General features: G+C 43.3%; 5 protein-coding genes across 9 annotated transcripts; 2 read left to right on the forward strand and 3 right to left on the reverse strand.

Annotated features, from left to right (window-relative positions):
• Window positions 1-2,274: 2,274 nt before the first annotated feature.
• On the reverse strand, window positions 2,275-27,018 carry cpt1ab (carnitine palmitoyltransferase 1Ab (liver)). 2 transcript variants are annotated; one of them, XM_088997286.1, is made up of 19 exons: window positions 26,882-27,018; window positions 20,090-20,254; window positions 19,580-19,722; window positions 18,847-19,018; window positions 18,438-18,539; window positions 18,055-18,192; window positions 17,868-17,945; window positions 17,435-17,542; window positions 16,225-16,309; window positions 12,447-12,642; window positions 11,349-11,537; window positions 11,155-11,260; window positions 10,950-11,066; window positions 10,588-10,752; window positions 4,964-5,095; window positions 4,721-4,873; window positions 3,947-4,060; window positions 3,745-3,837; window positions 2,275-3,658 (listed from the first exon to the last, which is right to left on the reverse strand). In XM_088997286.1, exons 2-19 carry the CDS (start codon window positions 20,228-20,230, stop codon window positions 3,572-3,574), a joined length of 2,319 nt encoding a protein of 772 aa, XP_088853412.1. In that variant the 5' UTR covers window positions 20,231-20,254; window positions 26,882-27,018; the 3' UTR covers window positions 2,275-3,571. The 2 variants fall into 2 exon arrangements, with proteins under 2 accessions (XP_088853412.1, XP_088853411.1); XM_088997285.1 differs by lacking the exon at window positions 16,225-16,309 and adding an exon at window positions 16,768-16,855.
• A 6,889-nt stretch (window positions 27,019-33,907) lies between these two features.
• Window positions 33,908-64,519, forward strand: LOC148898214 (USP6 N-terminal-like protein). 4 transcript variants are annotated; one of them, XM_088997292.1, is made up of 15 exons: window positions 33,908-34,193; window positions 34,272-34,326; window positions 50,521-50,588; window positions 50,792-50,877; window positions 51,007-51,046; window positions 51,142-51,222; window positions 51,619-51,726; window positions 51,834-51,943; window positions 53,937-53,985; window positions 56,112-56,232; window positions 56,744-56,838; window positions 57,011-57,076; window positions 60,564-60,663; window positions 62,911-63,063; window positions 63,304-64,519. In XM_088997292.1, exons 3-15 carry the CDS (start codon window positions 50,523-50,525, stop codon window positions 64,515-64,517), a joined length of 2,289 nt encoding a protein of 762 aa, XP_088853418.1. In that variant the 5' UTR covers window positions 33,908-34,193; window positions 34,272-34,326; window positions 50,521-50,522; the 3' UTR covers window positions 64,518-64,519. The 4 variants fall into 4 exon arrangements, with proteins under 4 accessions (XP_088853418.1, XP_088853419.1, XP_088853417.1 ...); XM_088997293.1 differs by having other exon boundaries at window positions 34,275-34,326; XM_088997290.1 differs by lacking the exons at window positions 33,908-34,193; window positions 34,272-34,326 and adding an exon at window positions 43,882-43,903 and having other exon boundaries at window positions 63,304-63,481; window positions 63,563-64,519.
• Window positions 64,520-64,657: 138 nt separating this feature from the next.
• Window positions 64,658-89,304, reverse strand: uevld (UEV and lactate/malate dehyrogenase domains). The gene is made up of 13 exons (XM_088997294.1): window positions 89,164-89,304; window positions 88,086-88,170; window positions 87,925-87,990; window positions 87,688-87,851; window positions 87,484-87,622; window positions 87,312-87,406; window positions 69,075-69,180; window positions 68,576-68,746; window positions 67,664-67,828; window positions 67,496-67,580; window positions 67,282-67,405; window positions 65,311-66,957; window positions 64,658-64,965 (listed from the first exon to the last, which is right to left on the reverse strand). Exons 1-12 carry the CDS (start codon window positions 89,203-89,205, stop codon window positions 66,793-66,795), a joined length of 1,407 nt encoding a protein of 468 aa, XP_088853420.1. The 5' UTR covers window positions 89,206-89,304; the 3' UTR covers window positions 64,658-64,965; window positions 65,311-66,792.
• A 1,957-nt stretch (window positions 89,305-91,261) lies between these two features.
• spty2d1 (SPT2 chromatin protein domain containing 1) lies at window positions 91,262-100,324 on the reverse strand. Its single transcript, XM_088997295.1, has 6 exons — window positions 99,839-100,324; window positions 94,705-94,819; window positions 93,216-94,637; window positions 92,103-92,259; window positions 91,958-92,035; window positions 91,262-91,859 (listed from the first exon to the last, which is right to left on the reverse strand). The coding sequence occupies exons 1-6, from the start codon at window positions 99,899-99,901 to the stop codon at window positions 91,766-91,768; spliced, it is 1,929 nt and encodes a 642-aa protein (XP_088853421.1). The 5' UTR covers window positions 99,902-100,324; the 3' UTR covers window positions 91,262-91,765.
• A 1,720-nt stretch (window positions 100,325-102,044) lies between these two features.
• Window positions 102,045-118,697, forward strand: tmem86a (transmembrane protein 86A). Its single transcript, XM_088997296.1, has 3 exons — window positions 102,045-102,204; window positions 112,928-113,192; window positions 115,232-118,697. Exons 1-3 carry the CDS (start codon window positions 102,184-102,186, stop codon window positions 115,657-115,659), a joined length of 714 nt encoding a protein of 237 aa, XP_088853422.1. The 5' UTR covers window positions 102,045-102,183; the 3' UTR covers window positions 115,660-118,697.
• The last annotated feature ends 25,482 nt before the right edge of the window (window positions 118,698-144,179 follow it).

A 144,179-nucleotide genomic window follows, 5' to 3' on the forward strand; every position in this document is an offset into this window, starting at 1 on the left:
AATCAGTTTAGAAACCCATGAATTAGAGGGTGTGTATACTTTTACAATGCCATAATTTCTGTTGTTTATTTTTATTATTTTAAAAGTTATATATGCTATAGGTCATGTTAACAGAAACCAAAAATTATTTGAAATTGTCTTTAGGCAGATGGTATTAGTATATGTATAAATAGCCCTGCCTTCCTGTGGATGCGAATGAGGTCGGCTAAGGATTAGTAAGGCTGTGTGTACATCAACCATGTTGTCACAAAGCCTCCTTATTGATTTGTCTTTTATTCAGTGCACGTGAAATACCAACAACAATAACAACAGGATTTTGCTGGGATAAATGCATTTCCATGTCATTTCGCCGCATCGTGCTGTGCTTCTCTTGACATTGCATCCATACCTTCAGTACAGTGAACTCTTTCATTTTCATGAGTCTCCTGGACTAAAATACTTTGCCTAATGATACACGTGATCTCTATGTTCTTGTTCATTTGAAGCCACTTTTAAATTTACACAAGTAATCACCCTGCACTCAATTTGTTTTTCACGTCCTATTCTATCATATTCTTTAGGTTATTGTTTCCATGCTGAGGAGATACGAACGGACTGAATGCTTTACCACGCTATTTTCCTCAATCGACCCGTTTACTGTAACACCACTTGGGTCTACTGAGGTTTATCCAATTACCAAATGTCTTAGTACAACACAGTCATGTCTTAATCTTAAAAATGAATGTACAATGGACAAAACTGTGATTTTTCTTTTTCCTCACCTGAGGAACGGTACAATTCCAGTTTGTCACGCGTTGCAGAATTACCTGGAATGCTTAAGTGTAAGATGCCGGTAATGCTTTGTTATTCACTGTACAGACTGAGCAGACTGTGCCTTAATTTAATATGGACAATTTGAGTGCCTGGATTATTGCAGTATCAGCAAAGCACATATGATGGTGACTGTGCCATTACAAATGTTGAATGTTTTTTTTCTCCTGCAAATCACCGAATCTAGAATGACTAATTTTCAAATAAAGTTTACATTTTCTTACTACCTCGAGTCTGAGAGTTGACATTTGAAGAACTATACACGTGAGCAATTTATTAAATCTTCAGAAAGTGCTTATAATCTGAATAGGAGTCGTTTATACGGTACTAGAGAGCTTTATGTGGGATATTTTATTTAAAAAAATAACATTATATTTTATCGTTGTCACATTCAGTCCAAACTCCACTGAGTCCCTCGTCCTTACCCTGCTGCCTTGACCCTTCTCCCCCATGGCGACAAGAGGGCCTCGCTTCTCTCCTGCATTAAAACAGGTGCAGCTGGCCAGAGTCATGCGTGGTTCCTCAATGCCAACAAACAAGCTCACACTCACACTCTCCATTGACACCCTGGATTTAATCGCTCGCATTCAGAAGATGTTTTCTTTTAAAATGCGATAAGATGTGGGGAAAGCAGCTCCATGCTATATCAGCTGATGGAAGATAGGAAAAACGGAGGATCGTGTTTGCTCCTACCTCAATCTCTTTGAAGGATACTTATGTCTCTAGGACCAATCTCATTGTATGTTATGTACAATTAAATCGGTTTGCAGCATTTAATAATAAAAACAATGTGTCAGATTTGTATGTGTATGTATACAGCATTGCAGTATGTAAAGGTAATAAAGTGAATTTGGCAATGAAAATAAGGCCCATTTGTATTATCAGCCAAACGGAAGGTCATCGGGTGACAAGCGTAGGCGGACTTCAGGAATGCATTCTTGAAATGTTAGCCTGCTATTGGAAACCCAAGCCAGGGTGACATCAGGTTGTGCGCGCGTGTGTGTGTGTGTGTGCGTGAGTGAAAAGGCAACTGTCCACATGGACAGTGTCACATGTAATCACTTCCTGCCCGTGCCCTTCTTGTGCAGGTGTCACCTTGTGACTACTGCAAACATCCACCTTCAATGTGAGTGACTGGCTGAGCCTTACATATTGTAGATTATCTATCTATCTAATCTATCTATCACTTATCCATACCGTTTTACCCTTTCCAGGGTGGTGTTTTTATTTTTCAGGCAAAAGAAGAAACACGATAACCATGAAAACCTTGCAATTTGTTACAAACTACTGTAGATACAGTGTATTGAAAAAAGGCTCATTACCCTTTTTATCCTTTTTTCCTGTAATCTATATGCGATATATTTTATATAAGCTATATGTTATGTATTTGCAATCCCGTATTTTTGATAGAAATAGCTAGTCGCATGATTAAGGTGATTTGACACACAAGACAACAGACTATCATACTTTTTCCTGAAATTCTCTTTATTGTTAAAACTTTTGGTATGCAACAGCTGCTTATCATATCTTACCTTAAATTAGAAGCAAACATTTACAGCATCATCCTCAAAAACCATGCGGCAGTATGAACATCAATGTTTACTGATATATTATAGAATTACATTTACTGGCAAAGGCTGTCAACAGTGCGAAGAAGTAATCAAAGCAGAAAAGGGAAGCAAAAAACACCTTTGTAAATAAGCATGTCTACATCTGTTCACTGTGCGTTTCTAAAATTTGGTAAAAATAAATAAAATGTACCAACAGCATATACACATTAGAAATGCACTCTAGGCAAGACAACCTCATGATGGACTGGAGAGCCCATTTTCTGTTGCAAGAATGATAAAGCAGCAACGACACATGCTATGTCACAACTTCCGCATGATTTTATGAAACATTGAATTTAGGTGATGTGAAAACCCATTTAATTCATGGAGTGTACAACTGCTAAATAGTTAATGAACCATTGTGGCCATACGTGACTGTGCGAAGGACCATCATCCCCGATGCGGCTCATCATGGCCCCATCGAACGGCATCTCAACTACATCTGCACATATACATGCGGGAAATGAAAGCACTTTACTATGCCAGGTTAGCAAACCCTGAGGATGAAAACCTTTGTCACTACATCATACATGAACAAGTTCATCATGTTAGCATGATTCAGAAAGGCATTGTGGGGCCCTTTGATGGAAACAGCTCAAAGTCTTCTACAATCCAGCTCACTCTTTGGCCCAAAGCTGATCATTAGTTTCGATTTGAAATGCTTGACAATCAACATGATATTAAATCGCGACAATCAAAGTTTGACAAGTGAAAATCACGTGCAACTCCAACTAAAAGAAATCAAACGGAACAAAGCAACAAATATGTCACACCACATTGCAAATGAAAATCTTAAATATTGGATATTGCTCAGTGCTTCAGATGATGGGAGATAAAAGTGATGTCAGATCTGATTGCTCATCCCTTTCTGCCACAAGCAGTTCATCGTAAGGCACTGGTGGGTACAGTCCTCTATGTTGAAATGTTGATGTGCGCATTACGTGCAGCAAACGCCACTAGACTCCATAATTTGCCATATACATACAGTCCACACATACACCTCACGAATCAAATGAAAGCAAGGTTTGTAAAAGCATCCCAATACACCAATTTGTTCAGGGGACAGCACCTCAAAATAACCCAGCTCAATATTTGATTCTGTACAGCTTCAGGAAGATTACGCATCATGACATTGACCAGAGAAAGGCCATTCACTTGCAAGCTTTGTCCTCAAGTTGAAAGAGGTCAAGTATGTCCAACATGGCCTGTCTGATGTTGCCACCAAAACGATGAGAGTCCTATCAAGAAGAAACCAAGAGCAAGATTTAAACAAGTCAACACAAAGATCAAAAGAGTCAACGCAGCAAATGACATGAAAGCGTACCGTTTCTGGGCTGGAGTGTTTGCTGGAGATGTGGAAGTTGATCAGGTTTTCTCCAACGATGATGTAAGACACACCATAACCGTCATCGGCCACCTCGATGAGAGAAGAAAACAAGTGAAGCTCTTTCCAAACTGCGGACTTTATGACATATTCCACAACAATTCGTGTTTTGTCGCTTCCGTTGAGCTGTACGAGAACCTACCGGTCCAAAGCCGCCTCCAGATGATACATATTCAGGGTGACTGACGAGGTCAAACAGCTCCACCTGCTGCAGCGGTGTCTGGCTTGTGGAGAGCCGCCATGGCTCAGACAGCACCTAAAAATCAAGACTAAAATGATCATACTCTTCTGGAAAAAACAAAAAAGGAGAGACCACTGCCACTCCCTTAAAACGCAATAAACCAACTATTCAAAAGAACATTGTTGGTAGATTGACCATTTTTCATTCTGTGAATAAATGCTGAAAATGGGTATTTCCCAACCGTTATTGAGACAGACGTAATTTAAAAAAAATCTCAAGGCACACTGCTGAATAAAATAAAAACAGATGTGAAGCTACTACCATTGAATAAGAGCAGTTAATTGTTATGCTAGTCACCTTCCATTTCTGACAAAGATAGATCATCACATTAACTTTGGTTTTGTTTGGGAATGTTACAAAAAGAAAGGTGGATGTTTTTGGAGTGTGGGAAAAAGTCAAGTGAAAAAAATCAAACACTCAAGCACAGCAAGAACGTGCAAACTCCCCAAAAAGGGCTGGAGAGGGAATTTGTACCTAGAACTGTTTGCTTGAGACTAACCACTAGTATATGTTGTTACATATCGAGAATATATTTTGGCAAGATGTTTATGGGAGGAGGGAATATACAAATAAAAGATTGAACAGTTTCTGTCGAATCGGACTGTCGTGCTGTGACTTCCGACAGTCCCTTGTATTCCTGACAATCTTCAAAAATTCCCATTGAAAGGCTCATACCTCCTTGAGGAAGGGCGAGTCTTCTCCCAGGTACCTGGAAACCACGTAAAGACAGAATAGGTGGCGATCAATGCCCATGCCGGTCATAGCCAGGCGGTACATGTTCTGGTGCTTCTCTGCTGCAAGTTTGAGCAACTTCAGACGTTGGTCTCTCTGAGAAAGAAGATAAGAGCTGTTGTTCCGCAGAAGCACATCACAATCGATTATAGGAGAATCAAATGCAACGAAAGAGACAATTCTTACAGTCTCATCTCTGATCATGGATTGGACGAAAGTGCACGTTTCCGGTGTGCAGGAACGGACCGTTTCGGTTCGACCCTCACGGAACAAACGTGTCATGGAAGCTTCGTAGGTCAGACAGAACTTGCCCTTGTCCTGTGATATGAAATTTAGGCTGTGATATATATACATGTTTTAAATCATGCACGCACGCACGCACGCACGCACACACACACACACACACACACACACACACACACACACACACACACATACATGAAAAAGACCCTCCATTAATACACAACTGATGTCACCTATTCACTGACAATCGTTTATTGGGATTTGAAGTTTTGACTGCCCTCTACTGGAATTCTCAGACAGTCAATGGGCATGCTGCTACAAATAAATAATGCATGTCATACAGGAAAAAAACTGAAATAATTGCAGTAGCAATCATTAGAAAATAGAAGAAGCTAAACATGATGGTCAATCTCAATCAGAGTGGCGCCCCGTGCAAGATATCACCTCGTGGGGTCTCAGTGATTCTCAGAAAGGTGGACCTTTTTTCACCAAGCTGCTTGGCAATTGCTCTGTAGCCCTTTCCAGCCTTGTGGAGGTGTTCAATTTTGTCTTGTTACAAAATCCATTGAGATTTCTGGATTTTTCTTTTTATCTTTCTCACAGTGGACATGCACCCATGATGAAAATTTCAGACCCCTCCATGATTTCTAAGTGGGAGAAATAGCGAAATAGCAGGGTGTTCAATTACGACCACGACCGCCAGATCCTATTTTTATTTTTTATTTTTTAATTCTACACTTGGCACCGCAACGTGCAAGCAACCCGGCAATGCGTATGACAATGTTAGCTAACCAGCCAGCATCTCACTTTCGCACAGCAATCGACAGTGTGGTGGCACTGGGGGGTCACCGACGCCGCCCATGGCGCGGCAAAGGACGAGAGCTAAGGCGGGTGGCCGTTGGCGCTCTGGTGCGCGGAATCCCTGCGACAAGAACGCCGCGTTGGGCCCACGGCCGGCACCGCCACCTCTTTGATAGTTTGTTCTGCTTCGGGGTGAGGTGGCGGGACGGGTGTGGCGGCGCAGGGTCGGGCCGGGAAGTGGGCAACCGGTAGAACACCGGTTGCCCCCATACCCAGGCCCCTGTTTCTATATCTATTTTCCGCGGATCGAAACACCGAAACCATTTTTCCCATTACAAATAATGTAAATCGTTTTCATCCGTTCCAACACCCTGAATGTTTACCTTTTTAGTACAGTATTTTATACATTATTTTATGCATGAAATTGCACATTAAAATGCTGACCAGCACATAAAAAGCAATGTATATCTCAGAAAATGTTAAGCAAAATGGCAAAGACACAAATAAACAAATGTAACCCAGGCTAATCGTACGTTCGTGAAGAAAAGAATTATGAATAGGATTTTTTACCTTTGTGGTGGTCAGCAGAAGGCGTAGGTGGACGGAGGAAGGAAATTTATTGTTTGGAAGCAGAGTCCCCCTTCCATAAAAACTTTGGGGAGCTCTTCAAATCTCTTTGCTACGGATGACTCGGCTACAGGATGTTCTTTTCTCTTAAAATATCTATCCAATGACACTTGCTTTTGCCTTCTTTTTACCACTTTTCGGAAGTGGTTCATGACAGTGTCGTTAAAGTAATTGATGACTCTGGTGGCAGCAGCTTTATCGGGTTGGTGGAATTCGACGAAATTCTGTAACTCAGCCCATTAGCTACGTTTTGTTACGCCACAACTCACGCGCAGACATTCCCTCAGGCACACTGCCCAACCCCCATTGTCGGGTCCTCCCTTCTCTCCGTTTGTGTCGTCACGCGACCCCAACAAGCCCAGCCCCAATCATGTTGATTGTCAAGCATTTCAAATCGAAACTAACATGCACAACACAAGCAAAGAATGTTACAATATTTTGCTATTATTTCTTTCTTAAATGCAATAGTTGTACGCACTACTTCTCTTTTTCCACTTGTAGCAGCACTTACTTTCTTTGGAGGCATGATTAGGGGCTAAAACTCTTCGTACACCTATATTAAACGCGAGAGGAAAACGCAGCACGTCCGCTAGCGACAACAGTTGGTCACGAAGAGAGCGATACACCCGTACGCCGCTCAGCATCCCACCCTCGCGTACACACTCACGCGTCGTACCGGCGTTCGAACTCCGATTGTTGTTCGAACTACAAAGCAAGAATTTCTCGAATACAGTAAAGTCTCGTTATATCGATATTCAAGGGAGTCCGAAAAAATATCGATATAACCGGGACTATCGATATATCCGACCCTGTTTGCATGTAATTTTCTCCGTGCGTGCATAGAAATAGTATCGATATAACCGGGACTATCGATATATCCGATATCGATATAACGAGACTTTACTGTATTTTATTCGGACTCCGATTTGTTCGAAATGTGAGTCGTTTGAAAACCGAGGTTCCACTGTGTGTGTGTGTGTGTGTACGTGTGTATGTATGTATGTATGTATGTATATCTTATTTTTTCCCGTGCATATGTCACATCTTTGCCCCCCTCTCATGGTCACAGTCAAAAACCGTCTTCTAATAGGAGAAAATAAATACAGAAATACGTACCGGTATGTAAATAAATGCATCCTGAATACGTTCATTCATACAACACATTCACACACACTTCAAACACAACACACAGTGGAACCTTGGTTTTCGAACGACTCACAGTTCGAACAAATCGGAGTCCGAACAAAATATTTGAGAAATTCTTGCTTCGTAGTTCGAACAACAATCGGAGTTTGAACGCCGGTACGACGCGTGAGTGCGTACTCGAGGGAGGGATGCTGAGCGGCGTACAGGTGTTTCGCTCTCTCCGTGACCAACTGTTGTCGCTTGCGGACGTGCTGCGTTTTGCTCTTGCGTTTAATATAGGTGTACGAAGAGTTTTAGCCCCTAATCATGCCTCCAAAGAAAGTAAGTGCTGCTAAAAGTGACAAAAGAAAAGTAGTGCGTACAACTATTGCATTTAAGAAAGAAATAATGGCAAAATATGAAGGAGGTGTGCGAGTGTCTGATCTGGCTAGGGAATATAGCATGGCGAAATCTACGATCAGTACGATATTAACGAATAAGGAGGCTGTGAAATCTAGTAATGTGGTTATGGGAGTGAGTGCTATAAGCAAGCAAAGGCCACAAGTTTTGGAAGAGGTTGAAAAACTTTTGAGGATTTTCATGAATGAAAAACAGTTAGCGGCAGATAGTGTTAGTGTGGAGATAATTTGTGCGAAAGCACTAGAAATGTACAGTGATTTGTTAATAAAAAGACTCGTTGCTTATTGTAGAAGGATTTGATTTCAAGGGTAGCAGAGGACGGTTCAAAAAGTTCAAGAGGAGAAGTGGCATCCACAACGTGGTTCGACATGGGGAGGCATCAAGTTCGGACAAGACTGCAGCGGAAAAATTCAAGATGGACTTTGCCAGTTTCGTTGAACAAGAAAATTATCTTCCCCAGCAGATTTTCAACTGTGATGAAGCAGTCTTTTCTGGAAAAAAATGCCACGCAGGAGAAGTCCATGCAAGGCAAAAAGCCAATGAAAGACCGCTTCACGCTTTTACTGTGTGGCAACGCAAGCGGGGATTGTAAAATCAAGCCTCTACTTGTGTATCATTCGGAGAATCCGAGGGCATTTAAGGCCAACAACATAATGAAAAGCAAATTGCCTGTTATGTGGAGGACAAACTCCAAGGCTTGGCTAACGAGGCAATTTTCACCGAGTGGGTGCATGAAGTTTTTGGCCCGGAAGTAAAAAAATATTTGAAGAAGAATTTGCCACTGCGCTGCCTTTTGTTGATGTATAATGCCCCTGCACATCCTCCAGGTTTGGAGGACGACTTGATGGAGGAATTTGATTTTATCAAAATTAAGTTTCTGCCTCCAAATACCACCCCGTTACTTCAACCCATGGACCAGCAAGTTATTGCCAACTTCAAGAAGCTCTACACAAAATCTCTCTTCCAAACGTGCTTTGAAGTCACGAATGACACTGAACTGACCCTGCGCGATTTTTGGAAGCACCATTTCAACATCGTGCACTGCATCAACCTCATCCGTAAAGCATGGGACGCTGTGACCTATCGGACGATGAATTCTGCTTGGAGGAAGTTATGGCCCGCGTGTGTCACCGAGCGAGAATTCGAGGGTTTCGGTGTTGCAGGGACCAGCACGAGTGCTCCTGTTGAGGAGGGGGAGGAACCCGACCTCGTTGATGACAATGTGTCTTTGGGCAAGAGTTTGGGCTTGGAGATTGACAACGATGATGTGGAAGACCTCCTGGATGAACATCAAGCGGAGCTCACCACAGAAGAACTCCTCCAGGAAGCAAGAAAGGATGCCCCGACGTCCGAGATTAAACAAATATGTAGCAAATGGCCCGAGTTATAGAATTTTGTCGAATTCCACCACCCCGATTAAACTGCAGCCACCAGAGTCATCAATGACTTTAACGACACTGTCATGAACCATTTCCGAAAAGTTTTAAAAAGAAGGCAGAAGCAAGTGTCATTGGATAGATATTTTACGAGAAAACAACATCCTGTAGCTGAGTCATCCGTAGTAAAGAGATTTGAACATGTGAGCACCCCTCAGACAGAAGAGCTCCCCGAAGGTTTTATGAAAGGGGACTCTCCTTCCACATAATTTCCTTTCTCCGTCCACCTGCGCCTTCTGCTGACCACCACAAAGGTAAAAAAATCCTATTCATAATTCTTTTCTTTACGAACGTATTATTAGCCTGGGTTACATTTATGTTTATGTTATTTGTGTCTGCCATTTTGCTTAACATTTTCTGAGATATATTACATTGCTTTTGATGAAAGGGGGGTAAAAGAAGCGATTCTTATAAAACAACAAAATCCTTCATTAAACCGGTCTGGTGGGGTGAGGTTCAATTTGGATCGTTCATACAATAGTCTGCTTAGGCAAAACAGGTTAGGCAACTTTCGCAATGCTGATGAAGGTCGTTATGCTGATGAGGTGATACCGAGGGGAGTGGGGGTAATAGGCCAGTCGTTAGTCAGGAATGTAGGAACAATCAGTGGGCCCACAGGGTGGGGTTCCCCTGCCCCCCCAACCTGAGAGTAGGGACCTATCATAGCTGTGTCCGGCGCCACCATGTCTGGACATTAGGGATATATAAATGGGGCCGATACGACCAGTCAGACTTTAGTTCGCTGACGAAGCCTCTTGGATAGGAGGCGAAACGTCCGAAACCTTCACTTTTGTACAGATGACGGCTGAAGAAACCTTCTCATCGATTGCTTTTGATGTGTAGGTCAGCATTTTAATGTGCAATTTCATGCATAAAATAATGTATAAAATACTGTACTAAAAAGGTAAACATACAGCGTGTTGGAACGGATTAAAACAATTTACATTATTTGTAATGGGGAAAAATGGTTTCGGTGTTCGAACAAATCGCTTTTCGAACAGGGTTCTGGAACGGATTATGGTCGAGCACAGAGGTATCACTGTACATATACATAGACATACATACATAGACATATACATACATACACAGACACAGACACACATACATACATATATATCACTCTACTTTAGTAGCTGCCAAGGAGCTGAAAGTACAAACCCTGTAATGAGCCAACTGCAGCGCAATCTGGATAAAGGCATCAGGACTGGTGCGGCACTTCTTTATGAGGCCCTTCCCAAAATCATTGAAGGGAAAAATATGGCTGTCCACATCGTCAGCCAGAGTCCTGGCAATTGTCAGAGAATAGTCGATGATCCCTTGGCACTAGGAGGAATGCACAGGCAACACACTTGGCTAGACATATGTACACCGTTGATAACATATTTCGAACAGTCTGCAATTAGCTTAAAATACTAATTGTTTTAGCTCTTTACATACAGCTATGACTAGTGCAAGCAGTAACCAGCAGGGGGAAGGCAAGTTCTGTTGTCATGCAAACACAGAACTACAGCTGATAATACCTCATCAGAGATGTCCCACTGAAGTCTCTGGGGGGCAGGCAGGTTGGGATGCGGCTCCCCACAGCAGTGACCGTCGTCAGTATAGCCAAGCTTAAATGGGTCCATGGAAAGCACATGCTGCCAAACAAGTCATTTTCATGGTGAAGCAATTTAGTGTTACAAGACACAAAAACTCGACAATATCATATCAGGGACAATGACACACCTCCCACAGATGACCAATGATTGGAGCATCGGCCCAGGAGTGCTCAGCATTCAGACCCATGGTGCCATTCTTAAAAACGATCAGGTTAAAGGATTTATCAAACCACCTAAGTAAAAAAGGGGAAACAGTGTCAGTCTCCTCTACAGGTTTGTGCTTCATCTGGCGATATTTTTTTCCCGTCCATCTTTCCAAACCTGTCATAGCACTTTCCGTGGAGCAGAGATTTGGCGTAACTATCCAGAGACTTGACTGGGCTGCTTTCATCAAACCGCTGCTCTGTTTCATCCAAAGTCACAAAGAAGGCTGCCTTCTCAATGGCATCCAGAGACTGCTTGTTCTTGCCCCGGCTGAAATAGGTGTCGCGGCCCTTTGCCCATGGCGTCCTGAGCGGATAATGGACATGAAGCAGATATAATAATGTCTCAAATTACTCTGTTGTTTGCAAAGTGTAATAATAATAATAATAATAATAATAATAATAATAATAATAATAAATAGGGGACAAAATACACACAAATTCAGTAATTCCGAGCAAAGCATAATCTAGGGAAAATCATTTTGTATTCAGAATCAGAAAACCTTTATTTGTCCCACAATGGGGACATTTGCAATTCACTTTATGTAAATTAATAAATGCATCTTTATATTTTTATTCATTTGTATATATGGACACAAAAGCTATTTATCACAGTGAAATAATGTTTGGAACGCTTTCTTTGGTTTTTATTTTAATTCTTTTCTTTTGACTTTTCCCTCCAGGGGTCGCGAATCAGTGCCCATCTTCAGAGTATTGATTCGTATTTTTGTTTTGGCCAAGCTTTTAGTCAGTTGCCCTTCGTGACACAACCCTCTGTATGTATCGAGGCTTGGCACCGGCACAAGAAGACACTGGCTTGTGTCCCTTTGTGGCTATATAACAAGCTACTTTATGAATTTAATAATGATGAACATGCTCGATAAAAGGCCCCCAAACACAAAATGGGCATCAGTTCAGCAACATTCAAATAAAGTAAAACTCCTCACCATTTGATGACAATGCTCTGATCATACCGTGAAATGGCCATCTCTTTCCCTACATTTCATCATGAACGACAAAAACAATGCTCAAATCTTACATTAAGTGCTTATGGTTTTTCAAGCGACGTGGAACCACAGAGGTTTTTCTTTTAATTACAGTGCTTATTTGGACACTACTAAAATCATCATGTGATGTGTAATTTGATTTACACATGCTCTTTGCTCAAAGTGTCAAGTGCGCTCATAAACAATTGACTGATAGGCCACACACTCACCTGTCCCCTGCAGTAAGGGCAGCAAGCCTCTCTTCGCCTGGCGCGGGGCCAGACCGGTCAGCAAGGATCCTCTCCATCTGCTGTTCGATCTCCCGTGGCAACAGAAGCCGTCCATCATAAAACATCCACACCTTGAAGAAGCGTCCTTTGTGGTACACGGCTATGTGTTTGCTCTCATTCGTGTGCTGAAGGACATCTACGGGACAAGCACCAATGGTTAAGAGGATGGGTAAACAGTTGGAGAGGCTGTAATTGGCTGTTTTTGTACTCTAGACCAGAGGTCCCCAACCCCCAGGTCATTTGGTACCGGGCCGCGCCGAAAGAATAAATAATTTACATAATTTCCGTTTTATTTATTATCTGAGTCCGAACTATGTTTTATTTTGAAAAATGAAAAGTCACCGCTTGCAGTGCATTTTCGTGACGAGGAATGGGTCGCAAAGGTCGCTTACTTGTGTGACATATTCAACCTGCTCAATGAACTCAATCTGTCACTTCAGGGGAAAATGACAATTGTCTTCAAATTGGCTGATAAAGTAGCTGCATTTAAAGCCAAACTGGATTTGTGGGGATGGCGCATGAATAGCAGTGTATTTGACATGTTTCAAACATTGGCGGGGTTTTTGGAAGAGACTGAGCCCGAGCCTTCATTCCCCCCCAGCTGATGCACGAGCACCTGTCTTTGCTTTTAAAAGAGTTAGAGCGCTACTTCCCAGCCACAAAAGACCCACGAACTGCCAAGGAATGGATCCGCAACCCATTTGTCAACAAACGAGCTGAATCCAGCATGCCTGAGGAAGAACAACTGCTGGAGTTCGCAAATGATGGCGGACTGAAAAGTATGTTTGAGACAACAACTCTGCCGGTGTTCTGGATTAAAGTGATGGCAAAATACCCAGAGATCACCACAACAGCACTGAAAACCCTGTTGCCGTTTCCGACATCTTATTTGTGTGAAGTGGGGTTTTCTTCAGTGACCGCAACCAAAACAAAACTACGGAGTAGACTGGACATTAGCAAGACACTTTGGGTGTAATTTATCTCCCACTATCCCGAGATGGGACAGTCTCGTTGCAGAGAAACAAGCTCAGGGGTCCCACTGATTGATTCAATTGTCGTGAGTTGTATTTTTCATGCGCTTTGTACTTGTTGAGGTGTATCTTATTTTGAAGGCACAATTAAACATTACCATGGTGACCATAGAGCGTTCAGGGGCACGATGTTACATAATGTTGTTGTTGGTGCGATGTTGCCAGGACTCTGCTAATAAAGTTGTATAAAAATACACAATGGATTCACATATATTATTATTTTTAAAAGAAAGAAAAAAACAGTCTCCATGCCTGTCGTATCATTTTATTTTGTTGTATTTATCCGCAGGTCCGTGAAAATATTGTCTGACATTAAACCGGTCCGTGGCGCAAATAAGGTTGGGGACCACTGCTCGAGACAACCTCAGTCAAAGTAAATTAGATCTGTGGTGCATTCAGAGAGTATTCAGGCCATCTTCAACATCTTTGAGGTGTTTCTACCATTTTTAAGCGCCCCAAATAAATTAAACCCAGGAAGGAGACAACAGTCTGTCAACTCACCCAGGAATATTGTCAGGCACAACTTCTGCTCTACAATTCTTAACAAAATCCTTCGAAATTTTGAGTTAAACTTGTTTACTCCATGTTGTTTTTTCAGGGTTGGGGTTACTGTCCTTAGGTATCAAACAATTAAACATTAATTTAATTTAGCTCACGTTAAGGTGCTCCAATCACATCATTTTTTTAATATTATGATGTTATAACTGTCTCAAAAAGTACATCTTTTGTGGAATACTCAGGTCATCAATTTCATCCAAAATGTAAATGTGGAAAAATTCAAGGGGAACAGAATACTTTGTGAGTGCACCAAACACTAAATATGATTCAGGCAAAAATACAGCCGTTCATGTTTGGATGGAACAAATATGGCGATAATTTCAAAATATAGATGTATTTTTAATTAATATCACAGGGCAATGTAAAACAAGGTCATTGATAAATGGAAAGGTGTACCTGGGTGTAGTAAAAGGGAGCTTGAAGTGAAGGACATGCAATGAGGAGGATGTAACATGGAAGTTTCATGCTTGCTTGTTTGAACAGTACCATGCAGCAATATGGCAAAGTAGCTTTTTGGTATGTTCAATGCAAACTAAATGATCATATTGCCTAAGTGATGCTCGTAGTGTTCAAACATCAATTAACGTGGTTACAGACATCACAAGGAGCGCATATACCCAGAATAGGCCCAAAACACCAAGTACGACACATGCACATTGCATATAATTAGTCTGCTCTGCTTTCTACACTTGCATCGATAAAAATGTGATTGTACAGTCAATGATTTCTACAATTCATTGACTCACTCAGATGGATTGGTGGGGGCAAACTTCTTCTAATTTCAATCTAATGCAAGCAACAATTGTAAAAGAGATGGGACATGAGTATGTTTACCAATGCGTTAGGTCTGGACTGCTGGCAAGCCAAATTTCTGGTCACATTCTTTTACTATGGAATCATATTGTTGAAGTATTGAGGTTCAAATAAGTATTCAAGGCATTTCAAGTGACTTGAAAGGAATCATTGTGCAATTGGTTGAACAAACTTCAGACCCTGCTAATGTGCTCTCTTTTCACAGGCCAGATTTCACTACAGCTCTTTAGTTGCCGCAGAATGAAACAATCAGCACTGATTTTTTTCCATACTGACCACGGCAATCATGAGACATCCATGGAGTAGAATGGGGTCTGCGGTTTGGCTATCAAAGTAGATGAATTTTATGCCAGAGGATGTGTTTTTTGCTACTTCAAGTTTCATGTCGTCAAATGCTGATGATGACAGAGAGGACAACAAGCAACCAGCAGAGGCTCATGTCACATTGTACTACGCAGCGTTGTCATTGGCAAGTATACTTTTCTTTCTCTATTGTTCAGAAAAAAAAAATCAGGCGAGGAAGCCAACCATGTGCATCAGAGGTGCCTGGCCAGTCTCGTTCAAGCTGGCAAAAAGACAGTGCCGCTAAGTCAACTACTGAAATAGTCCAAAGTGCCTCTCTGAACATGCAAAGCAGTAATAGCTGAAGAAGATGAGCAACAGCAGGAAAGAAAGCAACCAGAGAACAACCCTGTCAGCTAAGAACAGGAAACTGAGATTACAGTATAAAAAGCGACTCAATGCTGCACCACAGACAGGTTTGTCCCATGGTGGTGGTATTAGTATGTCATTTACCCTTAGTTTGGGGTTCATTCAGCGTTATTTCAAGCCCACAACAAAACTGCACTAAAATGGCCTACACCTTGAACACATCTCAATCCAACATAACAGAGCTCCTCTGGGTCATGGCCCAGTAAGCTAATTGGCAACAAGTGTGGGATGCCGCTCACTATGAAACAAAACGCATCCCATGACTAACTTCTTTGCGAAAAATTAAACCCCTTCCAAATGCACAACTGCTTCCAAGTTGCCAAGTTGTAAATTCACAATTGAGCAATGCGTACTTAAATGCGGCAATTAGCTTTCATCACAGTAATCATGCCGGCCGGGACAGGTTAGTCATTCTTTGAGATCTCACCCACCATTTTTACAAGAAACATGGACTTCAGCCACATGCAAATTATTCACCACATGTGTAAGGAGCAGAACATGTGAATACAATTTTACAAAATATACTGGATCAGATTTTTTCTTTTTTTTCCCCAATGACAATTACAGTCAGAGTAGCGTGGAGGAGGCAACACTGCAGACTCTACCTGTGTCTACACCCGGGACACGACTGGTGTTGAACATACGCTCGTATTGGGCGGAACACATGGGAATAGTGTTTAGGAGCATGAGCTGAAAAGCAAGAAGGGAGAGTCAAACAAATCGAGATGACATTCTAAATCACCATAATCCGGACAGAGCAGCAGACACACACACCTACAGGGACAGGAGCATGGGCATGGATGAGGTGGAGAGGAAATGAAGCAGATTGGTTTGAAAGGCAGCAGGAGGAACCTCAGAAGGCTGCCACGGGAGAGGGGTTTAAACAGGAACCAGAAAACCAATGACCAACCCTTTCAATGCCAACAGCAAAGCCGAGCTTGCCAATGTGGAGACTTTTCAGAATACTACTTACAGTCAACTCATCACTCATCTATGGCAACCAATCAAAAGTTGCATTGTTTTGCGGCTTTGCTGTGGAGAAAGAATCAAGGGGGCAGCGGTTTCCAATGGCTGCTGCCATTGGAAACCGCTCGGGTCAGAGGCAAGGGTATGGTTCAGAGGGTACAGCACAGATCCCCTCATCTTACCTGTCTCCACACCGGGGATGCGGGTAGTGTTAAACATCCGCTCCCACTGAGCCGAACACAGAGGAACCTTGTTTGCCAGCAAGTATATCTAACGCAGCATCCGACACAGCGAAAGGACAAGACAGTAAGACAGAGACAACTGTGAATGTGAGTACTTAACATTGCAAGCCCATGCATGGGGATTTGTACAGATTCATACAGACAGTGAGTCTTTGTAGCTGGGGCCAGTATGAGTTCACGCAATATACTGCAAAAAAATGTGCCAAGATTCCATTTGGGCACTAGAAATTTGCACATAGGCATCATGCAGGTTGAAGGGGCAGGGGAGGAAAGAAGGGGATGGAGGTCAAGCTGGTCGTACATTTGGCCATTGGGAAATTCAAAACAACTCTTTCAAATGCACTCTGATGGAACAGAAGGACATGTTAAAAATACATTGACAATCTTGCTTTGCCAGTAATCAGGACATTATCTCGATTCAAACAAGCAAAAACTGAAAGCCAGCTATACATTCTCCACAATCAGTCCGTTTGCGGTTACGATTCAAAGTGTTGCTCATTCTGAACACACACAAACTACCACAGAATTGATTGGACTACGGAATCATTTTGACAAAGCATTCGCACTTAATGGGTGGGGGAGAATTCTAACGGTGTTCCATACTCACGGGCTTGATCTGTGCTCGGTCCAGCTTCCTTCTGTAGAGCATGATGGCATGAATGGCATTACCTGCTCTGGCAGCCTGAATTGAGGTGGGGAACACATAAAGAAAGTCCTGCGGACAAAAAAGGAGTCGTACACTTGGTACAAGGTGTGCCAGTGTAATTACAAATGGAGAGAGTCAAATTATGTTGCTGTTGAAGTCATGCATTCATGATGAGAAAGTTAAACTGCTGTGCAGATTCTCCAAATCATCAATGGCTGAAAGTCTGCACTGCGGAGTGAATTCACTTGTGTAGTTAAAGCCCCTTTGCTGACACAGAATATGTCAAAATACGAAAGCATACGAGGTATGATTTGTGAGGGAAAGATAATGAAACTCTTGAGTCGGGCATATAATGTATTTCTCTACAAACAAATAACTGCACAAGATTTCTTACCATGGCATAGTAGTTGCTGTTCACCATAATGGGTCCTCGACCTCGAAGGTAAATATACTCTTCCCACCAGTCACTAACCTGTGATGGTCCATGTAAAGAATAATAGAGATGACCATGATCTTCAGATTGCGAGAGAACATTCTTTCCACAAGAATTTGAGGGGGTAAAATAATTCTTTGTGACTTACATAATTGGAGGCCCACCATGACTTCAGTTTTAGGTACCACTGCAGTCTTGGACCCAGATTTAACTCAAAGTCCTTAGCCAGTCCCTTCATCCGTTTAAACTGATCATCATCCATTAGTGGGCGGACTGATTCTAGGTACTACGCATTAAAAGATGCAGGGTAAAAGGCAACGGTTAAGAGTAAAGAGTAGGTCAGGAAAACGAGTAGAGATGTTATTTCATTGCTAAGGTACAAAAAAAAATATTGACACAGCCTTTGCCTTAGCATTCATATTGTAACTATTGTAAAAGCTACAACAGAGGGAATGAACTTGGATCTCTTGTCATTGCTCTGATGAAAATTTGGCAAAGGAATCAAGAACTCTCCACGCCGTCAGAACATACCCTTCTGCAGGTATCCTTAACAGGTGGAACTGGCAGCCGTGGCAAGGAGTTCTGGAAACTGTAAAGCATTGGTTTCCTTCCAGAGAACACCTTAACTAACAACTGGAAAAGAAAAGCGGCTTTGTTCATTGGAATGTGATGGCATCAAACAGAAAAGTAAACAAAACTCATCTTGTTAAAAGACTCGGAAAGCTTCAAATTCAGGTGTAAGTGACTAAAAATCAATCTATAAAGTAGAATCAATTTATCATAAAAATAATGGAGAAAAGAGGGCAGATTGGATTGCCATTTTCAAAGCATGATAAGTAAATAACCGCTTTAAAATTGACAAATCTACCAAAATGTACGCAGTATTAATAACTACAACGAGACAGCTCATATGACAACATGGCGCAATGATTGTGCCTACCATCCACAACCGTGTCGACCAGGATACTGAGCCGTGGCGTGCGTACATCCAACCATGCCATGATAACAGGCACTTGAGGACATTCCTCATGATCATGATTATGGTTACCCATAGACCTGTGCCCACCAGTACCCCACCAACAATCTTCTGACTGTCTGTGGACATATATTTCCTGCGGAGAGAAAGAAAAAGAGAAAAAGAAGTGACAACATAAACAAATTTTGGAAGTTTATAACAGGTGTCTTTCCAAATTCCAAATATGGTTCTTGTTTTTTTAAAAGCCTAATTTGAGTCACCACCGAATCGAGCATGGCCAAATAAAAACATCATTTCACATGCTTAAAAATGAACAGACCATGTTCACAATGTGTTCACTGGTTTAGCATGCAACACACATTCACTATTTATCACAGCAAAATGTGCAAAAACCAACCAGGATTCCACTAGTGCAAAAAATGCAATTTTGATTCTAGTTAAGATAAGCTCTTTTAAATTAAAAAGAAAAAGGTTTCACCAGCTACAACTGTAATCCAACTGAAATTCATCCTCTGCATGTATTGAGGAATGGGGATTTTGGGTGCAAGCAACAGGATCACCCAAAGTGCTTTTGGAACTCATATTGGCCCATTTGTGTGGCCTATGGTGGCCTGACAGAGTCACACAATGGTCCTGTTAATGTAAAACCCTGATTCTGTTCTGTTGTTGTTTTGAATGTAATCACTTCAAGGCTTACCCAATAGGCATGTGTTGTCCCAGTTTGGCAAACAAGCCAAGAGATGGATCCAGCTGTTTGTATTTATTATACGACATGTAAGACACGACCACAACCATGAAGCCAGCAGGGCTGCCTGGGTAAACACCAGTCATAATGCCATTCTGTGGAAGGTTAGACGGGACAAACAAGGCAGGAAACAAAGATTGAGATCGATTTATTGTCAAAGTCGGGAAGCTCATTATGAAGAGAATGTTATCAGTTTATTATGTTTGAGTGATTTCGGAGAGTGCTGTGTGTAAAAGGCCAAGTAGACAAAGGTGTAACAGAGAGAAATGTTACGCATGCTATTTGAGTGATGTTGTCAATCATTGCCTAGAAGGCGCTTTCATGGAACAATTTATCACCCAAACAAAAGATAAATATACAGCATTTTAATAATAGGTTTCAGGATTTCATTGAGTGTGTTTGAGATTGCTCCAATTGCTTCAAGAGTCTGACGATGCCACATTTAAACAGTATGCCACTCACCTTGAAACGAATGAATCTTTTCTTCCACGAGTGAAGACCAGAGAGGTAGATTTGGCGCAGAGCCTCATGACACAGCTGCAAGTCGATGCCATCTGGTGTGACAGTGAACTGAAAGGCCACTGCCTGGTGGGCTTCTGCCATGGTGGCTGTTTCTGTGCAAAGTCACTGTGAAGGAAGCACAATAAGAATATTCCTCATTATGCAAGGAAACACTGGGATACAGGTTCATACCCATCCATCCATCCATTTTCCGTACCGCTTACTCCTCATTAGGGTCGCGGGGGGTGCTGGAGCCTATCTCAGCTGTCTTCGGGCACGAGGCGGGGGACACCCTGAATTGGTTGCCAGCCAATCGCAGGGCACACAAAGACGTACAACAGTCACTCTCACACTCACACCTAGGGACAATTTGGAGTGGTCAAACTGCCTGCCATGCATGTTTTTGGAGTGTGGGAGGAAACCGGAGGACCCGAAGAAAAACCCACGCGGGCCCGGGGAGAACATGCAAACTCCACACAGGGAGGCCGAACCGGGACGCGAACCGCCGCCCTCTGCACTGTGAAGCTGGTGGGCTAACCACTTGATTCCCGGGCCGCTGCAAGTTCACACCCTGCACATTTTATTTTCACCTTTTAATAGACAATCACAGAGGTGGCAGGCAAGCGTGATGACATGAATATATTGCATAATGTAAGTTGTTGCACCTTCGAAGTGATTGAGGCATCACATGTCATTGTCCCCAACGTTTAGTTACTGATAGAAAATGTATGGCCATTGCCTTGGTGAAAGCGAAACCCACACAAGCAACTTGTTTTTTTCCACAGACAAGATGAAAAATAAAACGTAATTGGCTGTCGTGGGCCGTTTGTCTGACATCACAAGACATGTGACAGTTATTGGAAAAAAGATATGAAGCATATGTTCCAGGGTGCAGAACCTTGCCATAATAAATCTGATTGTGTCACTTCTGTCTTAATTTACCGATCTTATCAGTAACAGCAAATTAGGACGTGAGAGCTGATCATAACAATTTCATAGCATGCAAAATATCAAAGGTCAAATAAACTATGAAATACATTTACTTATGATGAGTCTGTTTAAAATTGCAATCACAGTTTAGTTTAAGCAGCTCTTTTATTATTTGTCATTTTATTCATGGTTTTATTGTTCAGGTGTTAATTGTTCTTTTAATTGTAAAGTGTCCTTGGGTGATAAGAAAGGCGCTGGTAAATTAAATGGTGTGGTGGGCACTAGGACCAGGCATCTCACCCAGCAGGTGCAGAGGAGGGGGCGGTTCATGTTGCATATATTACACTGCTTTTGCTGTTCAGGAGATCCACTTGTTAGCCGTTGGAATAGACACGTCTCTACATATTCATCGTGTGTGCTCATTCCTCAACGGCTACACTGGTGACCCCGACGATGGAAATGTTCATGGCAACGGACGAAGATGTATCTTCTACGGCCATGTCGCCACGACCGGCGCCCAAACTCGCAGCTGCCGCCTACGCCGCGAAGTTGCCCGAGTTCTAGCACAGCGACCCGGCTTCGTGGTTCCAGCATGTGGAAGCACTTTTCCACCTACGAGGCGTCATGACAGATGACCCAAAATATTACATGGTCGTGGCGTCCCTCAACCAACCGACAACGCATCGCATGATGCAACTTCTGCGCGCGCCTCCACGATGCGGGAAGTACGACGCGCTCAAACAACTGCTGCTCCGGCGGTTCACGCTATCGGCCTCCGAGAGAGCAGACAGACTTCTTTCGCTTCCCGGACTCAGCGACGGAACAGCAGTGGATCTAATGGACAAAATGCTGTCGCTGTTGAATTCGGATGATGGCGGATTCCTTTTCCCCCACATTTTCCTTCGCCAGCTACCACCCGAAGTGCGCGCCGTGCTCGCTAACTCGACGTGCCTAGCCACCGGCGACTATCGTGGCTTGGCGGAAGAAGCAGATCGAGTGCTTCTGGCGATACGGCGGCTAGCCGTGCAAATCGATCCGACCGTCGTGGCCGCAGTGGGATCGCAGAAGCGGCGCGGGAAAGCCACCTGCTATTTCCATCAGCGGTTTGGCGCCAAGGCTTGACGCTGCGCACCTCCCTGCTCCCACGAGACGACAGGAATCTTCAACGCCTGACAACCAGTAGCAGCCGTGGGCGCCAGCAACGAAAGCGAGCTGCTTTTCGTCACGGACTCCTCGTCAAGAAGACGTTTCCTGGTGTACAGCGGGGCACAAGTAAGCCTGCTGACGCCCACCGCTGCGGACGAGATGGCAGGTGGATGCGGGCCTGCCTTGTGCGCAGCTAACGGCTCGCCCATCGCTAACTTCGGTGAGTGTGCGTTTCCACGGACGGGAATTCAAGTGGAACTTTATTGTTGCCGCGACCACGGTTCCCATAATTGGCGCAGATTTTTTATGTGCTCACGGACTTCTTGTGGACATTGCCAACCGTCGTTTGATTGACGCCATCTCTTTCGCCACTTTTCCGTGTGAGGCCGGAGGGCTCGGGGCGTTAACGCATGCAAATTATTTAACATCGGGTAACGTTTATGAATGCCTGCTGACCGATTATCCGTCGTTAACCACACCCGCCTTTTCCAATGCCGATACTAAACACGGGGTAGAGCATTTCATTCCCATGGTTGGCCCGCCAGTTTTTGCCCGCGCTCGTCGCCTCGACGCGGCAAAATTGGCAATGGCGAAAGGGGAGTTCGCGACGATGGAGCGCTTGGGCATCGTGAGGCGTTCCAACAGCCCGTGGGCCTCACCATTACACATGGTGCCCAAAAGTGACGGTTCTTGGCGGCCGTACGGTGATTTTCGTCGGCTGAATAACATAACCACACATGACCGTTACCCCATCCCGCACATTCAAGATTTTTCCGCACGTTTGGCCGGCGCTGTGATCTTTTCAAAAGTAGATCTAGTTCGCGGTTATCACCAGGTGCCGGTACGGGCGGAGGATGTGCCCAAAACAGCGGTGATTACCCCCTTTGGCCTCTTTGAATTTCTCCGCATGCCTTTTGGCCTGAAGGGGGCGGCACAGACCTTCCAAAGACTGATGGACTCAGTCTTGCGAGGTCTTGATTTTGTATTTGTCTATCTAGACGACATCCTTGTGGCCAGCCCTTCACCGGAGGAACACCTGTCGCACTTAACCGAAGTTTTCAAGCGCCTTGATTCGCACGGCCTTATAGTTAACCCTGTTAAGTGCCAATTTGGTCTGTCCAAGATCGATTTCTTGGGGCATCGCATTTCTCCACAGGGCGCCATCCCCTTACCCGCCAAAGTGCAAGCAGTGGTGGATTTCCCCCGCCCGGCCACAGTTAAGGCTCTGCAGGAGTTTTTGGGCATGATCAATTTTTACAACCGGTTTCTTCCTCACGCAGCCGACCTCCTACAACCCCTCTACGGCGCCTTGAGAAAAAAGAAGGCTAACGACCCCGTCGAGTGGGCACCGCAACGAGAACAATCCTTCCAACGGGCCAAGGAAGCTCTTGCGGGTGCAACTCTTCTGGTCCACCCAATCTCAACCGCACAGGTGGCTTTGACTACCGACGCGTCTGATGTTGCCGTAGGGGCGGTGGTTGAGCAGCTTGTAGAGAACAAATGGCAGCCCCTTGCATTTTTCAGTCGGAAGCTGCAAGATAACGAACGCAAGTACAGTGTTTTCGACAGAGAGTTGTTAGCACTCTATCTTGCAACGCGCCATTTTCGTTTCCTCCTCGAGGGGCGCCGGTTTACCGCATATGTGGATCACAAACCACTCACAAACCATCCCCCATGTCAAAGGTGACCGAACAGTGGTCGGCCCGACAGCAACGGCATTTGGCAGCCATTTCTGAATTCACAACAGACATTCAGCACATGGCCGGCAAATGTAACCCTGTGGCCGATTGCTTGTCACGCGCGATTGTGTGTGCAGTCCAGCTCGGGGTGGATTTTTCAGAGATGGCCACCGCCCAATCTGAGGATCCGGACATCCACGAACTCAAGGCAGCAGGCACAGCCCTGAAACTTGAGAAGGTGGCACTGTGTGAAGGGGGTCCCGCTCTCCTCTGCGATGTGTCTACGGGTCGCACTCGTCCCGTGGTTCCGCAGGAGTGGCGTCGGCGAATTTTTGATTCCATTCATTCCCTCTCACACCCTGACGTCCGGGCGTCAGTCAAACTACTTGGGGCCAAGTTTGTCTGGCCTGGGTTACGAAAGGACGTCAGGAAGTGGGCAGCTGCATGCGTGGCATGTCAGCGCGCCAAAGTCCACAGGCACACCCGAGCAAACCTGGAAACTTTTCCAATTCCGGACAGGAGATTTGACCACGTCCATGTGGATCTGGTCGGGCCCCTCCCTCCTTCGCAGGGTTGCACACATCTCCTCACCATGGTCGATCGAACCACTAGGTGGCCGGAAGCAGCCCCCCTGTCCTCCACAACCTCGGCAGATATTGCCCGCGCATTTCTGTCGTCCTGGGTCGCACGTTTCGGCACGCCATCCGATATCACTTCGGACAGAGGCCCCCAGTTTGTGTCCGAGCTCTGGTCGGCCATGGCGCAGTCCTTGGGTGTGCAGGTACATCGCACTATGGCCTACCACCCGCAGGCAAACGGGATGTGCGAACGCTTCCACCGGTCACTGAAAGCCGCGCTACGGGCCGCGCTGTCGGACGGTAACTGGGTCGACCAGCTTCCGTGGGTCCTGCTCGGGTTACGTTCGGCCCCTAAAGAAGACCTTAACGCCGCCCCCGCAGAGTTAGTGCTCGGTCAACCACTCCGCGTTCCTGGTGAATTTCTGCCTGAAGCTTCGGGTGCACCTTCATTCCCCCTTTTGCCAGCAGAGCCCCTGACTCCAGCACCAATTCACCACTGCGTCCCCAAAATATTTGTTCTGTCTGCTCTTAGGTCAGCCCGTTTCGCCTTTGTGCGTCACGATACCCACCGCTCTCCCCTCCGACCGCCGTACGACGGCCCGTTTAGAGTGCTCGAACACGGTGAAAAGAGTTTTGTGCTCGATATGGGTGGGCGGAGGGAGGGCATTTCAATAGACAGGCTCAAACCGGCTCATTTAGTTGGAGGCGAGGACGTTTCGCCGGCCCAGGCCCCACGTCGCGGACGCCCTCCGAAACCTCCAGCCTCACCGTGGCATGCCAGGGTTGAGTGTCGTTCCCCCACTGAGGTCTCGCCCGAATCACCTTCACCACCGAATGACGGACTGCGTAGTCGTTGGGGCAGGCTGGTTAAGCCCCCTGCAAAATTTTCACCTTGACCTTCCTTCTGGGTGTCCTGGGGGGGGCTGTGTGGCAGGCACTAGGACCAGGCATCTCACCCAGCAGGTGCAGAGGAGGGGGCGGTTCATGTTGCATATATTACACTGCTTTTGCTGTTCAGGAGATCCACTTGTTAGCCGTTGGAATAAACACGTCTCTACATATTCATCGTGTGTGCTCATTCCTCAACGGCTACAATGGATTATTATTACGGTTGGTCGCTGCACTGCAAAAAAATGCATGTGAACAAAGATTTTACCTTTGGGCATGTAATTACAAAGGAGCTAATCACGATTGTAGAAAGCTCACGCCGGCAGAGGGAAAGTCCGGTCTTCAGGACACAGCGTGGGCATTTTCAATCAGCCAGGAAAGTGGAGTCTCCGCAGATCGCCCCTCCCCCTCTTAATCACGTGATACAGCCTCCTCTGCGAAAACTAGGTGAAAGGTCGCCGAGCAGTCTCACTCACTTAATACCGAGGGAAAGCTGGAAACAAAACTAACAAACCCTCTTATGCATACCCACAAGCGTGTGTGCTGTTCTGCTTCCACTTTATAGAATCATAGTTTTAGTCAAATTGTTCATGGTTTTAAGCATTTCATTAGACGGTCACCAATGTCAACGTGCGTAAGGTCGCTCATGTCCATGACAGACCCGTCATCAACTCCTCACAATGCAAAGGTGCCGTCACAACCAAACTGCTGCAGAGACACGCAATTTTATCACCAGACACACAACATACGTGTCTGCCATTGATGGGGCGGTATTGGAGGAAAGACGAAAGCACGTGGTTCTTTGAAACTAGGTCACTCGCTTACAGCCCGGTGTAAATAAACAAATTCCGTGTTTTGCATGCAATAATGCACTGCAGCCTTCCCGGAGACAAGAAAGCCTTCCAGCGCATCGTTTCCCCTACGTGTTGATATACAGGTCCCAAATGCAACGACATTGGTCTTTTTTCAGGGTTTAACAATCAGGAGAAAGCAATCATTGAATAAATTCCTAGTTGGTGACTTATTTGTCTGCAACACTGGCCCATGTGATGCTGAAATCGAATACAATGCATTATTACCGAACGATAAAACGCCCTACGTCTGCCCACGACAATGAATGACCTCTATTTGCACCATTGCCTCCATAAGTGTTGTGAGGATATCTTACCTAGCGATACTACGGGACAAGGTAACGCATGGTTTTAATCAATGACGCAGGGGGTGTTAAAACGAATAGACACAACGGTCATAACGACCTAATTCAACAACCCGTGGTAAAATGACGAATGTGTGTTCTTTCCTGGCATGTTAGTTGAGTTTTTCCCATTCGCATTTACGAGTCGCTCTCTGTACTGACAACTCAAGTCGTATATTCGAAAAGACGGCATCATCAACAATTTCCGTCATATTTATCTTAAAAGCGTTTGTGTTGTCAAATACGTTGCAGCCATATTTAATGAGTGCTTCCCTTCACTGTAGCGTGGGCGAGACAAGAGCATTAAAATATGTGATTTCATGGAGTTTTTACTCACCGGTGCTTCCTACGGATCCGAGACTGTGTGTGGAAGACTGCAGTGTCGTAACACAATGTGACAACGTTCGGCTGATAAAGAACGTGGACCGCAAACGTTGACAAAAGCGACAAGAATGAGCGTGTGAACACCGCCTTTTTTCTTTGCAACGTCACGTTCGTTCCAAGTGAAACAGCGCCACGTGGAGGATCGTCCGGGTATAAGGTAGGAGTGAAAGGACAACCGACACAATTTTTTTGTTTCCTATCAGAAAAACGTTTTATAGCATCTAAAATAACCAAAACACGCAGGCTGATAATGTTAGTCAAATGCAAAAAAAGAACATTACATAAAGTGTCCAAAATCTGCCCCAAATCAGGTTGAAACTGGGGATTTTCAGAAAGTCCCGCCCCCAGTTCGTGACGTCACGCAAGTCGTCTTGCCTTGCTCAAGAAACTCACGGAGTTCAGTTTCGGAGAAGATGCTTTCTTGTTACTCATCCAGTTATGAATATGATTCAAATAGTTCTGAAGAGGAAAGCATAAATGTTTGCAATCAATTAAAGGAATCAATCAATCAATTCAAGCCGTCAATGAGAGCAATGTAGCATCACAGAAAATGCAGAAGATGGCGCCCAAACTCCGTTGGAAATGGGCTGATTTGTCTGCTGCGAATTTGTGTCTGCGAACATCAAATAGTTGTCTTGGTGCAACACACAACGATTCACCATCGTATTATTTATGTGTTTTCCTTCTAATTTTGCCATCAACATGGATCAACACAAGTTTTCAGACCAAACAAAGTACCGCAAAATGCATTGTGTGTCATTTTCTCGGTTAGGGGCGTTCCAAATGTGACGTCACGTAGGGGATCGTCATCAACTCGGAAACAAGACTTCCTGAATATTCAGCGTGAGTTAAAACGTAAAATATAGCTATATGCGATGGGATCTTTGTAAAATACGCTTCGTAGAAGTCATTTGAAGTCTTCTTTTCCTTTCGGCTTTTCCCTTCAAGGGGTCACCACAGCAATTCAGTGTCCTCCATCTTTAGAAGTTTGATCCGCATGTTTGTTTTGGCCAAGCTTTTACGTCGGATGCGCTTCCTGACACAACCCTCCGTACAGTGACGTGCAGTCAGTGGAGGCAGGTGAGGCAATGCCTCACCTGTCATCATGGAAAGCTGTCATGGAAATATCAAATGAAAAAATAAATTAAACAGTTATATGTATTTAGTGATTTGTACTTTAAAGTTCTTGTCCATTTAACTTCACCGTTTTAGGATTTTTTTCAAAATCGCTGAATTTTCACATTTACCGTTCAAATACTAAGTAGAGACGAGCGGTGAGGCAGCAGCCGGCTGAGCCTCACCATGGATTGCGCAATCACTATGCTTACTGTGCTGGCTTGCTCTTCAGTGAGACCGCATTGCTATCCTTCTGCATTTCGCTATTAAAGAGTTCAAACACGTTTAGTATATGAACTAAATTTCTACAGTTTAGCTGGTGTATATAATGTAGAGTCATTGTACATTATAAACACTGTACTACAGTGTTTATTTTGTTTTCTTTTTATCAAATCGCTGTGCGTGGGTGAGGCAAACAGTTCTCCCGCCTCATGACAGGGGGCGCTTGTGATTCAAGAGATACTTCCGACTCCACGTCTGCAGAATAATAGAATTAGAGACAGAAAGCTCCAGTAAACAGTTAGAGAGTAAAGTGCAACCCTGCAGTCATTTTTTCGTGTTGCTTGGCCTCACTTTCAGAATGAAGGATTACATATCTAAATTGAAACAATTTTTTAAACTGGACTTTCAATCGAAGCAGGAGGTAATAATTAAAGGAAGACCAACACCGGAGCTAAAAGGTTTGCTTCAGACAACGGGACACAATACTCGCTCTTTTCAGGCGGACTGGTACACACGAAAAGGCTGGCTGTGTGGATGTCCAGCAAGAAACCGCCTTTTCTGCTTTTCTTGCCTTCTGTTCTCAACTTGTGACAAAGTCTGGACTCAAATGGGATATTGCGACCTGAAAAATTTACAACGGAGCCTCATCAAAAATGAGCGAAGACTCAACATCAGCATCCACAATGCTAATGTAAAGGAGAACCGGGAGATTTTAAAAGATCTCATCAATGCCACCTGCTCCCTTGCCAAACAACAGCTGGCATTTCGTGGAAATTATGAAAGTAAAGGCTCCGCTAATCGTGGCAACTATGTTGAACTATTACATGCTTTTGCTGAGAAAGATGACAGGCTAGCGAGTATTTTTGGGACATTCACTGTATTTTCTAGCCTGTGAAATAGAATACAGAACGATTTAATTGAAGCAGTTGGTGATGTCGCGGCCCGGTAGTCGAGTGGTTAGCACACCGGCTGCACAGTGCAGAGGTCGCCAGTTCGCGTCCCGGTCCAACCTCCCTGTGTGGAGTTTGCATGTTCTCCCCGGACCCGCGTGGGTTTTCTCCGGGTCCTCCGGTTTCCTCCCACACTCCAAAAACATGCATGGCAGGCAGATTGACCACTCCAAATTGTCCCTAGGTGTGAGTGTGAGAGTGACTGTTGTATGTCTTTGTGTGCCCTGCGATTGGCTGGCAACCAATTCAGGGTGTCCCCCGCCTCGTGCCCGAAGACAGCTGAGATAGGCTGCAGCAACCCCCGCGACCCTAATGAGGAATAAGCGGTACGGAAAATGAGATGAGATGAGATGAGTTGGTGATGTCATTAGAAATGACATTAAAAAGGAGATCGGTGCAGCTCCATTTGTTGCTGTAGAAGTAGACGAGATTGTCATTCTCAACACTGAAAACATACAGTCGCAACAGGACTGATCAAGGACGACTTTCTTCACTGGCAGTGATCTCTGTTGAGACAGAGAGACTTTTAAAACTGAAGAAAGATAAGGAAGGCTTCTCCAAAGAAGTTATCGATGCCTTTCTTCAGAAGGAGTGGCGCATGGACTTCATTTACAAGTAAAGGTAACACGATAAAAACGTTTTTTTAATTATTTTTTTCTATGCTACAGTTTGATTATATAAAGAATGCTGACATGAAATTTTAAACAATACGTTAACTGTTGCCAATCAAATGGTGAATAAACTACTCTGTAGAGTTCATATGTTTGTAAATCTGACTATGATGACGTCAGTGCCTCACCAGCCATGAACCTCACCGCACGTCACTGCCTCCGTATTTATCCGGACTTGGGACCGGCACAAGAAGACTTATGTCCGTGATTTTACAAATTATGGATACAACTTGTCCGGAGGCGTCAGTTGTCCCTTAAGTGGGGACACTAAAAGGTGACATCAGGATTTTGCTTCAACATGTGAGCTTCTTTTTTGTGCACTCGATTCCTCTTAATCTCTTGACAATTAAACAGTGTGTCACCCTGTCACTGTTTGCAAGGTGGTGATGGCGGTTGCAGATCCCAAAAAGCAGGCAGGAGGGAGCAGCAGGTTGTATTTGAGAAATTGTATTACAATAAAGTCAACAGGAACAAAATCTAAAACGTTAAAATCATTTGAACAGAAAAAGTACAAAGTATCAAAAGAAAACCAAGATTAAAAGTCCGCCAAGGTGAAACAAACACATGCACAGCATACAATGCATATAAAGAGTTTGATGGTTCTCTTTATTTGTAAGTAGGTTCGTTGTCAGATCTCCCAGGCAGGTGACGCGCAGAGCTTGATCGTGGCGTGATGTCCGTCCGACGCCCGGCATGAGCCAGGCGAGCCTGTGCAGGTCTTTGCAAGTCTCTGCGAGCTGTGTCTCTTTGAGGCTGTGAGTCCGAGATGAGTCTGAGATGATTCTGCCCCGTGGTTCGCCCAATCTCTCTGTCCCGCGACAGCTCCTTTTATACAATTTTCAAGCGTGTGCTATGCGTCAAGGTGAGACGCATCAAGGAGATCAAGGAATTGAAAGACATGAAAGGGTTGAAAGGCGCACTTCAAAATCATACACACGTGTGACGCCACACATACACAATGCACAATGCATACAATGACCCGACACCAAATGGTCGTGCCGAGAGTCCTTTTAACTGTCACTGATTGGGAACGACCAGCACCTGCGAAGCAGCAAGCAGGGCTGACAGCGCTACGCGTTGGTCGCCTATCCGAACATTGCAGTCTGCCACTGATCGGGATGACCAGCACCTGTGCAGGTGCAGGCAGGGCCGACAGTGCCACCCGTTGGTCGCCAACCAGATCATGACAGTACCCACCCTTCAAGGGACTGCTTACAGAAGTCCCAACAGTCTCCCAAAAGGTCCAATTCGCCAGGAAACAATGGTGGAGACGGCAACCGTTGCCTGTCCAGCATATGATGGCGGCGGCCTGATCGGAACGGGACTCAGCCTGACATGGACGAAGACGCGGCAGGGATCGTCGTGGACGTGTGTGCGACCCTTCTCGCACGATCACGTAACGACAAATGGCGCGACGTTGCACTGCCAGGCGCAGAGTGGCACCCCGGACGGCCGTATGGGAACGGGTCTCGACCGGACGTTGGCGTGAATTTTACGGCTCGTCGAGTGACTCAATTCAAACTTGACGCGGCGTGGGCTAACGTGGACGCAAACTGCCCGGCACCGGGGAAACGAGACCAGTCCATAGCAGCTCCGGGACCACTGAAATGTGGTTTACTTTGTGAAGTATCATAGAAGGGTTGATTTATTTCATTAGATCAAAACAAATAATGAAAAATAATGTCTCAATGTATAGTGGTCAGCATGAGTTTCGCTGTTTGAACTGAACTAGTGACAGTTCAATGAAGTTATTTTAGTTTTGCTTATCAATGTTCATCCATCCATCCATTTTCCGTACCCCTTATTCCTCATTAGGGTCGCGGGGGGTGCTGGAGCCTATCTCAGCTGTCTTCGGGCATGAGGCGGGGGACACCCTGAAATGGTTGCCAGTCAATCACAGGGCACACAAAGACATACAATAGTCACTCTCACACTCACACCTGGGGACAATTTGGAGTGGCCAATCTGCCTGCCATGCATGTTTTTCGGAGTGTGGGAGGAAACTGGAGGACCCGGAGAATACCCACGCGGGTCCGGGGAGAGCATGCAAACTCCACACAGGGAGGCCGGACCGGGACGCCAACCACCGAACTCTGCACTGTGAAGCCGATGTGCTAACCACTCGACTACCGGGCCGCCCCTTATCAATGTTCAATGAAGTTATTATTTTCTTTTTTTTTAAGTGTTTTGTTAAGCGTGTTGTTACAGCTGCAACTGTATTTACATTAGGATTTATTGTATTGTACTGCAGTGACGTGCGTGAGGTTCATGGCTGGTGAGGCACTGACATCATCAATGACGTCATCGCTCGTCTCTACTTAGTATTTGAACGGTAAATGTGAAAATTCAGCGATTTTGAAAAACATCCTAAAACGGTGAAGTTAAATGGACAAGAACTTTAAAGTACAAATCACTAAATACATCTAACTGTTTAATTTATTTTTTCATTTGATATTTCCATGACAGCTTTCCATGATGACAGGTGAGGCACTGCCTCACCTGCCTCCACTGACTGCACGTCACTGTTGTACTGCATATACGTAGTATGCCGTTTTCAAGTATTCAGATTAATTGAGATTTACGTACAGCTCAGTGAGTGGTACTTTCGCCTCAATAAATTGTGGAATAAATCATCACTAGGGGGAGCCATTAGTTGGTGCTGAAGAAATAAAGTCAAGCGACTAATGCACTATACATGTGTTTTACAAAGTTTATTCATTTGCGTGGAGGGGCTCTTTCAACGTACATGTGTGTTCTGAATTCTATAATCACATTGAAACTTGTTAAATGTGAGTCAGCACGCGGTTGCCATTAATTTCAAGTGCCTCTGGTCAACCCCAAATACATTTCAGATGTTCTTTCTTTTTTAGTAGCCTTTTTTCCCTTACACAAAATGTAGGCAGAAGGATTGAATCCCGTGAAATATTTGATACAAATTGGAAATGGGGATCTTGTTAAATATTTTAATTTCAAACATAATGGCTAGCTATTAGCTATATATTAGCAAGCTTTCTATCTATTTGAGTTACTTCCGGGTTGAGTGAACGCTGGTGCGTGGCGGCCGCTGCTCACCCACAGAAGAAAAATATCCTGTGACTGTAAAGTGACCTTGAAAGTTTTGAAAGGCACTTGGAAATTAAAGGTATTATTATTATTATTATTATTATTATTATTATTATTATTATTATTATTATTATTATTATTACTTGTTTTGGAATTAATGTTCAATGTGAAAGGCACTGTTACAGCCGCGGTCATTAAAACGTTCCTAAAATAAAGTTGAGTTCAAGGTACGCTGAAAAGTCACGTGAATCGGTTAATTTTCTTTGCATGTTCTTTTATGTTTTCCTAATTATATTTTACAATACATTATCTGACTCTTCTGGGAACCAATTCAGTTCGTAAGCTGAGGTATTACTCCACAAAAATATATGCAACATTTTTTTGGGGGGACCGAAGCAGAAAATATCGACATTTGTTCAGTGTTGGGAGCCTTTTACTGAGCGAGTTCCTTGTTCTGTAGCCACAAAGGGACACAAGTCTTCTTGTGCCGGTCCCAAGCCCGGATAAATACAGATGGTTGTGTCAGGAAGGGCATCCGACGTAAAAGCTTGGCCAAAACAAACATGCGGATCAAACCTCTAAAGACGACCCCTTGAAGGGAAAAGCCGAAAGGAAAAGAAGAAGATTATCTGACTCTTACAAACACGTTTCACAAAACGGCGAAGTTTTAAGCGTGCTGCAACGGACGAATGGCGTTTCACTTCACTTTATCGTGGAACATTCATTTGAACAACGCAAAACAACACGAATGTTGTTCATGTGCAAATTAAAACATAAATAAATGAATAAATTGGCTTCATCTTGGTACGGTATTTGGTTCGTCGTGATCGGAAGAACCACTTTAAATACAGAATAGGGTGTACATGAACGTGACGAAGGCTTCTGTTGAGACGGAAGTGAAGAGACATCAAACAAGTTACAAACCGCTGTGCGTGTGATCGAGGCGCGCAACCGTCTAGCTTGCGCGTGCGTCGCAACTGTCACCAAAGAGCCACCGCGTGCTTAACAGCTGTTGCCCGCCAGCTCGTGGATTGTGCAGATGACTTGACTTGATCAGGAGAGGGGAATTAAGTCTGAGCAAAGCTTCGATTTGGAGACTGCAGAAAACGAACGTTTTTTGGGTGGATAGTAAGCACACTAACGGTGACATGAGCGGCTTTGTTGGACGGCGAAGGAGAGAATGAGAATAGCGGATTTAGTTTCCACTCGAAGCGATAGCGCAAAAAGAGATCTCACTCCAAAGGTAAGGGGAGCCGCCGGAAGTTAACGTTCTCCTTCTAACTGTAAATGGGAATCATTTTGTTTGTTAAAAATCTGACAGCAGGTCTGTTAAGATCGTGTGTGGGTGGCCACCTATGGTAGTTGACCCCGACCAGGTGAGGCTTCATACTCGTTTTTTTTAAACTTGAAAATAAACCTGGTCACTAGAGGGATTTGAGTTCCTCACTCTTGTCAGTTGTAACACTTCCAATGGGATATAAATTAAAATCGCACAATTGTGGTTAAAAACGCTGAGATTAACTGTTCGTTCGTTTTACCTGTGCAGTTTGAGACAATGTAAAGTCAGACGTTCCCACGGATTTAATTACACACAGACGTCATTGATAGCCAACAACCATATCACCTACAGTATTTATTTACATTGAGGTCGCACAGAAGTAAAAACAAAAAACAAACAAACATGATTGGTCCTCATTTAAATGCTGGCTGTGCATCAGGAGTTGTGTGGGTATGAATGTGCAGATTTTTTTTTGCCCAGTCAGACTAGTATGTGGACTAATAACCGTTTTGCACTGAAGACCAATGCTTCAGCATTACAAATAGGCCAGTGGCTTTTTTTTTTGCTGTGCTGTCATCCGTGCACAGACCTCTTTCGAATGTACTGGGCATCTAACTGGTTCATATAGGGGGAAAGGGGAGGCCACAGACCATGTGAATGAGAAATCTCCTTGAGGACTGCGCTCATCCTCCATCCCATGCCAGATGTTGTTTATGTTGTGTGTTTTGGTCTTCAGTGTGATGTGGCAGATGATTATGCCCATCCATGCAGTGTAACAATTCACAGAGATGCACTGTTTTCACAATCCCAATAGTGACAGGAGTTCCAAAGCTGACTGGGTCTGTCACACTGGTCAGCATCTGATTTGTTTGTCGTTTGAACCTGTGAGGCAAAAGTGACGATTCAACATTCCCAATTTAATTTTGAAGTGGAAAAAATAAAATAAAAATACTCAAAATTTGATGAAAAATAACATGTACTGTATAGTGTTTTGAGTGGAAAAGGGAGGTTGCTGAAAGTGAGTCCCCTCAATGCATTCGTGTGGAGGAAGCATTACTTTTCCTATGAATTGAATCTCCTCGTATTAACAGGAATCCAGGGGATTTGATCCTGCACATTCCATTCTTCTTTCATTTATTATGTCACCAACGTGCTTTGGCCGTAGTTGGGACATCGCATTAAGTTTCCGGTCTGTCATCAAGCTTTCCTTTTTCCATTTATTACATTTCTTTGCGTGCAAGAAGGAGAAGCAAACTACACTTGAAGTTAATCCTTGAGCCAAATTCTTCCCGGAACACGGTTAAGTCTTTCACAGTATGCCAACATCTTGCATGATGGCAGTTGAGCTCATTTGGTTAACTTTCCGACAATATGACCTGGAGGGTCTTTTATATGTCACAATCCACTGACATGGTCACACAGATGTGTCCTGTATCTTAGGTTTCTGCGCAGTTTGTATCAGAGGCTCGATTTTGATCAAGGTGAAGTAACACGTTCAGTCGTTTTCCATTTTTAGGCCTTGAAGATTTCTCGTTATTGCAAAGGTGCAATATTGCTGGTTTTTAAATAGTAATGCTAATGGTCATTTGGCTGCCTCAGGTTTCTTCGAATGACAAACTCATCGCATGATCGCATTCCACGTCATCAGAGTCTGTCATTAACTTTTAAGATCACAGATTACATATAAATCCAATAAATTATTCCGTTGCAGAAAGCCTCCCCATAAATCCTCATCACATCAGGATCCTGATGTTCAGGATTAGTATTTATAACAGCCAGGGACCACACAGCGTTATTGATCTGAAAAAATAGCATTATTACTTTAATATAATCCACACCATAAAAAGAAAATTGTATGTTTATATTAGATTAGATGAAATAAACCTTTATTAGTCTCACACTGGATAAATTTACATTTCACAGCAACAAAGTAATGAAAAGAAGAGGGAAGGAAATGAAGAAGTAGAAAAACAAAATACAGGAGCTGCTGTAAAGGCAGCCACTCTCGCGGCCCCATCCCGAAGTCAAAAGATTGTAAAGTGTCCTTAGGTGATTTGAAAGGCGCTTGTAAATTAAATGTATTCTTATATTATTATTAAAAGAACCTAAAAAGAAAATAACAAAGACAACACAAAGGCACAGACCGTCATTCAATCCTAAGAACTTTCTGCACAGTCATTGTTGTACGAAGCAGTTCTAGATGAACGAGGAGATGATCAAGCATCCTTTTCATCAGTGGATCAAAGAAATCATGGTGAAACGTGCATGTCTGCTACAAGCTATGTTTTGAAAGCAAATGTAACCCGCCTCAGGCCTAGGGGATACCTGAGTCGGTTCAAACGCGTCACAGGCAGGTAGCACTGTGAACGACGAGGAAAGACGACACGAGACAACCGTGTTAATCAGCTTCACACAACGGCATTTATGACAACTGCGCATGCGTGAGCTGAGCCTACATCGCCTTCCTCTGTTCCACTCACAGGCGCGTAGCGCCCTCTCCTGACTTGGTAGTCTCATCGACTAACATACAATAACAGAGGTCGTTTCTAACCCCCTACACTCTCCCCTGTTTTAAAAGATGTCCCCCGACATCTCGACTATACCAACAAGTAGTCAAGTACCAGTAGAAGCACAGTCATCTGTCTGGTCTCCGTAGGGTGGTGTCAATCACATTCTACTGCAACTACATTCAAGTCCATACCGTCGGGGTAGAGTAGCAATAGTGTTCAGGTTGCACTAGATAATGAGTCGTGGGGTAAGGCATGCAAGTATACAACACATTTACCCCAGGTCTCCAAGCCTGGTATGATGGATGACCCAAGTGTTCATATGTAAATATCTCTCTGGGTCTTAGAGTACGAGTAGACCTTCGTGGCAGCGATTCCATTCCACTTTGTGACGCGGTGTCCGATTCCACCAACTCCGCCGGCGCTCATGCATCACCCTCATTATCATTACAAGTTGTTCCGGGCTTCCCTCAGCAGGCAGGCTGTCAGCTGGTGTTGGTTTTGGTAATGATGCTGGTACGACCAGTGGAAACGCTTCCTCTAGCTGCTGCCCATCCTCTGGTTCCGTAGTTTGTGCCTGGGCGTGGAATTCTGATGCCACAGCTCTTAAATTGTGCGGTTCAGGTTGAGACACCTGATGACTGCCTGTCCTCCTTGTATACACAGGTAACCGTCGGAGATTGTATGAACATCCCTCCTCTTCATCTGAATATCCAGACTCCTGCCCAACTGCTTCCCTGCTATAAGCCTGTCTGTCTAGCTGTTTTTTCTGCTTCTTTGCCTGTCTGTCTAGCTGTTTTTCCTGTTTATTTGGCTGTTCAACTGGCAAATCATTGACAGACATTAGGAGATTACGGTGCAACACACGGGTAGTTTTGTCTCCGTTTTCTGCCTGAACCTTGTACACTGGTCCATCTCCCACTCTTTCAGTGACCCTGTGGACTTTTTCCTCCCAGTAAGCCCGGAGCTTGCCAGGTCCACCCCTCTCAGATAGGTTCCTGACAAGTACACGATCCCCTGGCTGGAGTGCAATGCCTTTAACACCACGGTCATAGTATTTCTTCCTTTTTTCAGCGCTCTTTTGACTGTTCTCTGAGGCAATTCTGTAAGCATCTTGCATTCGACAGGCCCACTTACGTGCATATTCCTGTCGGCTTTTTACTTCTTCGTCTGCTGTCAGACCAAAAACTAAATCAATGGGCAACCGGGGAGACCTTCCATAGAGGAGGAAGAACGGTGAATAGCCAGTGGACTCATGTCTTGTACAGTTGTACGCATGAACTACATGAGGCAAATAGTCTTTCCACTCAGCTTTCCTTTCTTCTTGGAGAGTGCGTAGCATCTGTAACAATGTTCTATTCAGACGTTCTACAGGGTTGCTCTGCGGATGGTATGGGGTGGTTCGGGAATGCGCAATGTCAGACAACTGTTGAAGCCGCTGGAATAGACTCTTTTCAAACTCCCGACCTTGATCATGATGTAGTCTCTCTGGATAAGCGAACCGTGGAATAAAATCACTCAAGATTTTCTCAGCAGCAACCTTGCCTGACTTACTCTTAGTCGGGTAGGCTTGTGCAAAACGAGTAAAGTGGTCTACCAGGACTAGAATATACTCATAGCCTCCTTTACTTGGCTGCAGATGGAGATAATCAATCGAAATGAGCTCAAATGGGGCACTAGTAGTGATGTTGCCCATGGGTGCTTTTTCCGGAATGGTGGGGCGTTTCTGTTTAATGCAGGAACACTGGCGAATGACGTAGTTTTCTATTTCGTGCTGCATGAATGGCCAATAGAACCTCTGCCTTGCAAGGTTGATCACCTTGTCAGCTCCAACATGACCCAAGTCATCATGCAGGTGTTTAAGCACCGTCGACTTCAGCTTACTAGGGAGAACGAGCTGTTTCCATTTCCCCGCCTGTCTGTATAAAATCCCCTTGTCCAGTTTCAGTCTATTCCATTCGTGTACTAGTCTCCTTGCCTCTGGTCCCATTTGTCTTTTATCTTTGTCATTGGGGTTCCATCCCCTCCTCTTCAGTGTCATTACCTCAGAGATTGACGCATCCTCTTCCTGAGTAGCTCTGATATCATCTGGAGTGATAACGGGGACCGTCACCGGAAGAAAATCCTCACTATCAGAGGTGAGTTGCAACGCCACCATCCATGGCACATCCTCCTCAGCCACAGCCTTGTCCCCCTGCCATATGGTGGAAACCACGTCTGGGGGCAAAGTTTCAGTGTACTCCTCTGTGTGTCCCTCCAGCTTAACTGGATAACGCGACAGTGTATCGGCATCAGCATTCGCCTTGCCTGGCCTGTACTTTATTGTGAAGTGGAAATCCGCCAATTCACCCACCCAGCGATGTCCGGCAGCATTGAGTTTGGCCGTGCTTAGAACGTACGCGAGAGGGTTATTGTCCGTGTACACAGTGAATGTGGGTGCATAGTAGAGATAATCTCGAAATTTGTCGCAGATTGCCCACTTCAACGCCAGAAACTCAAGCTTTCCAGAATGGAGATGATAATTTTTCTCTGAAGGTGAGAGTGTTCTGGATCCATAAGCAACAACGCGAAGTTTATCTCCCTGCTGCTGATAAAGCACAGCCCCCAGACCTTCATTGGATGCGTCCGTATTTAACACAAAGGGTAGATTAAAGTCTGGGTAGGCTAAAATAGGTGGACCATTCAAAACATCTACCAGGCGGGAGACCACAGCACTGTGTTCGGGGCCCCACTGAACAGGGTTACCAGAGGGAAGCTGGCCTAACTTGGTGACTTTCCTTTGGCGTGCAGCGGTGTTGTGAACTGGCTTCTGGTCAGGCTGAGTGGCCCCCTCTACCAGTTTAAACAGCGGCCGTGCAATCCTGGCAAAGTCCTGTACGAAGGATCTATAGTAGCCCAAGAACCCCAATAGAGCTCTGACTTCCCCTACATTGCGTGGTTCTCTGTCTTTTAACTGCAAAACTGCTTCCAGGTCTTTAGGGTCTATGCGGACACCATCACTTGACACAAGACGACCCAAGTACCTCACTTGTCGTCTGAACAGTTCACATTTATTCGGACGTAGCTTTATGCCATGCTCCCGCAGCCGGTTAAGCACTTTCCTCAGGTCCTCTACGTGTTCATGAAATGATTTTGAAAAGCAGAGCACGTCATCCAGATAAGGAGAGCAGCATTCGTCCCTCAGGCCATCAAGAACGTCCTCCATACATCTTTGAAAGGCTGCTGGCGCATTAGTTAGGCCAAATGGGAGGCGGAGCCACTCGTACAGCCCCCAATTGTAACCGGCCTCAGGCCTAGGGGATACCTGAGTCGGTTCAAACGCGTCACAGGCAGGTAGCACTGTGAACGACGAGGAAAGACGACACGAGACAACCGTGTTAATCAGCTTCACACAACGGCATTTATGACAACTGCGCATGCGTGAGCTGAGCCTACATCGCCTTCCTCTGTTCCACTCACAGGCACGTAGCGCCCTCTCCTGACTTGGTAGTCTCATCGACTAACATACAATAACAGAGGTCGTTTCTAACCCCCTACACAAACACGAAGCTCTAGCATCCACTAACGAAAAGGGGTTCTCTCACATATGATATCCCAGTAATCTTTGCACAATTTCATAATTGTTTCAGAAGTAAAGTACAGTACAAATGAGTCATGTGATTGTATGACTTATTAACCACCCACTCAACAGAGCAAAGGATTTTCAACTCGTTTGAAAATGCTGTCACATTGCAAAAAATAATTATTAAATGAACAAAGATTCAGCCTATTTTTAGCGCTACGTGTGCCACATTGGAGCAAGCAAGCTGTGTTGTAGGCATGCTGCTACTTTAATTGGTTGTAATTTTCCTCAGTAACAAAAACAGCACACAATTTCAGAATGTACCTTTAAATGAGTGAAAATAATAACATTTGAAATTCAACCGTGCTTGACTGAGAAGACTCAATGGTTCGTGACATGAAGTTCAAAATAGCTGTTTGTGTTTGTATAAATGCTATTTTAGGCATTTTGGAAAATTCACTGTTATGTTTCCTCTCCTATGTTTGGTTCTGCTCAGGAATATATAATGTTGAGGAGGATGGTGCATTCTCCTCATGCATTGGAATGCCCTTTTCTCAATTATAGTACCACAATCTTCCCTGTGTGCTTGCACACATCACTTAACATGAAAACTCATCAGCAACAGTGCAAAAATAAACTCTAAACAGCCTTTTGAATGAACCTGATGATGGTGGAGGTGGGCGACTTCGTTTTAACTGTTGTCTGACTATGGTTCACATGATCCATGAATTATTTAGTCTGTTTGGCATTGTAAAACAATCCTGTGTGTAGTTCACCATTTTTTATGTAACTTTTTTTTTTCATTGTGTATGGTCTAGTACTGCTTTAGAAAGACTCCGGCGTTCATATGAATATTTTTAAGGTGGTTTATGTTGACTTTGCATCAGTCATTAATTCGTAGATGATGGCTTTTTGTCACGTCTGTTTAATTAACTTTTTTATTCTTGTATATTTGTATCATCATAACTGTATCATTGAAAGAAAAATGCTTCATTTATTAGAGTCAAAGTCTTGAGGACAATCTTGTGGTTTTAAGAATAATGTTGTGTTGACATGCCAGTCTTTCTCATACCACCCCTCTAAAATATTATCCTCGTATGGGAAACAACAGGCTGGCCAGCCGTTCCAGTCGTTATAACTTAGTGGTCATGGTTATATTTAGACAGCCCACCTCCTCCCCAAGGTAATGATAGAGAATCAAGAACAGGACCACGGGTGTTCTGTCCCAACACATATGCAATGTGAAGTGAAAAAGCCCGCCCTGAGTGTCACAATATGAACCTTAATATGTGTAAATTGTTAGGTAGGTTTCTGTGGCGTTGGGGAGTCTGAGTTTGCTGTGTTATCAGCTTTGGAAGAATGATAAGCCACAGTGGTGGCTCGTCTCCTCCAGGGACCACAAGCTATTCTGAGCCTTTTTCTTTTTCCACTGACACCGTCTGGATGGTTCACCCATGGGTCATATGATGCCTATGTTGCTGCTATTTTCAGTTATTTGAAAACAAAAAAAAAGCTTTAACCATATAAAGTCTTCTTCTTTTCCTTTCGGCTTTTCCCTTCAGGGGGTCGCCACAGCGAATCAATGTCCTCCATCTATCCCGGTTTTGTGCATCCTCTTCTCTCACACTAGCTACCTTCATGTCCTCTTTGACCACATCCATAAACCTCCTCTTCGGTCTTCCGCTCGGTCTCCTGCCTGGCAGTTCAAGGCTCAGCATCCTTCTCCCGATATAGTCACTCTCTCTCCTCTGGACATGTCCAAACCATCTCAGTCTGGCCTCTCTGACTTTCTCTCCAAAGCCTCTAATATGAGTTGTCCCTCTAATGTACTCATTCCTGATCCTATCCAACCAGGTCACTCCCAAAGAAAACCTCAACATCTTCAGCTCTGCTACCTCCAGCTCTGCTTCCTGTCTTTTCTTCAGTGGCACTGTCTCCAGTCCAAACATCATGGCTGGTCTCACCACTGTTTTATACACTTTTCCTTTCATCCTTGCTGAACCCTTCTATCACACATCACACCTGACATTTTTCTCCAGCCGCTCCAGCCTGCCTGGACACGCTTCTTCACCTCTTTTCCACACTCTCCATTGCTCTTGACAGTTGACCCCAAGTACTTAAAATCCTCCACCTTCTTTATTTCTTCTCCTTGTAGCATCACTCTTGCACTTGGATCCCTCTCATTCACACACATGTATTCCGTCTTGTTGCGACTGATCTTCATTCCTCTCCTTTCCAGGGCATATCTCTAGTTTCTCCAGTTTAACCATATAAACATTGGAATCTCCAGAGGTCCATCCAGAAAATAGTATAAAATAACACTTTAAGGCCAATGTTCCTCAAGGTACAATTGCAAGGAATGTCAGGACTACGGTCCATGATACCACCAAAAGATTCAAAGAATCTGCATTTAAAGGACAACCGACACCATTTTTTGTTTCCTAACTGACATCAGAAATACGTTTTATAGCCTCTAAAATAACCAAAATATGCAGGGGGCGGGACCTTCTGAAACTCGCCATCTCCGATGTCATTTTGAAGTATAGTTTTGGGACACTTTAACTCATTTTTATTGGTGTTTTGCATTTGACTAAAAATGTCAGCCTGCATGTTTTGGGTATTTTAGATACTATAAAACGCTGATGTCAGGAAACAAAAAAATGGTGTCGGTTGTTCTTTAAGTGGCAAGGTCGAACATCAATGTTAAATTCTGTAATCTTTGATCTCTCAGGCAGCACTGAATAAATAAATACATAAATACATAAACAATGAAAACCAATGTCAATAAATTCAGTTTGGCGAACATCCAGAAGTACAGCTTAAAATTGTGTGGGGGAAAGCAACAAAACCCAGAAACGGCGTTGCTTTCTTTGGGTCCGAGGAAGATGGCCTGATGAAAAGTGTAGACTGACGAATTCACACTTGTCATGTCCTCGTAGCTAAACAAAAGAACTACCCAGGCTGATATGGACACAAAGTTCAGAAGCCAGCATCTCTGATGGAAACCGTTTATGTTTACTATAATGTAAATGGCATGGGTCATTTTTACACTAATGTGAAGGCTGCGTACATAGTGAAAGGTTCATACACATTTTGAAGGAACGTGCTACCCTCAAGCCACAACTCTTTCATGGACACTCCTGCTTATTTGACCAGGGCAATGCCAAACCCCATTCTGCATGCATTACAAAATATTTTTACCAGACAAGTTATATTATTATTGGGCTGCACGTTGGAACAGTGGTTAGCGTGTCGACCTCACAGTGCAAAGTTACTGGGTTAAATTCCACCTCTGGCCTCTGTTTTCCTCAGGTTCTCCAGTTTCCTCCAACTTTCCAGGAACATGCATTGCAGGCTGATTGAACACTCTAAAATTGGCCCCTCGGTTAGACTGTGAGTATGGATGGTTGACAACCGGTTCAGGGTGTCTCCCGCCTAGCACCCCCGCCCACCTTTGTGAAGATAAGTGGATCGAAAAATGGAATCTTGAAGTTTCAACAATTAATGTCCTCCATTTCCAAACATTACTTTTCTTCTTCTTCTATTAATTTTGGCTTCTCCCTTCAGGGGTTGCCACAGCGAATCAGTGTCCTCCATCTTCAAAGGTTTGATTCGCATGTTTGTTTTGGCCTTTTACGTTTACGTCGTTAAGCTTTTACGTTGGATGCCCTTCCTGACACAACCCTGTGTATTTATCCGGGCTTGGGACCGGCACAATAAAACACTGGCATATTTCCCCTTGTGGCTACAGAACAAGAAACTCTATGAACTTTATAAAGATGAAGATGCCCGATAAAAGGCCCCCCAAACACAAAAATGGTCATCGCCAAAGCAACATTCAAATTAAGTAAAACTACTCACCATTTGATGAAAATGCTCTGATCTCAAAGTGAAATGGGCATCTCTTTTCTTACATTTCACCTCTTACGTTTGAAGGATGTAGGTCAATGCCTTTGTTTGGGCATCTCAGCAGTCATCAAGACACAAACTAGCATCTCCGTAACTCCAACATTAGTTGCTGCGGCAATGTTAATTTGGATATAATAAAAATGAGAAACGATTACAAGTGGCAACCTCAGAAAAATGGGGCAGATGTGCAGATCATTTACTGCAATGCTGTGAAACGTTAAATCTACCTGATAACATAACCAGAACCTGAATAAATATAGACTGCTTGTCATGCCGGAAAAAAACGTTTGCTCACATCAACAACATGCACAGGAACTATTGTATTTAAGAGCTTGAGACCAGCTTCCTGCCCATCATCTCAACAGTGGAACAAGTCAAAGCCAAAACAACATCTGAAATGGGACATCCATCTACGCTCTTCCTTTTATCACCACATTGTCCTTAATTGTTGTGGTTCATCAAACTAGTGTGCTCTCTTTGTCTCTGACGTTGATTCAAATGAGCTCTAACCATGTGAACTATCCATCTGAGACAGACAGACGGAAGGAAAGAACTGGTCCCATTTTATTTTTGGTTTACAGCAGAGTGAACAACACCATCCAGACAAAAGTCTTTGGGCTTGATTAGACCAAATAGTGAGGACTCTCGTTCTGTCCTTCAAAGCAAATGTGGCTTTTTGTGACTATTGGAGAGCTTTTGTTGTGAAGAATGAGGTCTATCTCTGGAAATACCCTCAAATCCAACCATCTCTTGCAACAGAGATGCAAATCCTTCCTGTCCTGGAGCTCAAGCCCTGACACCGAATCAAGCCTGCACATGTGTGGTTAATGCTTCCAGCGTTTCCATGGCCGCTGAGGACTGACTTATCATTCTGTGGCAAAAAGGTCTTCTCAGGTCGTTCAGTATCTTTGCGAATGCCAGATTCTTAATCTATGATTATAATTTTTTCGAATCTAATCCTCTGTTGTAAATCCCAAATCAGATAAAGTTTGATTATAGACATGGAAATAGATGACTGGGTATGGAGGAAACGGAGAGAGGTGCCATGCTGATTTACATTTTGGATTAGTCAATAGACATTTTTCGTGTTTACAAACTAAAATGGTGCACATTGGCTCAGGATAAAGATTAGGATTGTTCGCTCCTCTCTCTCTCTCTCTCTCTCTCTCTCTCTCTCTCTCTCTCGCTCTCGCTCTCGCTCTCGCTCTCGCTCTCGCTCTCGCTCTCGCTCTCGCTCTCTCTCTCTCTCTCTCTCTCTCTCTCTCTCTCTCTCTCTCTCTCTCTCTCTCTGTGTGTCTTCTGTTTAAGAGCATTAGCTTTCTCCTTAAAGAGGAAGCATTTTTGAGATGCCACGATGGCATTAATAGCCCAGTTGCTAGGACTAAGCACAACAATTTTATTGATTTTAACTGAGTCCGGTGCAAAATGTTGTGCACGACAACAAAACAACATATATGAGAACATTCTCAGTACTCTTCAAGCAATACCATTTACTCAAAGAATCCGTCATTTTATTCAATTAATCGAATAAAAACATTTTGGCAACTGCGAGCCAAAACACCTACTCTAAGGTCAACAGTAAAAGTTTCCTAGCTTTTTTTGTTCCACATGTTGTCTTTAAACAACATCATGAGTCAGACTTCAGAATACTTTGGATACTGTTTGTGGTAATAGATATGCACTGAGAACAAGTTAGATTTGGACATGATGTCATAACAGGACATGATGTCACTCATACCGCTGTCTCAGTCCTGGCCTTGACGCAACCACATTGTCACCATTTAGTTAACAGTGAACACTTAATGCTTGGATATTCAAATTCCTTACATTCCTTTCAAAAACACGCAGGACTTCCTTATTTCTATCCTCTATCATGTAATTCACCTCACTTGCTTTTGATGTCCACAAATATTTTTTTCCTGACATTTACAGGTTTGTGTGCTAGTTAAAAATGTATCTTAGTTGCAATGCACTGCCATTACAATTCCAGGTGTGATGCTTCATATTCTACTCTGTGCGCTACTTCTAGTGTGGTTCCTCCTGTCTGACACAATGTTCTTCAAACAGAAGTTAGTCTTAAGTCTCGGCATTTCAACATCTGGAAGTTTGAAATGCGTTTCAGCAGTACAGGCAAAATAGCAAAAACAAAAATATGAAGTGGTAATTTGAGGCTATATTCAGCTGGAAGGTTTTGTTTCACACATTGTGCAGTTCTTGTTCAACCTGTTTTTGAAGGAGTGGCAATCAGTGGTTTCCTTTTCTTCCTGACCCCAACACAATACTATCTATAGTCAGAAGACCCAACCCAGGAAGTAAAGTGCTTCAACCTATGTGGTGACTCAAAACAGTCCATGGAAACCACATAAATTACACAGCGTTGATCATATCTTCATATCATCTTTAGAATTGGATGAAAACAGCTTCTGTTGTTGCTTATTCTCACAAATCTTGCCATTAGTATGGTGTATGTAAATCATTTGTATGTATGATGGCCTTGTGCACATTGCAGCACGTTTAACATTGTCATCCATCTTGAAAGACTCTGTAAAGTATAACAAATATATAGATGATACATTCCAGATACACGATAAAGATTTAAATGTACACCCCTCATTGCCTTGGCTTGCAAGCTGGGTCAAAGAGGACAGTAATTTCATCTGTGCTGTATGTCATGCATATTAGCATATTTGACAATAAAGCTGACCTTGACTTTGAAGACAATAGAAATTGGGGGTGGGGGGGATTCCACGATGATACTTTTGCAATCATAGAATATTTCTTTATTGTCGAGGCAATGTTATGAATGGCAAATATTATTAATACAAATAAGTTTAATTTTTTTGTTAATTTTTAATGGGAACATGTTAAAACCGTTGTTTGTCTCTGTGTGCCCTGCGATTGGCTGGCAACCAATTCAGGGTGTCCCCCGCCTAGTGCCCAAAGATGGCTGGGAATCCCTGGGATGGGCTCCAGAACCCCCCCCCCCCATCCCTAATGACGATAAAGTGTTCTGGGAAACTGATGGATGGTTGGACAACTTGTAACAAAGTAGTGACAATAACAAAACCTTCATTCATCACACAAAGGAGAATTTACTAATTTACAGCAGCAAGCAACATTATGAAAAGTGAAGAGAAAAAGTATATAAATAATTGTCAACTATCAAATATAAATATACGTATTTTAAAATGGATGAGTGGGGTGAGTCCAGGTTCAATACAATAATCAAATCGTAAAAGGATAATTTAATGAGGACTTTTAAAAATTAATTTATTAATAAAAACTGTATGAAATATCTTTCAGCCCATCACAAAACCAAGAATCAAAAAAGACTGGATTAATGCAACAAATAGGAGTAGTGTACTCTTGATAATTAATTTGAGAACGGTCCCCAGACCATAATCTGCCCACCCCTGCTATAGTTCACCTTTTACTTTTTCTGCACCTGCTTCATAGCAGCACGCACGCACGCACGCACGCACAGTCATCTTGGAAAACTGCCCACCTGTTTGACAAGAGGGTCAGCTGTTTTGTACAACAGTTTCTTCCGTGGCCGTTAAAATCACGGTCGCCTCTTGCTACGTACTCCTTCATCCCATGTTCTTTTTCAACGCCTTTATTTGGCCACCATGAAGAAGCGTGTCCAGGCAGGCTGGAGCGGCTGGAGAAAAATGTCCGGTGTGATGTGTGATAGAAGGGTTTCAGCTAGGATGAAAGGAAAAGTGTATAAAACAGTGGTGAGACCAGCCATGATGTTTGGACTGGAGACAGTTCCACTGAAGAAAAGACAGGAAGCAGAGCTGGAGGTCGCAGAGCTGAAGATGTTGAGGTTCTCTTTGGGAGTGACCAGGTTGGATAGGATCAGGAATGAGTGGAGCAAGTGGAGCAAGTGGAGCAGCTGGAGCTCTGGTGCAGCCGTCACAACCTGGAGCTGAACACGCTCAAGACAGTTGAGATGATCGTGGACTTCAGGAAACATCCATCACCACAGCGACCCCTCACACTATCCAACTGCCTGGTGTCAACCGTTGAGACCTTCAAGTTCCTGGGAATCACAGTCTCCCAGGACATGAAGTGGGAGGTCAACACCAACTCTATCCTGAAAAAGGCCCAACAGAGAATGTATTTCCTGAGGCTGCTAAAGAAGCATGGCCTGCCACAGGAGGTGCTGCAACATTTCTACACGGCTGTCATCGAATCCGTCCTGTGTTCTTCCATCACGGTTTGGTTCGGGGCCGCCACAAAAATGGACAAAATCCGACTTCAACGGACAGTTAGGACGGCGGAAAAAATCATTGGCACCGCCCTACCCACTCTCGAGGACTTGCACACTGCAAGAATCCAAACTAGGGCGCGGAAAATCCTACTGGACCCTCCGCACCCTGCCCACCACCTTTTCCAGCTACTCCCCTCAGGCAGGCGCTACCGATCCATGCGCACCAAATCCAGCAGACATTTAAACAGCTTCTTCCCCCAAGCCATTAACTCTTTGAACTCTTTCAACAGTAGCCAAAATGGAACTGTATAGTGCCACTTAGCAGTTTTTTTGACAACGATACTAGTGCAGTGTGTTCTACCGGAAACAAATTCCTTGTGTGTTCTACATACTTGGCAATAAAGATGATTCTGATTCTGATTCTGATTAGAGCAGTGTTTTTCAACCTTTTTTGAACCAGGGCACGTTTTTTACATTGGAATTTTTTTGTGGCACACCACGAACCATCTCACAGGAAAGAGGCAATCAGTGACGTGTTGCCACACGGACGAATATGAAATTACCCAGTCTTTTCAGCACGGACACAGGACAATGAAATAATATTGTCAGAAAATGATTAATAAATGTTTGTAAAAAAATTAATTTGAAAAAGGGGCATTGGATAATTTCTCGCGGCACACCTGACGATCTCTCACGGCACACTAGTGTGCCGCGGCACAGTGGTTGAAAATCACTGCATTAGAGGGACAACTCATATTAAGGACTTTGCAGAGAAAGTCAGAGAGGCCCGACTGAGATGGTTTGGACATGTCCAGAGGAGAGAGAGTGACTATATCGGGAGAAGGATGCTGATCCTTGAACTGCCAGGCAGGAGACCGAGAGGAAGACCGAAGAGGAGGTTTATGTATGTGGTCAAAGAGGACATGAAGGTAGCTGGTGTGAGAGAAGAAGATGCACAAAACCGGGATAGAGGGGAAAAGCCCAAAGGAAAAGAAGATTTGGCCACCTCACTCACTCACTCACTCACTCACTCACTCACTCACTCACTCACTCACTCACTCACTCACTCACTCACTCACTCACTCACTCATCCCATGGCCTAGAAGGCCGTAGGGGTGCCATGATGGACGTCTGGGCAGTCAGAGATCTCCAGCGCTCTCAGTCTTCAGCAGTTCGTAGCAGGGTGTGGAAGCTGCAGCCTGTCCATTCCTTAATGTTGTCCATCCAGCACTTCCTCTGTCTTCTTCTTCTCCGCTTCCCTTCCACTGTCCCCTCCAGGATGGTTTTGGATAGTGAGGTATGCCTTATAACGTGGCCAAACCAGGCCATTTTACGACGTTTCACCATTGAGAGTACAGGCTCTTGTTCTCCAGAAAGGGTGGTGACGAGCTGTCTGACGTAGTCATTTGTCTGGTGTTCCCTGTAAGATATATTGAGCATCCTTCTGTAGCTCTTATGCTCAAACGCCTTGATCCTGCGCTCTGTGTCTGCTGTAAGTGTCCAGCTCTCGAGACTTGTACAGCCTGACCACCATGAACATAATAATAATAATAATAATAATAATACATTTCATTTTTAAGCGCCTTTCAAAACTCTCAAGGTCACTTTACAGTTACATTGTATGTGTTCAGTGCCCACTTTGATGATGAACTTTTGTGTTGCAGGAAGTGCATTATGTTCATGTGGTTCATAGCTATGTGTAAAAGTACTTGTGTGTTTGACAGGTGTGTTGACACCTGTTCCTTTGCAACATGCAGATTGGCAGGTCGTAGCCAGTAACACATGCCGGTAAACATCAGTGAAAGTATTCCTCGTATTCCTGTATTTCCAGAAAGAAGAGTAATATTCATAATGTTTAGTTGTAGAGACCACTACATTGTCTACATGCAGCGTGTCGAAGAGAATGTTCATGGCACTTTTACTTGGATATTAGTTGGATATGATGATCAAGAACGTTTCAAAGCGTAGCTGAGGGTTCAGCTACTTGTTTTCTTTGACATGTAACTATTTCTCTGTTGATTTGTTAGCAAGATGATGGATGATTGGTATTCTCTGGTATTCAAAATAACGTTTTTGCCCCCGTTTCTTTTGTTATAGCCATGAAGAAGGACATAGACACGCTGATAGCAGAGGAACGTGCTGACATAATTTCCAAATATGACAAGGTGAGAAAAACACAAGCACATAAACTGCTGAATCTAACTATGTTGGCAATTTCATGCAATGTTGAACTTGAAGATTTAGTGGCAGTGAACCCCAAGTTGGGTTGTAATGGATTTAAAAATACTGTATAGGTTTCTTTGGCATGGTAGCCTTTTACTTCAACAACAACTTTTTCTTTTCATGTTTAAACATGTTTTGGTTTCAGGGCAGGCAAGAGGGTGTCACGATTGACCCTTGGGAGGATGCTGACTACAGCATCTATAAAGTGATGGACCGCTTTGGCTTCCTGCAGTAAGTTAACCATCTGAAATTTACCTTTTCCTTGCAGCGAATTCCTGTTTTCCCACTGAGGTGTCTTGTTAATTCATGCCACCAACAGTGGATATTGTAATGTTCTTTATGTCTTGATCTGTGTTTAAGTGAGAAAGAGTTACCAACACCCAGCATTCTTGAAGAAAAGGTATGTATTGATATCGACCATTGTGCCGCTGCATTAGCCACTATCCATACTGTCTGTTCTGGTATTTTTGAATTGTCCATATTTTCTAACCCTAGCAAAAACAGCTGGAGATTGAGCGTGTCGAGAAGTGGCTAAAGATGGTGAAGAACTGGAGCAAGTATAAGAACAGTGACAAGGTGCTTTTTCTTACTTTGAAAATGCCATTCATTTTATTCGGTTGTTCAGAAACGCTAGACTTTCTTCAACTACTCCTAGTGCAAATTGCAAACATACTTTTAATATTGTTGTGCATGAGCATTAGTGAGGATTAATACGCTACGTGTAAAATCAGTTTATCTCTCATTCGATTGATTTAACTAGGTCGGTCAGCTGAGAACTATTTCTCATTTACCATGACGACCAAGCCTGCTGGCTTCTGCACTTGTCAGACATTGAATGTTTAATCATTTTTGTCTAATTGTCTTATCCATAATTATCTGAAGCTGATTTGCAGGGCTTTCTATTTGAGCCACACTTTTCTCTCACGTTCAGATATTCTTGCTTGTGTTTGTCACTGTTTTTGTGTGTTTCAGTTAGTGAAGCGTGTTTATAAAGGCATCCCCCTGCAGCTAAGAGGGCAGGCCTGGGCCTTACTTTTGGACATAGAGAAGGTGAAAAAGGACAACATAGGAAAATATGAGGTATTAATGATACTATAGTCAATCAGTCATGCATTCGCTGCCACCAACCTGTCCTATGGCATTGTTATTTTTTATTTTGTATTTATTATTATTATTATTATTTTTAGAAAATGAAACTACAGGCTCGCAACTTCTCCACAGAGATCAAACAGATTGACTTGGATGTCAACAGAACCTTCCGGAATCACATTATGTTCATGGAACGTTTTGGAATCATGTGAGTCTTTCGTTCACGAGGTTCTGAGGAACCTTTTTTTATTTGAACCGTCAAAAAGTTTTGTTTGTCTCAAATTAGGGAAACAGAGCTGTTCGGGCACAATGAAAATCTGCACATTTACGTCATGACATGACGACTTTTTTTTTAAATGTCCTTGCAAAGGGGGTGACAGAGCTAAAAATGTTCATCAAAAATGTCTTTGGTTATGCCTTGCAGAGTTCTTGTTCGTGTTTCCTTCCACATCAAAAGTTCTGGTTCGTTCATGCTGGTGTCCGTTTGGGGTGTAACCTTTGGATTGTGTGTGTGTGTGTGTTGGGCATCTCCCAACACACACAGGCACACACACACGAACTAAAGCACCAGTTTCCTCCTCTCTCTATTTTATTAGCCTTCCTGTCCGTGCACAAAGCCCCACAGGATATGACATATATTCACAAAAGTCCTCATCCAGAACGGTCACATGTCTAACTGGTTCGTTCATAATTTGACATCTTATTGACTTGGGCAGGGTGGAAAACTTTAAACGCTTGAGATTTCATGTCAAGCTTTTACACATGGCTTTTGTCATTTGCTTGGTCGTTTTTGTTTGTGAGACCACCGTCACACTGTTCTCCCTCACAGTTGAGACCGCCTGAGACAAAAACAGCTCCATCCTGCTTTGTTGCCCACTCTTTCCCTACAAATCAACAGCTCTTCCGCCCACACACGGCCAGCCACTTCCACACGCACAAACCTGCACACATATGCAGGCACACAAGTATGCATAGACACCTCTACACATGTGCGCGCGAATACCGGCCACTATTTAAAGCTCCTTTCCTGTCTCTCAGTCAATGTCTGTGAGATGTGTATATTTTATGGGGCTCTGGAGGGGAGATATCCTCTGCTGGTCGCATCGTATTTGTGAACTCCACACACGTGTTTGCATACCCACACACACGTACACGTTCACACTTTTTGTACCTTGACCTGTGCAGAGCAAAAACCACAATACATACATCAATTGCTTATCCTAATGAGGTTGAGTTAGTGGAGTTGATGATCTCTAAGAAAGAGATGGATTGATTCAGCCCGGATCACCTCTCTCGGTCCTTTTTGTCTGAATGAACTGAAAAAACAGATAAGGAAGGGGAAGTTCTCCCCGATAATAGTAGTCTGCATGGTACAACTAGAACTATACATGTATATGGCATAAACTGATTACCTACGTATCTTTTGTATTCTTTGATGGATTATCCCTCATCATGTAAAAACTTTCACTAAAATTAGTACTTTTTGTGACATTTCATTGAGAAAAAAATATCATAACTACTTTTCTGCATCCTCGTTGTTGTCTGAAGCAGTTATAGATGAAAGAGGAGCGGATCAAAGTACATTTTTTTTCTTACATTTATTTATTCAGACTGACCCGGTCGTCGAGTAGTTAACACTTCACAGTGCATAGGTCGTGAGTTCAAGACCCGGTCCGCCTTCCCATTGTGGACTTTGCATGTTCTCCCTGGGCCCGCACTGGTTTTCTCCGGGTCCCCTGGTTTCCTCCTACATTCCAAAAACATGCGTGGCAGGATGATTGAACACTCAAAATTTTCCCTTAGTCTGAATGTGAGCGTGATTGGTTCTTTGTCTCTGTGGGCCCTGCGATTGGCTGGCAACCAATTGAGGGTGTCTCCCGCCTTATGCCCGAAGACGGCTGGGATAGGCTCCAGCACCCCCCTCGACCCTAATCTCGAAAAGCGGTACAGATAATGAATGGATGGATTCCAAAAACATGCATGGTGGGCTGTTTGAACAGTTCAAAATGATCCTAGCTGTGAACGCGAATGGTTGTTTGTTTCTGTGTGCCCTGCGATTGGCTGGTTACCGGTTCAGGGTGTCCCCGCCTACTGCCCGAAGACAGTTGGCATAGGCTCCAGAACATGAATGAATGAATGAATATTTGCAAAGTATTCTTGTTTCTCACAGTAATTGTTGGTGTCCATGCTCCATGTTTCAGGCAACAGGCACTCTTTCATGTACTAGCAGCCTACTCTGTCTACAACACGGTAAGATAAAGTGGATCAGCCTCCATGTTTTCAAATGCATGACATCCCATAATGCAGTCTCACGTGCATTGCGACAGAGGCAAAAAAAACCTCAGTGGTGCTGCAGTTACAAATCATGACTATGATTTACAAATAAATATGTACAAAACATGCAGTTACAAATAGCACGAGTATTGCAAAAAAGAACCATCATCTCTTTTTGTTGGGTTAGTGACCTTTTGGTGCAATATGTGACTTTTGGGTTTGACTTCAAAATATATAGAATAAAGTAAATACAATGCAACAATCAATGGAATATGCATGCATGACTCATTTACACCAAACTCTTCTTCGGCTTCATGTGATCCATATGGCATGTCAATGCAAATGAACTAGATGGCACAACAGGTAGGCAATTTGCTCAAGGCCGTTTATGTACAGACTGAATACAAATGAAGAATATGTATTAACTGAATCTTAGAAACAGATGTGTTGATACATTGTAATTCCTTTCGTGGACTGGATTTTTTTTATCACTGCATGTTTTTCATACAGCATACAAATACCTGTACTATGTCGCTATTATTCTCAAGTATTTTAAACATATGAACAATATGTGAACAATTAACAAATAAATTCAACGAGATACAAATGAATCAGACTACCATATGGACTATAAGGTGCACCTTCAATGAATGAAAAAAGTTTTCCAAATACTGACACTCCCCTACTTACGAACATTCGAGTTACGAACAACGGTACATACGAACATTTTTGCAGGTATGCCGAAAAATATTCAGATGGAGATGCTGGAAGTGAGATTTGGTATTGCGTGCCTTTTTCCGACTAGTGCTTCTTTCCGCTGCTAATACTGAGGTGAGGCGCTGTGAGAGAGCTCTTTCTCTAACATATGTAGTATTCTCTCCAGTTGTACGTGTATATCTTTAGAGAGCATATATTGTATTCAATGTTTATTTATCAGTACAGACCAATACAGGTTACTGATACGTACAAGCCTTAAACATACTTATATAAACCTTAAACATACTCATATAAGCCTTAGGCATACATTCCATACAAAATATAGCACTGAAGCCACTTACGAACAAATTCACCTTACGAGGCCTGTTCGAAAGTTGGGGAGCGTCTGTATAATAAATAAATATATAAGGCACACCACATTATGAGGCGCTGCAGTTGAGGTTACGCACTACTTCTTCTACAGGGGGAAATGAAGTCAGTGGCTGCTGACAGGAGTTGCGAGACCTGTTGTGGCTCAATATTACTTGACATATAAGGAGCACCTGTGGATAAGGTGCAGGGTCAGCTTTTGAAGAAAATGTAGGCTTTTGGGTGCGCCTTGTACACCGGTGCAATATATAGATAGTGTGTGTGTTATGCAAAGCTGGCTGTTATTTGAAGTAGTATATCAAATATCCATCAAACATCAAAATCTTTGTAAAAACACATTACAGGTCACAACCACAAAATACCATCTAGTGCTGTTTTTCTTATTTTCCCCTGATATGGATGTGTTTGTAGTTCCTGTGTGGAAGAGACGTTTGAGCTATAGGAAATGGGCATGTGCTAATTCGCTTTTCCCGGTTTCCCTCCACTGACAAACTGCTCAAAAGAAAGTGGGTCAGTGGGAGAGCACAGGAGCGAAAATGGGAAGAAGGGTTCTCTTGGTGAGGAGGGGGGGTGGGGGTGGTGATGATGAGAGTGGGTCCTTTTGCCTATGTGACAGCAGAGAAGAATTTGAAGAATGCTGTGTAACCTCAGTGCAATCACATTTACTTTTATCCTTTCAAGGGTACTGTGAATGGGCGATTCCTCTGCCCAAATATGGACAAGGGCAGTTTCCTTCATGTTGGTTCAAATGGTAGAAATTCAAGATGAAAACATGACAGTTCAGGAAGTGTTAACTCAACAGTAAATATTTGAACAACCCTGGTGTAAATGTTTATAATATGACTACAGCACACGGAGGAGGTCTGTGTGGGGGGCAAAAAACCCACAAGTCCACTTCTTGCATTCAGTATGCCCTTAAAACCCTATCTGTAGCTCTTATGCTTGCTCTGATAAATTATGAATTATTCCTCTTATTTGCCAGTATAGTTGAACTGTCACTTCCGCCCCGTTCCCAGGAAGTGAGCTACTGTCAGGGGATGAGTCAGATCGCTGCTATCCTGCTTATGTACCTGAATGAGGAGGACGCCTTCTGGGCTCTCTCCCAACTGCTCACCAACAACAAACATGCCATGCACGGTGAGACAACACAAATTCCCACTGAAAAATGACTGGACCAGCATTACCGTTTTTGTATTTACAATATACGTGAAAACATTTCCTCAATATTGAAACGCAAGACTGTATTTCAAAATTAAAATATAGATCACATCTGGTCGTGTAAGACCGTAACTTCTGACCCTCTGTACGTACACAGGACGAAGTCGAATCTAATTTATAGTTATTTATTTTTCATTTTTCCTCACCCAAATGTTTAATATACAGTATTTTTCCTTATTGGTGTCACAGGTGACCTCAAGTCTGTCACAGCTGATTTTTTTTTAAGTCCGGAAATTTTCTAAATGCGTTGCTCCAATACTTTGCACAAGAGTTTACAGTAGCTTTAGGTTTTCACCCTATGGAAACAAATATGTTCAGAATATATCCGAATTCTTCAGTGCAGTGAGTGTCTGATTATTTAATTTAAAATACTATGTCTCTCCCAGCCACCATGTATGGTCTTCTGATGCATGTTTTTCCACTGAGCTAGGTTTCTTCATTCCGGGATTTCCCAAACTGCAGCGTTTCCAGGCCCACCATGAGCGGATACTCTCCAAAATGCTGCCTAAACTGAGGAAGCACCTGGTGAGTGGCAGCACATTCAGATCAATCGTCTGTTTGCCTCTTTCTCTCAACGTTGAAGGACCAAGAGACAGCTTACAAGGGCTTGCGCCAGTGCTTTTGTTTTTTTCAAGGTTTTGATAGATTCATTTGGACTGTGAAAGTTTTGACTACCTTTTCCTCATGGACTTCACAGGACAAGGAGCAGATGTCATGTGGGGTTTACACCACCAAGTGGTTCCTCCAGTGCTTTATTGACAGAGTGAGTGTCGATTTCTCATTCCATCTGTTTTTTTTTGTCTTTGCCTTGGCCCGTGATCAATTTCAAACATTCTGTAGGCCAGTGATTCTTCACCTGTTTCCTTCTGCCATGAATGGAGGGCCCACATTACTCCAAGAACAACATTTTAAAGGGGTTAAATATAGCCTGTGTTACATGATACAGTAAAGTCTCGTTATATCGATATCGGTTATATTGATAGTACTGCATATTACGAAACTATTTTCTTTTCCCGGCCAATTTCTAGTCTTTTATGTATAACTAGTTCCGTTTAGTACGATACCGGGTTATTACGATAATCCGATTATTGCGGTGCCCTTTTCATCTCCCGCCAGCCATTTTGCTCTGCTTATATCGATACAAAAGCAGCTAAAACTGAATCGATATTTGCTTAAGGATTTCTATACAGTACCACCATTAGCGATATCTGTATCGGTCACACCGTTGGTCACGTGACCAGCTTTCGTGTCTTGCACTGTGTATCAGAGCTGCAATAGCATCTGAAACATACTGTAGTCTTCTTATACAGTATACAGTTGTTCAACACCAATTTCAACCATGGGAAAACGTAAGAATTGTTACCTCGCTGCAGTGAAGAAACATCTGCAGCTAATGAAGAGGATAAAGAGGATAGAGAAGACCACATTCCTCTTGCAGTGTTGGCTGAAAAGCTAAAAGTCGCCGACATTGCATCGTATCTTGCAGTTGATAATGAATTGCGACATTCCGAAGCTCGTCAGATGCATACATCGCAGCAGAAATTCAAGCTAAATAGGCCCCAAAAGATTCCCAGAATGACGAGGATAATGAGGATGAAGAACCAACTGCATACACCCTCCAACGAAGACACAAGCGTTGCAACGTGCTATGGAATTACGAGCTTACTTCAAGTCAAGAGAAAATGCATCACATTGTTTAGAAATGTTAAACAATATTGAATCTTTTGTGTTTAAAGGTGAAAATGGGAAGCAGAAGAAGATGGCAGATTTTTTTTTTTCAAATGTTGCAGAATAAGTAATGTAAACGTTGCAGTTTGTGTTGTTGCAGTGTTATATATATATGAATGCAATCGTTTTTTGCAACAATGTTTATGGTTTTGTCTGCTGAAGCGTGAGGATGTTGCATTGGTTGAATTTTAGAAAAATACCTGTAGTCATTAAAGAAGGATAAAATTACATGCCATATTAAAGATCCCCCAGACACGTGACCAGACACGTGACCTGCTTCCGTGTCATCCTCGAGCACTATAAAAACGGTGTAGCAGATCTCACATCTTTCATTACTGCTGCAATAGCATCCGAAACATACTGTAATCTTCTTATACAGTTGTTCAATACCAATTTCAACCATGGGGAAACGTAAGAATTGTGATATCGGAACGAAGTTCAGTGGTACCTTGGTTCTCGAACGCCTCACAGTTCGAACAAATCGGAGTTCGAACAAAATATTCGAGATATTCTTGCTTCGTAGTTCGAACACCAATCGGTGTTCGAACGCCAATACGACGCGTGAGTGCGTATGCGAAGGTGGGGTGCTGAGCGGCGTACGGGTGTATCACTCTCTCCGTGACCAACTGTTGTCGCTTGCGGACGTGCTGCGTTTTGCTCTAGCATTTAATATAGGTGTACGAAGAGTTTTAGCCCTAATCATGCCTCCAAAGAAAGTAAGTGCTGCTAAAAGTGACAAAAGAAAAGTAGTGCGTACAACTATTGCATTTAAGAAAGAAATAATCGCAAGATGTGAAGGAGGTGTGCGAGTGTCTGATCTGGCGAGGGAATACAGCATGGCGAAATCTACAATCAGTACGATATTAAAGAATAAGGAGTCTGTTAAATCTAGTGATGTGGCTGTGGGAGTGAGAGCAAGTGTCAATGGATAGATATTTTAAGAGAAAAGAACATGCTGCAGCCGAGTCATCCGTAGCTGTCAAAGCTGACTCGTCGGAACGTAGTGGAATGTTTGGCATCCCAAAGCAGGCGGCAGAGACGTATACTAGCCAAGCAGAATGTTTATTCACGAATAAAAGAAAACACAGCGAGTAAGAAGGCAGGGGGTGACCCGCTTACTACGGCAAAAAGCAAATGGCACACGAGGGTGCAAAATTACACAATCCCGGAAGATGACATAAATTTACGGGACGCAGGAAAAATACCTCGGACCGGATACACTCGCGCATCGAAGGAAGAGTCAAGGTACGGTGGCGAGTTGAGTCAATCATCCGGCATTGGCGAGGTGATCGCGAACCGTATAAATGCCCCGTGTCCGTGATTAGAGAATTGACAGCAGGTGGAGAACGGCCGGGAGAGGCGCCCCCGCTGTCAACTTGCAAGTGACAGGAGCAAAGAGATGGTTTCGGTGTTCGAAAAAATCGCTTTTCGAACAGGGTCCTGGAACGAATTATGGTCGAGAACCGAGGTATCACTGTACAAGGCAATAGTGGCTGTGGAGGAGAATCCTACAAGAAGCAAATCCTCCATTGCGAAAGAGTTCGACATGCCGCAGAATACTTTATCAACGTAAGTAATGTAAACGTTGCAGTTTTTGTTTTCCATACATGTATTTAATTGTGTTGTATTCAGATATCTTTATCGCTTTCAATAATCACTGTTTTTCATACATTATGTACATGCTGGTTTCTCTTGTGTGTATAGAACAATGTCGAGTGCTACTCAGTCACTATTGCAAGAGTGCGTTATGAAAATAATAAATGATGTTTTTATTTAATGCATACGTTTATTTTTCACTTTACTACAGTATAAAAGCATGCTAGATACGCAATCCATGAACTCAAGGAGAAAATTACATGCCATATCCAAGATCCCTTATTTATTGCCCCCTTTTAATGCAGTTCGGCGCAGGATCGGATATATAGATTGTCCGGTTATATCAATATTTTTTCCTGACGCCCGAGAATATCGATATAACCAGACTTTACTGTATTTTCAAAACTTTGTTTTACAGTAATTGATTTTGATCTGCCACCCAAAGCTTATTGTTAGCAATGACATCCGCCAGCCAGCGGCAGTCGCACTGTATTTGTTTCGAGAGCAAACCAGTCGCTAATGCACAAGGAAGTAACATTTCTTTCCCAATATATTCCATGTGGGAACTCGGGGAGCTCCACCCCTGAACATGCAACTTTTTTTACTAGCTGTCTACGACTCATTCAAAATAGGTCCGCGACCAACTTCTGAGACCCCGACTCATCTGTTGAGAATCATTGCTGTAACATATCCCAGCTGGTGACTTGGCAATGTGAACCACAAGACTACTAATGGGCCCTGCTTTACCACAACTCATATCATATCAACCACTGTGTCAAGGAATGAACATTCAAAAATCGGGAAAATGAGCACATTTTTATTGATGAAATTATTTGTTATAAATTATTGACGGCAGTGCCCTATCATAGCATATGAAATTATAGTTTTTAATCACATGGTTTCTGTCCTGTCTTGTTACACAACAGAGCCCCTTCACCCTAACCCTACGCTTATGGGACATCTATATTCTGGAGGGGGAGAAGATGCTGACTGCAATGGCTTACACAACCCTGAAATTACACAAGAGTGAGTAGGAGACCCATTGGCTCACCTTCTGTGACTCGTCTCTGTATGTGTTGGACACAGGATACACAGCTTTTTGAACTCGCATTGGCTGTTGTTACTATAGTTCTGCATGATGCATCCCTCTGTTTGGCTTGCTTCCGCACCGGATGGCTTACGTAATGCAAGTGGTGGCTGTGAAGAAAATTCCCAGGCAGATTTATCATTGATTCTTTCTACAGTTTGAGCATCCCCTTGGCACAGTAGATACTTAAACAAACCTGTTGTGAAACTCCTAACTTGAACACAACAATGAATTGTCTGTTGCTCTATGGCAGGGTTCACAATCAATTATTTGACGCATGCACTCGATAGTCTGTGGCGTCACCGGTGCGCACCGCATCCTTGAAGTCTTTCAAGCCTTTTGATCTCCTTGATGTGCGTCTCAGCCTGACGCATTTTCCACGCATGAAAATGGGTATAAAAGTAGCCGTCGCGGGACAGAGAGAGTCAGAATCATCTCGGACTCATACAGACTCAGAGACTTGCAAAGACCCGCACAGGCACGCCCGGATCACGCCGGGCGTCGGACGGACATCACAGCAAGACGAAACGCCCTGCTCGACTCCACACCACGATCAAGCTCTGGGACACATCAAATCTGCGTGTCACTTGCCAGGGAGATCTGAGCCTACTTACGATTAAAGAGAAACAACAAACTCTTTAAGTCCGCTGCTCTCTGCTATGCGTGCGCTGCTTCGAAATACAGTGGGGTCTTGGCTTACGAACTTAATTGGTTCCCAGACAGAGTGTGTAAGGTGAAAAGTGTGTATCCCAAAAATAAAGTTCCCATAGGAAACCATTAAAATGAGAATAATCCGTTCCCAGGTCTCCATAAAATATAATTTTCAACTAAATAAGCCTTAAAACTACACGCAACATACCTTATTCTATGTATAATAAATGTGCTATTGTATTGTAATGAAAGAAATACACTGCACTGTATAATAAAGTCACTTTATTTACATTTGTGATGGTCGTTGATGGCACTTAATTGACACCTTGCTTTCTGACTTGTAAGGTCTTACAAGGATGTCTTACAACATCATGTTGATGTTTCTCATAGCCACAGTTTTTTTGGATGGAACTGTTCAATAAAAACCTGCACATCATTCCACTTAGCCAACATTGCCTTGATGCTCTCACTTAATGCTGAAGCCATCTCCTCCTCCTCGCCCTCAGATGACAACTCCAGAATGGCTTGCTTCTGCTTGTCGTCTTGAAGGCAAATCAAATCCTCTGTGTTGAGTCCCTCATTATCGTCAGCAACAAGCTCCTTGATGTCATCTGCATCCACTTCGAGTCCCATGTTCTGTCCAATGAAAAAAATGTCGTCCAAAACAACGGAGTCATGAGGGTCAAATCCTTCAAAGTCGCTCTCAAGGATGCATGCGGGCCACAAATTCTTCCATGCTGCTTTCAAGCATCGAAGGGTAACATCATGCCAAGCCTTTTCTATCAGCTGAACACAATGATACACATTGTATACACAAATGGTCCTTCCAATAATCCCTAAGGGATAGTTCAGTGTCATTAGTCATGTGAAAGCATCAAGTAAATAAAGCCTTTGTGTAAAACTTTGTTGCGAAGGATGGTAGCAATGGTGGAATTAGCATATCGGTACCGGGCCGCTAAATCAGACAAACGCACACCTCGTTCGTGTTTCTCAATGATCTCCTTCTTCTCCTCGACTGTAATTTTGTTTTGTGTCTTCTTCGGCTGAACACGAGCCTGTGGTGGGGTATTTTTCGGTCCCATAACAGCAAAAGTATCGTTGAAGACGGTCGACGTGTGCATTCAGATAAAGGGGGCGTGGAAAGGTAGGGCGCTGTTTGGTCGTGTGCTTTGGTGTTCTTCCGCCGAAGATTACTCCGCCAGCCGTGGTGGGGCGGCGCTCCATGTGTATCCCGAAAAGTAGTGCTTATGCCAAGGTTTAATTTTCATAAATTTAACGTTCGTAAACTGAACATTTCGTAAGGCGAGGTGTTCGTAAACCGAGGCCTGACTGTACAACAACAGCTAAGCTAGCAGAGATGACAATACGCTCAAGGTTTTTTTACAGAATTTTTCACAAAGTCTACTCTCTGTCATAATAAAAATGATCATCGTCATCATCATCATCATATTTAAACAAAATAATCCAAATGCATCTGATTTGTAGCTCCACTTTAACTTAAGTGCAACATATCATTATTCTTTGTGTCCAATCAGAGCGTTTGCTGAAGTTTCAGTTGGAGGACCTGAGGGAGTTTCTTCAGGAGCAGCTGGCTGGTTCGTTCCTTCTTCCAGATGACATTGTGGTGGAGCAACTCCAGGCAGCCATGTCTGAGCTACGCAGTAAAAAGTTGGACCAAGCTCCTCCTGGTACATTCTTTTCCCACCTTAATATATGTAGCAGTGGTCAGTACAGATTGGCGGGGAGATATCAATTTAAGTAACCCCCAACTTGTTGAGCTAGGTCTTTTAGAGCTATCTCAGAATTTGCTAACTTACATGGCAATTTGGCCTGATTATCATGATGCATGTCCCATGCTTAACTGTAAATTGGAGTTTGAAAATCGAAGGGCCTTTTTTATGCCCTGCCTGACATATTTTTGTTTTTAGCAAAGTCAGAGGAGCTACCAAACAAGCCGCTCGGTCAAGAGAGGCCAATTTTCCTACTCCCTCTGCAGCCTGGATCGCCTCTTGAGATGAAGAGTGATCACCAACCTTTCCGCCCATCTAATAGGGAGAGCATCAGGGCGCAGGACGTCAAGCCTCAGGATTCAAAAAGCACCAGCAGGTCAAGCACACCATCGTTCCGATTACCTGACCTGACTGAATTGCTCACTAAAGTGACATCATCTACCTTGATGCCTTGTAGAGCACCTCCATTACCTCCCAAGCCAGCAAAACCTTCTACTGTGGTAAATCATGTCAGTATTGTGAAAGAACATGTGTCTGAAAAAGCACAGGAAGAAAAAATGTATGCCTCCCCAGATTCCCAAGAGGAGCCAATGAGTTGGCCGCCACCTTATGAAGCGCCTCCTTTGGAGGATTTTAGCATGCATACAGAGACATTGGACCTTCCAGATCTTCCACCTCCACCATTGTTTTACTCTACAGAAGACGAGCAAAACCTCAGTCAGTCTTCTCCCCTATCTGTCGCAACTTTAAAGCTTTGTCCAGATGTGCCCCCTAAGTCGCTGGTGTCCTCGCCTCGTGACTTCACATCTTCCTCTCTTAAGGTCCCTCCCCCCAAACCCACCAAATTTCCCGTGTCCCTGTATGTTCCGGCATCTTCAGCCAACAGGCGACCTTCCAACACCTCCCAATACGACAACCTTTCCGAAGCAGATGACGACGATCGCTGCCCAGAGAGGTTGCTGGGGTCCACCCCTGAAGAAGATCCTTTGAACAGAGACTATGACCCCGCTCACTATCCACTGCCTCCGCCCCCCATTTTTATCCCCCCATCAGTTTCTCCTCTACCGCCCTTGCATTGCGCTCTTCCAAGTTTACCTCAGGAACCAGAATATGAAGGAGAGGATCACTGGGTGGAGGACTCCATCATCATCCCTCCTCCTCCGCCCAACTTTGCAGACAGAATTTCTCCCCAGCGCTGTCACAGAGCCACGTCTTCCACCGCATACTCAAAGCCTTTCTCTCGAGGCCCCAGGGACCGTTCTGCCTTTCCGGCACCACTCCTATACACCAGGTCTCCCCCGGGTCACCCCCGTTTCTCGGGACAGTTGGGGATGCTGGAGGTTCAATCCAGCCCTGACTTTTGCAGGATTCCTCCTGCTCAACTGCAACTTCCAAAGTCGATCACCTTTTGAAGTGGAACTCACACATTGACTGAGCATACCAGTTTAAGACGTTTGACTAAAAGGCCAGTAGCTATTCAGTGGGTCTCCATGATAAGCAGTTTGAACATTTATTACATATTGTACTCTTGCACTGAAATTTCCATGTATGGTGACACTCTGTCGACATTATTAGTGCATTATTGTCGAATGTCTTCCTTGTGATGTTTTTATAACAGTGAATAACATTTCTGTGCACTCGTGAAACAATTGATGTGCATCTGTCCAGCGACATTTAGTGACATTTGCCCCACTACTGCATGACCTATCTGCGCACTTGTCGAAAAAAATGCAGCCCATCGGTAGAACCAGTGTTTTAATAGGAACACATGTTCATTATTGTATCACATTATCGCACACTAGTAGATCAACTAAGACACAAAATAGATCAGGCAAAACTGCGCAACTTAATACCGGCGGGCTTTTACTTGCACTTCTGAAATGCTAATAATTCATTTGAGAATTTTAGATTGTCCCTGGTAGCACACAGATGTGAACTCGTGCAGTCTCCCCAACTACTAACATGTAGTTGTCCTATGAGTATGTCCCATCCATTCTAGAAGTTTGTGGTAATGTCACAGTGGTGAAAATATATTGTTTTCCTCGTGAGATGATAACACACAAAAGAATTTAGCACACTTGTGGGATATAGAATAAACGCATCTTGCCATAGTGGCTTCAAGGGTGTTTGTGTTTTATCAATATTCCCAAATTTCTATGACTGAACCTTTTTTAGAAGCTCTTTTTAAAGTTTTGTACCGACAACCCCTGTTTGCCTTACCACGCATCTTGCTTGTGCATTGACTTTCCTGATTTTTGCTCCTGTCCTTGAATTCCACATCAACGGGCACGAAGCGTTGTTTACACAGCTGTTATCATTTGTTTTTGTTGTACCTTTATTGGTTACAGTGTGTAATTTAGTGAACCCGCATTCTGTAAATTGAAGTAAAATGCAAACATATGCAGTAGAAAAATGATCGCTTGTGAACATCTCCCTCTAGTGGTAGTTTTTTTTTTCTCTTACGGTCTGCATGTTCAGGGATGATCCTCTAAAATGGCATCCCGTATAGGCATAGTTATTGCTCTGTATTAAGGCATTTCAAAGAATATGAAGACATATTTAATATATTTTGTGTATATGATGAGTCTGAGGTTAGGTCGTTGTAAAGCTGAAGTCATGGCTCGATGTAAATGTTCTGGAGATGTGTAATTTAAGTCTCATTATAGTTTAAAAGGCAGATTGAAGTGGATCCCGCCATTTATCAGAATGTATCCTAAATCCCTAAATACACATTGTATGTTATTGTTGTAAATATTGTATTGCCTGTTAAATTTATATATCAAAAAAAAATACATGTCAGTGATATCTTTTTTTAAAACAGCAAAAAGAATTGCCCTTCTTTGTTGGTGCTCAACTGGTTTCTATGTTTTCACTCCTATGCAGCAGATTTGACAATTCTGTATTCGACAAGACTTGAATATGATTGATGCGGTTGTATTACAATACACAGCCCTAATAGAGGTAGTATTTATCACGGTCCAGTGCTATACTTTAGCTTTGTATTTTATTTTTATTTTGTGACAAATGAAAAATTTTATTCATAAATTTTCTTCATGGGTCATCTTGAGAGTTGCTGAATCTGGAATCCAACAGAGCCCACCTGACATCTGCTTAAAGTCCGATAACTTCTTGGACTGGTTGTCACCAGTCCATCACAGAGAAATGCATTAACATTTAGAGACACTGTGTCCAGTCGCTTTTTGTTGGGCAGCAATAAGTTTTAGAAACACAGAAATGGTGCACATTTTCTTCCTTCTCACTCAGACACCTGGGTGAACATTTGGTTTATTGCACTCCCGCAAACATGTTAGTATCCTTCTGTTCATGGCCCAGCTGTGCAAAGAGCAAATTCTGTTCAATAATTAAAAAATACAAAATACTTTGGTTGCACTGCACTCAATGATTCTTGCCCCAGTACCACATTTATGTGGTTGGAGAAAAAAATGCATCATACTTATTATACCTTGAAAATAATCGAAAGAAGAAAGTGTTTTTGTAGTTACTGTCAACATGCAAACCTTAATGTAAAATGTAACAAATTACAATTTCTGTCACAAAATATTCCCATGGGTTTTGTATAAATATAGAATTTGTACAAATTTGTGACTCAAGGCCAACAAGTAACAAGCCACTTCTTGACTGATCAATGCAGCCGCTCTAACTGAAAAACAATACAATCACTGTCCTTCATATTCTCAGCTGAGTCATGAGGTTCGTGAGCGATTTGATGCTCTCCTTCAGCTTAGTGTCTTCCTCCTGGCCCAGTGACACACCAGCCAGGCGCATGGACCCGCTCGACCCCAGAAGGCACGGTAAGCTGAAGAATACCTCTGCTCCTACGCCGCCCCAGCCCTAGACAAACAGTGCACATGAATCATCCATTAAATAGCCCTCATTTGAACATAGAAAGAAAGCATGCATTGTGGGCCTAAATATAAACAAAGATCTGCACAGTTAACTCTCAAAAATATTCCCTGGTGAGATGCTCTATACCACTGGCAGCAGGAAGCCTCACGGATGACGAAGGACATATTGGAGATACTGTGTCTCCTGGCTGACCAGGAATGTTAATGTATGTCCAGTTTTACTCCAAATGGTAACTTGTATCATGATTAAAAAATAAATAAATACAAGTTGTGGTGCTGATGGCGACAGTAACTTTTTATCATGTGTCACCTGGGCAAGAGTGGTGATGGAGTGGACTTTCTTCGTATCTGTAAGGATGCTATTTGTGATATCAGCAATAGATAAACCGACAGACCATGAACGCTGACCTCGATTCTTCATGATATCAAAGGCTCTGGAAGAACACAACAACGACAGAGACATTCTTCAAATACGTATTATCAAAAATCCTGTCTTGAATGACATTAATGATAGATGATCTAACCTGCTGAGCAGTGGTTTGGTGGACCCCGATCCTGGGATTTCCAGCCCCTGGTTGGAACCCGGCTCATTGGTACTCATCACAGGGACTGTGTGACAAATTAGTTTCAGTGGAAAGCAGGTCAAATACAATTGAACTCGCGCCAAAATTCAAAAGCATGCAAACATTTACCCTTATTGTCCGAGTGCTCTCCAATGACCCAGGCTTGTTTGTGAGTATTCAAGGAAATATCCAGAATGTGACCGAGACGCTCAGAGTCTAAATTACAGCCTGCTCCGATGACTTGGGTTGGCGGGAGGCCACTCTGTCTCCATGCAACGTGGGTCATCACGTCCACTGGAGAGAAGGTAGAAAGACACAGTATTGAATTTCTTCTACTCAGGACCTTGATTGGCTCTCAATTTAAATCATATGATTTCTTTCCATTGTTGTTGTTTTCACTGATGTAGAACAGTACTACTTCATTAAGAGAGCTGTACGTCACAGTCAGCTTCTACCAATAAAATATTGTACATCTTTTCATTTGCACAACTACAGGATGTAAGAGAACAGTGTGAACATGACGGGGCCACCAGTGCGTCAACAAGGTCCTTTAAATTAAATGTGTTGAACGCTTTTGCTGTGGAAGAGATCCCTGACCTCAACCGCATCGAGCACCTTTGAGATGAACTACAACTGGCCCTTTAACCCAATATCAATAAACTCTCAAGTACACCTTGTACTGCACTTTCTTACTGAAGAATAGATGAATTAATTTCTTAAGCCTCATATGAGACATATGATACAATTATGTTGAGGGTCATTTTTACCCGTACTGTATGTAAAAATCCACACAAAAGAGTTAAATGCAGGTAATAGGTAACATCAGCAGCAACAAGTGGTTTTTAAGATGTTGTAAACATACTTGAAGAGAGACATGTTTTCTATGCCATTGGGATATTTTCGAACTGTTTTGAAGAAAGGAAAAGGAAAGGATATCCAGTGTCAACACAAAAATGGAAAGGGGTAAAATTGACAACTTAACATAAAATGAGGGTTAACATCAGAACACCATGGTCGAAAACTACCAGCAGATCCATTCACCTGGCTGAGAAGCGATGATCATGACGGCGCTGGGGTTGAGATGCGCTAACTTTGGAATAATCCCTCTGAACAAGTCGACGTTTGTTTGGACCACACTTACGTACGACTGATCGCCGCTCCATGCGTTGGCAGTCACCACGATGACCCGGGAGCCCTTGGAGGCAGACAAATCTGACAAGAACAGAGTCAAAATGTCAAAAATGGCTGCCACGTTGAAGACGGAAAGCACCAAGCAGATGAAGAATGCGGGAAATTCCTTGCCAGCACAATTCCTCGACGTACATGGAAGCTAATCAAATTATTGAGTGCAGGGCTGGTTTGTGCTCAAGGGCCAAACTGAGTTTTCAAATAGACAGATGCTTCAGGTCATTTCAATGAATGAATTATAGGATTCTTGACAGTGCATATAATTGGTGAGGCAAATTAAGGAGTGTCGATAATTTGCCTCCAGCTGGTTTTCGTATGCACATTGACTGTGGCTGTGTGAAGAACTACATACCTCTGGAAACTTCCACCTTCGGAAGCCTGAATATCTCCAGATCTGTGCTGCCACCTTTCGTGGAACTTTCAGCAACATCAATGAAGACAAGTTTATCAACTTTACACTGGAGGAGAACAGAAGAAAGGACGAATAAATTTAAAGAGATGACAGATGGGGTGGTTACTGCAAAAATCCTCGTCAGCAATAAACGATTACGACCTCATAGGAATACAATGTGCTGGGTTTAAGTTGACGAAATGTTTGCTGCAGTCACCCATTCTCTCACAAGGATTGCTACCACAGGATTTGAAACTTTATAGTTTCCACAGTAACTCGTTCTACTCCCAAGATTTAATCGTCCCATTCTGGAATTGACATCTATTGCAATCTCATTGTCGTTCTTGCCAGTTTCCGAAGTTCTCTTATTTCCGCGTTCTACAGTAATCTTAACCAGACATTCGTCATTCCCACCTAGTTTCATTCCAAGCTTTGACTCAGTACAATTTTTTCCATGTTCAATCTGCATTTACCTACTGTCTCTGTCCCTTAAGATTTATGAATATTCGCTTCTATTATAGTCCTTCCACTATTGTTGATCTATTTCTCAGCGATTCTCCACATATTTCAGAATTTCATCGTCAGTTTTCAAAGATTTATCTGAGTCGGTAAATCTACAATTGCCACATGCATACTTCTTTTCATTGGCTTCTTTCATTGCTGTGCCTCATTTGGCACAGTTACGAACATCTGTGCTACACATCGCTTAAATTTCCATCTTCTGTACTCTTGCGATGGCGTCCAGAACAAGAACTCCAGCCATGTGTATATCTTTCCGGCCAAATGATTTCCGCGTTATCGACTTATAGAAGACTGCATGTAATTTTCTATTCCATTTTACAATTCTTTTAATACGCTGTCTCAACTATAATTCGCGATTTTCCATCAGCCACAGTTTTTTTCTTGCCAAATTCCTTTTCTGAAGAACCAATTGAAGCTTATCAACTTTTGGTTTTCTCTAATTGTCCTGCAATTTCACATTTCGTGCAATCAAACTTTGACGAGTACACTTGCATCAGTCGCAATTTACGACTCTCTAATCTACTTCGAACATATGAAACTCAAGTCTGTACAATGTTTGAACTTGCAACTCAATGATTTCATTCTCACATCTACGTTTATGACATCGCATGTCGTACTTGCACAGTTCGTCAGTATCAAATTCTGCAACCTAGTTTGACTTCATGACTAATCTCATTCTGACCACTGTCACAGCTGACATGTCGGTACTCCAAGTGAACCAGTACTGCGAATGCATCTCATCGTCATTCAGCTGTGAACATCGTACCATGTGACTCACGCATTCCCTCATCCCTAAGCTTCACATATTGCACTCACTTCCTGAATCTTCCTACACAGTCTAATCTCAAGCGTCATTTCTCACTACTGTCCTGTTGCACTGTCCTGATCATTCCATCTGATCATGCAATAATGATCAGACTTCACGGCACGTGCACATCACATTCAACTACATTCACATGCACGTCATGTGCTGACTCGTGCTCACGATATGCATCGTGCATCTCCTCCATTCTCAGGTCTGAAGTCACACTGTCGTAACTTGAACTGATTAGCCATGCCGTCAACCTAGCTCTATCCGAATGGACAGTCGCATGCACTCCTCAAGATCGTTAAATCATGCGACGATACCGATTCACAGCGATCTTACAAGTGCTCATCACAACTCATTTGATCAACGACGTCAGCAGCTCATCTGAAATCTCGACTGATTCTCTCCAATGATTATCCTAGTCAACTCTCATATGCACTCAGCATGCTTGATCACATTCGACAGAGTACTAACGCTGATACACCTGATAAGCATCGAAATCTACGTACTGCAGATCGTCATACTTGTCTACACTTTGATCACAAGATTGCATAGCACTGACATACTAACTAGCTACCGATGTAACTAGACAGCTGTCAGACTATGCCACTAGACGTCCACTAGCAACATAACTACACGCTAGTATGTACCTAATATCTCTTCCATGCATAATGCTCTTGGCCAGTGCACTAACGTCAATAATGTACTGACTTACGTAGTACTCAGAAGACTATGCGTGTCACGTTTCAATCTGACCTGCGATACTCGACTGAACTAATCGTATCGATGATCGATCATGTCAATTCTACTGCATTCAAGCTTATGCAACTTAAGTCTGCAAGTATACTGAACTGTCAATGCATGGACTTGCGAGTGTTAAATCAATGTGTCTGCTTAAATGGAATACTTTCCCTGCTATAAACACCATGCCCCCTGTTGATATATGTGAACTACCATGGCTCAATCGAGCCACCATAGGGAACATGTTTCTTGGTAAACATGGTTTGTTGTCTATTTTATACAACTCATCAACGAGCTTAGCACCATCGGCAAGCCACAAATCTTTTTCGGACTTTGTAGCTAACGCTTGCATGTCCTTTAAAACTTGTGTAGGCACTAATTCACGCATTTCTTGATTGACCAAATTGAAAGTAGTCTGAGCGGCGTTCTTCGCTGCTGTGTCCGCTCTGGCATTGCCTGAGCTAATTCTGTCTTTAGCTCTCGTGTGCGCTGCACATTTGCATACAGCTACACTTTTCGGAAGGAGGATAGCTTTCAATAAGCCTCTCAATAAATCTGCATGTTCGACAGATTTTCCGTTCGATGTAGTCATTCCTCTGCGGTTCCACTGAGCTGCAAAGCAGTGAAGTGTGGAAAACGCATATTGACTGTCCGTAAAAATCGTCACCGTTCTCCCTTCCGCCCATTTACACGCTTCAGTCAATGCAACAATTTCTGCTGCTTGTGCTGAATACGTGTTTGGTAATGAGCCATCAGCAACAATTTCAACATCGGTCACAACAGCATAGCCTACCCTGTTAGCCCCTGCGTCTGACCTAGACGCAGAGCCATCAACGTACAGGTAGATGCTGTCAGGTAAAGGTATGTCTTTTAAGTCTGGTCGTGGTTTGCAGTTCTCATTTATTCTGTCAACGCATGAATGTGGTTCTCCGTCCACAGGTAGAGGTATAAGTGTCGCTGGGTTAATGCTATTGCACCTCTCAACAGTTATATGTGGTTGTTCCAGCAGGGTTGTCATGATAGACAAATGTCGTGCTGGTGACAAGAAGGTCATTTTTGTGCCTGTAATCAATAAGTCAACTGAGTGTGGTACCATCAGCGTTGTGGGATGAAAAAGTACTAGTTCAGCTGACGACTGAACTGCCAACGCTGCGGCACACACTGCTCTAACACATGCTGGAAGAGCTGCAGCTACTGGATCCAGTCTTTTAGAATAGAATGCAACTGGTCTCAGCTTTTGTCCATGCTTTTGTAACAGGACTGAAGTCATGTATTTGTCTTTGCAGTCAACTGTTTGAACAAAAGGTTTGTCATAGTCAGGTAAAGCTAAGACGCTAGTGTTTGCTATCAAATTTTTTAATTCTGTAAATGCTTTACTGCCCTCTTCGGTCCACTGAATAGAGTCTTTCAGTGCCATTTCGTCTTGGTATATAAGTGTCAATAATGGTTGGGTAACTTGTGCATAATGCGGAATCCAAGTTCTGCAATAATTGCACAGTCCCAAAAACGTCATCATCTGTTTTTTCGTCTTAGGTCGAGGAACCTGCAAAATTGTCTGTTTTCTCTTAGTTGTCAACTCTCTTCCCTTTCTTGACAAAAGATGTCCTAAGAAAACTACTTCTTGTTGACAGAACTGCAATTTATCCAAAGAAGCTTTGTTACCTGTATTCGCTAAATATTGGAACAAAGCTATTGATACAGTCTTGTTCTCATCTGCAGTCGGTGAAGCAATTAAGATGTCGTCAACATACAAAAGAATCTGAGAAGATTCAGGATGTTTAAAATCAGCAATACACGAAGACATTTCCTGTGAAAAAATTGTAGGACTATCTGTAAACCCTTGTGGTAATCTTGTATATGTATATTTTTTCCCATTAAATGTAAATCCGAACCAATGACGTGAATTTTTGTGTAATGGAATGGAGAAAAAGGCATTGCTCAAATCAATCACTGTAAACCATTTTTTGTCAGGTTTTAAACTGTTCAATAATGTGTGCGGGTCTGGCACACACGGAGCACGTGATTGTATGGATTTATTTACCTGTCGTAAATCATGCACCATTCTCCAAACTCCAGATTCCACTTTTTTAACAGGAAATATCGGTGTATTACATTCACAAGTTGGGTCTTCAATCAAAATACCAGCTTTCACCATATCCCGTATTACAGGGGTGATGCCAATAATAGCGTCCTGTTTCAATGGATATTGTTTAAGTCTTGGTCGATAAGTCGTTTTAGGCAATACTTCAACTGGTTTCGCTGTTTTAAGTAAGCCCACATCAGTTTTTCCCGATGACCAAAGGGTGGCAGGGACGTCTGGAAAGTCCTCCGCCCCTAAAGTGGCCATCAGTGATAATTCTAGTGAATCGACCTTTACTGGGTCCCCCATAGCGTCAACTACGAAGGACTCCAGAAAATTCACTTTTTTGGGTTTATACCCTTCTTCTGTTGGTATTAAAGCTATTTGCAATTTTTGTAACAGGTCTCTCCCCAACAAATTTATAGGACACTCTCCACTCAAGACCATAGTGACCTTGTATGGACTTAGTCCCTCATCTAAAATTTTTATTGGTTTGGAAATCGGTAACAATGTCACTTTCCCATCTGCAGATACCACAGAAATTTGTTGTCGACTCGGAGTGACACCTGGAATGGTGTCTCTTAACACTGATCTGCATGCACCACTATCGCAAAGAAATTTGACATCCTTTTTCCCGATTTTTAGCCAATAATAAGGTTTTTCGTTTTCCGGTAAGGTTAAGGCAAACACATTAGTCAAATCCAAGATTTCAACTGGTTTTATTGATTCCCATTCCTCACTGTTGTGACTGTCGTCATCAGTGTTGAAATGGGGTTCCTCGCGTCAATCTGAATGTTTTGTTTTATGTCCTTCACCATATCGCGTATTATATGGTGGAGGTCTGTAAGATTTCCCATGTTTCCTTTTCGGTATAGGTTTCTTTTTGCAGTGGCGAGCCATATGCCCTACACTGCCACAACTGTAGCATCGATCATTGTGCGGCATCCGTCTCTTCATCCGATCCTGGTATAACACGTTCTCCATTATGTTACCCATGGTAGATGCCATCACATGTTCCATCGGCGAATCTGCACCATTTCCCCACTTTTTTCTCACCACTTCTTGGGCGTGTATTGCCCATTCCATGAGATCAACCAACCTTCCAGTCCGGTGTTGGACATAATGTTTGCGAATGAAATCTCCAATTTCCGGCGTCAAATTCTGCAAAAATGTTTGCTTGAATTGGTTGACATATATAGAATTCTCATCAGCAGATTCAGGAATACAGCAGTGGTTTCGAAAAACATTTTCCAAGCGTCCCCGAAAAATGTTAATATCTTCCCCACGTAACTGTCTACAATTCTGAATCAAGCCAAAGTTTGGTGTTTTCTTCCATAATGTTCGGATGTTTTCACAAACCAATCTTCGTTGGGTTGACGCTTCCTCGTACGTCATATTTGTTCCCATCGATGTTTTCCCAGTGAAGTCACCTTTCACCCGATTCCAATGGTGTCCCAAGCATCTCCTGAAAACCTTAAGTGTTTCTTGTCCATTCAACTGATAAGAAGCACATAATTCCTCAAAATTCTCAGTCCAACTTTCTGCATTTTCAACAACATCACCTAGTCCTTTACACGCCTCTGCAACATCACTGTCGCCCCATGGCCGATAAACCAAGATGGTTTGATCATGTATGCTTGAAGAATTAGGATTTGCTACCTGAATCAGTGGCAAAGCGTCACAGTCGCTTCCATTATTCATTTCAATTCCATTCAACTCTTCAAACGGATACAATTGTCCAGAACAATTTGCTTTGCTCCTCGTACGCGAAGAGACACAATCAGCGGCAATCTGATTTGCCATCTCAGGTTGTAATCCTCGTATTCCTCCAGTAGGGGTCATAAGCGCTCCATTCTGCTGGTCTGCCCAACAGACATTTGGAGTCATCACCTGGGGGGCCCACGCAGGGGGGCCCACCCGCCCCACAGGGGTTGAACAAATGGCGTCCTCCCCCTTCTTCAGCTCCGCGGAGGAGGGGGGGGGTCGTGGCGCCTCGACGGGGCAGCCCCCCGCCTCTCCCCCTCGCCTCCCTGGGGATTGAAACAATGGCTGCTTCCCATTTTCCACCAACTTTACATTGGGACGTGCAACAGACGAAGCCACAGTTTCATCGTCAGAGCTCACTTTGGAAGACATTGCAACTATCGCTTTCTCCTCTTTTTTCATCCGTTTGGCTTCCATCTCTCTCTCTCTGATTTTTGCTTGCGCAATCCAAGCTTCGCAGGCAATTATCTCGGCACGTATCTTTCCAAGAGATTTTTTCATCGCGGATGCTTCTTGAAGTTTCAATAGAAACAAAACTTCCTTCAGAGGCTGGAGTTGTAAAGAACCAGAGAACGTACTACAGTCCATCCATTTCTTGCAATAAAGTTCGCTACCTGGGAACTTTTTGGACATAAACTCTACGTCCCTATGAATTGGGGCCTTTTTAGAAAAAATAGCACCCATTTTCACGATTGCAACAACAAATTCCTTCTTTAGCTATCACAAGAAAGGAAGCACACCTCGCGATGTTGATTCAAACCCAAGAACAAAGGGCGTGATTCGCGCCAATCCTCAGCCAGGATGCGCGTTCACGCACACACACAAGGAATGCTCTTACGCACACACGCACACACACACACACACCAACGGCTCAAATGACTTCGCCCCCACCCTTTCTTCTCTCCGAGACAAAGAACTTTCTCTGAGCCACGATGCTAGCATAGACAAACCAAGTTAAAAATGTATTTTTGATCTTATTTCTTTCCTCTCGACTCAGTACAATAGCAGCTGCCCTAAAACACTTCCGCTCTACAGACTAAAAGCGGTCCACCACACAAACTGAATCCCAGCTATCACCACCTTGTGAACAATATTCTTTCGCTGGAAAACTTCCGATTCACATTTCGGCGTGTGGATATTGCGTGCACCTTAATATGCACTCCTCCACCGGCACACGTATTCTCATTTGGCCACCTTGCCTAACGAAAATCGCTTCACACCGGTCCGTACGTGAGTCAAGTGGAAAAGAGACTCTCTGGCCAGGAGGTCTCACAATGCATTCAAACAATGGCTGCTAGCTAGCGCGCTACTTACTTAGTGAACTTTTGAATGCTGCCGTGTAGTCCTTCAGCCAGAACGCGAGGAGCCCAACTGCCACCAGAAAGTTGTGATTCTTCCTGTCTCTCGCGTGGAGGATTTTCCGCGAACAGGCTTTAGTGAAGAACGAAAAAAAAAACTTCGTTTCTTCCGTAGGTTGTCCCAATCAAAGCGCAGATTTGACGCGCATCTCAATGCGGGTCTCCCGTCGAAAAAATCATAAAACGGGTCAATCGCCAAGAGCTTCTTTAGCTCCCGTCTCGCTTTGACTGGTCACCCAGGTTGTGGTCCTCGAGCAAAGGCTGGTCGACGTAGCACGGGTTTTTCGGCACCAATTAATGTCCGGTTAAAACTTCGTTTGTCTTTCCTGGTTCGCGCATTGTCTGGAGTTCACTTGATAAAAATATCAGCAAGTACAATAGATGGTGGACAAACATCTACTTTATTCTAATGAGGCAGAGAAAGCACTTCTCCTCTCGGTGGGACGAAGACATGAGCACAAAGAAAGCAAGAGAAGGCAAGAAAGCAAAAGAGAACGAGCTCCCGCTCCTACAAGTTTTAAACGTAGAGTGGCGATCTGTTGTCCAATCAGTTGCGAACAAGTCGACCTTTCCCGTCCAATCGGTCACGAGCAATTCAGTGTTGGGCGGGTCTTAGATTGAAGTTGGAGCCGCTGCTTTTTTCCTTCCACGGCTATTGTACTAATAAGACTGATAGTTTTATTTAACTAAATTAGACTGAAATTAAACGTGCACAATTCATAATATATACTAAGCTAAACATGAAAAAACATATGTTTACTAATATAAACATGAAATAACGTAATATGTTTACTAATGTGCATAAACACTCTATCATTCCCTCCTGTTGTACATTTAAACATCAGTTCATACATTTCCAAAAGATTTCATGCATGCACGTCATACTAATTGCACAGGGAACCATTCTAATCTCATCTATCCAACGTCTAATATTATTTAACTTACCATGGAGAAGGCGAAAAACCTCTATCACAATTTTGCTGCTGTGATATATAACCTCTCCATTTTTGAGGGTTTTTAATGAGGAAAACTCCTTCTCGGCTCTCCGTTTTCTTTTTTTTGCTTTTGTTCTTTGGAGCAACCACTCTCTGGCCATGGTGTACTATCCCTAGCTACAACACTGGGTCCCCTTCACGCATTTGTTGATACAAAACCTTTGCGTAATTCACCTGAGAATTAGTTATCATATTCATTAGCATTGTTCTTAAGCATGGAATAATACAACCAATGACTAAGAAAATAAGTACAATCACAATTGCGAATGGGATAAACAGTCTGAGCAAAGTCTTATACCAAGAGCCCCCAAAGAGCCCGTCAAAGATCCACGGTTGATCAGGCCGGTGATCTTTGGCCATGGCATCTCTGAGATCCCTGACAACAGACAGAGCATCAGTCATGTTTATGGAATTCGCTTCTTCGGGTATGTACGTACAACAAGTATCACCCACCATAGCACAGACGCCCCCTTGTGGCGCGGTCAAAAGGTCCAAAACCATTCTATTTTGCAGCACCATTTGTCTAATTGCTGCAATTTCAGTGTTTTGCATTTCATCTACTTCCAAACTGGCGTTTACAAACACTTGAAACCTGTAGTCAATTGTTTCAATTCGTAGCATGTTTTTAGCTACTCCAATTTGTGGAAAAAGAGCTAACATTACCTTACTTCCCGTGCTATGGTGTTTGAATTGTTCTGGAACATCAGTTCCCCAGATCGAATCGTGGGGCTTAAACGACACTCTTCTTTTCACATGATGGTGTGCTGGACGACTGGTAATGATGAAAGTATTGTCAGTCACAGTAACAGGTGCGCACATACCGTAGGCTTTCGGAGGAATAAAAGAATATACTTTCCAACCACATAACCACCAAAGATGTGAAGATACAGGTAAAATGGTGACATTGGTGTTTAACGGTAGCACGTATAAACATCTATTCTCATCTATAAAACCTAGATTTTGACCTGTACCGTACATTGCAACGCATACTGGTAATCGCAATCCGCTCTCGGTCATAACCTGATTTTCAGTTTCCAAAATGGTATCCAAACTTGGAACAATCTCTCCTCTCGAAGCATTGCGAAGAACTGGAAAATGTTGATCAGGTTTATGCGAAGATATTAACATATACGCAGCTCGAGCCATTTTATCTCCAAATACCTTTGAATGCACTCTTTGTTGCGTTACAGAATGTGGCATAAAAGAACAAACAAAGCAATTACTTTTCCTATTTTGTTTAGCAATTAATGTAGCATAACGATACCACGTGTTTGATAACAACGGATTCCAGTCATGTTTTTCTCCTGCAAATGGTTGATATAATGCGTCCATGACATCTGAATTTTGGGCTTTTTTGTCAGGTGTTTCCATCCAGGCTGTCGGTTTGATGTGCGGTTTGCGCTGGAAAGGCGATGTCACGACTGGTGTTGTCAAAGATGACAACATGCATATAGTTACAGGAAAACCAGTGTGATGTTCACGAAAATCAGGACAGAGTCTCAAGTCCATGCATCCCGCAACCTTGTGGGTTACGATAACGAGTTGGATATCTGTCATTGTGCCAGTTCCAGTTCCTAACCAGTTCCCTTGAGTTATCTTTCTGACAATTCGTTTTGCTTCTTGGGCACAGCTATTTTGAACCCATTTTGTTTTGGGCTCAGAATGGACCACAACTGAGTCCCAACCAGTGGTCCAAGTCTTCCCTGACTTGATACGAGCGTACCAAGAACCATGAGGGTAATCACTTCCCGTTTGTCGTGCTTCGTTCCTGAGGATGTTAAGAGGAAATGAGATGATTCCTGCATCTTGTAGTGGCAAGCAGGCTACAGGATGTGCCATGCTAGGGCACTTTTCTGTCATCGTTGGTTGCAATGGTGGAGTTTGGCAGGCTGATGGAATGGGAGGCTTTACGTGCGTCATCTGGATTGCCTCCACTAATTCATACAGCAAGATGATGTGGACCAAACCCATGGCTATTGAGTGGTTTGGCTCCGTCTCTCTTCCACCTGCTCCGGATCTGGTTGGTGAACGATTTTGCAGTGGCTTTGATGCACCCAGGTGGACCTCTCGGCGATTTTGATGGCAGTTGGCGTGGTTATCAGCACGGTGAATGGCCCCTCCCACTTTGGCGCCGACCAGGATTTACGTTTAATCGCTCTGATCAGCACGCGGTCTCCGGGGCGAAGCAGCTTCTCGTCCTGTGGATACAACAGGGCAGACTGCGGCAGTACACAGGCTGACTGAACCTCTTTTGTTGTAAACATTTCACACAACCATTTTGCCAACAAAGCACCTGGATCTGATTCATTTTCTTGCCAGGGCACACCTTCCCATAATGGGAGGATGAAAGGTCTGCCATGCAAGATCTCAAAAGGCGTTAAGCCATTATTAGTGGGTGTTATTCTCATATATAATTTAACCAAAAACAGACATTCAGGCCAAGGTTTGCCTGTTGCCTCCATGGTTTTTCTGAGTCGATTTTTTATTGTGCCATTCGTTCTTTCAACCAATCCTGCACTCTGTGGATGATATGCACAGTGGTTTTTTAATTTAATACCTAAATGTTCAGAAATTTTGGTGATTACGTCATTAACAAAATGTGGTCCATTATCACTCCAAATTATTCTTGGTATGCCATGTTCTGGAATAATATGTTTGCATAATGCTTTTGCAACGGATAATGCATCGGATTTCTTTGAAGGCACAATTTCCACCCATTTGGTGAATGAATCAATTAACACCAGACAGTATTTATAAGAATTACTTGTGCTTAGTTCAATGAAATCCATGTGGACCACTTCAAAGGGGTGTGACCCTTGTGGAAATGTTCCTCTTTTTGGTCGCATGTTACCTTGTGGATTGTGTTTACAGCAAATCAAACAACTCCGACAAAAGTTTTTTGCATACGAATTGAAACCTCTGCTTAAATGGAATACTTTCCCTGCTATAAACACCATGCCCCCTGTTGATATATGTGAACTACCATGGCTCAATCGAGCCACCATAGGGAACATGTTTCTTGGTAAACATGGTTTGTTGTCTATTTTATACAACTCATCAACGAGCTTAGCACCATCGGCAAGCCACAAATCTTTTTCGGACTTTGTAGCTAACGCTTGCATGTCCTTTAAAACTTGTGTAGGCACTAATTCACGCATTTCTTGATTGACCAAATTGAAAGTAGTCTGAGCGGCGTTCTTCGCTGCTGTGTCCGCTCTGGCATTGCCTGAGCTAATTCTGTCTTTAGCTCTCGTGTGCGCTGCACATTTGCATACAGCTACACTTTTCGGAAGGAGGATAGCTTTCAATAAGCCTCTCAATAAATCTGCATGTTCGACAGATTTTCCGTTCGATGTAGTCATTCCTCTGCGGTTCCACTGAGCTGCAAAGCAGTGAAGTGTGGAAAACGCATATTGACTGTCCGTAAAAATCGTCACCGTTCTCCCTTCCGCCCATTTACACGCTTCAGTCAATGCAACAATTTCTGCTGCTTGTGCTGAATACGTGTTTGGTAATGAGCCATCAGCAACAATTTCAACATCGGTCACAACAGCATAGCCTACCCTGTTAGCCCCTGCGTCTGACCTAGACGCAGAGCCATCAACGTACAGGTAGATGCTGTCAGGTAAAGGTATGTCTTTTAAGTCTGGTCGTGGTTTGCAGTTCTCATTTATTCTGTCAACGCATGAATGTGGTTCTCCGTCCACAGGTAGAGGTATAAGTGTCGCTGGGTTAATGCTATTGCACCTCTCAACAGTTATATGTGGTTGTTCCAGCAGGGTTGTCATGATAGACAAATGTCGTGCTGGTGACAAGAAGGTCATTTTTGTGCCTGTAATCAATAAGTCAACTGAGTGTGGTACCATCAGCGTTGTGGGATGAAAAAGTACTAGTTCAGCTGACGACTGAACTGCCAACGCTGCGGCACACACTGCTCTAACACATGCTGGAAGAGCTGCAGCTACTGGATCCAGTCTTTTAGAATAGAATGCAACTGGTCTCAGCTTTTGTCCATGCTTTTGTAACAGGACTGAAGTCATGTATTTGTCTTTGCAGTCAACTGTTTGAACAAAAGGTTTGTCATAGTCAGGTAAAGCTAAGACGCTAGTGTTTGCTATCAAATTTTTTAATTCTGTAAATGCTTTACTGCCCTCTTCGGTCCACTGAATAGAGTCTTTCAGTGCCATTTCGTCTTGGTATATAAGTGTCAATAATGGTTGGGTAACTTGTGCATAATGCGGAATCCAAGTTCTGCAATAATTGCACAGTCCCAAAAACGTCATCATCTGTTTTTTCGTCTTAGGTCGAGGAACCTGCAAAATTGTCTGTTTTCTCTTAGTTGTCAACTCTCTTCCCTTTCTTGACAAAAGATGTCCTAAGAAAACTACTTCTTGTTGACAGAACTGCAATTTATCCAAAGAAGCTTTGTTACCTGTATTCGCTAAATATTGGAACAAAGCTATTGATACAGTCTTGTTCTCATCTGCAGTCGGTGAAGCAATTAAGATGTCGTCAACATACAAAAGAATCTGAGAAGATTCAGGATGTTTAAAATCAGCAATACACGAAGACATTTCCTGTGAAAAAATTGTAGGACTATCTGTAAACCCTTGTGGTAATCTTGTATATGTATATTTTTTCCCATTAAATGTAAATCCGAACCAATGACGTGAATTTTTGTGTAATGGAATGGAGAAAAAGGCATTGCTCAAATCAATCACTGTAAACCATTTTTTGTCAGGTTTTAAACTGTTCAATAATGTGTGCGGGTCTGGCACACACGGAGCACGTGATTGTATGGATTTATTTACCTGTCGTAAATCATGCACCATTCTCCAAACTCCAGATTCCACTTTTTTAACAGGAAATATCGGTGTATTACATTCACAAGTTGGGTCTTCAATCAAAATACCAGCTTTCACCATATCCCGTATTACAGGGGTGATGCCAATAATAGCGTCCTGTTTCAATGGATATTGTTTAAGTCTTGGTCGATAAGTCGTTTTAGGCAATACTTCAACTGGTTTCGCTGTTTTAAGTAAGCCCACATCAGTTTTTCCCGATGACCAAAGGGTGGCAGGGACGTCTGGAAAGTCCTCCGCCCCTAAAGTGGCCATCAGTGATAATTCTAGTGAATCGACCTTTACTGGGTCCCCCATAGCGTCAACTACGAAGGACTCCAGAAAATTCACTTTTTTGGGTTTATACCCTTCTTCTGTTGGTATTAAAGCTATTTGCAATTTTTGTAACAGGTCTCTCCCCAACAAATTTATAGGACACTCTCCACTCAAGACCATAGTGACCTTGTATGGACTTAGTCCCTCATCTAAAATTTTTATTGGTTTGGAAATCGGTAACAATGTCACTTTCCCATCTGCAGATACCACAGAAATTTGTTGTCGACTCGGAGTGACACCTGGAATGGTGTCTCTTAACACTGATCTGCATGCACCACTATCGCAAAGAAATTTGACATCCTTTTTCCCGATTTTTAGCCAATAATAAGGTTTTTCGTTTTCCGGTAAGGTTAAGGCAAACACATTAGTCAAATCCAAGATTTCAACTGGTTTTATTGATTCCCATTCCTCACTGTTGTGACTGTCGTCATCAGTGTTGAAATGGGGTTCCTCGCGTCAATCTGAATGTTTTGTTTTATGTCCTTCACCATATCGCGTATTATATGGTGGAGGTCTGTAAGATTTCCCATGTTTCCTTTTCGGTATAGGTTTCTTTTTGCAGTGGCGAGCCATATGCCCTACACTGCCACAACTGTAGCATCGATCATTGTGCGGCATCCGTCTCTTCATCCGATCCTGGTATAACACGTTCTCCATTATGTTACCCATGGTAGATGCCATCACATGTTCCATCGGCGAATCTGCACCATTTCCCCACTTTTTTCTCACCACTTCTTGGGCGTGTATTGCCCATTCCATGAGATCAACCAACCTTCCAGTCCGGTGTTGGACATAATGTTTGCGAATGAAATCTCCAATTTCCGGCGTCAAATTCTGCAAAAATGTTTGCTTGAATTGGTTGACATATATAGAATTCTCATCAGCAGATTCAGGAATACAGCAGTGGTTTCGAAAAACATTTTCCAAGCGTCCCCGAAAAATGTTAATATCTTCCCCACGTAACTGTCTACAATTCTGAATCAAGCCAAAGTTTGGTGTTTTCTTCCATAATGTTCGGATGTTTTCACAAACCAATCTTCGTTGGGTTGACGCTTCCTCGTACGTCATATTTGTTCCCATCGATGTTTTCCCAGTGAAGTCACCTTTCACCCGATTCCAATGGTGTCCCAAGCATCTCCTGAAAACCTTAAGTGTTTCTTGTCCATTCAACTGATAAGAAGCACATAATTCCTCAAAATTCTCAGTCCAACTTTCTGCATTTTCAACAACATCACCTAGTCCTTTACACGCCTCTGCAACATCACTGTCGCCCCATGGCCGATAAACCAAGATGGTTTGATCATGTATGCTTGAAGAATTAGGATTTGCTACCTGAATCAGTGGCAAAGCGTCACAGTCGCTTCCATTATTCATTTCAATTCCATTCAACTCTTCAAACGGATACAATTGTCCAGAACAATTTGCTTTGCTCCTCGTACGCGAAGAGACACAATCAGCGGCAATCTGATTTGCCATCTCAGGTTGTAATCCTCGTATTCCTCCAGTAGGGGTCATAAGCGCTCCATTCTGCTGGTCTGCCCAACAGACATTTGGAGTCATCACCTGGGGGGCCCACGCAGGGGGGCCCACCCGCCCCACAGGGGTTGAACAAATGGCGTCCTCCCCCTTCTTCAGCTCCGCGGAGGAGGGGGGGGGTCGTGGCGCCTCGACGGGGCAGCCCCCCGCCTCTCCCCCTCGCCTCCCTGGGGATTGAAACAATGGCTGCTTCCCATTTTCCACCAACTTTACATTGGGACGTGCAACAGACGAAGCCACAGTTTCATCGTCAGAGCTCACTTTGGAAGACATTGCAACTATCGCTTTCTCCTCTTTTTTCATCCGTTTGGCTTCCATCTCTCTCTCTCTGATTTTTGCTTGCGCAATCCAAGCTTCGCAGGCAATTATCTCGGCACGTATCTTTCCAAGAGATTTTTTCATCGCGGATGCTTCTTGAAGTTTCAATAGAAACAAAACTTCCTTCAGAGGCTGGAGTTGTAAAGAACCAGAGAACGTACTACAGTCCATCCATTTCTTGCAATAAAGTTCGCTACCTGGGAACTTTTTGGACATAAACTCTACGTCCCTATGAATTGGGGCCTTTTTAGAAAAAATAGCACCCATTTTCACGATTGCAACAACAAATTCCTTCTTTAGCTATCACAAGAAAGGAAGCACACCTCGCGATGTTGATTCAAACCCAAGAACAAAGGGCGTGATTCGCGCCAATCCTCAGCCAGGATGCGCGTTCACGCACACACACAAGGAATGCTCTTACGCACACACGCACACACACACACACACCAACGGCTCAAATGACTTCGCCCCCACCCTTTCTTCTCTCCGAGACAAAGAACTTTCTCTGAGCCACGATGCTAGCATAGACAAACCAAGTTAAAAATGTATTTTTGATCTTATTTCTTTCCTCTCGACTCAGTACAATAGCAGCTGCCCTAAAACACTTCCGCTCTACAGACTAAAAGCGGTCCACCACACAAACTGAATCCCAGCTATCACCACCTTGTGAACAATATTCTTTCGCTGGAAAACTTCCGATTCACATTTCGGCGTGTGGATATTGCGTGCACCTTAATATGCACTCCTCCACCGGCACACGTATTCTCATTTGGCCACCTTGCCTAACGAAAATCGCTTCACACCGGTCCGTACGTGAGTCAAGTGGAAAAGAGACTCTCTGGCCAGGAGGTCTCACAATGCATTCAAACAATGGCTGCTAGCTAGCGCGCTACTTACTTAGTGAACTTTTGAATGCTGCCGTGTAGTCCTTCAGCCAGAACGCGAGGAGCCCAACTGCCACCAGAAAGTTGTGATTCTTCCTGTCTCTCGCGTGGAGGATTTTCCGCGAACAGGCTTTAGTGAAGAACGAAAAAAAAAACTTCGTTTCTTCCGTAGGTTGTCCCAATCAAAGCGCAGATTTGACGCGCATCTCAATGCGGGTCTCCCGTCGAAAAAATCATAAAACGGGTCAATCGCCAAGAGCTTCTTTAGCTCCCGTCTCGCTTTGACTGGTCACCCAGGTTGTGGTCCTCGAGCAAAGGCTGGTCGACGTAGCACGGGTTTTTCGGCACCAATTAATGTCCGGTTAAAACTTCGTTTGTCTTTCCTGGTTCGCGCATTGTCTGGAGTTCACTTGATAAAAATATCAGCAAGTACAATAGATGGTGGACAAACATCTACTTTATTCTAATGAGGCAGAGAAAGCACTTCTCCTCTCGGTGGGACGAAGACATGAGCACAAAGAAAGCAAGAGAAGGCAAGAAAGCAAAAGAGAACGAGCTCCCGCTCCTACAAGTTTTAAACGTAGAGTGGCGATCTGTTGTCCAATCAGTTGCGAACAAGTCGACCTTTCCCGTCCAATCGGTCACGAGCAATTCAGTGTTGGGCGGGTCTTAGATTGAAGTTGGAGCCGCTGCTTTTTTCCTTCCACGGCTATTGTACTAATAAGACTGATAGTTTTATTTAACTAAATTAGACTGAAATTAAACGTGCACAATTCATAATATATACTAAGCTAAACATGAAAAAACATATGTTTACTAATATAAACATGAAATAACGTAATATGTTTACTAATGTGCATAAACACTCTATCAACAAGTTTATCAACTTTACACTGGAGGAGAACAGAAGAAAGGACGAATAAATTTAAAGAGATGACAGATGGGGTGGTTACTGCAAAAATCCTCGTCAGCAATAAACGATTACGACCTCATAGGAATACAATGTGCTGGGTTTAAGTTGACGAAATGTTTGCTGCAGTCACCCCGTCGTCAAAGTCGCGACAACTTATCCTGTGACTGTAAAGTGACCTTGAGAGTTTTGAAAGGCGCTTAGAAATTAAACGTATTATTATGAGCTAACTATTAGCTAGCTAGCTAGCTTTTGATCTATTTGAGTGACTTCCGGGATGAGTAAACACGGCATGTGTGGCTGCCGCTGCTCACCCACAGAAAAACTTCTCCTGTGACTGTAAAGTGACCTTGAGAGTTTTGAAAGGCGCTTAGAAATTAAACGTATTATTATGAGCTAACTATTAGCTAGCTAGCTAGCTTTTGATCTATTTGAGTGACTTCCGGGATGAGTAAACACGGCACGTGTGGCTGCCGCTGCTCACCCACAGAAAAACTTCTCCTGTGACTGTAAAGTGACCTTGAGAGTTTTGAAAGGCGTTTAGAAATTAAATGTATTATAATAAGCTATCTATTAGCTAGCTAGCTAGCTTTTGATCTATTTGAGTGACTTCCGGGATGAGTATTATTATTATTATTATATTATTATTATATGGGCAAGACTTTAAAAACAATGAGTAAGTATTGTGTGTACAAATGCAAAAATATATAAAGAAGCATTGTCTCTTCAAAGTCACTTTTGATGAACGGTCCTTGGCTTTGAAGTATGTTAAGTGGGAAGTAGAAAAAGGGGGACATAAAAAGTACAAATGCCACCCTTTGAAAGTCAGAGATGAGAATGAAACCCAGAATCGATAATATGTGACATCATTCTCTGTCATTGTGACTTATCTAAAATAAATTCCTATATCTGTACCATTGATTGACGCCAAAATGTAACGATACTTCTTCGGCTGAAACAGCTTTAGGAAAATGATACTTTGCGTACTTCAATTGCTGCTGTGGACTGAAAATGTCCCCATTGTGGGACTATGAAAGGCTTTCTGATTCTGAATGGTGTTGGTGCATCCACTTTTGCATGGTACTTAATGAATTAACTTGAAAACCTTTGCCAGAACGCTCATCACTGTAGCCATTCCTAAATCACCTCCTCCGATAACAGAGACGCTGTGGACCGGCTGATCATGGTGTCTGACGGTATCTGAAATTGAAAAGGGGGACAGGCTGCTGTTCAATGCAAAGTGGTGAGCATCAACAGAGCAGTTTCATGTGACATACTATCATTGACACGGAGGTCATTGACAAACGCCAGGAGCTCCTGTGGATCTTTGTGCCCTGCGATGGTAGATGACAGAGGGGGATCCCTTTGAAACTTGGAAATCATCTCCTCCAGAAGATGTACTACTGATGTTTTGGGCTGCATCGGAGAAAGAGCTTATCAGATCTAATCACGCGGAACATTTACAAACGACAACAACATACGTGATCCCAGTTGTGCAACAGGGGTAGATAGATGCGTCCTCGGGCGTCCACGTGTTTGCCTTCCCTGACCATCATGTCTGATGTGGGTCTTAGGAGGCAAATGGGAGGCGTGACTGGGAAAGAGTCCATCAGCCACAACTGGATGGGGAAGTTGTAAGAGCGTCCTAGGAGAGGATATGACATTGGTGTGCTTCATCAAACGACAAGCAACCAGGCGCTCCCAAATATAAATCTTACCTTCATACTTGACTGGAAGGTTGCCATTCAATTTGAGGAGCTCTTTCTGGGAGCCATCGTTGAACGCTATATGATCGAACAGAGGTTGGTGCGACATTGGGGTTGCCGTGTACATGTGTGTGAGAGAGAGCGAAAGAATAGCGCACATGCAGAAAACTCACTATATCTGCCTACGGAAGGGATCATCCCAGGAAAGTTGCTGTCAATTTTGTCCAACTCTTCCAGAGCAACATCGTGGAACTTGTACTGAAGTTAGACAGACACATGTACAGATAGAAGCAATTCAATTGTTTCTTCTTCCAGTTGTCTCTTATCAGAGTGACTCTTGTTTGTTTTGGCGCTTGTGTGGGATTGCTCTAGCATCGCTCGGGTGATGCAGCATGGCTAGCGTGATAGAGCGGTTGTGAGTTACATCCTGGGCACTTTCAGCAAGGTTGTCTGGAGCGTACCTGCCTTTTGCCGAGAGTCGGCTGTAGAGGTGTGCTTCATTAAAAACTGAAGAACACTGCTGTGAAAAAATATTTGCCCCGATCCTAATTTTTGTGTTGTTTGCATATTTATCACACACAAAGTTTTCAGTTCATCTCAAACCAATTTTAACATCATACAAAGACAACCCAAAGAAATACAACATACAAATTCTAAATGTCTCCTTCACAGAATTACTTCTATTTTTCCATAAGGGCAGGTTTATTGCATTCACTTTCAAGATCATGCCACAGCATCTTAATTGGAGTCAAATCTGAACTTTGATTCAGCTACTGCAAAACCATAATTTGTTTTTGAGTCGTTCAGATGTGGACTTGCTGGTAGTCCTTCTGCAAGATCTAAGAGCACTTAGGGTGCAAACTGTTGATTGGACGTCACCCTTCTGGATTTTCTGGTAGAGGTTAAGGTCTACGAATGTATGAAAATTATTTTCCCTATTTTGATTTGTGTCGTAATTCAGTATTAATTTATCAACTACATGGCCACATTCGAGAGCATTCGAGTGAATGGTAGGCGAATTTCGCCATTGTTAAAACTTATTGGCAAATCTAACGCAGGAGACATAAAATACATTACGTTTTCAAAATGATTTCAACGCTTCCGTGTTAATTTCGGCAAGAACGAGTCACGGGAACTGGTCGAGCAAGTTGACAGCTGACAGCGGTAAACTTGTCATGAAGTCTATAATGACCATCTAGCTCATAGTTTTACGATCAACCCCCCCTATTCTAGACGGAGTTTATGACTCACCTTGGATATGACCCGCTGTATTTTCTCCGATCGCAGGTCCATCTATGGAATGATTTCCTTTTCGGAGACCTCTCTCTCTCTCTCGGTTGTTCCTTCGTGACAGACTTCACTTAGTTCCGCAAACTTCCTAGAGTAGCTAAGGTAATTTCAAGCACCTCCCTATTCATAGTCAAGTACGGCGGCTCATTGGGGACATGCTTTTTGAAATTTATTGCGTGGAAAATACATTTTTTGGACGGCTATAATGCCAACTATGATACGCAAATCTGACTTTAAAGTCAGAATTCTGAGAATAAAGTCAGAATTTTGCCAACCATATTTTTATTCTTTCAATGGCCCTTTCCTCTTCCGTAACTATGGGCTTCTTGTGTGGACTTTAAAAGTTGTATATTATAAAATTTGTCAGACATAGACATAAAATAGACATAAAAAAGACATAAAATTACCCGTGGCATATCGACGACCTCAATTTTCACACACAAAACTTCACACTGCAGTCATCTCTTTAAGCACCATTTGGATGTTGGAAGTTGGATGCCGGCCAGGTGAGCAAGAGCCTATCGAGTTGACATTGTGTTAGACTTGGGGGTACTCTTAACTGTTTCTGATGCAGTCAATCACAAGGCAGACACAGTTGACACTAAAACTCACATTTACGAATTGAATCTTTAAAATATACAGCATGCATATTTTTGGACCAGTTTACCTCTTGCTGACCACGTTCTTACACACGAAAATTTAACTCATTCGCTGCCAGACGTACTAAAATGTGTCTACTCCAGTGCCAGGGTTTTTGTCAGTCACTTGAATTCCAGGACCCACAGAATATTGAGTTTTAGTACTAAAAAAAACATTCAAAACCTTATCTTCTATCATCAGAAAAAAAACGAGTTAATTCCTAAATTATATGGCTCTGGAGTTATATTAGCTTGAAATGAGGGTGGCTGTCCAAAATACAATGCAATACATACACATTGGTTTATAAGATTGCATTTCACTTCTTTGGTGTCCCTCAGACACCAAAGCCACAAACTTCAACTCGTCCAGAATTCTTCAGTCCGGATCATCATCAGAACCTCATCCTTTCACGACATTACCCCTGTCTTCCAAGAGCTCCACTGGCTCGCGTCAAATATAGTATCAACTTTAAGATTCTTCTTTATACATTTAAAGCTATCCATAACCTTGCCCCCCATACCTTTCTGACCTTCAAATTTCTACTCCCTCGTTCCCTCAGATCCTCTTCTTCCCTCCACCTCCCCCATACCTATCTGACCTTCTCCAAATTTCTATTCCCTCTCGTTCCCTTAGATCCTCTTCTTCCCTCCGCTTCTGTATGCCCCCCCTGCCCATCTCAGCACAATGGGTGACAGAGCCTTCAGCTGCTCTGCCCCCAAACTTTGGAACTCACTTCCTCTCAACATTCGTAACATCGATTCTCTTCCCACCTTCAAATCCCACCTATTTAAAATTGTATTTTCTGTGTAGCTCTCTCTTGTTTCTATTTATAATTGTATTTTATTTAATGCATTCTATTTGTTATTGTATTTTATTATAGTACCTAAGCTTGTCTGTGACTGTAAAGTGTCCTTGGGAGCTTTGAAAGGCACTTAAAATGTAATGTAATATTATTATTATAGGGCGCTTAAACAACAACTTAAGGTGGAAAAAAGCAATAAGATGGAAAAAGGGAAATTCTGCACCCTTGTTTTTTTAACTTCAAGATGGAGTGACTGCTTTTCCAGCAGCTCATGTGTTTTGTATTGTTTTTCTACTTCTTCTTTTCCTTTGATAACTTTGCTGCTGTGTTACTTCCGGGTAGAGTGAACGCTCGCGCAAATGGCTGCCGCACTCGCCCGCACAAAAAAAAGTTCTTAGCCTGTGACTGTAAAGTGTCCTTGAGAGTTTTGAAAGGCGCTTAGAAATCAAATGTATTATTATATTATTGTTATTGTGGAAAATAAAAAACAATGCCAGAGGCCATGGCCAGCGCTTTATCGGCACCCAAGGATGATAAAACAAAACCCGAACAAATGGCGCTCTGTCATATTTTCAATTCCCAAATAAATTTGTGAATGGCAGTGAATGAGTTCAGGAGGCACGGCCCTTCAAGATCTACCTTTGTTTCGAAATCTTTAATAAAGAAACAATGTCACAAGCTTTGTGTATTTACAATCCAAATTATGTGAAATATGGTCATTGACCCAAAAAGAGATATCACTGGAATTGTATCTCATCATTCAACAAGAACACTTTCACACTCAAATGTTACTTTTTAAACACTTTCTTTTTTTAATGACTAATTTTGATGGAAGGAAATAAATAATGGGGAGAAAGATGGGAAATGCCACATATACGTCACACCAGAGACATTTGTGCATATTTTGCTTTTACAGGTTATTTCTTGATTGACTTGTATCAAAATCATATATAATTCAAGGTCCTTTTCTGTTTCAATGGCATAATCACTTGTTTGAGAGTTGGTAAAAATAAGAGAAGAAAACTGAAAAGGGCCAGGATGCATTACGTGAAGTGATATCAAAACATTGTCCTATTGCCGAGCGACTAGTCTTTCTTGTTCATTCCAATAATTTAGAGTAATTTAGTTCATTTTTTTCCTCTTGGCATTCATCCTTTTCATCTCCTCTTGCTCTTTTCGCTCCTCATCCAAATCTTCTTGCACAGCCAATTTTAGACTAAGAAAGGCAAGACAAAAAAATGACAAGTCGGAAAAGGCAGCTGAAATGATGGAACGTGACTGAATGTGCAAAATCAAGGTAATCTATTTAGTTACCTCCTTGCTTCTTCTTTCTGCATGTCTCGCCAGCTGCTTTCCATGAATTTAAGAGCATAATCACTTTCCTCTTTGTATCTATGTGGGACAGAAAAAAATATCATGACATGATAGAATAATTTAGCAGAATATTACCAACCCATACTTGGTTCGGTCATAGCCAAAGATTTCCTTGATGTGTTTGGAAACCTCTGACTGCTCATCATCCCCATCATCGATAAAGTCATCCATTTCAGAATCATAATCGTCTTCCTCTTCATATTTTCTCTTGTATGCGATAGTGATGGGTGGCAGTGTTGAACCTAGATAACATATTAAGAAAACGGAATCAAGTATGGATGTTAGAACAAAGTGGTGTTCACTGAGCAAACTCATAATGCATTGTCAGCGAGAACATACTGCACCTCACCGGGCAACCAATTGTACACATTGTCCATACCAGCAGTTGGGTTATTGACTATTTGTACTGATACAGCTTCTTCCCCCAAGCCATTAACTCTTTGAACTCTTCAACAGTAGCTAAAATGGAACTGTATAGTGCCACTTAGCAGTTTTTTTGACGACGATACTAGTGCAGCGTGTTCTACCGGAAACAAATTCCTTGTGTGTTCTACATACTTGGCAATAAAGATGATTCTGATTCTGATTCTGATAGTTTATAAGCGTTTCACAGCTCAAAGTGCGACCTTGCTTACATGTAAAAACTACAATGATTAATCAAATAATTGACACTAATCAATTCCTAAATGTATCGATAATTATTTTGGATGAATGGTATAGAGCAGCAGAGGAAGAGGCTTCTAACTGAGCTGTGAACTTGTGTGTCATGCGTACCACAAAAACACCTCACATCTTGGCCAAAAGTGTGTATCTAAAAAAAAAAATCCCATAGGAAACCATTAAAATGGGAATAATGTGTTCCCGGGTTTCCATAAAATATACTTTTCAACTAAATAAGCCTTAAAACTACATACAACATACAGTAAAGTCTCGTTATATCGATATTCAAGGGAGTCCGAAAAAATATCGATATAACCGGGACTATCGATATATCCGACCCTGTTTGCATGTAATTTTCTCCGTGCGTGCATAGAAATAGTATCGATATAACCGGGACTATCGATATATCCGATATCGATATAACGAGACTTTACTGTACATATATACATACAGTATATATACACTGTATATATACAGTACAGTATATACCAATGCAAAACGAACGGCAACTACAGTTACGTTGTGTATGATATTTTACCTGGTGTTCGGTTTAAAGGTCTGGTTGGTCCTTCTGGTCTGCGGCCCATGCCAGGTTTTTGTGTTATGCCTGGTCGCGGAGGAAAACCTGGTTTGGTTCCGCTGACATTGTTGGATGAAATGGTCTCAGACACCACAGTGCACTTGGGTCTTCCAGGTCCTGATCCAAAGCTGCCTGAGGGTTGCCTGTTGTGGGGCGATCCTCCGACAGGAGCTCGACCAGGTCCGATGGCTGATCCTCCGCTGAAGGTTCGACCCGGGCCCCCTCTACCAGCAAGCTGAGGTTGTAAGCCACGTCCACTCGTCTTTGTCTGCAATGTTACTCCTGGCCTTGACTGAGGTTCGTTCCCCTCTCTAGGATGGCGACTTGATGATGGTCTGACTGTGGAATGACCACTTGATTTTACTGCAGGACTTCTTGCACACCGTGGTGGTTCTCCCGTTCCGAAAATCGGACGTTCTTGCTTTGCTGAGTTACCCTGAGTAGGTCTGTTTTTTTGTGCGGTGTTATTAGAAGACTTGAGTTCTCTGACAGATGTAGCATGAGGCTTGGACCGAGGTATGCCTGAAGGTCTTTTTTGAACTGATAAGGTGCTGTCTTTTTTTAATCGAAGGTCACAGGACACGCTAGATGCATGACTCGATGAAGGCTTACGGACCCCTTGTTTGGCTGAAACTTGAGAAGTGGGTTTTGAAATAATTGGGATCTTGGGTCGTTCTCTTTCTTTCTCAATTCCGGTGACTTTAGAAGGTGTTGTTACAGACTTTTTCATTATCCCATTGGACTGATTTGGCCTTTCGGATAAACTCCTTGACAGGTTACAATTCTTTGTCTCTTTTTCAGACGCACTTTTTCTCATGGTATTCGAACTAGACGAAGGCTTATGTTCCTTATCTGTATGCAGATTTTTGTTGCGGCTCTTTGCTCTGCGTTCCATCTCCAACTCCTTTAACTCTTCAGCTGTGTGGAGCTTTTCTTCCTTAACCACCTTTGCTTTTATCTCGACCGGCTCGTACTGCTTCTTCTCAGCCAATTTTAGCAAGTCTGCAAAGTTCATGCGGGATGATGCGGGCTTGGGAGCACTGCTTGGTTTTTTAGGGGACGCTCTGGAGCCACTACTGCTTCCACCAAAATCTTTGCCAGGCCTTAGAGGTTCTGCATCTTGATCGGGCTCAGAATCTGTGTTCTCATAATCATAATTATCTTCATCATCCTCTGGGTTAACTGAGTAATTTCTAAATGTTTCTTCACTGTGAATTTCCTGCTTCGACCTCATCTTCTTTGGAACATCCACCACCGGTATGCCATTGTAACCTCTGAAATTGTCTTTTGTTCTGGAAGCCATAGCTCTCGCTTTACGGTCAGACTTCAGCTCAACCCTTTTTGCCAGAAGCTCCTCCTTCTGTTTTTTCTGTTCATTTTCTGAAAACATATCAATATAATCATGTAAACAATTTACAATGTACGTGAACCTGTTTTCATTTCATACCTTTGATTCTGGCGTCATTTTGTCGCTTCTGAAGGAGTGCCTGCACTGCAGCAGGATTTACCCCTTTTGATTTTGGGTCCCTTTTAGGGGGACCAACTTGTAAACTATACCTTTTCTGTTGAAAAAAGAGGATAACCAATAATTAGAAAGAATCAACATCTGATGCAAAAACAGGGTCATGCCTGAAGTCAACTAAAAGTCAGCAATCTGAACATTGAATTCTATTCTTATCCCATAAATTAGGTACAACCCCTTTTAGGGGGACCAACTTGTAAACTATACCTTTTCTGTTGAAAAAAGAGGATAACCAATAATTAGAAAGAATCAACATCTGATGCAAAAACAGGGTCATGCCTGAAGTCAACTAAAAGTCAGCAATCTGAACATTGAATTCTATTCTTATCCCATAAATTAGGTACAACCCTAAATTAAGTTACAGTACAATGTATTTTTTTACAACTAAAAGTTCCATGTTTTTTTTGTACAGATAAGAAATTCTCCAGAATAACAACTCACAACTCGAGATTTACATATAATAAGAGCATTTTTCATCTCCCTAAAACAAGATGCAGACAGCTCATCGTTGAACTCTTATTCATCACACACAGAATTAAGGTTGGTCCGGTTACAACTTTCCATCCATCCATTTTCCGTACCGCTTATTCCTCATTAGGTTCGCGGGGGGTGCCGGAGCCTATCCAGCTGTCTTCGGACACAAGGCGGGGGACACCCTGAATTGGTTGCCAGCCAATAGCAGGGCACACAAAGACAAACAACAGTTACTCTCAGATTCACACCTTTGGACAATTTGGAGTGTTCAATCTGCCTGCCATGCATGTTTTTGGAATGTGGGAGGAAACCGGAGGACCCGGAGAAAAACCACGCGGACCCAGGTAGAACATGCAAACTCCACACAGGGAGACCGGAGCGGGATGCGAACCGGTGACCTCTGCACTGTGAAGCCGGCGTGCTAACCACTCGACTCCGTGAGTCGTCCCCTTACCGTGGTGGAGGGGTTTGTGTGTCCCAATGATCCTGACAGGGTCACCCATGGCAAACAGGTCCTTGGTGAGGGACCAGACAAAGTACGACTCAAAAGACCCCTTATGAAGAGAAACATAAATGGACTTGGGTTTCCTTTGCCCGGATGCGGGTCACCAGGGCCCCTCTCTGGAGCCAGGCCTGGAGATGGGGTTCGTTGGCCTGGGGCCCGGTCGGGCTCAGCCCGAAGAGGAAACGTGGGTCCCCCTTCTCAAGGGCTCACCACCCATGGGAGGGGCCAGAGGGGTCGGGTGCATTGTGAGCTGGGCGGCAGCCGAAGGTGGGGACCCTGGCGGTCCGACCCTCGACTGCAGAAGCTAGATCTTGGGACGTGGAACGTCACCTCTCTTACAGGGAAGGAGCCCGAGCTGGTGCACGAGGTCGAAAAGTTCCGACTAGACATAGTTGGGCTCCATACACAGCTTGGGTTCTGGTACCAGCCCTTTCGAGAGGGGTTGGACTCTCTTCCACTCTGGAGTTGCCCACGGTGAGAGGCGTAGAGCAGGTGTCGGCAAACTTATTTCCCCCCGGATCGCCGCCTGTACGTTGGGATTCACCCCGGTTGACGAAAGGGTTGCTTCCCTCCGCCTTCGGGTGGGGGGACGGGTTCTGACTGTTTGTGCATATGCACCAAACAGCAGTTCAGTCTACCCATCCTTTTTGGAGACCTTAGAGGGTGTGCTGGAGAGCACTCCCCCTGGGGACTCCCTTGTTCGACTGGGTTATTTCAAAGCTCATGTGGGAAATGACAGTGAAACCTGGAGGGGCGTGATTGGGAGGAACGGCCCCACCGATCAGAACCCGAGTGGTGTTTTGTTTTTGGACTTCTGTGCTCGACACGGATTGTATATAACAAACACTTTATTCAAACATAAGGGTGTCCATATGTGCACGTGGCACCAGGACACCCTTGGTCGCAGTTCGATGATTGACTTTGTAGTTGTATCATCGGATTTGCGGCCTCATGTTTTGGACACTCGAGTGAAGAGATGGGCGGAGCTGTCAACTGATCACCGCCTGGTGGTGAGTCGGCTCCGTTGGTGGGGGAACATGCTAGTCCGACCTGCCAGACCAAACGTGTTGTGAGGGTTTGTTGGGAACGTCTGGCGGAATCCCCTGTCAGAAGGAGTTTCAACTCCCACCTCCGGCAGAACTTTTCACATGTGCCGGGGGAGGTGGGGGACATTCAGGCCGAATGGACCATGTTCCGTACCTCCCTTGCTGAGGCGGCAAATCGGAGTTGTGGCGGTAAGGTGGTTGGTGCTTGTCGTGGCGGTAACCCTCGTACTCGCTGGTGGACACCAGTAGTAAGGGATGCCGTAAAGCTGAAGAAGGAGTCCTATCGGGCCTATATGGCCTGTGGGACCCCTGAGACAGCTGACAGGTATCGATTAGCCAAGCGGAATGCAGCCTCTGTGGTCGCCGAGGCAAAAACACGGGCATGGGAAGATCGGTGAGGCCATGGAAGCCGACTTCCGGACCGCTTCGAAATTCTGGTCCACCATCCGGCGTCTCAGGAGGGGAAAGCAGTGCACCACTAACACTGTGTACAGTGAAGTGAGGATGCTGCTGACCTCAACTTGAGACGTCGTGAACCAGTGGGCAGAGTACTTCGAAGACCTCCTCAACTCCACCAACACGGCTTCCTTGGAGGAAGCAGTGTCTGGGGACTCTGAGGTGGGCTCTCCGATCTCTGTGGTTGAAGTCACCGAGGTGGTTAAAAAGCTCCTCGGTGGCAAGGCCCCCGGGGGTAGATGAGATCCGACCGGAGTTCCTAAAGGCTCTGGATGTTGTGGGGCTGTATTGGCTGACATGCCTCTGCAACATTGCGTGGTCATCGGGGAGAGTGCCCCTGGATTGGCAGACCGGGGTGGTGGTCCCCCTTTTTAAAAAGGGGGACCGGAGGGTGTGTTCCAACTACAGAGGGATCACACTCCTCAGCCTCCCTGGAAAGGTCTATTCAGGGGTTCTAGAGGGACGGGTCCGTCGGAAAGTCGAGCCTCAGATTGAGGAGGAGCAGTGTGGTTTTCGTCCCGACCGCGGAACAGTGCACCAGCTCTACACCCTTAGCAGGGTCCTCAAGGGTGCATGGGAATTCGCCCAACCAGTCTACATGTGCTTTGTGGACTTGGAGAAAGCGTTTGACCATGTCCCTCGTGGAGTTCCGTGAAGAGTATGGGGTACAGGAGCGCCTGATACGGGCCGTTCGGTCCCTATATGACCGATGTCAAAGTCTGGTTCGCATTGCCGGCAGTAAGTCGGAATCGTTTCCAGTGAGGGTTGGGCTCCGCCAAGGCTGCCCTTTGTCACCGATTCTGTTCATAACCTTTATGGACAGAATTTCTAGGCGCAGCCGAAGCGTTGAAGGTTTCCGTTTTGGTGGTCTCAGTATAGCATCTCTGCTTTTTGCAGATGATGTGGTACTGTTGGGGCCTTCAAGCGGAGCTCTCCAACTCTCTCGCAAGCGTTTCACAGCCGAATGTGAAGCGGTTGGGATGAGAATCAGCACCTCCAAATCTGAGACAATGCTTCTCAGTCGGAAAAGGGTGGAATGCCCTCTCCGGGTCGGGGAGGAGATCTTGCCTCAAGTCGAGGAGTTTAAATATCTGGGAGTCTTGTTCACGAATGAGAGTGTGAGGGAGCGAGAGGTCGACAGCCGGATCGGTGCGGCGTCTGCTGTGATGCGGACTTTGTACCGATCTGTCGTGGTGAAGAAGGACATGAGCCAAAAATCAAAGCTCTCAATTTACCGGTCGATCTACATCCCAACCCTCATCTATGGTCACGAGCTATAGGTTGTGACCGAAAGAACAAGATCCCGGGTACAAGCAGCCTAAATGCTTTCTCCGTAGGGCACAGGTGTCAAATCCGGCCCGCCACATCATTTTTTTCGGCCCGCGAAAGCAAATCAAACTTGTTAAATTCCATGATGATTGCTAAAATCTGAGCCAAAATGTCATATTTTTGGAAGTCAACCACAATAAAAGTCATTATTCTTGACTTCAGATTTGAAAACGAGTTATTCATTAATTTGCTGTGTGCTCTATATGTAATATTTGAAGGGATTTAAACATTCTAATGGGTTCCCCAAATTCATATTCGCCCTCGAGAGGAAACCATAACTACAATGTGGCCCGCGGCAAAAAATGACTTTGACACCCCTGCCGTAGGGTGTCCGACCGGGCTCTCCCTTAGAGATAAGGTGAGAAGCTCGGTCATCCGGGAGGGGCTCCGAGTCGAGCCGCTTCTGGCTCGGGTATCCGATTAGGATGCCAGCTGGACGTCTCCCTGGTGAGGCGTTCCGAGCGTGCCCCACTAGCAGGAGACATTGTGGACGACCCAGGACACACTGGAGAGACTATGTCTCCCAGCTGGCCTGGGAACGCCTCGGGATCCGCCAGGACGAGCTACAAGAAGTGGCTGGGGGAGAGGGAAGTCTGGGCTTCCCTACTGAAGCTGCTGCCCCGGCGACAGAAGATGGCTGGATGGTTACAACTTTTAGAGTTGAAACGTTTCATGGTGTCCTCTGCTTTCAGTTAGTATCAAGTTGAACGTTCACTTGCAAATTAATGGATGACATTAATTTGGAATACGGACATTTTTGGTGGGAAATATGCCCCCAAGCTGCTATGAAACAGGTTCTGTCTAAAGATAAAATGTACATGTAATACTGTCTATTTTTCTTTAAACTGTTGGCGTGTTTAGCTTGAAACTATACTCTCTGTTTAAGCGTACGTGGCAATGACTTACGTGAATATTACTTCGTGGAGTCAGTACGAGTGACACAATGGGGCGGTATATTACGTACGTTCGTCCTTAACGCAGTTCATAACTTCGTTCTTGATTCGGTTTCACTTTTGTATTAGTTATACGCTGTTGAGACAACGGTGGCAATATATCTAATATTAATCGGCGTATTCATAGTAACCATATACGCCCACAGACAGGTGGACGTTAGCAACAAGTTTGCTAATGCTCCATTCGGAAACTCATTGACAGCCAAGATGAGGTGTCATTTGTGTGCCCACACGATCGGACACGAAATTAATCTTTTCTCGAAATTCAACACAAAATATTTGCTCATGTCACTTACCTGTACAATGCCGTCGCCCTGATTTTGAGTGGCGATTGACAGAACGTTGTCAAAGTCCATCATTTTAGCAACATATAGTAGCAGCTGTCTTTTTCGAGGGGTAAAACTCCAGCACTGGGGAAATTGGCGTTAGCGATCTGCCAACAGCTGGCACACTGGGTTTGGCGTGATACAAGTTAATGCTACGTATGTCTTATTAGAAATGTATTTTCAACTTTGTGGCAAACTGTGATGTGCAAAACTCCTTCGCGTCCCGAATCTGGGCTAGCAACGAGAAAGCAAAGTTAGCTCAGCCTACGTCAGGAGTAACCAAGAAGCCCTAGATGTGAACACGCCGAAACATCAGACTATTTTAAGCACTTTAGTGACATTCAGTAATTATGAAATAAACCAAACACGTTAGTCGACTGATGTTTGACCGACGATTGGTACTGGAAATACTGTATCTAAGACCTCAAAGGCAATTCTGCGGAAATGACATATACAATGACTCGAACTTCCGTGTTTGAAATCCCCATGAAGTCTAAACATACTGGGATGTCAATTCAATTATATAATTTTTTATTTTCATAATTTAGTGCTACAAACGTAGTGTTAACAAACAAACGAGATATTATAATGAATAATTGAACAGCTAAGCAAGTTAAAAAGCCCCAACAGCACCGCTCGAGCACGCTAACATTATAAGCATACGTCACACTCATACCTGAATTCTCCAGTCCCTGTTCTCCTTTGTCTCACTTCATTACTGACACAACGTAAAAGTTTAGCAAAATATATTCCACAGGGTCGGCCATCTCTAGACTTTCTCGTATATTTTTGCGCATGCATATTACATTTTTCAAATTGACGGCCGCAAGTTGTAAATATTTTTTTCTCTTAAAAAAAATTTAAAAAGCGAAAATTAAAAATAGTTTCAATTCCGACTTTTCCTATCCATTTTATTCAATTCAGTTTAAAAATAATGTTTGAAGCAAAAGAAGACATATAATTGTATGGAGATAGCAACTGAGTTCATTCATTCATTCATTCATTCATTCATTCATTCATTCATTCATTCATTCATTCATTCATTCGTCCGTTCATTCATTAATTCGTTTTCCGAATCGCTTTATTCTCATTAGGGTGCTCGGGGGGTGCTGGAGCCTATCCCAGCTGTCTCCAGGCAGGAGGTGGGGGACACCTTGAACCGGTTGCCAGCCAATCAGAGGCGATTGAGCTTCCTAACATTACGCGTTTTGAAAGGCACATAACAATCTCTTCTTCTCCTTTCGGCTTTTCCCATTATTTATTTATTTATTTATTTATTTATTTATTTATTTATTTATTTATTTATTTATTTCATTTGTGTGAGATCGGTTTCATATTTGGATACAATAAGTTGAATGTATTTATAATTTATTGTGACTGGGTGAGTATGTGTGAACCCCAGTAAAGAGAATAGATTGGTTGACCTATCAAATTATTTTCCTGTGACCTTGAAAAGGGTTGAATTATTTCATGATGACGTGGTTTTAATTGAATACAGTACACCAATTCTAGTACTCTTGCAGCACTACCAGGTTGTGTCTGATTTTCTTATCAAAACAAGTTAATGTTCAAGTTCCCATAAACAAAGTTGAGTTGAAATGTCTCCCCCTACTGGGACTATTATGACTATTCCCCATTCAAACGTCGTACTGTACAACTGAAATTAAGTGTATTTTATTTAATAGTAGATGGATGACTTGGAAAATTTCCTATTATTGAAAAGGCCCTCATCTTAAACTATCTGTCTTGCAGATTCAAATACAACATAAGATTAAACAACACATTATGTTAACTGTATCAATCATGACACGTTCTGTTTTTATGTTTATCAGCAAATGCATGGAAAACTGCGCTGTCTGAATGTATGAAAACATCGACATATATTTAGTTGATTAGAAGACTGAGATTTGCCGTGTTTTAATTAAATTTTACCGACATAATAAATTAAGCAGTCGTGTACTTTGATATCGAGGTCATATTAACAAGACAATAATGACGAACTCAATAAATACTGCAGACAAATGTAGCAAACAAGCTCAAGTACTCCATCAATTGTAAATAAAAGGCCATCTGCTCCCCGATGGAAACAGAAGATTGGCCCTTCCCATCGAGGCGTCACTTAACATTTGTCCCGCCTACAAATGGTCCAGCGGCCCTTGCTATTGGCCAACAGAGACAAGCCGCTCACCTCCCAAGGATGTCTACCCGCCCATCGGCGAAAGGACAAAAACAATCGGCATTCTCTGGCTCAAGAACGTAAACAAGAGGGTACATCCCAAATTTCCCGAAACAACGTCCCCACTGACGTCCTCGACATGGTTTCCCCAGTCACTGTGGTGAGTCTCACGTTCAAACTAGCTTTGACACAACGATCGGTGTTGATGTTGATTGCTAGTTAGATTGGCACAATCGTCCCGTAACAGAACGCTTCGTGCTTATTCACGCTTGTTCGTGTTGTCATTGTGAAGTCACCGGGAAAACACACGTATTACCCTGCATGCAATAGCATACACGGACCCATCGAAGGCTACAACGTCATCTCTTTCAGGAACAGTTAACTGTTTATGAGGCTGTTTATCATTCGAATAATATTCTTCCAGCACATCTACCGGGTTGTGTTTCTCGTCGTTTCCTTTTTGTATACGACGACATACATTGGTTGCGTCAACGCTAATTGGCAGGTTCCAACAGCAAGTATACAATATAGACATTTCTCCTAATATCTATAGGTCGCCACCAACTGAAGGTAAAAAAGTCTTGTGACAACCTTTTGTTTGTATCTGTGCGCGTCAAATGACGAGTGCGCCATACGCGTTCATGTCTAAGAATACAGCAGGCACACTGACTTTCTGAGGATTAATTTCTATAGCGTAGCTGTATCGTAGTACTGCCTTAACATATTGTTCCAAATGCGGGAAGAATATTATTTTACACAATTCAGTTGAACTTGTCCCCTAACATCAACAACAATTGAGCGGCGATATGAAAGGCAGTTACTTTGCAAAAGCCATTACAGGGTGGATGGTGTGTCGTAACTTGGCCCCTTGCAAGTAAACCCTCATTTGAAGCCTGTGATTACTGCGAGGGCAGACTGTGTGAAGGAATGCGTGCTAGGCAGACTTGTTCCCATAGCGACGGTGATGCTGCCCCGGCAGTGTCATCATCATCATCATCATTTTCCGTACCGCTTATTCCTCATTAGGGTCGCGGGGGTTGCTGGAGCCTATCTCAGCTGTCTTCGGGCACGAGGCGGGGGACACCCTGAATTGGTTGCCAGCCAATCGCAGGGCACACAAAGACATACAACAGTCACTCTCACACTCACACCTAGGGACAATTTGGAGTGGTCAATCTGCCTGCCATGCATGTTTTTGGAGTGTGGGAGGAAGCCGGAGGACCCGGAGAGGGCCCACGCGGGTCCGGGGAGAGCATGCAAGCTCCACACAGGGAGGCCGGAGCGGGACGCGAACCGGCGACCTCTGCACTGTAAAGCCGGTGTGCTAGCCACTCGGCCACCGGGCCGCCCCCCCCCCCCCCCCCCCAGGCAGTGTGAATTTGTTAAATTAATTTAGACCCAGCCATAGCCGTAGGATTTTAATGAGATGGAAAATAGAGGTATGTGCTGTCTGAAATATAGAGGCACCGGCTCAAGTTCACATGAGGACAAAGCTTTATGTCAAGACAGCACAAAAGTAAAAATCCTGGCAATCACTTTCCACGACATTTACAAAACTTCTTCTTCTTTTCCTTTCAGCTTTTCCCTTCAGGGTCGCCACAGCCAAATAATGTCCTTCATCTATCGTGGTTTTGTGCAAAATATACGACATTTACAAAACAACATAAAAAACGAAAATAGGTAAAATAGGTGTACAAAGTGGCTATTGCACCATGGCCTTCGGTGGGGGCTTAACTTCATCCACCAAATAGAACCACTATCGAGTTTCGATGATAGAAACCATCAGAACGATACGAAACAAAATGTAACACACCTCCTCGAAGCAGTTCAGTTTATGGAAGCACTGAAACCTCGATAAATAGTACAAAATTGGGAGCATTGTGTAAATGAATGCAGTTTCTTGAAACAATCACAAGAATGTATTTTGTAAATATAACTGGAGGTAAATATTTCTGATATTGTTTGCAGCAGAGACAGCCCACCAACACCAAGTTAACGTTGAAATTAACACATTATATCAGGAAGTAACATAGTGTGACATGGGAATGACTTTATTATATGACTCATGTGCCATTTGTCTGGCACGGCCATGCTTAAGTTACGCATCTCCATTTTTATAGGCCTTTACAGGTGGTTTCTGTTTCTCTGTACAGCATCATGTTTCTGACACTGGATCAACATGAGATTGAATAATGCATGTCATACTTAAGAGATGTCTTTCAGTGCTTTACCTGTTTTATTGTTGAAATTAACTGGCAACCATGCCTCATATAAGATCAAGCCGATGGAATGTGACACTTTTTCAAGACACTATTTACGTTTTGGGGCTACTATACCACGATTTGTCTTGCTATGCTCTAATGTTATTATTTGATTCACAGAAAACGCATGGTGTGTATCTAACGCTGTACTATTTGCTTTTATTATTATTATTGATTTTGAAGGATTATTTCAAATTATCAAAGTCAAAAAAAGTTAGTCAGCTTCATTGTCAAATATGCTAATTTAATAATAATAATAATAATAATAATAATAATAATAATAATAATAATAATAATAATAATAATTTTGTTTAGTTAAGCCTCTACCATGGTATTTTGGTTCTGTCAATGATATGTCATGACAATAATGTCGTGATGTGCGTCTTAAATCATGTAATGATTTGCATCTTCAACAATGCAATGATGTGCATCTTCAATAATGTCATGATGTGTGTCTTCCGCCATATTTACATAGCCTGTATAACCTTCTGATTCACAGTGAACCAAGTTCATTCTTGGAGCCATATGTTAACCTTGATTCACTGCTTACTGGAGACTTTGTGGAGACAGACTGATAAAATGTGCAAATTACCCCATTGTGGGACGAATAAAGGTTTTCTGATTCTTTTTCTGATTCTGAAAAGCTAGGAATTGTTTTGAAAGAATGCCTCCTCGGTGTCGCGCCATAGTCTTGATACCGCCCTTCTGATGAAATAAATACGTTGTGGGTCCATGGTGTGAACACATCAAGCAGCCATTCTCTGTAAATCATGTGTTTCCTGAATATTCTGCAAATAAATCCTTCGAAGTTACTGTTCATCGACTCCAGCTTGTATTTGGATTACCAAAATACTCATCATCCGATATTAACGAACACACGGAGCAGACAAGGCCACTCTCCTCCAACAATTTCTTCACGGCTCAAGGATGTTCTCACTTATTCCTGATGGGTTTGCGTTTTTTTTTTTCATTTTGCTTGTTTTAACTGTTCATTCCATGACAAGTTTTTGTTTGGCAAAGGGGAAAATAGTGACAAAATATAATATACATATATATATATATATATATATATATATTCATATATTTTTATATATATATACATATATATATATATATATATATATATATATATATATATATATATATATATATATATATATATATATATATATATATATATATATATATATATATATATATATATATATATATATATATATGAATATATATGAATGGGAGCTGAATGGTTACTTCGAAACCCACAGTCACGGTTGACCACGAAACAACTAGTAGCTCAGTGTTCCAATATCCACAAATGGCAATTGCTATCACAACTTGAGATTGATGAGGTACAACACAAATTCCGAGGTGAAGGGCCCCAGGCCGCCACATCAGAGGAAGAGGTTCAACCAGAGATTGGGAGCCAAGCCCCAATGAATGATGAGATTGGGAAGCCAGCCCCAATGAATGAAATGCTGAGCGAGGCAGCAACTGACCTGAGAGATAAGATCATGGCAAGAATGAAAACTGGGCAACTAAGAAACCGATTACAACAGCTCTGTGAAGTACCACCTGAAAGTCTCATGGAAACTGTGAATGCAGCACTGAGAACGATCCCGACCGGAACGATCACGGAAACCAATGAGCTGATATACGCCTCAGTATCAGTGATCCTAGAGATGCTTGGCTACAAGAGCAACCATGAGAGCCACGAGATTCATTATCCACCATGGAAAATACGGTTGGAGGCTAAGATCAAGGCGGCTCGGAAAGATGTGAGTCAATTGACGGAGACCCAGAGAGGTGTGAATAAAAGGCCAATACCCAAGAGGTACATGCAGATAACCATACCTGAAGCACTCGAAACTGCCAAACAAAGGCTCCAGGCCTTGTCCAGTCGCCTAAAGTGGTACACGAAAGAGAATGAGGCCAGAAGAATAAACAGGCTGTTCGCAACACAACCTGCGAAAGTGTACGCTCAATGGCAGGGTTCTAACAGCAGAGCAGACCCTCCAAGGCGCGAAACTGAAAGATACTGGAAAGGCATATGGGAGAAGGAGGTCGCACATAACGGCAGTGCACAATAGCTGGTGACTCTGAAAGAGGAGCACAGCAACCTTCCTGAACAGAACCCAGTTACCATCACAGTGGCAGATATACAAGAAAGAGTCTCAGGTATGAAAAACTGGACGGCACCAGGCCCGGATATGGTCCACACCTACTGGCTAAAGAAACTTACAGCTCTCCACGAGCGCCTAGCAGCACAAATGAACCAGTTGCTGATGGATGGGACTCACCCAGGATGGCTAACCGAAGGGCGAACAATCCTGATCATGAAGGATTCCTCAAAGGGTGCAGTTCCTTCCAACTATCGGCCAATAACCTGTCTCTCCACAACATGGAAGCTCATGTCAGGCATCATTGCGGCTAAGATAAGTGGACACATGGATCAATACATGAGCAAAGCACAGAAAGGCATTAGTAGAGATACTAGAGGTGCCAAACATCAGCTGCTGGTTGACAGAACAGTCGCACAAGACTGCAGGTTCCGACACAACCTGTGCACAGCCTGGATTGATTACAAGAAATCCGATGACTCGATGCCACACACATGGATCACTGAATGCTTGGAGTTGTATAAGGTCAACAGGACCCTGAGAGCCTTCGTTGCAAACTCGATGTGGAAAACCACACTTGAAGCCAATGGCAAGCCACTAACGCAAGTGTCCATCAAATGTGGCATATACTAAGGTGATGCACTCTCCCCGCTGCTGTTCTGCATAGGACTGAACCCCGTCAGCCAAATAATCGCCAAGACAGGCTATGGATACCGCCTCAGAAATGGAGCTACGATCAGTCACCTCCTCTACATGGATGACATAAAGCTGTATGCTAAGAGCGAAAGGGACATAGACTCCCTGATCCACACAACCAGTGATATCGGAATGTCATTCGAGCTGGAGAAATGTAGTCAAATGGTGACTAAGAGGGGCAAGGTAGTCCACACTGAAGGGGTCTCACTCCCTGAAGGAACAATAGCAGACATTGAAAACAGCTACAAGTACCTAGGTATACCACAGGCCGAAAACAGGCCAATGGCAACCTCGAACTAGCAACAAGGAAAGCGGCTACGACCAAATACCTCCAGCGGGTGAGGCAAGTCCTCAGAAGCCAGCTCAATGGCAAGAACAAGACCTGGGCAATAAACAGCTATGCCCTGCTAGTGATCAGATACCCTGCAGGAATAATAAGGTGGCCAAAGGAAGAGATCCAGACCACGGATGTTAAGACCCGAAAACTCCTCACTATGCATGGAGGGTTCCATCCCAAGTCCAGCACCCTGAGACTGTACACAAGCCGTAAGGAAGGAGGCCGGGGACTAGTGAGTGTCAGAGCCACTGTCCAGGATGAAACATCCAAGCTCCATGAATACATCAAAGAGAAGTCTCCAACGGATGATGTACTCAGAGAATGTCTCAGACAATGGGGAACAGAGGTTGAGGTGCTGGATGAGGGACAATCATGGGAGGAAAAGCCCCTACACGGGATGTACCACCGAACCATAGCAGAAGTGGCTGATCTCAAGAAGTCCTATCAGTGGCTAGAGAGGGCTGGCCTAAAGGACAGCACAGAGGCACTCATCCTGGCTGCTCAAGAGCAGGCCCTGAACACCAGAGCCATAGAGGCACAGATATACCAGGTTGTGCAAAGAGGCACCTGAGACAATCCAACACATAACTGCAGGGTGTAAGATGCTGGCAGGGAAAGCCTACATGGAGCGCCATAACCAGGTGGCTGGCATAGTCTACCGAAACATCTGTGCGGAGTATGGATTGGAAACCCCAAGGTCAAAATGGGAAACACCTCCCAAGGTGGTGGAGAATGACCGAGCAAAGATCCTGTGGGACTTCCAGATACAGACTGACAAGATGGTAATGGCCAACCAACCATATGTCGTGGTTATAGATAAAGGGGAAAGGAAAGCAGTTGTCGTGGATGTAGCGGTCCCGAGTGATGGAAACATCAGAAAGAAGGAACATGAGAAAATCGAGAAATACCAAGGGCTCAGAGAGGAGCTGCAGAGAGCCTGGAAGGTAAAGGTGATAGTCGTGCCTGTAGTGGTCGGAGCACTCGGGGCAGTGACCCTCAAACTCGACGAGTGGTTGCAACAGATCCCGGGAACAACATCGGAGATCTCGGTCCAGAAAAGCGCCGTGCCGGGAACAGCACGGATACTGCACAGAACCCTCAAGCTTCCTGGCCTGGGTGAGACGAGGATTTATATATATATATATATATATATATATATATATATATATATATATATATATATATATATATATATATATATATATATATATATATATATATATATATATATATATATATATATATATATATATATACACACACACACACACACACACACACACACACACACACACGTATTTGATTATTAGAAGCTATGACTTATTTTTCTATTTTTCTGATTTTCTGAACTATATCCGTGGACAAAGTTGAAGCACCACTCAGACTGAGAGGAGTCAGCTACAATTCTCTACGACATTTGAATATGATGCTGAGCTCTCACTGAACTGTGGAGTGGTGCAATAGATGATCATAAACTAAAGCAATAATAAAAAAGACTGAAGGCACTTAGCCAATGTATGCCATTAATGACCCAGTAATAACTTGGTTTGAAGCATTCTCTCTATTTCATAAACCACTGTTGGTCTTCTCCGTGTTTCTATGACAGTGCTGCCTCGGTTCGATTTTGTAGGTGCACCCGACACAAACTGTAGAAAGTAAGAAACATTTATAACACAGCATTCCTGAGATGAAAGTTACTCAATTTCCTCTCAGCGTCATTGGGCCAGATATTATAGTATTTGATTTTTAACCAACTCCCTTGAAGATTAATAATAATACATTTCATTTTTAAGCGCCTTTCAAAACGTTACAGTCATAGGATAAGTTTTTCTGTGGGTGAGCAGCGGCAGCCACACGCACCAGCGTTCACTCAACCCGGGAGTAACTCGGATACAATCGTAAGACAAATAGATAGATCAACGTAGCAGGCGTCATACTGTGACTCTGCGGGGATATAGAATTGTTAAAGACAACTGTCTGGTTTGCAAGTTAAATTACAACTTAAAACCAAAGAAAGATTGCAAAGGTTCAGATAATGTTTTTCCTCATTAAAAGTCGGTGTCAACTATGCAGTGTTGTTCAAAGGTTGACACAACCTGACCAAATTTATAAGATGTGTGCCATTCTTTTAAGAAAACATGAGTGATTGGGTCAAACACAATTCATTGTTTCACAGGAGTATATTCAAGCCACATGATAAGGTATGTCCGAATAGTGCAGTCTTGAAACAAAACATAACAATAAAGACATTGAACGTGTCCATTTGCATTGCAAATGATTGCCAATATTCCAAATTGCGCGATTCTGCATGTTTATTTGAACTGGAAAAAGATAACTTCACCCGCCTCATTTGATTGGTAGCCGTATATTTCGTATGTAAAAATGAATGGGGAAATGTGTTTTTTTGATGACTCTAAACAATTCAGTTGGTGACTTCCTCAGCTCCAAACTGCAGACGCAAATGTAAGGGAAGTGTGTTTTATTGATGCAGTCAAGTAGTAGTGTTGTGGAGGAGGAAGGACAGGTTGAAACTGATCTGGCTGGCAGAAGGACGTGAGAACTGCGGATGTAGACACATCATACTATACAAGGACAAAGGACATCTGTGTCTGTTGCTTGGTTCCAAGTCTATAAATAACCTCTTGATAGATGAGAAGGTTTCTTCAGCCGTCATCTGTACAAAAGTGAAGGTTTCGGACGTTTCGCCTCCTATCCAAGAGGCTTCGTCAGCGAACTAAAGTCTGACTGGTCGTATCGGCCCCATTTATATATCCCTAATGTCCAGACATGGTGGCGCCGGACACAGCTATGATAGGTCCCCACTCTCAGGTTGGGGGGGACGGGGGACCCCTCCCTGTGGCCCCACTGATTGTTCCTACATTCCTGACTAACGACTGGCCTATTACCCCCACTGCCCCCGGTAATGGGGCCGATACGACCAGTCAGACTATCCAAGAGACGAAGCCTCTTGGATAGGAGGCGAAACGTCCGAAACCTTCACTTTTGTACAGATGACGGCTGAAGAAACCTTCTCATCGATGGACCACTCCTGTACGACTGAGAGCTTACACAGACGTAACCTCTTGATAGTCACTTTTACTGTTATCTCTGAGAAATTTAATATTATTGTGCAGTTAATTAGCTCAGGTATAGGAATGGCTAGAACCTGGTACTCAAACAGTGACCCACGAACCACCTCCGGCCCGCCAGACACCTATTACATTCATTTCACAGAGGCACATTTCAAGTCTTAATAACTCTTAACTTAGATGATTATATCTAAAAACTATTTTTTTCTTTCTAGGTCAGTGAAAACCATGGTGGTTAATGAATTTTGAGTATGAAACTTCCCCACTCATGATTGGTGGTGTTGTCAGTTTGATTGTTTAACCCCGCAATGTTGCAACCTCACCCTCAGGAAAATCAGGGGAAAAATGGTGAAAAAGGCTACATCAACTGGTATTGTGAAAAGGACTTTTGTTCTGAAACTCTCAACTGCATCACTTAACCACTTGCTCAATCCAGTTAGGAGTACTTCAGAGTAGCCCTTCCTCGTGCATACTCCTGCTTCCTCTCTTCTGCCCCACTTATTCTTTTGCGAGCGGTGCAAATTGTCGCGTTTGCTTTGTCCCACAATGCTCCCAATGCAATGTTTGGGAGAGGGTTTCGAAGTTGCTGCTTGTTTTTCCCTTGCTCTATGGCCCCCTTTCCTCAATTCTTCCCACTCATCTTATCTTTCTCAACTTTTATACTGAAATCAACAACCTTCATCGGCATGAACCACCCATCGCTTTCTGCCTTTGGATGTTGGATTCTCAGAACCGCGGGTGGATATGGGGTCTGGAGGTGCTACGAAACACTGCTTTGATTTCTTTTTTTCTGGTGTGTAACACAATGTCTTGGGCCTTGTGCATTTGACCCGAAACAAGCAGGACTGTTTGCATAGTCAGGGCTATTCAAGAGCATGGACCTCAAGTAGAGGAGAAGTAGGGGAAAGAAGAGAGGAAAGAAAAACAATGTCTGGTTTGTCCGAAACTAGAGAAGATTATTGAGAGTCATATGGTTCCATAGACATCAATGTTCAGACGTAAAGTGTTAATCTTGTTTCGCTTTAGCACACGATCATGTGCATATTTGCAACAACATAAACCACTCTTGCACAAAATGAAAAGTACTCTCCTTTGAACTACCATTTTCCTAGATGTTGTTTCCTGTATAATTTTTATGGACATGAATAAATAATACAAAGAACATCATAAAAATCAGAGAGCAAGAGCGTCACATTAAGACTAATGGTGAATCGACATACAGTAAAGTCTCGTTATATCGATATCGGTTATATCGATTGTACCGCATATTACGATACTATTTTCATTTCCCTTGCACATTTCTAGTCTTTTTATGTATAATTAGTACCGTTTAGTACGATACCCGGTTATGACGATAATCCGGTTATTACGGTGCTCCTTTTCATCCCCCGCCGGCCATTTTTGTTGTTTATATCGATATATCCGTCGCGCCATTGGTCAACTTGGTCACGTGTCTTGTTACGTGAGCCGCCATCGGTCGCGCCATTGGTCGACTTGGTCACATGAGCCGCCATCGGTCGCGCTATTGGTCGACTTGGCCGTGTGACTTTGTCACGTGACACGCCATCGGTCGCGCCATTGGTCAACTTGGTCACGTGTCTTGGTTACGTGTCACGTCATCAGTCGCGCCATTGGTCGACTTGGTCAGGTGACTTGGTTACGTGCCCAGCACCCGTGTAGCAGAGCCATTTTCATTTTCAGACGCTATCTCGTGTGTAGCAGACGAGATTGAAGTGTTTGTGTTAAAAGGTAAAAATGGGAAGCAGAAGAAGATTGATGACTTTTTTAAATTGTATACATAATACAGTAAGATGTAAGCGTTGCAGTTTCCCTGTTGTGTTATGTACATGCCCACTGTACTGTATATGAATGCAATCGTTTTTTGCAACAATGTTTCTTGTTTTGTCTGCTGAAGCGCGATGATTTTGAAAATTATTAACATTCCATACTGTGTATTAAAGGACAGCCGATGTCACTTTTTATTCAAATGCAAATAAAAATGACTTCACGCCAAGACGTCTTGCATTGCTTGCCAAACAATGGCTTCAGATTCGGATAATATGCTTTCTTGTTACACATCCAGTTATGAATATGTTTCAAATACACTGTAGTTCTGAAGATTAAAGCATACATGTTTACAATCATTAAAGAATTATATGTGCCATTTTGAGGCAACATTAGGGGACCATCTCCCCAAAAAAAAGGGAGCTAATGGCCAGCTCCGTTTCTTATATGGCGCTTGGCTGCCCTCTTTTGGCGGCTTTTGTTTAATGCAGTTCGGCGCAGGATCGGATATATCGATAGTCCCGGTTATATCGATATTTTTTCGGACTCCCTTGAATATCGATATAACGAGACTTTACTGTATTTAATCTGATTTCAGGTCAAGAGTGAAGGCCCCAAGTTGGTGCCATTCTTCAAGTCAACCTGTGTTTACTTCGTCCTCTGGCTGCCAACCTCAAGTCCATCCTGGTTTAGCGCACTGATCAAATGTCTGCCCATCTTCTGCCTGTGGGTGTTTCTGCTGGCGCATGGCTTCAGCTTCTTGGGGGCTCACTCCAGTGCCCGCAAGATCCTCGCCGGCCTTATCTTTTCTGCGCTGGGTGATGCTTTCCTAATCTGGCAGGAGCAAGGCTACTTTGTTCATGGTGAGAGAAATGTTGCATGCTTGATTTGCACAAATGGCAATGAGTTTGACTCCTTCAATGACAATTCTGTTCTCAATCTACTGCTGTAATTGTATCTTAAAAAGCAGAGAAATCTAGCAAAAATATTTATAAATTGTGTTTGTCAGTTAAGCATCATCATGGGAAGAATTGGCTTGTCCCTGGAGATATACCATCGTCTGATTGTCCTATTTTCGTGCCCAGCACAAGTTTATTGCAAAGTGCGGTCTAACTGAGTGCATCAGTAATGTGTTATCTCTTTCGGCAAGTTAGTAGACAGGCACAGGTGGAGAGGGGCGTTTTCGGCATAGTGGGAGTGAACGCAGCAAACTTGTTACCTGGCCAATGGAAGCAACTCCTTTGAAGTTCAGCACATGGTCAAACTATACAGAAGTTATTTTTCCATCCTGGGAATACACTATATGTACCTTTATTGTCCCAGGAGGTATTTTCACCGAGCAGTGTTTTTGCTTGATTTTTCCATTTTCATTGTTGTGAAAACAAACAGTCCTATGCCCTTTAGCACTATTTCATCAGTGTTGGACCTAAACACCGTGGTACTGTTGAATGATCAACAGAGAATTGTCACTTCTTTTTGACAACAGTACTGGAAGAACGTTTTATGTCTTTGAACAGGATAACATTAATACTATATGAGTGAAATTGCTTCATAAAAAAGTTGTAGAATGATCAGAAGAGCACATTGTGAGTCTTTTAATAAAAAAAAATACAATCCAAATACTTCAACACTGTCATCTGGTATCATGGCAGTTCACCTATATTTACATAGATGATGCAACCACCACTATTCCTAAAATGGAACCACTTACCACCTGAATGGTCAGGTGAGTGCATGTCTTTGGAGTTCAATTATAGTTTTATACCCTGGTTCAATGGACATTAGCAACATAAGGAAACAAATAGTTACTGGAAGCCAACTTTATTGTTCCTGGCTGCAAATTGAGAGAGGGTAAGATTGAAGTTGGGTGTTCATACAGCAGACAGTGAAACAAAGCCACACTCCCCATGACATACTGGTCTATTCAACCTGACATTTAGCCTGTATAATTTATCGGCCAAATGGCATGTTCAGACTTTCTTATTAATATGCTACGTGTGCATAGCACTGAATGTTAAGTCTTAATAGATCATGTAAAGATTCAGCCCAACATTGAGACTTCATTGTCTCCATAAAAACAACCCATACAAAGCCATTGTAAAAACACCAAGGGTCTGAGTTAAGGTTAGTTTGTGTCAAACATGTTCTGAACTTTGTTACTTATGTAACCAGAAGCTGATCTACGAACTGGCGTATCCGTGATTGTGCTAGGCAAAACTGTTATGCAGTTGTAATAATAATAATAATAATAATAATAATAATAATAATAATAATAATAATAATAATAATAAGAATATATTTTATTTCTTAAAACCTTTCAAACCTCTCAAGGACACTTTACAGTTGTACTGTGAAATTAGGGGGAGCAAATGCAAATAGAATCATTTACTCAGGCAATGTGATTTGTCAAACCTAAGACAAATTGTTGAGGTTGATTGTGCATCTTGCAATACAGCATCTGAAAGTCATTTGCAAATTGGCGACATTGTCCATGCAGACAGTGGTTGCTTTCGCGAACAGGAGAAACACAACAAAATTAAAGATACGGAAAATCAATGTTTTTGTCTCGCATAACCATTTGATTTGATATGTCAGAAATGTTCGTTGCATCATATTTATACAATAATGCAATTTTGGATCTCGGACCTTAATTGGAGCCAGTCACAAGACTTTTGCTGATGAAAAAAATCCTTCCAACATCTTGGTTATTTCAGCGCATTGCGGCAATTGGTGTTCGTCCTAAGTTAGACAGTGTGCGTCTGACATTATAAACACATTGTGACATAGGATGGGCAGATTTAATTTCACATACGTATGTATTGTATATGCAATGCACCCAAGCCAGCCCCCAACTAGGATGGCTAGATTTTCAGGTCTGACTAATGTTATAATTACTTCACAGGTCTGCTGATGTTTGCCATCACCCACATCCTTTACTCATCCGCCTTTGGAATGAAGCCCATCAATGTGCGCGCAGGCCTGGTGATCACAGCTGTGTCCAGTGTGAGCTACCTTCTTCTCTATCCTTACCTGTCAGGCCCTTTCACCTACCTGGTGGCTGTCTACATTGCTCTGATCGGCTTCATGGGCTGGAGAGCCATTGCCGGCTTGCAGTTAGCCAATGATCTCTGGACCTGGACCAAGCTGTCAGCCTGTCTGGGGGCTGTCCTGTTCATGGTGTCCGACCTCACTATAGCCGTCAACAAGTTCTGTTTCCCCGTGCCCCACTCGCGTGCTATCATCATGGCGACCTACTATGCTGCCCAGATGCTCATTGCTCTGTCAGCCGTGGAATGCCAGGATGTGGAGGTTGCGCGGAAAAGAATATGAGGGGCCTCTCTGTTTATGTGACAGCAAGGTGGAGTTGGTCCCGGCATGATCATGGACACACATTTCACGACTGCATCACCTGGCCTCAACCCTCGGCTCCATTGTTGCCTTGGCAACTTCCCCCCCCCCCCCTGAAATCTCGTCTGGTCTGTCTCACTTCCCTTCCTCACTTTGATGCTGTGGTAGTATTATCTTCATCCTCTCCCAACCACAGTCCTCCCTGCTTCTTCTGATTCTTGAATGGAATTCCTCCTGTTACCCGATGACTGTGGATATTTGCACGGTATTGGTGGCACACCCAATCAAGTATTCTATTTCTTTTAGTTCAAGGGGAGCATGCCATCGGGGGCATTTAAGGAATGTGTTGGGGATAGGGGTCCTGGATATATTTTAATCAGGTCCTATACCTCACCTATACTTTAGCAATACATCATCTCAAGACTCAAAACACTTAAAAAAATCAATGTAACTTGGTCCAGAAATGCAATTCAATATTGATGACATTTTATAATTTTTCACTAAGTTTATGTCTAACATCAGTGTCACCAAGTCAAAGTAATCCCCAAAAGTTAGATAAAGGCAACTGTGATGATGCTATAGCTGTCTAAAAAAGGGATATCCTACTGACTTGCCCATAGTGGACTTCAAACTTTATCCGATTCATTTTTTTGTGGATTGACAATGCTATTTTTATGGGGAATATTTGTCTGAGAAAGAGTATTTTGTATTTGCCATCTAACTAACTAGCCTAATTAAGTTCCAACAGTTTCATCCATTTGTTTTCATACACTTTAGGGGGCCGCCATTTTCACATTATACCGCCCACTGCTGTCGACTAAAATAGACATCACAACTGTTCTCGAGTTTGCATGGTGGTTGTCACATGACCAAATCCAGAAAATCGGTAAGCTTTGTAAAGCAATGCAATATTAATCAGAATACTGTGATACCTCGGTTTACGAACCCATTGGCTTATGAAGTTTATGAAAATTTTACCTTGGCATACAAACTTTTTTCGGGATACACATGGAGCTGCCTCAATGAGTGATGTGTCGTTCGCGAACGAGCCCGTTCTTCTAACAATAAAATGGCAACCGAGTGTTTTTGTCCTCTATTCCCCGCCCCCAGTCTTCGGTTAAAGCCACGTGATTGGTCAATAACGCAGCAGTGAGGGGAGGTGGTTTAAACATTAAAGAGACAGGCAGACAACAGTGAGAGAGTTTTAACTTTCATAGTTCAAAGGCAGAGTGTAGACTGCCAGGTTAAAATATCCCATCAATCAGGCTCCACAAACAACCCGCACAAGCCATCTGTACACTTGATGCAAAAAGCTATCGACCCAGCTAAACAGAACACAATAGTTAAAATTATCACAGAGAAAGCACCTATAAGGGATCATTCCTCAAGATGGTGAAAGAAGGTTACATTCCTCATCAAGTGTTTAATGCTGAGGAAATCGGACACTCCATTCCATCGAGCCATCAACGACTATCACAAAGGTAAATAAAACGACTTTATTTTTACAGTACAGTTTATTTCTTTAATTATAATACCATAGCACATTTATTATACATAAAATAAGGTATATGTTGTGTAGTTTTAAGGCTTAGAAAATTAGAAAGTAGAAAATTATATTTTATGGGGACTTGGGAATGGATTATTCTCATTTTAATGGTTTCCTATGGGAAATTAATTTTTGGGCTACACACTTCACCTTACACACTCTGTCTGGGAACCAATTAAGTTCGTAAGCCAAGGTATCACTGTATATTGTTTAGACTCAATGGGACACGCACCATATAGTCTTGTTAATTTTTGCATTTCGTTCCACTTTTAACGGTCAAACTCACAATCATGCTGCTTTAATTCTGTCGACTATTCAGCAACCTCAGCAACACACCCAGGATTCAGAATCGTTACTTAATCCCCTTTGTGTGGCGTTCCGATGTTGAGCAGGTTAAGCTCATAGATCATTTTTGCTATGCTTGTCATAAGTCGTATGACCTGTCTAGGGTGTAGTCCGAGATTCACTCTAGCTCTTTTCCGACCGGTATGATTCAGGCAAGACTAAGCTGTGAATGTAGGCATTGTGCATAATGAAAGGAACGTTATTTTAAACTGTTTGCAATTGTGTCATGTTGACTGAAATGAAAGTGTTTTATTAATGCAATGCACATGTTCATCTACTCTATCTGGATTCTCAGAGGTCTTTTCTTAAGCCAAAAAGGCACAGTTTTCTCATCCCAGGAAGAAATGTTCGGCTTTGATCTCAAGAGTCTACAGCGCTGATTCGTATAGGTTGCACAACAAGAAAAAACAATACCTATTACCGGCACCTATTACCCCGAAACAAAGGCCAAGGAAGATGAAATATTTTCTCCAAATATATTAATGGCAAGTTGAATTACTTTCTTTCTGTTGCACATTGAAAACTTTCAGGTTTCAGATCAAAAGATGAGCTAGAGCCAAAAGTTCAAAATCCAACTTTTATTTCATGGCATTTACACGGAGATGGTAAGCAACTCAGGACAGAGCTTTTTTGTTTGAACCTACTCACTTTTCATGTGACTAAAATTGTGTGACTTATTGGTGTTTCTCGTTGCTCAGGCATGGCCTTTAAGATTGATTGCTTCAACATTAGATTTGATAGTGCGTGCTTTTGGCTTTTGGGCTTTGCCAATGTGCCGTTCGGCAAACGTGGGAACCAGAGATGTTTCTATGAAGCAAAGCAAACCATTTTGAAGCTGATAGAAGAAGGGGAAAATAGATCAAGGTGATTGCAAAAACACTGGCATTGCCAAGATAGCAATTTGAAAAACAAATTTACCTGTGGACAGAGCAACCGACATTGAACTGGTCGGCATAGGAAAGAAAGCTTGTGGGAGCTGTGAAGAAAAAGACAACAGTCAGTGACAACACTGCCAACCTCCAAAGGGCAGGTGCAAATGTGTCACCATTTCCTATTTGAAGAATTGGATAGAATTTACCTTTATGAGTCTCGCAGTGGAGACATTTACATTTCACTGCAGCAAAGTGAATTCAAGAGAATATGGGCCATACACACGATGAGAGCCAAACCACTCACAAATGGAATATAAATAGTGTGTACTTCTATATGTTTTAACACATGGCAGCGAAGCAGCGTATTTATTGGTAAAATTCCATATTGCATCACTTCAGAGGCATTCAACTTTGGAGTTTCCACTATATTTGTTGCAAATGCCTCCTCAGAACTCATACATTGTGATTAATACCTCTAATTATGTCGTGTTTAATGAAAAGTGAATCACTGTGCATGCAAATGTACACTTCGAGTCATAAGTAGTAAGGTGTTTAGTCCATTTGATAGAGAACTGATGATGTACTGTAGATATACAAAACAAACTGGAACCGGACAGAATCTGACTTGGATTTGGGGCTTTTTCTTGGTCAATGACCCGTGGACTTAATCACCAACACACAGGCAAGAAATGTTTACGCACACTTGTTTCCATTCCACGAGAAGGAATCTGACGCAAGAGCATAGTAATGACCTTGCTTTTTTTGTTGCTTTTCTGACATCAACAAGTGTGGAAAATAAGTCGAGACGATATTTGTGGCTGTTGTTTCGCTGGATGGTTCCTCAATCTGCTTTTGGCATGTCAGCATACTTGCCAGGACTGTAATCGCTTTGTCAGTCAGGTCCATCATCGTGGCCATGACTTTCTAATCTGTCCACCCAGCATGTGGCATCGTTCCACTTGGAAGTCTTGCTCATGCATGCGGTTTTCTCCTTGTTTAGTGTTGAGCTGTAGGTCGAACCATGTTGGGAATAAGAAGATTGAGTCAAACACTTACTCATCTTTAGGCAATTTATGTAAGCGGACATTTTGCCTTGCCCAAAAAAAGGCATGAGGATTTGTCTTCCCTCATCCTCTTGGCTTCAACGCGCGAGACAAGATGAATGGTCGCTAGTTATTCTTGTTCGGCAACCCACATTCTCTAGAAAGTCGTCCATGGATCGAATCAAATAAAGCTGCATGTTATCATTCATTCCGACCAAACTGCCGCTTAGGTTGGACACAATAAACTAAAGCAAACCGCTCCACTTCTATTAAGGCAATGAGATTTTTCTTTGCTGCTAGTGTACTGCTGCCTTTCCAAATGGGAAGGAAGTTGGTGTTGACTGAAGTCGCTGGAATTAAATGTGTTTGAATGCTCCCTGTCCATCAGCCTGTCAATGGTCCGATTGTTCTGAGCTTTGTGCAAGCGTACAAAAAGAAGCTGTGAAAGCCCCAGGAGGCCTTTTGGATCTGTGCACAAGTATTACGGAGGTCGGTGTGTCAACATACACTTTCTCGTCTGTGTTCTTCATTTCGCAATCCTTGCATCTTCCATCCATTCATCACATCGACCTTCAGACCATCACTGTGTACCTTCCACATGTAGTGACAATGCAAGCTGAAATGAATCCAGACTGTCAACAATCCTCTTCAATGAGGAATTGGAAGACCTTTTGCTGTTGCATTACTTTGTTTCTTGTTTTTCGCTGTAAGACTGACAGACTTCCAACATCCCTTTGAAGGTAAAGGATGTGGTGAGGTTCAGATAAAAATGATGATGCTGGCCAGATGTATTGTAACACTTTCAGCTGGAGTTGGTGGAAGGAAGCTGCTAATGGAGAGGTCAATATATTTTATTTTGTTTCTATTAGACACAATTAATACAAATAATGGCAATTCATGCATATCCATTGTTGAATTAGCGATGTGAGAGGCTAGTAGAATTACTTTTTTTTTTTTTTTTTTTTTTAGAAAAGTCAAAAGTGTATTTTGTCAAATGTTGAAGATTGGGTAACTTCAAGAAGAAAATGTTCCCCTTGTGCCATTTCCAGCCAGAAGATATCAATTGACTTTCACGGCATCGCTTCTTGTGATGTAAAACGTTACAATCTAATGTTAAAAATGAATCCATGCTGCTATTATGACGTAACCCTTGTAGCAACGACATTAAAAGCAAAAGAATGTTTTAGCGATGATTGTTTAAGCACACGAAAGAAATGTGGAAGTGAGGATTTCTAATCCAAGGCATTTATTGTTTTGAAAGCGTTTTTCCAACCCAACAGTGTTCTATTCTCCTGAAAGCATGCTCTTTCCCACTTCAGATGTATAATTTAACTTTATTTAATGGAAAAACAATGTCCCTGTATTTATGTGCTATGATATTGTCGATTATCCCTTATTGTCCTTGGTTTTCAGTTATGATTTGTTATTTCTTTTAAGATTGTACAGACAAACTAGTTCATTTGCTGTAGTGAAACTGGGATGAATGTGAATATCTATTGGAGAAATAAATGCAATTGCAATGCAACTTCAAAAAAATGTCTCAATGTCGAATACTGCCGGAGGCAAAGTGCCAGAATCCAAAATGTCCGCAAATATTTATGACTGTTTATTATATCAACAGGCCCCCCCCAGCAGCTTTTAGGTAGTTATGGTGGAAGGAACCGCACACACTGATCTGTTACAGTGATTGATACATTTTGTTGTCTGACAGTAGTAGGGAACTCTGTGGAAGGGCACTCAGACTGCCATGAATCTCCTTACTCCTTTGATGTTTCCCTCGCTTTTTAGAGAAACACAAACGAACCTATTTTGAAATCCAAATGTCTGTCATTCATTCACTGCCAAGTTTGACTCATCAAAGAGCTCCTTTCTTCTGCTAAAAAGAAGCATCTGTGCACTCACCCTTTTTAAAAACAGCAGCAGAAAACTTCAAATTCATGAAGGGAACTCAGCAGCCATTGACATAGTTGTATAACACTACTGCACTTCATTAGTTTGCTATTTAAACTATCTGAAAAAAAATCAATTAAAAACTCTGAGATACCCTGGACTCACTTTTACAGAATTCTTCAGAATTCACAATGTCCCGTAATGGCTAAAATGGCATGCGACCTACTTATTGTGTGCAGGTACAGAAGTACTTACTGTGAAATATGAGACACTGTCACACCGAACACTGTCGAGCCTTTTTTTGTGTGCCAAAAACTAAACGGAGGCTCATAGGGGATCCAGCCTTTACCGTTGCTGGTCCCAGTCTCTGGAATGACCTGCCATTGAACATTCGGCAAGCCCACTTGGTGCTCATCTTTAAAACCCGTCTTAAAACTCACTTGTACTCTTTGCTTTATTTCCTGTATATGATAGCTGTCCATGTTAAGCGCTTTATTACAGCTTTAGCTGTGGTTAAAGCGCTACATAAATCTATATACATTTTATTGATTGTATTTTATAATTTTCTGCAGTTTTTCTCTGTGTTCGAAATGTAGTCCAATTGAGTCACTTGTAGGCGGTGCACTCAAGCAACACAAACTCATCAGAAATACTGCACCAGTTTATAGAAGCAACCTTCATTTACAATTACTTTCCGTGAGTTTAACAGTTTCGACCCCACTTTCAGTTTATTGTCACTTAGGTGAAGAGTAAAGAAAGCAATGACATCACTTTGCAGCCTCTCGGCGCTCAATTGATTGGAACTTGGCAACCTGACACCTGCGTCTATTGGCTCGACATTTGTGTGAGACAGCACAGCAACGTCTGGAGATCAGTTTCAGGTCCCCTCTGACTTAATGGAAGTTGGTAACCAGAACACAATCGAGCACCACTCACACAGTGTCATGCGCTTCAGCGTTCAGGATTTGGCTGACCTAACACAAGCTGTCACACACTGCTGTCAGTTCCACAAAACATTTTACTGTTTCCATTACTTGCTTGTCCAAGAAACGTTCCATCTTTTAATTCATTAATGTACTGGATACACTATTCACAAAGGTTTGTTATAGGTACAGTTTGCTATTCTTTCACAAGTAGTTGAACGCAGCGACTGTTTATTCATGAATCAAGGCATACATGTAACCTAGTTCAAGTTGAATGGGTATATAAAGAGTCCTCTTCACCATGCTGTTCACATATTGACATCAAACGATCACGATAACACCAAACAATTCATCCAGTCTATCTCACGAATGCAAAGCTTCAAACAGAACATTCCAAGTTAAGTAGCGACTGATCTTATCATCTCATCAGCAGCTAGCAACGGAGATACAGATAATAAACAGGAAGCGTCGCAGAAATCTCAAAGTGGACATCCTTGGAAATCCATCTATTGTGCAGACGCCTGTTTTTTACGTCCTCTTCCTTGTTTGGCAGCAAGTTGTGCCAAAAGCACTCAAACATTGAACTTGCTTTTTTGTAACATAGTCCTAGGATAATACCCATTCTATCCACACGTGATGCAGAGACGAAAGTCCATCCCTTTGTTATTTTTGACTGATGTCAATGTCTCCAAGTCCAAGAGTCCAAGATGGCGCCCGAGTAGGCAGCCGTCAGCAAGTGCTCTAATGAGCCTTGCTTTTTTTGTTGTTTTTGTGTTTTCTTTTGTCACTTTGTGTTGTTGTGCGTCATGTGGAACGGATACGGATTGTTTTTCAGCATTTGTGACCACGACATTCATCAAGGAGGAGACTGTGCTGAGTGGTTGCGCCTTTTCGGCAGCATGAATATGCCAGTACTGTTTTTGAATGGGAGGAATGTCGGTGCCATTCGACTGTCATCGCTGGACAGCTCTGGGGCCATTGTGCTTTTTTGCGCCTGTAATGGGCAGCATCTTCACAGCCCCTCTTTGTTCAGTGGAAGGTCGGTGCTGTTGGACAGTCTGCGGCTGGATGGATACATGGCTTGAGGAGTCCGCGATAAGAAGGAAGGAGCGTCAGCGCAGAGCGCCGATGCATATATGGAACTGTTGTGGGATGGAATTGAAGCTGTGGGACAGGAGATGTGAGACAATCTCTTTTCGTCAATGGATGCTACAGCTGCATGTTTGCTTTCAACATTTAGCTTGTAGTCGACGTGCACATTCTACCATGATGCCCCTGATCCACTGGTGAAGAGACGCTTTGATCCTCTCCTCTTTCATCTGGAACTGCTTTATGTAACAAAGAGGGTACAGAAAGTGCTTAAGAATGAATGTCTCTGTGTGTTTGTGTTGTCATGTTATTTGTTATTTAGTTTTTTTTTTTTTGTTCTTTTGACTTCAAGATGGCGCCGCGAGAGTGGCTGCCTTTCCAGCAGCTCATTTATTTTGTTTTTCTACTTTCATTCCTTTCATAACTTTGCTGCTGTGAAATGTAAATTTCTCCACTGCGAGACTAATAAAGGCAAATCCAATCCAATCCAATCCTTTGTTTATATGCCATGTCTAGTTTCAAAGGCCTGTTACTGATACAAATTGCTGCAGCAAAACCTTTGACTGGGTAGGTCGAGTTTGGTGAAATGAAGCCAATACTGGCCAGCTTGTACGAGACCGCAGTCCACATGAAATGTAATTTAAAACATGACATGACTTAACACCTTCCCATTTTGTTGACTTAGTTCCTTTTGTATCTGCAATCTAGTACAGTACATGTTGGCTTTCAGGTGACTTGGAGGTCTACAAGAAAATGAGCAGGCAGTATTCTATATTTTAACCCCAATTCTGTGGAATGTTTTACCCTTTGGAATTAGTGCTGCTCCATCTGCAGAAATATTAACATCTTGGATTAAGATGTATTTCTTCACGCTGGTATTTGGTTAGAGCACGTCTCGTTTGCGACAAGCCCTTGAGTTCTACGTAATGGTTCTCAAAATACGAAATCATTATTTCGTTGTGTTGTGGCGGGCACTAGGACCAGACATCTCACCCAGCAGGTGTACGGGAGGAGGCGGGGTTATATCACATATATTTCACTGCAGTTTCCGTTTTGGTTCTCTTTCTACTTGTTAGCAGTTGGAATAAAGACGTACTCCAATCGACCGTGTGTTCTCATTCCTCAACTGCTACACTGGTGACCCCGACGTTCGAAATGTTCATGGCAGCAGACGAAGAGATATCTTCCACGGCCATGCCGCCACGACCGGCGCCTCAGCTCGCAGCTGCCGCCTACGCCGCGAAGCTGCCCGAGTTTTGGAATAGCGACCCGGCTTCGTGGTTCCAACATGTGGAAGCACTTTTCCACCTACGGGGCATCACGACAGATGAGCCGAAATATTATCTGGTCGTGGCGTCTCTCAACGAACAGACGACTCGTCGTGTGCTGCCTCTCTTGCGTGCACCTCCACCGAGCGAAAAATACGCAGCGCTCAAACACCTGCTGCTCCGACGGTTCACGTTATCGGCCTCTGAGAGAGCAGACAGGCTTCTTTCTCTTCCTGGACTCGGCGACGGAACAGCAGTGGACCTGATGGACAAAATGTTGTCGCTACGAGGTTCGGATGACGGCGGATTCCTGTTCCCCCACGTGTTCCTTCGCCAGCTACCGGCCTCTGTGCGCGCCGTGCTAGCCAACTCGACGTGCCTAGCCACCGGCGACTACCGAGGTTTGGCTGAAGAAGCAGACCGGGTGCTTCTGGCGACACGGAGGTTCGCCGTGCGAAGCGTGACGGCCGAACCCCTCGGCGGAGCGGCAGCGAACATCGACCCGACCCTAGTAGCCGGAGTGGTCACGCGGAAGCGACACGAGAAAGCCCTCTGTTTTTTTCCACCAGCGGTTTGGCGCCAAGGCCCGACGCTGCACACCACCCTGCACCTACGAGGCTCCGGGAAACGCCAGCGCCGGCACCCAATAGCGGCCGTGGGTGCCGGCAACGAAAGCGAGCTGCTTTTTATCACAGACTCCTCGTCAGGTAGACGTTTTCTGGTGGACAGCGGGGCACAAGTAAGCCTGCTGACGCCCACGGCCTCGGACAAGACGGCAGGTGGATGTGGGCCTCCCCTGCGCGCAGCTAACGGCTCGCCCATCGCCAGCTTTGGCACCAGGTCGGTAACTGTGTGTTTCCACGAACGAAAATTCCAGTGGGACTTTATTGTGGCCTCGATTACAATTCCGATAATCGGCGCGGATTTTTTATGCGCCCATGGACTGCTTGTGGACATTGCTAACCGTCGTTTGATCGACACCATCTCTTTCGCCACTTTCCCATGTGAGGCTGGATGGCTTGGAGCGTTGACGCACGCAAATTATTTAACGTCAGGTAACGTTTATGAACGCCTGCTGACCGATTATCCGTCGTTAACCACACCCGCCTTTTCCAATGCCGATACAAAACACGGGGTACAACATTTCATTCCCACGGTTGGCCCGCCAGTTTTTGCCCGCGCTCGTCGCCTCGACGCGGCAAAATTGGCAATGGCGAAAGGGGAGTTCGCGACGATGGAGCGTTTGGGCATCGTGAGGCGTTCCAACAGCCCGTGGGCCTCACCATTGCACATGGTCCCCAAAAGTGACGGTTCTTGGCGGCCGTGCGGTGATTTTCGTCGGCTTAATAATGTAACCACACACGACCGTTACCCAATTCCGCACATCCAGGACTTTTCCGCACGTTTGGCCGGAGCCGTGATCTTTTCCAAAGTTGACCTCGTTCGCGGTTATCACCAGGTTCCGGTACGGGCAGAAGATGTGCCAAAAACTGCAGTAATAACCCCTTTTGGCCTTTTTGAATTCCTCCGTATGCCTTTTGGCCTGAAGGGGGCGGCACAGACCTTTCAGAGACTGATGGACTCAGTCTTGCGAGGCCTAGATTTTGTGTTCGTCTACCTCGACGACATTCTTGTGGCCAGCCCTTCACCAGAGGAACACCTGTCGCACTTAAGGATGGTTTTCAAGCGTCTTGATGCGCATGGCCTTATCGTTAACCCTGTGAAGTGCCAATTTGGTTTGCCCAAGATCGATTTCTTGGGGCACCGCATTTTTCCACAGGGTGCCATCCCCTTACCCGCCAAAGTGCAGGCTGTGGTGAATTTCCCCCGCCCAGCCACAGTTAAAGCTTTGCAGGAGTTTTTGGGCATGATAAATTTTTACAACCGGTTTCTTCCTCACGCAGCCGACCTCCTACAACCCCTCTACGGCGCCTTGAGAAAAAAGAAGGCTAATGACCCCGTCGAGTGGGCCCCACAACGAGTGCAGTCCTTTGAACGAGCCAAGGAAGCTCTTGCGGGTGCATCTCTTCTGGTCCACCCGATCTCAACCGCACAGGTGGCCTTGACTACCGACGCGTCTGATGTTGCCGTAGGGGTGGTGGTTGAGCAGCTTGTGGAGAACGAATGGCAGCCCCTTGCATTTTTCAGTCGGAAGCTGCAAGATAACGAACGCAAGTATAGTGTTTTCGACAGAGAGTTGTTAGCACTCTATCTTGCAACGCGCCATTTTCGTTTCCTCCTCGAGGGGCGCCGGTTCACCGCCTACGTAGATCATAAACCCCTTACATTCGCCATGTCCAAGGTGACCGAACCGTGGTCGGCCCGAAAGCAACGGCATCTAGCGGCTATTTCCGAATTCACAACAGACATTCGGCATGTGGCCGGCAAATGTAACCCTGTGGCCGATTGCCTGTCACGCATGATCGTGTGTCCAGTCCAGCTCGGGGTGGATTTTTCAGAGATGGCCACGGCCCAATCTGAGGATCCGGACATCCACGAACTCAAGGCAGCAGGTACGGCCCTGAAACTGGAGGAGGTGGCAGTGTGTGAAGGGGGTCCCGCTCTCCTCTGCGATGTGTCTACGGGTCGCACTCGTCCCGTGGTTCCGCAGGAGTGGCGTCGGCGAATTTTTGATTCAATTCATTCCCTTTCACACCCTGGCGTCCGGGCGTCAGTCAAACTACTTGGGGCCAAGTTTGTCTGGCCTGGGTTAAGAAAGGACGTCAGGAAGTGGGCAGCTGCATGCGTGGCATGTCAGCGCGCCAAAGTCCACAGGCACACCCGGGCGAACCTAGAAACTTTTCCGATTCCGGCCAGGAGATTTGACCACGTCCATGTGGACCTGGTCGGGACCCTCCCTCCTTCGCAGGGTTGCACACATCTCCTCACTATGGTCGATCGGACCACTAGGTGGCCGGAAGCTGTCCCCCTGTCCTCCACAACCTCGACAGACATTGCCCGCGCATTTCTGTCATCCTGGGTCGCACGTTTCGGCACGCCATCCGATATCACTTCGGACAGAGGCTCCCAGTTTGTGTCTGACCTCTGGTCGGCCATAGCGCAGTCCTTGGGTGTGCAGGTACACCGCACTATGGCCTACCACCCACAGGCTAACGGGATGTGTGAACGTTTCCACCGGTCACTTAAAGCCGCGCTACGGGCCGCACTATCGGACGGTAACTGGGTTGACCGGCTTCCGTGGGTCCTGCTCGGGTTACGTTCAGCTCCTAAAGAAGACCTTAACGCCGCTCCGGCAGAGTTAGTACTCGGTCAGCCACTCCGCAGCCCTGGTGAATTTCTGCCTGAAGCTTCGGGTGCACCTTCTTTCTCCCTTTTGCCAGGGGAGCCCCTGGCTCCACCACCATTTCACCACGGCGTCCCCAAAATATTCGTTCCGTCTGCTCTTAGGTCAGCCCGTTTCGTCTTCGTGCGTCATGATGCCCACCGCTCTCCCCTCCGGCCGCTGTATGATGGCTCGTTTAGAGTGCTCGAACACGGGGAAAAGAGTTTTGTGCTCGATATGGGTGGGAGAAGGGAGGGCATTTCAATAGACAGACTCAAGCCGGCTCACATAATTGCAGGCGAGGACGTTTCGCCGGCCCAGGTCCCACGTCGCGGACGCCCTCCAAAACCTCCAGCCTCTCCGCGGCATGCCAGGGTTGAGTGTCGTTCCCCCACTCAGTTCTCACCCGGATCACCTGCCCGAGAAATTTCACCTTCACCATCGAACGACGGGCTGCATAGTCGTTGTGGCAGGCTGATCAAGCCCCCTGCAAGATTTTCGCCTTGACTGTCCTTCTGGGTGTTCTGGGGGGGGGAGGGGGCTGTGTGGCGGGCACTAGGACCAGACCTCTCACCCAGCAGGTGTACGGGAGGGGGCGGGGTTATATCACATATATTTCACTGCAGTTTCCGTTTTGGTTCTCTTTCTACTTGTTAGCAGTTGGAATAAAGACGTACTCCAATCGACCGTGTGTTCTCATTCCTCAACTGCTACAGTGTATTATTTTGTTCTTTGACTATTTTGCAATTCATCTTTCTTCTCCTCAACCTAACTGCAGTGGACTGGACACGTTGGACTGCGTGTACACGGGCCATACTCACTGCCCATCAGAAAAGTTAAAAAAAATCAGGAAAGTTGATTTTTTTAAAAAGTAAAAGACAGACCTCTAGCGTCCATTTGCAGCATTGACAGCGTCAGACTGTCCAGCAAATTTTAAGCAATCAATCGAGCATATCAAATGGTGAGTATAGTTTTGCTTTTTCGTTTTTAGTTTTGCATTTTGTGTTTGGAAGCCTTTTACTGATCATCTTCATCTTTATTAAGTTCATAGAGTTGCTTTTTCTGTAGCCACAAGGGGGCATAAAACTTGTTGTGCCAGTCCCAAGTCCGGATAAATACGGAGGGTTGTGTCAGGAAGGGCATCCGACATAAAAGCTAGGCCAAAACAAACATGCGAATCAAACCTCTGAAGATGGAGGACACTGATTCGCTGTGGCGACCCCTTGAAGGGAAAAGCCAAAAGCAAAAGAAGAATCGAGCATATGTAAGTGTTTGGCTAAAGAGATTCTAACAGTTTAAAAAAATCTTTGAGTCTCTTGTTGAAATATGAGGTGAAAGCTTCAACAGGTTAATAATTGTCACAGTTAATACAAATGTGGCTATAGTGGCCTCACCATGAAGAAAAAGTGCTTTTGAATGTTTGAATGTTTTGAATGTTAGAGCTGGTGTTTTTTGTTGAGCCCCCACAACAGCCTCAGATAATACAACGTGGCAACAGGCTCACTTCTACCATTCGGTCACAACAACAGAAAAGATCCCAAAATAACCCCCTCCCCCCCAAAAAATATCTTCCATTAATCCACCAAATTTTACACGCCTCTTCTAAGAGTCTAAATAAGAAGGTCGGATAGCGATAGCGATAGCGTTCGAACATAAAACAAGAAAGTTGGTGAGAAAAGAAGAGAGGTTAATGATTCGCATATTTGTTCGAAACCTTCAAATTTGTACAGATGACGGCTGAAGAAACCTTCTCATCAAGAGAGGTTAATGGTACCAAATTTAGGGAAATTTGCAATATCCAGCAGCAAATTTCAAAGGGGTGGGAGATGTCAAAAAGATAAACACTAAATTAAGAGCAGTTATTTGTTTGTTTATTTAAAGTAGATGGAAACATGTTCCATTATTTGCACTGTAAGTGCCTTGCCTAGTGCAGAAATTAGTGTTTTGTCCACAACTACTTCTGTTGATTAAGGGCGTTTGAAAAAAGGTTAAAAGACTTGTATGTGATCAGCTTTTTATTAACCTGAAGCCGCATATTGCTGCCTTTCTTTTCCCCTTTTTCTTTCTGTCATGGATTGGTGGTGTCATCGTGACCTTGGTAACATTGGACACCTGAACCTGGGAGTTCGTGCCTGGACGTTGTGGGTAGACTTAGAGAATGAAATCAAGATTTAGAGTCTTGAGATGAGTTTTCTTCAGTCGGTTCACCATATTTTCTTAGGTTCATCCCTAAAGTGAAATACCATTCACTTTTTTGGTGAGGAGCGGAAGTGTATGTTGTAAGTAGTTGACAGTGTTTATCAGGGCATGAAAGTCTTTCAATATGCGAGTTGGTGCCACCTGTTGATCACCAGTGAGGTAATTTTCCACTGTCCACTTGCATCCTCTCATCCTCCTCAACCCACCATCCTTCTATCGTGTAACCTTGAGATGTGGATTTTCTTTGAACGGGACCTTAATAGTGGCAGAATGGCTAGCCTTCACTGTTACAATCTGGTTTGATAACATGCCAAACACAGAGGAATTCTTCAGAGGTTCTGGCCAATAGAGTTTTTATGATTTTCTTTTTTGGGATTTATGACAGTGAAAATACATTTGCTGTCAAAATCTCACCCACTCTCCCCCTCTCTTGGATGGATGGATGGATTATTCATGAATGTCAGATGAGACCTTGACAAGTGGTATTTACATTGTTTCAACCAATGAATGTGAACATCCTCATCGCTCATTTAACAATCCAGGCATGGCTTCCCTTTCTCCTTTCCATTCTTCAGCTGGCTGGTGAAGGTACGAAGAAATAGCCGGGGGAAATTGAGTGTCTCACATTAATTATAAACAAAGAGAGCAACTATCGTCCCAGTTCCAAAGAATCCAGCACCCTCGGGATTGAACGACTATAGACCTGTCGCTCTGACGTCTGTGGTCATGAAGTCCTTTGAACGCCTCGTGCTGAACCACCTAAAGAACATCACCGGACCTCTGCTAGATCCTCTTCAGTTTGCCTACCGGGCAAACAGGTCTGTGGAGGATGCAGTCAACATCGGACTGCACCACATCCTCGACCACCTTGACAACACAGGAACCTACGCAAGGATCCTGTTTGTGGACTACAGCTCTGCGTTCAATACCATCATCCCAGAACTCCTCATCCCCAAACTTCTCCAGGTTGATGTGTCCCCCACGATCTGCCAGTGGACCCTCAGCTTCCTGACAGGACGGACACAACAGGTCAGACTGGGAAATATATCATCCACAACACAAACCACGAGCACTGGAGCCCCGCAGGGATGCGTCCTCTCTCCATTGCTCTTCTCTCTCTACACAAACGACTGCACCTCAACGCACCCAGCTGTCAAATTCATAAAGTTCGCAGACGACACCACGGTCATCGGTCTCATCAAAGACGGCGACGAGTCTGCGTACCGACAACAAGTGGAGCAGCTGGAGCTCTGGTGCAGCCGTCACAACCTGGAGCTGAACACACTCAAGACAGTTGAGATGATCGTGGACTTCAGGAAACATCCATCACCACAGCTACCCCTCACACTATCCAACTGCCTTGTGTCAACCGTTGAGACCTTCAAGTTTCTGAGAATCACAGTCTCCCAGGACATGAAGTGGGAGGTCAACACCAACTCTATTCTGAAAAAGGCCCAACAGAGAATGTACTTCCTGAGGCTGCTAAAGAAGCATGGCCTGCCACAGGAGGTGCTGCAACATTTCTACACGGCTGTCATCGAATCCATCCTGTGTTCTTCCATCACCGTTTGGTTCGGGGCCGCCACAAAAATGGACAAAATCCGACTTCAACGGACAGTTAGGACGGCGGAAAAAATCATTGGCACCGTCCTACCCACTCTCGAGGACTTGCACACTGCAAGAATCCGAACAAGGGCGCGGAAAATCCTACTGGACCCTCCGCACCCTGCCCACCACCTTTTCCAGCTACTCCCCTCAGGCAGGCGCTACCGATCCATGCGCACCAAATCCAGCAGACATTTAAACAGCTTCTTCCCCCAAGCCATTAACTCTTTGAACTCTTTCAACAGTAGCCAAAATGGAACTGTATAGTGCCACTTAGCAGTTTTTTTGACGACGATACTAATGCAGCGTCTTCTACCGGAAACAAATTCCTTGTGTGTTCTACATACTTGGCAATAAAGATGATTCTGATTCTGATAAATTACTCTGTATACACTATGTATATCCTCATTAAAGAGGTAAAATAACTCAGGATTTCGACTGACTATTTAGCACAACCTTAATTACTGCTCTTTCTTTCCTGCAGCCCCAAAGGACGAACATGCTTGTGAAGATATTTAAATGCCCTGGCGTGCATCTTTGGCAAGTCAGCATCTTGTTATGTGACACTCTAACTAATGTGCTTGTTGTGAATGGAGACCTGGTTGGATTTCTTTCAACTCAATATGAGGGGAAAAAAACATTCATCCTACTTCAATTGGAAGCCGTGGTGTACGTCTGTGTAAGTCGTACAGGAGTGGTCCATCGATGAGAAGGTTTCTTCAGCCGTCATCTATACTTTTTTGAAGGTGTCGGACGTTTCGCCTCCTTTGCTTAGGCAAAACAGGTTAGACAACATTCGTAATGCTGATGAGGTGATACCGGAGAGAGGGGGGCAAACAGGCCAGTCGTTAGTCAGGAATGTAGGAACAATCAGTGGGGCCACAGGGAGTGGTCCTCTGCTCCCCCCAACCTGAGAGTAGGGACCTATCATAGCTGTGTCTGGCGCCGCCATGTCTGGACATTAGGAATAGGGCCGATACGACCAGTAAGACTTTAGTTCGCTGACGAAGCCTCTTGGATAGGAGGCGAAACGTCCGACACCTTCAAAAAAGTACAGATGACGGCTGAAGAAACCTTCTCATCGAAAGCCGTGGTGTAGTTTTGTTGTTGAAGATCAAAACCTTTCATTTTAGATGGGGAAATGCTGCAGCGAATATACGATTGATTCTGGATCTCATGTTCTTGAAAATGGAAAGGGGTACAGTGGCAGCAAGGTCTTCAATGCTGACACTGGCATCTCCCACTGCACCAACTTCCAAATATTTCATCATCAATGTGTAGCCAACAACATATCCGTTGGCTGAAAACAAACATGTTACTTTAAATGTATCCATCCATCTATTATCCGTACCGCTTATTCCTCATGAGGGTCACGGGGGTTACTGGAGCCTATCCCAGCCGTCTTCAGGCACTAGGCGGTTTACAGCCAATCGCAGACTTTAAATCTATCAAGCTATAATTGTTTATTCATCATCAACCCATCTAATTGTACAAATGAAATAAGGGGATGATATATGAGCGGAAGCCCTCAACTGACTTTGATTACCAGCCAATCACAGAGATCATGAAAGTTACTGGCTTTGGTGTTCAGTGAAATAAATTGATATCAGTAGCATCCAAAACAAACCCAAAACAAAAATATAATGTTTAACTGTAATTTATTTCATTTAATTTCATTTCATTTCATTCATGAGACGTTTCCAGGTTAAAAAAACCTCCAAGCTTAGCTTCCACCACAATTTTTAAGGGGTAATTTATCAGAGATATTACACTCAATTGCAATCACCATAAATACGTCTGTGTAAGCTCTCAGTCGTACAGGAGTGGTCAATTGATGAAAAGGTTTCTTCATCCGTCATCTTGTGCATCTTTTGGATGCACTAATTTTTGCCTTCAAGTGTTTATCGGTTTGAAATAAGTAGGAATTTTATGTTCCTAAAGGACTCGGTAGTTTTTCAGAAACTCCTGCAATGTAAGGTATTGCCACTCCTCTCCTTTTTGTATCTTCAGAATTTTTGGTTTCATTTCCTATTCTTTCTTTTTGACATTTGTTAAACGACCACTGAGGGTACCCACAGTTTGTGAGTGCTCTCCTGATATGTTTTGACTCATTTTACCTACCTTTGACGCTTATTGGTATTAGTTTAGCCCTATGCTGGAGGGTTCTAATGACTCCTAGTTTGTGTTGTAGAGGGTGGTTAGAATGGAAAAGTAGGTATTGGTCAGTGTGCGTAGCCTTCCTAAAGACTTCTGTTTTTTATCACTCTGTCCTCTTTTATAATTACTTTACAATCCAAAAGGCGAGTTGGTTCACTTTAATGTCCTCACAAGTAAATTTAATGTTGATGTCTACCAAGTTGAGGTGATTTGTGAAGGATGGAATTTCTTCTTTTTTAATTATGACGAAAGTATCGTCCACATATCTAAACCAGTGTCTAGGTTTTGTCCCCGGGAAGGATGTGAGGGCATGTTTCTCCATCTCTTCCATGTACAGATTACCCACTATGGGTGAAACTGGTGAGCCCAACGCACAACCATGAATTTGTTTGTAAAATTTCTCCCTAAATTGAAAATATGTAGTATTAAGGCAGATTTCCAATAATTGGCAGATGTGGTCCGGTTTAAGTTTGGTCCTTAAACCGGACCAAAAATTAGTGCATCCAAAAGATAGGCTGCCAAATGAAAAACAAAGAGCAATACATTGGGAGACTAAACAAATTCTCAAAAAAAGACGTTATCAACATCGCAGGGTCTCAATCGGCAGTACATATGCATCTAAAAGCTAGCAACCACTCATTTGATGACAATGAGGTTAAAATCTTAGCGAAAGAACATAGATGGTTTGAAAGGGGAATAAAAGAAGCGATTTTCATAAAACAGCCGTAAATCAGTAAGTAAAACAGTAAATCCTTCACTAAACCGATATGGTGGTCTGAGGTTCAATTTGGATCGTTCGTACAACAGCCTGCTTAGGCATCATAGGATTAGTAATGCTGATGAGGTGATACCGGAGCAAGTGGGGCAATCAGGCCTGTCGTTAGTCAGGACAATAGCAACAATCAGTGTAGCCGCAGGGAGTAGTCCTCTGCTCCCCCCAACCTGAGAGCAGGAACCTATCATAGCAGTGTCCGGCACTGCCATGTCTGGACAGTAGGGATATATATATATATATATATATATATATATATATATATATATATATAGTAAAGTCTCGTTATATCGATATCAGATATATCGATAGTCCCGGTTATATCGATACTATTTCTATGCACGCACGGAGAAAATTACATGCAAACAGGGTCGGATATAACGGAGAAAATTACATGCAAACAGGGTCGGATATATCGATAGTCCCGGTTATATCGATATTTTTTCGGACTCCCTTGAATATCGATATAACGAGACTTTACTGTATATATATATATATATATATATATATATATATATAGGGCCAATACTACCAGTAAGACTTTAGTTCGCTGAAGAAGCATCTTGGATAAGAAGTGAAACGTCCGACACCTTCAAAGAAGTACAGATGACGGCTGAAGAAACCGTTTCATCAATCACCATATATGTATTCTTAGTATTTCATTGCTTGATGTGTAGTTTGAGATTATTGTCAGATACAAAGCTTCTTTGTCTGACATTTGAATTCAGACAAGAATTCAGAGTGTCCGAAAGATTAAAAAAAATATTGTTTCCCATTTTGAATTTGCTCATCGGATTAAGTGCGCCGGACTGTCTCTGGTTGTCAACCTGCAGATTGTGGGTCCCCGCGTCACTGAGGCTCATGTTGGAGATGCCAAGCATGCACTTGATTCCCATCTGTTAACATTTCACATTTGCCATGGGAATACTACATGTGTAACTGGCCTGTGCTCTGCGATACAAATGCCAGGACTGGCGAGTGTGTACTCAGTGCACAGAGTGTCATGTTTGTATTTTTTTTTTGTTCCAGCCCCAGCTGGGGGCGAAGGCATCTCCCTCCAGGAGGTCATCTGTTCTGTGTTTACCAATCAAGTCTGCCATGTATTTAAGGACTGCCAAGAAGGCTGGTCTCTTGTCGGATTATTGATCTTCCTCGCTGTTGTGCTTCAAGGGTAGTTTTCTCGACCTTTTGATACAGTCGCTCTCGTTGTTCGTACATTCTACTTTATCATTCCTTGAAATTATTTGTGTTTTTTTTGCTTTTGATCGTTGGCTTTGCCCTTTTGGCTTGTTGACATTTCGTTTGTTCATTCTCGTGTTCCCCAGAACCTTGCCTTTGTGCAAGCACCTTTTTTTTCATCGCATCTTTGATGCGTGCCACCACTGGAACATGTCAGCCCAAAGATTGTTCGGCACAAACAGATGATCAACGGGACATCCCTCAGTAAATTGTGTGTTTCTTGGTGCCTCTTTAAGCCGTCGCCCAATCTTCCATTGTAGTTTCTCTACTATGCACTGTCGAGACAGGACGGTCTCGTCCACGACAGGATTGTGGAGCTGGGAGGAAATATCTGGTTTTATACATTTAATTAAAATGTTTCTGACAAGCCCACCTCCACTTTTTTCCTTGTCCATTTTATGGGGTGGCAAAGCTTAGTGGTAAAGTGGTCGTTTCCCAATCCAGAGGTTGGTTGTAGAATCCCCGGCCATTGTCAAAATGTCCTTGACCAAGATATTGAATACCCAGTTGCTCTTGATACTGCATTATCAGTCAGTGAATAAGGAAACGGTGGACAGCAGGTTGATTACCGGTGGTAGAAAAGCGCAATAGAAATGACAGCCCATTTCTTCATCTTCTGCTTCCTTAAGATGCCTCTCAAGTCCGTGAAACCTTCCTGCCAGCTCCAGACAAGATCTTCAACATTTCCTCAATTTGGTGGCTTCTCCTCCTCTTTTTTGTTATCATTGATTGCTGAGTTGAAGAGAAAAAAAACAAAACAAATACAAAACATTGCCCATTTTTTAAGGCACAGTTTAGTACCGTTTATTTCTCCAACTCCTCTTTGTAGTTGCTGTTTGCAAATAGATACAGTGAGACCTCAACTTACAAACACCTTATCTTACAAACTTTTCGTCTTAAAAACGTCAAATTTATGAAAATGAAACCTTATAATAAGCACTATTTTCGTTTTGATTATTTTCATAATACACACCCACCACGGCTGGCGGAGTGATCTTCGGCGGAAGCACACGACCGAACAGTGCTCCAGCCGGCGCTACTTTCCACGCCCCCTCTCATTGAATGCACATGTCGATCGCCTCCTGGGAGCTTTTTGCTGATAATTTTACACAGTCGCTGAGAAGGAGGAGATAATTGAAAAACATGAACGAGGTGTGCGTTTGTGTGGCCAAGCACGGCTATGCTAACTCAACCATTGCTACAATTCTCCGGAACAGCGAAGACATCAAAGGTGCGTCTGTTGCAAAAGGGTTTTCCGTGCTCTCAAAGCGACAGTCTCGGGCAATCGAAGAAGTTGAAAAACTTCTATTAATTTGGATTAACGAAAAGCAGCTATCCGGCGACAGCGTGAGTGAAGCTATTTTATGCGAGAAAGCACGGTTAATTCACGCCGATATCGCCATGCGCCAACCTGGAAGTTCGCCGCTTATTGAGGATTTTAAAGCCAGTAACGGATGGTTCGAGAACATCTGAGGGCGAGGAGGACGAGATGGCTGCAGCATCAAGGAGCTTATAAAGGCAATGTTGGCAAAGTGGAATGATGTGCAGGCTTTTACTGAACAGTTCCATCCAGAAAAGACTGTGGCTATGACAATCATCAACATGATGAACGATAATGTGATGCCTCAGCTTCGTAAGACCTTACAAGTCAGAAAGCAACAGGTGTCAATTAAGAGGTTTTTAATCATCAAAAATGATGAGGAGTCTCCAAAGAAAAAAGAAGAGAAGCCACACCAGAGGTTAAGTTACCAACAGTCCTTATGGAAGGTGCCTCTCTTTCCAAACAGCAATTAGTAGCCATCAATGACCATGTAAATAGAGTTTTATGATACAATACAGTGTATTTCTTATTTAGTTGAAAAGTATATCTTTATGGAAACCCGGGATACGCATTATTCCCCCGGTTATTTTAAATGGTTTCCTATGGGATTTTTTTTTTAGATACACACTTTTGGCCAAGATGTGAGGTGTTTTTGTGGTACGCATGACACACAAGTTCACAGCTCAGTTAGAAGCCTCTTCCTCTGCTGCTAGAACACTTTTGCAGTGTGAATTCTTTAGATCCCATCCTTTGCATATTTACAGATATGTAAAGGGAACCAAAAAAAATTATGTGGGGGAGAATAAAAGAGCATTGAATGCTGACAGATTCTGCCAAGGTCCAAGACTTGCAAAAGACAATCTAACATTTCTTTCGCATCTTTTTAAAGTCAGTGCTGGATCTGAGAACAAAAGTAAAAATAATCTACTGAATTGAGGTTCAAATGATGTTCTATGAAATGGTTGGACTCACTTTTTGTGACAGAGACTATGAATGGCATGTCCGAGCTCATTAGAGGTAATGCCTTTGTAGACTTTGGTAACTGTCAGGTTTTCTATGTAAAGCAAGTGCGTACAGTGCTTCGTTACATATATCGAATTCCAGTGACGTGCAGTCAGGGGAGGCAGGTGAGGCCGTGCCTCACTTTTCATCATGGAAATATCAAATGAAAAAAATAAATTAAACAGTTATATTTATTGAATGATTTGTACTTTAAAGTGCTTTTCCATTTAACTTCACCGTTTTTTGATTTTTTTCAAAATCGCTGAATTTTCACATTTACCGTTCAAATACTATGTAGAGATGAGCGGTGAGGCAGCAGCCGGCTGAGCTTCACCATGGATTGCTCAATGACTATGCTAACTGTGCTGGCTTGCTCTGCCGTGAGACCGCATTGCTGTCCCTCTGCATATCGCTATTAAAGTGTTCAAACACTTTTCGTATATAAACTAAATTTCTTCAGTTTAGCTGGTGTGTATAATGTAGAGTCGCTTTACATTATAAACACTGTACTCCAGTGTTTATTTTATTTTATTTTTTATCAAAACTGTGTGCATAGGTGAGGCACACAGTTCTCCTGCCTCATGAGAGGGGGCGCTGGTGAGAACAGATTCTTTATGCGCCTCCTCGGCTGCAGAATAATAGAATTAGTGAGAGCAAGCTACAGTAAACAGTTAGCAAGTTAAGTCCAACTGCCCAGTCATTTTTTGTGTTGCTTGGCCTTATTTTCAGAATGGGGGATTACATATCTAAATTGAAAGAAATAGAGAGACTTTTAAAACTGAAGAAAGATAAGGAAGGCTTCGACAAAGAAGTTATCGATGCCTTTCTTCAGAAGGAGCGGCGCATGGACTTCATGTATAAGTAATGGTAACACGATGGTTTTTTAATTCTTTTTTCTATGCTACAGTTTATAGAAAGAATGCTGACATGACATTTTAAACAAAACACGTTAACCGCTGCCAATCAAATGGTAAATAAGCTACTCTGTTACTAAGCTACTATGTTTGTAAATCTGACTGTGATGGCGTCAGCGCCTCACCAGCCATGAACCTCGCCGCGCGTCACTGTCGAATTCACACGAGCTCATTAATCGCAGTCATTTCTAAATATGCTCACTTGCAGTATTTATCTATGTCTGCAGATGGCAGTGCAATTCCGACAATGTCCTGGTGACCTGAGGACTACAACTTGGAACCTGTGGTCATGCCTCTCCACCGAGAAGCAGGCGATAAATGGAGATTTATATGTCAGCAGCCACCAGTTAATTGCTTTATAGTGGCTATTTAAGCTTCACTTAAAATCACCGGCCTCGACAGGCAGGGAGCTAAATTCCCATTGGAGTGATTCAAGATAAAGGGAGCAGTGGTTACCTTCTATCTATTTCTCAACCTGATCCATTGGATGCTGTCTTTGGACAGGACCAAGTAGCTAAGTACCACCATAAATCTTAAAATAATGTTCCATGTTCCATTGCACAGCACACAAGCAGTTAGCATCTCTACCTGAATATGTTATCCCAAAATTTACGTGACATTGATTTGTATCGCATTCCACAAACATGCATGTTCGCTTAATTAACTTAAAATGTCCAACATTTTGAATAGAAACATGAATGATGGATCAATATAAACCCTGTAGTTCTCTCTCTCTCTCTCTCTCTCTCTCTCTCTCTCTCTCTCTCTCTCTCTCTCTCTCTCTCTCTCTCTCTCTCTCTCTCTCTCTCTCTCTCTCTCTCTCTCTCTCTCTCTCTCTCTCTCTCTCTCTCTTTATGTCTTTATCCATCCACCCATCCATCTGTCTATCTATCCATCTATCCATCTATCCATTTATCCCTCAATCTATCCATCCATCCATCCATCAATCCCTCCCTCCCACCCTCCCTGCCCCCTTACTCCATCCATCTATCATCTGTCTATTTATCTATTTGTATGTCCGTATATGTGTTAATTCAAAGTTATATTCATACTACCCAAACAAGATTAACACAATACAAAATAAACAAATCATCCACAATTCAACCATAAACAATAGAAAAGTTTAAGAACGTCGCTCACGAGCAGCCCAATTTTAAATAATATGCAAAATTGTGGCATTTTGAATCACAATCAGAAAGCCTTTAATCGTCCCACAATGGGGAAATTTGATTAAAGACACACTATTTTGTGGCAAAACAATATTAAATATATTCAACTGTTACCAAAAGAGAACTAATTCTGTGAGATTCTAACCACACCGTGGCAATCTGCAGTTTCCGTGCTCAGTCGGACACGAATTAAGCAGTTGATGTCATGTTTTTCCAAGAAGTCGCAACAAATGACTGCAAGGTACGGATATCACCTCAGCGAACAACCAGTTTCACTTGGTGCAACATGACAGCTTGTCATAAATACACATTTGCATGCATTTCTCAGTTAAGAAAACATTTCTTGATACGTCTGTGTAAGCTCTCAGTCGTACAGGAGTGGGCCATCGATGAAAAGGTTTCTTCAGCCGTCATCTGTACTTCTTCTAAGGTGTCGGACGTTTCGCTTCGTATCCAAGAAACTTCGTCAGCAAACTATATACAGTGAGACCTCAACTTACAAACACCTCAACTTACAAACTTTTTGTCTTACAAACGTCAAATTTATGAAAATTAAAGCTTATAATAACCACTATTTTCATAATACACACCCACCACGGCTGGCGGAGTGATCTTCGGCGGAAGCACACGACCGAACAGCACCATAGGTTAAGTTACCAACAGTCCTTATGGAAGGTGACTCTCCTTCCATAAGCCATCAACGACCATCAAAAAGGTAAATAAAACTTTATTTTACAGCACAGTTTATTTCTTTAATTACAGTCCTCATGTAATGCGCCTCTCTTTCCAAACATCAATTCCCTTTGACCTTCGACCTCCAACGCCATTCCATCAAGCCATAAATGACCATCACAAATGTAAATAAAGTGACTTTATGGTACAATGCAGTGTATTTCTTTCATTACAATGCAATAGCACATTTATTATACATAGAATAATGTATGTTGTGTGTAGTTTTAAGGCTTATTTAGTTGAAAAGTATATTTTATGGAAACCCGGGAACGGATTATTCCAATTTTAACGGTTTCCTATGGGAAATCTTTTTTTGAGATACACACTTTTCGCCTTACACACTCTGTCTGGGAACCAATTAAGTTCGTAAATTGAGGTCTCACTGTATATATATATATATATATATATATATATATATATATATATATGTGTGTGTGTGTGTGTGTGTGATTTGATATGATATGATTTCTTGGTTCGTAGAGATGGATTGAAGATGGCTGATACCATTTGTGCCTTGTGTTTTTTCAGCATTAGGAATAGATAATATCGACAGACGTGGCATGTGTGGTGCCATACCTTGACAATATATTCATTGTTAATGTCATCATAAAATAATTTTATGGCACCTGATGGTGAACTCTCACTGGCGCGCACCCATCTGACAGAGGGTTTGAGCCTCCCTGACACTTGGCCCCGAATGCTGCACTATCACCTCTGAACGGCAGACCAGACAGATTATTTGAAGATTGACAGCAACTGTCTTCTTTTAGTGTGGATTGTCAATCCTTGTGGCATTTTCTGCAATGTTCCAGATACTTTTACTTATTCAAGCTTCTTGATCTAAAAATCACATGTCAAGCCATATTGAATAAAGCTCAGTGACCACCTATTTATAGACGGGATCTGTCACAGATTTTTTTTTGTTGAAAAGGGTTGTTTAGAGGTTGTAATGATATGACCAAATCGTTTTTTGCTTGTTTGACGAATAATTGCTGGCTATAGACTAAAGGAGCATGCGCTGCTGCAAGTCAGTCAGATGAGAGCCTAGAGAGGCACACATGTCAATTGCCTTCTCCCTCCGACCAAGACGGCAGTCCTAATAAAGAACCTCAACTCTATCCAGAAGTTGTATCATTAACCGAACCCGCTTACACAAAGCAACACATGGTGACAGAATTGGTCTGGAAGACAAGAGGACGATAAAAGGACTTGGAACGGAAGATTCTACGGAGGAAATACATTGAGCACAACCCCCGGCAGAAAACGGCATAAATAGAAGCTTTACGTCCACCCACAGCTCTGCAGTTAACAGGTAACATGGCTGAAAACTGGAATACATTTAAGCAACGTTTTGAACGGTATTTTTCTGCGATTTGAGCTGATAAAAGCCTTGCAAAGATGAAAGCATCCATGTTTTTGCACGTTGTGCGAGTGGAAGCTCTAGAGCAGTGGTTCTTAACCTGGGTTCGATCGAATCCTAGGCTCCGGTGAGTCTGTCTTAGTGGTTCGGTGGATCCTCCGCCACAGAGGTCCACCCCTCAGTGTAGACTGCAGTTAGTAGGCACAGTCATTGGAAGAAGGGTTCGATGAATGAGCATAAGAAACTGGTGGGGTTCGGTGCCTCCAACAAGATTAAGAACCACTGCTCTAGAGGTCTCTAACTTCACATTTGATGCTGAGAATGACAAGATGAAGCTTTCAAGAATAATGGAAAAGTTTGAAGCTTACTGCATTCCGAAACGCAATGTGATGTTTGAAAGGCACAGATTATTCACATGTGTACAGACAGTTGGATAAACTATTGACCAATATACAAATGAGCTCAGAAACAGATCAAAGACATGTGAGTTTGGTGGATTAACACAATCACTGATCAAAGACAGAATGGTGTGTGGCATTACAGGCAATAAACTGATAGAAAGGCTACTCAGAGAATCAGATATGGACCTGGAAGAAGCCTTAGCACTGTGTAGAGCCACTGAGACTGTTAAATCGCCGACTAAAGAACTGCTAAATGATGCTAGCTGTAATGTGGATGCAGTGGAAACAAATGCACACAGATTCAACAAAAACAAGACTGCTGATATGAAAGCAAGAGTGAGAAAACCCAATAAAAATGGGATATTCAAACAAAAATCGTGTACTCGTTGTGGTACGTAACATCCCCCGAAGCAGTGTCCAGCATATGAGAAAATTTGTAAAAACTGTGACAAAGCAAATTACTATGCTCATTACTGCACGACATTCATCTAAAATTCAAATGTGATACTGGAGCCAATGTGAATGTCATTTCTGAGACTGATTTCATGAAGATCAGGCCGAGACCAAAAATACAAAGAGCTAACATGAAAGTCACAGCTTTTGTGGGTGCAGTCATGCCAATGAAAGGAAAATGCATTGTGAAAGCAATGGCCAATTACATAAGCTATCTTCCATCATAGTTCCCAGGGATGTGCATGGTATACGAGGATTGTTGGCATGTAAGAGACTATGCCTAGTGAAGATAATTTTTGTCGTCGACAGACAAAAAGAGACAGCATATGATCAACTGATGGAGCAATACAAAGACGTGTTTCAAGGGTTTGGCTGCCTACCAGGAGGACACACAATCACGGTGGACAAAAGTGTGGCACCAGTCATACATCCATGCAGGAAAGTCCCATTTGCTCTACAAAAGCAGCTAAAATCAGAATTGGACAACATGGAGAACAGGCATGTAATAAAGAAAATTGATGAGCTGACTGACTGGGTGAGTTCCCTCGTTGTCTGAGACAAAAAGAATGGAAAGCTCTATGCCTGGATCCAAGAGATCTAAACAGAGCCATCAAGAGAAAACACTTCAAGCTACTGTAGGAATTTTTGCAAGCATTTATTTTGAAGATCAATCAGAACACCAACAGATATGGAGAGACAGTTTGAACTATCTGGTCTGAGAAGTCTGTGCAAAAGCCCTTCTCCAGAGAGGTCAAATACTGCCCTGTCTGTCTAATCTAGTCTCTCCTCTTTTATGGTGAATTTGTTGACAACAGTTAAGACTATGTGTGGTTGCGATTTTACAAGTGTCAGCATGTGTATGTGAGAAGTGCAGGTGTTGCTCCTCTGTGGTTTCCTCATCCCATGAACAGTTGAGATG

Source organism: Hippocampus bargibanti, linkage group LG05 (assembly GCF_051943395.1).
Source record: "Hippocampus bargibanti isolate YZ-2025 linkage group LG05, ASM5194339v1, whole genome shotgun sequence".
NCBI lineage: Eukaryota > Metazoa > Chordata > Actinopteri > Syngnathiformes > Syngnathidae > Hippocampus > Hippocampus bargibanti.

Excerpts from the sequence above, each read along its gene's own strand:
- cpt1ab (XM_088997285.1), bottom strand. The coding sequence starts at position 20,230 with ATGGCAGAAGCCCACCAGGCAGTGGCCTTTCAGTTCACTGTCACACCA. Across the intron at positions 18,193-18,437 it reads TTAAGGATACCTGCAGAAGG|TACCTAGAATCAGTCCGCCC; the intron begins GTATGTTCTGAC and ends TTTAATGCGTAG. Across the intron at positions 17,543-17,867 it reads ACAGCAACTACTATGCCATG|GACTTTCTTTATGTGTTCCC; the intron begins GTAAGAAATCTT and ends TTTTGTCCGCAG.
- LOC148898214 (XM_088997292.1), top strand. The coding sequence starts at position 50,523 with ATGAAGAAGGACATAGACACGCTGATAGCAGAGGAACGTGCTGACATA. Across the intron at positions 50,589-50,791 it reads TAATTTCCAAATATGACAAG|GGCAGGCAAGAGGGTGTCAC; the intron begins GTGAGAAAAACA and ends TTTTGGTTTCAG. Across the intron at positions 56,233-56,743 it reads CAACAAACATGCCATGCACG|GTTTCTTCATTCCGGGATTT; the intron begins GTGAGACAACAC and ends CCACTGAGCTAG.
- uevld (XM_088997294.1), bottom strand. The coding sequence starts at position 89,205 with ATGGACCTGCGATCGGAGAAAATACAGCGGGTCATATCCAAG. Across the intron at positions 87,991-88,085 it reads CCCTTCCGTAGGCAGATATA|CGTTCAACGATGGCTCCCAG; the intron begins GTGAGTTTTCTG and ends TCGATCATATAG. Across the intron at positions 87,623-87,687 it reads TGTTGCACAACTGGGATCAC|CCCAAAACATCAGTAGTACA; the intron begins GTATGTTGTTGT and ends TCTCCGATGCAG.
- spty2d1 (XM_088997295.1), bottom strand. The coding sequence starts at position 99,901 with ATGATGGACTTTGACAACGTTCTGTCAATCGCCACTCAAAATCAGGGC. Across the intron at positions 94,820-99,838 it reads AGGGCGACGGCATTGTACAG|AAAAGGTATAGTTTACAAGT; the intron begins GTAAGTGACATG and ends TTTTTTCAACAG. Across the intron at positions 91,860-91,957 it reads CAGAAAGAAGAAGCAAGGAG|TCTAAAATTGGCTGTGCAAG; the intron begins GTAACTAAATAG and ends TGCCTTTCTTAG.
- tmem86a (XM_088997296.1), top strand. The coding sequence starts at position 102,184 with ATGGTTTCCCCAGTCACTGTG. Across the intron at positions 102,205-112,927 it reads TGGTTTCCCCAGTCACTGTG|GTCAAGAGTGAAGGCCCCAA; the intron begins GTGAGTCTCACG and ends ATCTGATTTCAG. Across the intron at positions 113,193-115,231 it reads GCAAGGCTACTTTGTTCATG|GTCTGCTGATGTTTGCCATC; the intron begins GTGAGAGAAATG and ends ATTACTTCACAG.